This window comes from Setaria italica, chromosome I (assembly GCF_000263155.2).
Source record: "Setaria italica strain Yugu1 chromosome I, Setaria_italica_v2.0, whole genome shotgun sequence".
NCBI classification, from domain to species: Eukaryota; Viridiplantae; Streptophyta; class Magnoliopsida; order Poales; family Poaceae; genus Setaria; species Setaria italica.
In genome coordinates this window covers 26,032,796-26,155,666 of record NC_028450.1, presented here as the reverse complement: position 1 = coordinate 26,155,666, position 122,871 = coordinate 26,032,796, and the positions used below count along the sequence as shown (strand labels likewise).

Here is a 122,871-nt window from a genome sequence, read left to right as displayed (position 1 = left end):
CCTCCAAATTAATCCCAAATTCGACCGCGACATCCTCCAGTATACTCCCGCCGATCATATACAAATTTCTCGAAAATACTCATTCTACCTATTTTCCGTTCGCGTTCTCTGTTCGGAGCTCAACGGGTAAAATCGTATTTTCTTTTATTTATTTTGTGTGCCCGTTTGTGTGTGCCATAGATCGCGGAGTACCCAAGGAGGAGCACGAGGAGGAGTTCGACCGCGAGCCCGAGCCCGAGGACCAGCAACACGAGCCGGAACTCCCGGAAGGCTTTGAGGACGGCAAGTCCAATCTCACCCTTTGATGCATATTCAATTCCTAGTTTTTCAAACACAACCTATTGGCCTATTTTATAAAAATGCATATTGTTTTATTGCAAGACATGGTTGGATAGCCACCCCTTGATTGTTATGATTATTCCTTGTTGTCCTATATTTATCTCTAAATATGACTTGCTCTGTTTAGATGATAACTACTGCTAGAATGCTTAGGAATTCGTTACTCAAATTCAATCATGATTACAATGATTTATTTAGAGAACAAATGCGTGAGTGTGTTCAAATGGGAAAATGGGTTTCCGGGTTCAAAGGCAAGGAATGTGTAGATGAGATGGATATGTGTTTCTTGTGTGAAATGCCAGAATGTTGTGCTCGTACCTTAGTGGTTGAGCAAGGTTGGGAGATATCCATCTTATCATGGTTAAGGACCAAGTTGATGTGTCATCTTGCCTAATTCAACCATCGTGCAACCACTCGACCGTTGTATGGGCAACGGCTTAGCATAAATCCCACTAGCTAAACTGTTAGTCTTCGGGTGTGCTGGTGAGCAATGGAAGCCTATGAAAAAGGAGTAAGATCTTGGTGACTTAGGTCCCGGTTACGGCCTCGTGGATGGGTCGTTAACCCTTTGGGTGTTTCCGTGTGGACTAGTCAGTCTTAGCTAAGGTGGGTAATGGCTTTGTTAGGATCCGCACCGGCACTAAGGTGATCGTGTTACGGTAGCCTACTTATGGGAAAAGTGTACAACCTCTGCAGAGTTAAAATCTATCCGGGTAGCCGTGTCCACGGCATTGGACGAGTTATGGCTTGGTCACATAACTAGCACTTGGGAATGGATGGTTTCATGGTGTGTGTGTGTTGGATTTTGGAAGTGTCCGGCAGTTGTGCCGTGAGCTATGGCGGACGGGGAGTCCGATAGTAATAAAATTTGGATCCTTTGTGTAGGATCAACCCCACTCAATGTCTCGGTTACTAAAGGAAAAGGTTTACCAAAAACCCTTTTGAAAACAAACCCGTGCATGTGATGAAAATCTAGCTTTATTGCAAATGAACATTAGCCTATCCTTATTATATCCTGTGCATATACTTGAGTGTATCCCCCTCCATGGATGGGGTTGGACTTGTTGAGTACTTTTGTACTCACCCTTGCTTCGTTGCTACAGAGGAAGACCCGGACTTCGTCGCCAAGGACTTTGAGTAGGAGGTTGTGTCCGCACCTAACGCTGCTTGTGTGTTGGCCTTCACAAGATGCTTCTGCTGCCGTGTAGTCCCGAGTGCTGTCTTTTGGCAGTCGCTTGGTTAGCCGCTGTTATTTATTTGCTTTTTATCATTGCATGACTTTCACGCCCACTCCCTCGGGAGTTGTACGGTAACTGAACTATCTGTTGAATAAATGTGTTATCAGCCTTCTAGGATTGATATTTGCATCACATTTAGTCTCTGCTGATGTGGGGACACTTCAATTAGGTGGTGATTTATCTTTTTAGAATGGTAATGCTGAGAGTCGGGCATCCGATGTGCCAGCTAAAATCGGACGCCTCGTCCACCGTCAAATGAGTATCGCATACCGTCGGTTTAAAAATAAAACACATGCCCCCATGCCCCTCATCATTCCTATCCACCCACACCCCTCATCATTCCTATCCACACACGTCTCCTAGCACGCAGCCTCCTTCTCGATGCTTGCTGCTTCCACATGCTCCTGCTCTCCAGTCCCCACCGATGCAGCTGCTTGAGCTAGTAAGGTCAACGGAGGCTTCCAGCAGCAACCCATCTAGCAGCAAACGATGGTGGCCCAGGTCTTGTTGGTGCTGCACCAGGAAAGACCCTCGATCCCATGCTGCAAATGGAGGCCGAGGTGGATGCCTAGGTGGGTGAGGTCATCACCGAGTGGCAGCGGGGGGAGCTCCGCGGGCGGGGGTTGTGGAAGGGAAATTCTGAGGGGCTACGAAGGAGGAGCTCCGGATAGCGGCCATGGTGGGGCAGCTCTGGGAGGCTATGGAGGATCTCCGAGCGAAGGCTATGGTAGGGGAGCATCGGGTAGCAGCCATGGCAAACGAGCTTCGGGCGGCTACATCGGCTCTCCTCGCTCCAATTTTGTGGCACATATGCTCGATTCGACGATGGAAGAGCTCGATTCGACAACACCGGTGCTCCCCCCACCACGGTGTAGTTGTGATTTCGTGATGTTGCAGCCATGATTTTGAGATTTTTTTAATCTACTTTTGATATGTTGCAGCCGTGATTTTGGGATGTTTCAACAATGACTTTGTGATGTTTCACCTGTGATCTGCGATGTTGCATCTGCCATTTGATTGGGATGGGATGTTTCATGAATCGATAGTTTGATGTTGAATGGTTTGTCTTTCAGTTTGATGTTGAATGGTTTGTCTTTCATGAAGTTTCGGTATGTTACTTTGGATGTTGCACAATATTTTTTATGATGGTGAAATAGTTAGTTTCGGATGTTGCATTTTTTCCAATGCGAGATTGAATATTGCACGCAACATGATACAGATGTTGCGGCGGGCTTTTTCCATCATCAACGAATCACTAAGAAGTTTTTTACACGTTCTTTGATGTTGCAAACGTTGATTTTTGATGTTACAAATGTTGATTTTCTATGTTACAGATGCTATTTTTGAATGTTTTCCCATCGGACGTCCGTGCGCTAGCACATCCCTTTTTGGAAAGGTTTACCCTAGTGACCTGCCACTAGGATTCTTAAGTATCGTCTAGCCGTTGCACTTTTGGTTAGGATTAGTGTACCCAACCAAATTAATATGTTGAAATTTATAAGTCCTTAGCAAGATTGTCTTTTATAAATGTGTTTGTAGTTGATAACACACATTTAAATACAGTTAAAGGCAGTTGGGATTATGCCAGCTAGGATTCCGACGTAACATACGAAAGCTCTCTAAATATATTTGCTTGACTTGATTTTTTCATGCTGTAGAAAAATATTTGATTTGATGAAATTGATGCCATGATTTTCCACACGAGGCGGGGAGAGGGCTCTTCCGATAACAATCGGTGGAGAGCCCTCCCAACACGGAGGCCTCATGCACAAAAAAAAGGAAAAATAGAACATCTAGGCAAGCTCCACTCTTCGCCCGCCCCGCCACTCTCAGCATGATCCACCCCCATCGCCATCCTCCGCCTCGCCGTTGTCACCTTGCCGCCTTGCCGTTTGCCCGTCGGCACCGGCCACCGGATGTCCTCCACCACCTGGCCGATGGCACTATCGCCGCACGGCCTCACCACCTCCACCAAGCCTACCACCGCCACCAGTCATCTCTCTAATCCCATCGGTTATGGATCCCTCCTCGATAACCCCGAACTCTTAACCCTAATCTGCGGTCTTCTCCGATTTTAGCGAGCCAGCCATGGAAGAATTACTTTGCTATTTTATTTCCTCTAGTGATGTAGTAATACACTTCTTTATTTAGATTATACTCCCTCCATTCCAAATTGTAGCCTGTAAGTCATTTGGCATTTCTAGATGTATAATTTTTACTATTTTTTATAGGCATAGTGTATATGTAGATTAATAGCAAAAGTTAATTTGAGACGGAGAAAGTATGTTTGTATGTGGTTACCTAAATTGGAAGGTGGAATAGCAGCGGGCATCCGAACAGCCGGTGTTTCATTGAGGTAGGGAGTAGGGACGCTGATGGGCGGTGGCGGAGGGAGGGGGCACGGGGGGCCTGGCACAACCTAACCCTCTGCGGCATCCGCAGTGGCCCCTTGTGGCCTGGGCCTCTGCGGCTCTGCCTGGCACCCCCTAGCAGCCTGGGTGCCTTTCACCCCCTTGCAGTCCTGCCCCTGGCTAGCTTGGGCCTAGCCCAATAAAAAATTAAGAAGCCTCTGAGGCTCTGAACCCTTGGCGCACGGCACGGTAGCAGTCACCAGACGCCAGTTGCCCCTCCGTTCCGCCGTTCGTGACTTCGTGTCACTTCGTATTCCGCTGCCGCCAGTCAAAACGAGCAAATAGGCACATCCGCACATGAGCATGAGGACAAGGTCAAGGATGAAGGATGATGGCGTGATGCCATGATGGACCAATGCGCAGCAGCGTCTCTGTGGACTGTGGTTCATTTGTTTTCTCCTATCTTCATTTTTCTAGGCTATAGATCTTGGGGATTTTTTGTTTGTATTTCATGATGCATGTACAGATGATTTTCTTTCCAATCCAATTGAATGTCTCAAAAGCGGATGGATTCTTGCTCCAAACTTTTTATCTATTGCTGCTGAGTCATGTTCTTGCTCCAAATTTTAGACAATATAAAGAAGAGAAAGACCATCAATAGCTTTTTTAAGCTGATGCAAGTGGAAGCTCCTAATCTGGAAGGGGAAACTCATAATAATCATGTATAAAATCCTAATAATCAGAGTAATGTTGCTACTACCGCTGAGCCAATCGAAGCCGAGGTTGCTGAGCATCCACCAGTTGTTGCTACTAGATTTGAGAGAGACCCTAGTAAACGTGTTCAAATATTAGAATTTCCAGCTGATCAACGAGATGAAGCTTGGAGATTTTATATTTCAGAGGGTCCATATCAACCTGTGTTGGTAGAGTACTCACTCAGTGAATTAGCTCATCGTCGTCGAATTTAGAGTAACTGGTTCAAGCAATTTACCTGGCTAGAATATTCACCTCATACAAATCGTGCTTACTGCCTGCCATATTTTTTATTTTCCAAGAAGCCAATTGGGAAAGTTGGATCAGATACATTCATAGTAAAGGGGTTTCAAAACTGGAAAACAGTTAATTGCAGAAATGAATGTTCTTTTCTAAAACACGTGGGAGATGTTGGCTCAGCCCACAATTATTCTGTTCGGTGTTTTAATAAACTTAAGAACACAATGGCTCAAATTGACAATGTGCTTGTTAAGCAAAAAGAGATAATGGTTGCAAAAGGAAGACGAATGCTTGCGACTACAATTGATTGCATTAGGTAATAAGATCAATTTCTCATGTCTTTCTGCAGTATTTAAATTTAACTTGAGGTGGTTGACATTCCAAGGTTGTCCCTTTAGAGGCCACGGTGAATCTCCAGATTCCTTAAACAGAGGTAATTTTCTTGAAATGGTCAAGCTTTTGGCTTTCTATAACACCGAGGTTAATGAGGTTGTGTTGGGAAAATGCTCCAAAAATGCAAAATACACTTCACCTTATATCCAAAAGGAAATTCTAAGCATACTTGCTCGAAAAGTGCAGAAATCAATTAGAAAAGAAATTGACAATAGCAAATTTTGCATAATGGTTGATGAAGCTTGAGATGAGTCAAAAAAGAGCAAATGGCGATAGTCCTCCGATTATCAACAAGGAAGGCCTTATAAAGGAGCGTTTCCTTGATCTGATCCATGTTAGTGATACTACAACTTTGACATTTAAAGAGTCAATTTGTGCTGTCCTCTCAGCTAATGGCCTAAGCACACAAGATATAAGAGGGTAAGGTTACGATGGGGCCAGTAACATGAGAGGGGAGTGGAATGGATTGAAAGCTCTAATTCTCAATGAGTGCCCATATGCATATTATATTCATTGCATGGATCATCAGCTTCAGTTGGCTCTTGTAGCATCATCAAGGGAGGTCCATGAGGTACACAATTTTTTTCAGCATGCAAATTTCATCATAAATGTTGTTATTGCTTCTCCTAAGTGCAATGATGAGTTGCTAGCAAAACAAGCAGAGGAAATTGCCCATTAAATTGAATTGGGAGAGCTTAACACAGGGCGAGGGGCAAATCAGATTTCCTTCCTACAAAGGCCAGGGGACACTAGATGGAGTTCCCACTATAGGTCCATTCTAAGCTTAAAAAAGATGTTTGGTGCCACAGTTTCAGTCCTACGCAGCATTGCTAATGATCATTCAGCTTCGAAGTATTCTCGGGGAGATGCTAATGGTGTCTTACGAATCATTATCACATTTGATTTTATGTTTAGTCTACTCCTAATGGAAAAGATTATGAAGATCACTAATGTGTTGTACCAGACACTCCAAAAGAAGAGCATTGATATCTTAAATGCGGTGGATTCAGTTTCTACCACAAAAGTGTTGCTTGGTGAGTTGCGAGATAATGGCTGGGAACCTCTTCTTAAGGAGGTCAAATTGTTTTGTGGAAAGCATGAGATTGATATTCCGGATCTGAGTAAGAAATATGGTTTTTTTCCAAATTATTTATTCTTTTGTAAAATTGTACTGGTTCATCGATCAATCCATATCTTCCCATTTGTAGGTATGTTGACGTGACTAAATCTCGAAACAAGAATGACAACACCACAGCCTTTCACCATTACAAAGTAGATGTGTTTAGTGTTGCAATTGATCAACAACTAGCAGAGTTAGAAGATCGATTCAGTTCTCAAGCGACAGAGCTTTTGTCCCTTTGTGCTTCTTTGGATCCTAGGCTGGACACATTCAACATAGACAATATATGCACTCTGGTGGAAAATATTATCGTGCTGATTTCTCAAGTCAAGAAAGAGCTCATTTCAATCAAGTCAAGAAAGAGCTCAATTGAAATGTCAGCTGCCACATTTTCAAATTAATGTATGCAACAGTCCAGAACTAAAGGAATTATCAACACTTGCTGATCAAACAAGTGGACTATTTAAAATAGGAAAATATTCATCTTATCATATGGTGGACATGTTATTAAGATTTATCATATGGTGGACATGTTATTAAGATTAGTATTAACTCTTTCAGTATCAACTGCAACCACCGAAAGATGCTTTTCAGCTATGAAACTTGCGAAGACACGTCTCAGATGTACAATGGGAGATGGATTTCTGCGATATTGTTTGGTAATTTATATTGAGAAGGAATTAGCTGCATCAATCAGTACTGATGATATTATTACAGCGTACGATCTTGCTGCTAATCGAAGAGCTAAATTTAAGTTGATAGATATGTAATTTAATTTTGATTAAGATTTGTGAAATATGCTATTATTATATCATTATATGTGACTAAAATCAGTTCACGTGACTATCAGCTCAAGTTGCTCTGTCCATATCCTGGTTCCGCCCCTGCCGACGGGTATACCGTAGTATACGCGTAACAGCCTTCCGTCGTCCTGTCGAGGAACGTCACGACTCAGGGGGTGTTTGGGAAACACCTGTTAAAGTTTAACACCTGTCACATCGGATGTTTGGATACTAATTAGGAGTACTAAACATAAGCTAATTACAAAACTAATTGCACAGATGGATTATAATTCGCGAGACGAATCTATTAAGCCTAATTAGTCCATGATTTGACAATGTGGTGCTACAGTAACCATTTGCTAATGATGGATTAATTAGGCTTAATAGATTCGTCTCGCGAATTAGCACAAGGTTCTGCAATTAGTTTTATAATTAGCTCATGTTTAGTCCTCCTAATTAGCATCCGAACATCCGATGTGACACCGTTAAAGTTTAGCACCTCGTATCCAAACAGCCCCTCACTCACAGCCCGCTGCTTCTTAGCTCTCCACGGCCGCCACCTACTTTTCGCCACCATCCCACTTGCTCGCTCTTGTACATTACTCACGGGCCCAGAAAAGGGAGGAAATTCCGATGCCGCCGTCGCGAGATGCTGCGGCTTTCCACCTTTGTCATCTACCGCGGTAGAGCGGTAACGGCAAACGGCCCGTGAACCCGACCCGCTCCGCCGGCGCGGGCCTATCCAACTCCGTCACCACCAGCTTCCGTACGTCCCCCCAACGGCCACGCCGCGCGCTTGGCTTGGTGGCTGGCTGGCTTTGGAACTCCCCCGGGTTGGCCGGCCATGTCCTCCCTCGCTGCACCGCCGGCGGCCCCGCCACCGGAGAGGGTGCGCCTGCTCGTAGCGGCGCCTCCCTCGCGTGCCCGTCCTCCGGGTCGGGGGTTGCATTGCGCGGTGCGGGGAACGGCAGGGGGAGGACCCGGTGCCGGGTGCGGCCGGCGGCAGCTGGTGCTGCAGCGGTGCTCCCCGGCCGGCGAGTCCAGGGTGGCCGGCGACGGCGGCGTCTCCAGGTTGCTTTACTTAACTTCATCCTCGCAATTTCCCGTTTTCATTCGTTAGGAAATGGTCCCAGGAATGGCGTTGTTTTGAGCTACGGGTATCATGTTTCCCTTATTCGTGGCGGTAGCACCGGAGCACCCGGTCGTCAAATTCGAGATATCTACATAAGCTGCTTGGAAACATATATAGTCCAGTTAGCTTAAAGCGAGATCTGTTCTAAGAAATATCTTTTCGAGCGTTTTACGTTTTAATGTTGAATTGTGACCTTAGAGGGAAAACCACATCAAAGATTCACCCAGATATCATAACTCATAAGAAAGATGTTTACATGCCGGATCAAATTGATAGCGTACAGTATTGACTTCATAGTGGGGAGCACAAAAGCAAAACTTATGAATTCTAAGTAGACTCGCAGAGTAAGCCTTTCCTTAGAAATCTAGTCGAACAAGACATATGCTAATCCATATGGGCCCAGTCTTACAGGCTCGATAATGTTTCTTGTCTACAGCTTTTGTATAATTGAAGGTCCAGAGACAATCGAGGACTTTGTTCAGATGCAATCGCATGAGATTCAAAACAACATCAAGAGCCGCCGCAACAAAATTTTCCTTCTAATGGAAGAGGTTTCTGTTTTGGGCATTATGCATATCAGTTGGTCAATTTTTTTGGTGGTCCATATGGTGAGGCTCATCTCATTAATCTATGTATGGAAAATGTTATCAGGTCAGACGATTGCGAGTGCAGCAGCGAATCCGAACTTCTGAAAGCAAAGGTCCCAGTAGTGAAGAAAATGAAATGCCTGAGATTCCATCAACTATTCCATTTATGCCTCATGCGGTGACCAACAGCTCTCAACAAACTTCTGAAAAATGATCACATTGGCATCTGAAGTTGTTCTAAGTTCTGTTATTTTTTTTCTTTTGTTTGCCCAAAACAGTCAGCAAAGACAATGAAGCAACTCTATATGACATCATTCTCTGTCATATCTGGGATAATCATATTTGGAGGCTTGATAGCCCCAGTAGTAAGTGCCATCATTCTTCAAAGCACCTCAATGGTTTATGTTTGTACTCCATGTTTTTTTTTCAAGGCATCTTCTCAGTATGGGCGGTGATATAGCAAGTCATCAATCTTTCTTCATATGCAGCTTGAACTGAAATTAGGGCTTGGAGGTACATCTTATGAAGATTTTATACGGACCTTGCACTTGCCTCTTCAATTGAGGTGCTTTGAAGAACCTATATCTCGATGGTGAATTCTGTATTTATGTATCAGTGTTTAGAAAAGTGATTTGGTACATTTTTGTTTTCTTCTGTTCAGTCAGGTAGACCCCATAGTGGCATCCTTTTCAGGTGGCGCGGTTGGCGTTATCTCAGCTTTAATGTTGGTTGAAGTGAGAAACGTCAGGCAACAAGAGAAGAAAAGATGCACATATTGCCATGGGACTGGTACAAGCAATCTCCTTTTGAACTATCTGACCCAAGAATGGCCTCAGCCATGCCTAATGCATGATTCATCATCCGAATGCAAACTTGGATATATCTGAAATGATGTTTTGCCTGTGTACCTAATACAGTAACACTAACTCTGTACTCACATGTCTGATCTTGCTTCCCCAATGTAGGATACTTGCCGTGTGCTCGCTGTTCTGCTAGCGGGATGTTATTGAGCACAAAGCCTTTTTCACTATCAGGGAATAATATGCGGTCAATGAATGGAAGGTGTCAGAGTTGTTCAGGAGCTGGAAAGGTATGCTGTCTATTGCCATTGTGTTTCACATTTATCAGTTTGATGCTGGTAAAAGATTGAATCGGAAACAATGGAACGGTTATTATTCTTTAGGTATTTGTCTTTAGGTAAAATTGCAAGGTGATAATGCAGATTAAACAGATATTTAGTGCTTCAATTCAGTTTTGCACAAAAATTGTTCCTGGTTACAGAAGAGAACAGATCAGGCACTTCACATCATCTTCTACCAATAACATGATTGCCTCCATAAAGTATGTTGATTCTTGGGTCTCCATGTTTGCCAGGTTATGTGCCCGACATGCTTGTGCACAGGAATGGCGATGGCAAGCGAGCATGATCCACGGATAGATCCCTTTGATTAGTGTTGAGCAATTGGGGAGTAAGCCTTTTTTCCTTCGCGCCTATCACTGGCCGTGCAAAACTCAACGTTATCAGATCAGGCATAATACAGCACCGAACACTGGCAGTCGTGTTATTTGACCAATCAATATAGCGATCTGAGTTTCCCCTCCGGATTGTATTTGGCGCTAAGCCTTTGTTGACGCGTACGTTGATATAAAACTTTACCCCTAGAGCTGTCAACAACAGACAGTTTGGCCGAGTGGTCTAAGGCGCCAGATTTAGGCTCTGGTCCGAAAGGGCGTGGGTTCAAATCCCACAGCTGTCAAATAATTTTAATTTTACATTAAATTTTCTGCGCCTTCTATACTTCGCGTTTATATATCCTAAATAACAATCTGGTTTGTAAGACTTTTTGACTATCATCATATTTTTCCATACCTGCATATGGTATCTTGTTCATATGCTTCCGAAGAAATCTCCGTTACTCTTCATTTTATTATTTTCATCACGAATTTCTTTGTTGGGTGATATAACTTGGCGAGGTTCGAAGGTTCTCCATGGTAGCAGTATAATTTCTTTATTGGGTGATATAATTTGGCAATTTGCATCGTTGTTGGCCCCAACAGACCAACAGCACACACAAAAAAAAAAACGAATAAATCTGTTGCCATTTAGACCTATTGGGCTGCTTCCCGAGAGGAGGCCCCGCCTAATGAGCACGGCTGGCCCAGGAGAGGCCCACAGCCACGCATGACCGAGCGGGCTACTTATACGGGCACCCAAAAACCGAGTCGCAGCCGCTTGAGAGCTAGGGTTTTTCCGCCGCCGCCACCTCGCCGCCGTCCTCCCTTGTGAACCCTAACCGTTCCTCCTCCTCACCCTCCGCCGCCATGGTATGGAGCTGTGCCACCTCTCACTCTCCGTCCTCTTTTAGATCTCATACCGCGTTATCGTCGACGGCGATGTATTTATTGTTGTCGCCGATGCTGTGCAGTCCGGAAGGAAGAAGACGCGGGAGCCCAAGGAGGAGAACGTGACGCTCGGCCCCGCCGTCCGCGAGGGGGAGTATGTCTTCGGCGTCGCGCACATCTTCGCCTCCTTCAACGACACCTTCATCGTAAGACGCGGCAGTCCCACATTCTATTTACATCCGATTCGGCCAAGTTTGCTTGAGCGGAGGATCCAGGGGAATGAGCGAAAAATGGAAGCTGACATGTGCAATTGTATGTCGTGTTGCAGCATGTGACGGATCTGTCCGGGAGGGAGACGCTCGTCCGCATCACTGGTACATAGCCTTCTCACGTTTCACCTGCAAGTCCCGATGTATTTGTCATGTTTGAATGCAATGGTGTCTAGTTTTGCATGTCTGTTTGTGCTACTAACTAGTCTTATGTTATTTCTATGAAGAGATGTAGCTATAGTTTCTGAATATACTGCATAGTTTGGCGAGTTGAGCTTGGCAATCCACTTGATTTGGTTCCTTCATTTGTATTATGAGTTTGTAGTATCTGGTTGGAAGAAATGTTAGAGGTTATGCTCAGTGTTTAGCTGAAAGAACTACTTTTGTATTATTCAAGCACGGCCCTTAAGATCGCCTCCCTTTCATTTACATGGGAGCGTTTCGAGTCATAGCTGTGCAAGATTGATAATGAGGGACCAGAGAGTTTTTCTTTGGACCCTCTCTCTTCCTGTTTTGGTAGGTGTCTCCATCTTGCTATTGTGTATCCTGTGGTAGTATACTTGGTTTCAGTCAGTTGCTTTTCTGCGCTGATTGGGCTAAGTTATTCCTGCTGGGTCCATTTGCTAAATTTAATGGAGGCGTCTATATTATGGAAGTGAACATGAACATGACCTGTGCCATTTTATGATCTATTGCTCCAGTGTGTTCTGTTACAAGCTTTCAGACTGCCATTATCTATTGTTTAGTAATAGCCTTTTGAGTTGGATTGAATCGTCTTATTTAACGATCATAATTACCAGTATTGTTTTCTTAAAGACGCAAGTATTTTTTAGGTAATCAAGAACCATACTTTTGTTCCATTTGTTATATTTATTAACTTGTCAAATGTTGCATTGTCTAGGTGGAATGAAGGTTAAAGCTGATCGTGATGAGTCGTCACCTTATGCTGCTATGCTTGCCTCACAGGATGTTGCTCAAAGATGCAAGGTATTTTTCTTCTGGGGCAAAACTACATTAGTTGTTTATCTGCTGGTGCTCAGTTTCTTGTTTCCTTTTTGCAGGAGCTTGGGATTACTGCCCTGCACATTAAGCTCCGTGCTACTGGTGGAAACAAGACCAAAACTCCAGGTCCTGGTGCTCAGTCTGCTCTTAGAGCTCTTGCTCGATCTGGCATGAAGATTGGTCGTATTGGTAAGCACAGGCCTATGTTTTTTACCCTTTTTTTGCATCTTCCATTCATGTGGGCTTGATTTAAAAAGGTCCCAGAAGTCCTCTGCTATACTGATCAAGCCAGTGATAGTTTGGTCTACTTGCTACATAACATATCATGCTTGGCAATGGCAAAACCTGAGCTTCGATGATGATTAAAGTACATTATCTAGTTATTATTCTGCAGTCTGCTGACCCCATCCACACGGTGCTGTTCATTTCCAGTTAAATTTGCTGCATAACTCAGTATGCCTGACTTTGCAAGCTGCAAACCCCATCCACAGGTTTCCAGTTATTGCGGCATAACTAAGGATGCCTTGACTAACATTAGAATACATTCCTTGCATTTAGATATCATATATGTAATGTAGAATGTGTAGTGTCTTGTAGTTTATCTTTTGGAAAGGTAAGTGACAAATCTAAATTTGCCAGGCTTTCCAGTACTATTTGGTAGAATGCAGTTCTTGCATTGTTTGATGTAACCTGACCAATTCTTTGTTTCTTCAGAGGATGTCACCCCAGTCCCAACTGACAGCACACGCAGAAAGGGTGGCAGGAGGGGAAGGAGGCTGTAATTTCAAGTCTATCAGCGTGTGTTGGCAGATGTAGCAGTTCTATACTGTTTTCATCTCATATACTGAGCAAGTTTTGCAACATGTATTGAAGTTTTGAGGTGTCAACTTGTGGACATGTTTCTGTTTAATCCTTGTTGATGAAGTATGTTCCTTTCACTGAGCAAAACACAAATACAGGAGCTCCCACATCTGATAATTTGTTTGCTTGTTGGCTCGATAAATAGTTAGCCTGAAATGCTATCGTGAGTAGCCTTTTATCACTGATTTTGTGGACTTGAATTTTATGCAAAGAGGATAAAAGGGTGAAACTCGAAGTGGTAATTCCTCATCGGCCGCTTTTATGTCGGAAAAGAGTCATGGAAGTGCCGATGCCGTGATCTTGTATGGTTGCCGTCGGAAAAGAGCATCTCGAGAAGATTCTTAATGTGGCGCAAAGTTGCATCAGCTCTCAGCAATGCGAAGGTTGCACAACCAACAAATTGAGCTTAAGCCGAAACAAATTGAACTGGCTCTATCCTTTCCACTCCCTGGCCTTTATAAAGCAGGCCATCATAACTTTCATATCAACTCAGAATGCCACTTCGACCTTAATTAATCCAATAGGAGAAGAGGATGGAACTCCTGATCTCAACCAAGATCCTATCGTCCAGGGAGAAGACGAAGTTGTTGATGTAGAACAAGGCCCTGCTGTGCAAGATCTTGCTGTCCACACAGCTGGCCAGGATAAACAAGTCAATTTTGATCTAAACATGGTGGCAGGTATGCAAATTTCATATTGCAAAAATTAATTACTAGTCTCCATGATTTTCTGGACCATCCATTTTAGCACCATCTCCAATGCTGCTAGACATTGACGGAAAATTGCAATGGTTAACAGAATCAACACAAAGGATTCTAACTAGTGCAAGAATGGTTCGCAACAATATCACAGAAACATAAAAGATCTGATGCTATGGAGTACATTAAGGAAGATTTTCAGGAATGGCTGAAAGCACAAAATAGGATGCTAATTGTACATATCAAGCGCAAGGCATGCAAAACTAAATTCTTTTCTAGATTTCTAAAAGTAGATACCTCAATAACATGAATCTCGATCCTCAATCTACAAGGCCTTCATCCATCATAATCTGACATCATGTTCAGGAGGTTCTGGCGGGATCGCTGAGGCACAAAACTGTCCTCAAGTGACAGAAAAATGTGAATAACTTCAATTCTGGTTCAATTGTCAAGTGGCCACTATCACAACAATTGGAATGTCAAATTCACAATTAATGTTTTACACTGAAGCATGCCTATTCACATTTTTTTCTTGAAACTGTACGGCAAACTTTATTCACTCAGGATAGTAACATCGTTTACAATGCAATCAAGGATAAAACTAGGGGGCTCATCGTCCCATGTACAATTTTGCTTTGTTTGCATTGCTCTTCTTGCAAGTAAGTGAGCAGCTTGATTCGCCTCACGATGACAGTGCTCGATACTTATCTCCTGAAAACCACTCCACACTATATTGCATTCATCATATATAGGCGCAGCCGAGTTTGCCGTGAATCCACCATCCCTCATGATCTGGACCACCTCCATACAGTCTGATTGAACAATCAACCGATTGCATCCGATGTGCTGCGCTAGCATCAACCCCTCCTTCAGTGCATAAGCCTCTGCCATCGGTGCATCGATTAAATGGGGCAAATAGCTATGAGCAGCAGCTAAGACGCCTCCATTGCTATCCCTTATGATCGATCCCACACTGCCTCTTCCTCCATCTTCATCAAAGGCTGCATCAACATTCACCATTACTTTTCCTTTAGTGGGTTTCTTCCATCCCTGCCTCAGCTTTGACCCTTTCTTCATTGCATTTTGATAATTCTTTGTTAGCGCTGCGATGGACATAGCTGACCTATTCACATTTTATTCTTATGTATTCATGCTAACTCAACCACACTCCAGAAATGCTTTCTTTTGTGTACCTCACGTGTCAACCGTTTTTCCTCCATGCAGAAGAGGACCTTGATGTATACGCTGATCATGACATCATGTAGACATTTCTCTTTTTTGTTTGTTCTTTCAGAAGGCTTTGTTTAACCTTAAGTTTCACATGATAGTAGATACTTGCGTGATGTACGCATTCATAATTTTTGTTAAATTTGTTGTGCATATTTAGGGGTGCTACAGTGCGTAGCACTGAATCTATCTCGGGTTTGACCCAGGGAGAGGGCGCTCTGTCCGGTTCTTATTCAAATTTGGACAGCCCATGCAACCCATTACCCATTATATGGCCCAACGCAACACACCAACAAAAGGGCAACAGCCCATAGGCATCGATTTTTTTTTTCGTTCAATTTTTTTTTTCGAATTCCATGTTTCTTATTCATCTGTGTTCACTAATGTTGGTCTATCAATCGGTGCTCCAACATAGATGAAAATTTAGAGAGTTATTATAAATATTTTCTATAATGACATACACAGGTAAAATTTTTAATAAAGAAAACAGATCCAATGGCTATGATTACCAATGATGATTTTTCAGTCTATTGAATTGATGACTAGACATTTCAACTTTTCACTAGAATTGGTAGGATTTATCTCTTTTCCAATGTGTTTTGTGAGGATTATTAACATGGAGGGCTTCAAAGAGTGTTTGGTTAGTAATAGAGTCTTATACTATATGCATCCAACATTCTATTGACTTAATTTAATATTATACAAGACGTAGTTCAGTTTTATGCAAAACTGCTAGCATGGTATATTTAAAATATTACAGTATGCACAAAATAATTATGTTTTAAAAAAAGATATTTTTTTTAAACCTTATTGTTTATTGCGTTAATTCTAAACAATAACATGGTTAAAATGGATTAAGAAGGGCTTACCAAAGAGAAAAATTGTGTTCTAAATTTGTGAATCAAATCCTTTTTCACCACTTATCATGCCACCAATTAGAGGATGACATGTGGTCTGTCTGATTCTAAATTTGTAAATCAAATCCTTGCGTTGGAATCCAGATTTTGCACACAATTATTTTTGGGCCTCTACTGTGCAGCAGACTCCACATCCCTAAAGGAGGAAGCGTTTGTGTTGATTCATTAAGATGGGCACTTCATTGCTGGCACATAGGCTAAAATCACATCTTTTTTGAGACAAAATTTGAATGCTAGAATCGTAATTTTTTTGGATGGATGGAGTATGTACCTGCACATCGGAATTGAAAACATTAATTTGAAGATGCATGGTACTTGTTTTACTTAGTTGGTTGCATTGTGGCAGTGGGCCAGATTGACTTTGGCAAACGATTTTGATTGAACAGGATGCTGATGAAAGTTATTGGCTATGGATGCTTGTGAGTAGTTTACCTCCTCCGTTCCACAAAGACTGTTCATTTAGAAAATTTTAGATAAGATAGTAGCTAAAAGTCTAAAATACTCCTATTAACTCTTCTTAATTTGATGAATTACCGAGTATAATTAATTATACATGCACGCTTGTAGTAATTGTCGGACCTATTAGCCTTCCTTATTTAGCGAGTCTGGCTCGGGCATTGATGGTGGGAGTAAACGATCGATTCGTTAACTAGGTCTGAAATTATTATGAGGGTCTTTGTTGGATGGTCTGAAAGTTATATAAACATTCTTTGTAAGATAAATTTTGAAAGCTAAACAAATAGTCTTTGTGGGATGGAGGGAGTATGGTTTTGTTTCCTGTTTGTCGGTGGACATCGGGTTCTAGTGTTTTTGATAGCCTCTTGATCCATGGTGGAAGTAGGAAGCAAGAGATTCCGTTTTGCTTTGAGATACGAAGTTCCAATCTTTTTGCATCATGCTGTTGCAGAAAGCTAGAATTTTAATTTTTTTGGGAATAAAGCTTCATTTATTAGAAAAATGGTTACCCATATCCTGGTCCAAGCTCCCGCCATACTCTCATTACGTTTGAATCCGGCAGAGCCGGCAGATCCAGTTGCCTGCTCCAATGATCATCACATCTGACTCATCAAAAGAATCGAAAAGAAATCTAGAGAAAGCGCAGAAAGAGGCATCGTCACCTACACTTCCGCACTATCCTTCCTTCATGATAAGGCGCCGTATCTCTTGCCAGCATTGCAACACCACATCATGTGCTCACTTCGATCCTATACTGATCCATCATACCACCGGGAGTGGCGTCACATCGACCGATCGGGTGCATGCGCCAATGCAACCTCGACTTGTCTTCTTCCTAGATCGAGCTGATAGCCCACTACTATCCTCCACGCCGTCTCTGCGATTGCGAGCAGTTAAGTGTGATCGATCTCCATGGCATGTGGTGGCCTGCCTGCCTGCTTGTCTCCCGTCGTGGCCGCTTGCCGAAAGGGCGAAGCGGATCGAGGCATCGAGAGGGCTTCGATCACTAATAAGCTGTATCTACCATGCCGTAGTGGCGGTCCATGTCTTCTGAACTGAATGTTGGTGTGCCTGTACATCCTGTCCTCATCTTCTTTAGCTAACTAAGCAGCTGTGTTGTGTCCGTCTCGTGCCTTCTCGTCAGGCCAGTTCGGCGAACGGCAATGCGCTGCAGTTTCTAGGATGCCGCTACCTAAGCTAGGGTTTGCGTCAGCTCTTTGTGGGGCTTCGCCACTCCAACACATGCTTGAAGAACTGCATGACATGCCTTCTGACTTCCGTGAACTGTTGTGGTCGGTCTATGTAACGTTCCTTTCAGAACTTGGAAGTGGCGCCACGCATGGGTGGCTTCGCTTCCGGATAACCGCACGCGTAGACTGGTAGCGCCTTGATAGGGAGATGGCTCTAGAAAATACTGAGAGATCATCATCAGGACCTTGCACATTCTGTGAGCAAAACGGATGACACACATTCAGGGAATCCGGAGAGCCGTGTCGTTGGAACCAATGGATTGAAGGATTCATGATTTCTCTGAAGAAGATAAAGGATCAAAGCGAACACGAAGATCATCTCTCTTTAAGTTGACCATAGGCTGCAAAGAGGAAGACGATGAGAGGTGGCGTAAAACGTCCAGTTAATTCTTTCTTCAGTGATTCAGTATGTGCTGTCCACAAATCATAAGTTGATAAATGAAAATATGATAGGAAAAATATTTGTGATGACGGTGCCATGCATGGTGTGTGTATGCAAGTATATATGCAACGCCCATGTTTCTCGTAATGCTTTTACCAGATCGATCAGTTCTTTTTGGCACCGCTCTTCTGACCTTGGTAAAAGCAAAATGCACATGTCGGAACGCAGAGCAGTTCTTATTGCCCCTTTGGCATTTTTGGCCCATTGTTGTATCTGATTCAACAATTGATACATATTTGTTCTCCTCTTAAAAGAAAATGGAACTTCCAGGTTTTGGTGAGTTGTCCGAGATCATGTTTATATACCTACTATGAACTTATTCACTTTCTTTTGAGTGTGTCAATTCTTTGTTCACATATTTTATTATATGTTATACGTATTTATTTATATAATAATAAAATACCTCTATTCTGTGCAAGTGGTAAGAGAACTAAGAGGTGAGTATGCCTGCATGTATGTGATCATCTTCATCTCTACTATCTTTTGTAAAAATAAATAATTGAAAAGAAACAAATGGGAAATGAACTATTCAAAGAGAATTGTATTCATTTTGGTGTGTTAAACAAATGGTTAGAAAAAAAAAGACACCTAGCGGTAACTGAAAAGTTGCACGTATTCTTGGTTCACGCAGAGGTTGCAGATTACCTTCATTGTCTAGCTGCTGGGATATATATTTAAATTGCTACATTGAATCACTATTTTTCTTGCGGACTTTGACTATAGATATATACATGACCTTACAAGTTACAATTATACTTGTTAGAAGTTTCCTGTGAAACTTCATGTTAATTTTGACGAATTAAATGGATTAGAAAACGATATGAATTGTAGAAATTATCATAGGAAAAAGTAGAAACATCTGTCCATCAGATCTATTCTATTTTCTGTTACCCACCTCTACTACTATCAAAAATATTTTAAGTAACCTCTAAATTTATATCCAAACTACCCACATCTATCATTATAAAAATAATTTAGATCAAATTCTTTATCTAAATTACCAGCATACATTAAAATAATTTAATGTAGCGATTTAAATATGCATCCAAATTATCCACATCTGTCATTATAAAATTAATTTAGATCAAACCCTTTATCTAAATTATCAGCATACATAAAAATAATTTTAGTAGCACTTTAAATTTGCATGTAAACTACCCACATATGTCATTATTAAAAACAATCTAAAGTTACTATAGAATAATATCCTAAACTACTCTTATGTATGCTTCTAGATTATCCACTTCACTTTGACATTCTTAATATGTAGAAAAAATAATTCAAGGTATATATACAAGCATGATGTGTACTGTCACCATGCAAGCCACATGTACATGTATGCAAGAAGCGACGAGGTTATATATTTTCATGTTAAAGACACATTAAGATACGAATTTAACTAAACACATGCTAAATACACATGGAGGTTAATGTAAACGGGAAAAAAACCATAAATTAGGATGAAAAATCATTTATTATAATTGCTAATCGGTAACTGAAGTTTATCAGGGATGGATAAAGAGTACAATTTTCATACTATGCTAGAATATGAAAATGAGAGAACAACGACATGCCATTCTAATTAGCTGCGCGCCTTTTATTTATCTTAAAACATGTAACACTTGCATACGCCAATTAAAATTAACTACTAGCTCGTGCAACGGTTAGATGACATAACTCTAATGTAAAATTTCGACATAATACTACAGTAGTGCTCACTTTCTGTTCAGATTACTGTATAGATATCAATTCATATTGCCATGAAATGTTCAGTAATGGGTTCAGACTTAAATAATGTGTATATATGCACGCGTCGCAACGGTGCTGCCTGTTATCTTGACCTGCTATCTCAAGTTTTATTTTTAAACTTGATAGGTGTCAGTGCAAAAGTTTAAATAATCAGATATGGCTTTACATTTTATATTCGATATGGCAGGCATCTGACCCGGCCGGCCGGCCCGGATACCATCCGCATCCTTGTGCTCATTTCGATCCGGGTATATAGTTCCATACCGTCAACTACGAAGATCACTACGCTGCTTGATTGATTCCTTAGGGTCAAATAGGGCACACGGCCAAGGATCGTGCGCAAATATACTATTATTTCTGTAATAAAAAATATAAAGATTTTGCACCTAACAGTGACCTGTGATACGATGCCACTTTTTCAATGTTTAGGCATGCATGAATATACTTGATAGCAGGGAGGTTTGTTCTATCACTTTTTGTCAAAAGGAAAAGGGTTTTTCCAACGGGTACCTGCAATAGCCGTGCAAGGAATAGTGAGTTATACATCGAGGTCAAAGAAAAGATCCAGTTGCTTGCTGGACCACATGTGTACATGTGATCGGCGACCATCACCTTCACGGGTCTGCTGCGGCTGAAGTGATGGTTTTGGTCTGTTTCATCATTGGACAGCTGCAACTTGGGCAAAGACTTCGACCCACTCAAAACAACCTTTCCTTTTCGAGAAATCCCACCTACCATTACGCCTGGTTATCCTTGTGCCCAGGGCCGGCTCTAGGGGGAGGGCAGGCCGTGCGACCACCCGGGGCCCACGAACCCAAGGGCCTATGACTATATAGATAGTTAGTATATATAATTTGATGGTGCATTTTGTTTCGGCTTTTTAAATGGCACGCGTAACAACTGCTGCTTGCCTTCCATCCATGCTAAATTGGGCCTACCAAATTGCTTGCCAGGCCTGCCAAATACGCTTGGCCATGCCGCCGCGGATTCCGATTCGATCAGAGCATCAGGCGATCAGAGCGAGCCAGGTCTGCCAAATTGCGTCCTGACGCCTGACGCCCTGACTCTGTGTCTTCAACTCTCCGTATGCCTGCATCGTATACGCTCCCGAGTCCTAACTCCATGCCGCCGCCCGCCACCGATCCGATCGTCACCTCATCGCGCGGGTCAGCGCCTCAGCGGGTGCAGGAGGCGATCAGGTGAGCGCTGCGTCTCAGCGTTTGGACTCTGGAGCGTCGAGCGCCGCGTCAGACCGTCAGGACGTCAAGGTTGGATTGCCGAGCGCCGCTTCTGTCTTTTGGAGTGGTGGAGCACGTCTTGATCGCTTGGAGCACCGAGCACGTCAAAGGCGAGCGCTTCCATCTTTATTTTCTTTTACGTCAATTTTGTTAAAAAGCAATTATCTAATTAATATTATTTTAGATCAACTATGTCATAAAAAGATTGAATGGCTTGGCTATGTGCAGCATAGCGAATGATGTTTTGGATGACATTAATCTTGATATTGTTCTTGAAGATTTTGCATCAAGAAATGCCCGAAGTCAGTTTTTTACAAAGCATTGAAGCATTATATTTTTATTTGAGGTGATCATAATGGTTATTATTTTTAGTTTTTTTGTTTCACTATTTTTATGTTTTATGAGCTATATATTGCAAAGTAATTTTTATTATTTGTACCGTATACTTAAGTTTTCATATTAAAAATTAGTTCAATGGACCCTTATTTTTATCCTTGCCCAAGGGCCCTCGAAATTATAGAGCTGGCCCTGCTTGTGCCCCTTGAATGTGAGCAGGATCATTTTAAGTAGTCTTTTTTTTTTTACTATATAGATGCCCAGACATTCACGTACGGGTGCGCCCTCACCTCTATAAATATATGCACGCACAACATATCCCTATGAGCACATCCAAGTAATTGGACCAACGGATTTGATAAGATTTGACTATATCATTTGATGCTCCTCATATGTTGAGTATGAAACTCGAACTCAAATACCCAAGTTCCACTACAAGTACCCTAAACAACTAAGTTAAATTCAGTTTGTGAAATAATAGTATAATTTACTATATACATAAATATACTGTAACAATAACTCTAATTTTAATATTGCATTTGGAAGGTCATGATGATGTCCTGAACACCGTTGTTATGATTAACAATAAGAGTATAAAACCAACATGTGTAATAAATTGGAATTTATGTGAGTTTGGAAATTGGAACAAAAGGAATACAAAGGGCAGGAATAAGGAAAAAACCTAGGAGTAGAGAGTGTGTGTTAATTTTTTTTTTGAATTTAAACATTCTTATGACTTTTATTTGACCTCAACCTCAATCAAATCGCGAGTCACCAAACTTTTACAAAATAGGGGATTGTAAAACACATAAAACTTTTGAAAAGAGGTGTTGAGAAAGCATAAAGTAAAACATAAGGGAGTAGCAAAACAACAAACAATGATACAGTCAAAATTCCTTGAAAGATTATTGGCATATGACCCTGAAATGGGTCCTAGTAGTCATAAACCAGTTCCTCTTTAATCCTTTTTGTTGGAGCAAATCCACCGATTGCTCTCATCCACTCATCCATCCTCCTTATCCCTTCGTTGTTCATCCTCCTTTTAATTACTCGCTTTGTGGATATATATTAATAAAATAAAAAGAAGGCGCTCTTGAATTGGAGATAAGATTATTCCCGATCCAGCTCATCACAAACTATTTATCAGGGCTGGATTTCTGGTGCCTAACTATATATATTTACACAGACGCTCTCTCTCCCTCTGTCTCTCTCTAGATGTGCGTGATATATAAAAGCTGCACTCGTAATTGAAGCAAATAAAATGACAGATAATAAATCTGTGGTCCCACGGATCGGAGCATGGAGAAGTTTTGAGACGTGCTTTTGAACCATGTGTTTGCTGCACACTATAGCTAGTGGTCAGCATGGAGCATAGGAGCACTAGTGCACTAGGTGCACATGTACATGTGTTGGTACTTGGTAGAGCTATTGGTAGGCGCGCGCGATCAACTGAACGAGTGTGTATATGTGACTCAAGTTGCATAAGCTTTTTCGCGATTAGATTGGCACCAACACACGGCAACACGCCTAAAACACGCGACTGCTTATTTTACCAAATAAGTTTCAGCGAAATTTCGTTCTCCCGAAAGTGTCGGTGAATGGATGGGATTCGGTATGATCTTGCCACTCAGGCAGTGACATTTAGTATAAATCATATCACTACTGTAATGAATCACACATGCATGATGCTTAGTAATATTGGTGAAAAAAAATGAAGAAAAACCATACTGTATGTTATGAGGCGCGCGCTACTGCTAGTGTTGTGGTGCTGATCCAGTTGCTGTGTATGACTACATCGACTGCATTGTGCGAGATGCACGAGTTAGACCAGTCTTCTCCGATTCTTCCTCCTCTGTACTGATCCATGACTCCCTAGTCACATAATTTTCTAATTTTAATATCACTAGCTAGCATATACTCCACCCATTTCAAATTTTAGTTCATTTTGATATTTCTAGATTTATAGTTTTTACCATATATCTAGACATAGTGTGTATATCTAGATGAATATAGTAACATCTATGAATCTAAAAATAATGTCAAAATGACCTAGAATTTGAGACGCGTGCACCAACCTTAGCTTAAATCATTGATTTTTGGCATAATATTTCCATGTGGGAAAATCTTTCATCATTGTATATATAATAATAATAGAGTATGTATCGTGCAACTGTCGGGAAAACAGTGGAACAGCTAGTGCAATACCGACGTGGCCATTAGTCACCCATTACATATAGTATTATCCTTTAAGTGAATCGATTTGCTCGTGATGTCCTTGGTTAACAACCCATTGGCCCTCTGTCACCCCACCTGGAGATAGCAACATAAGAATATTTTTTTGGAATCAAAGGAGCTGTGTCCCTGCACATATTATGAAATGATAAGGTGATGACAAGGGAACCGTCTCCTCCGTGCATCGACGTGTTCGTGTCACTAGCTACTACTAGCACAAGCGCCTCCCATGATTTCTTGTCTCAGATTCAGCCCTGCCATCATTTGCGTCACGGCATGATGATGGCAGATTGAGTATACACCTATAATGCCCTTTTAACTTGTGTCATTACCTTTTCCTATCGATAAATAAATGGTAAAATGTCATATAAGTTACCGAAGATGCATAAGAAGAAAATGGAAGTTCATGTGTATGTTGATTTGCCCAAAAATGGTTTTTTTTTTGGGGAGGGGGGGGGGGGGGGGCGAGCGAGAGAGAGAGAGCTCTTCATTATATTTGACGCTGTAAAATTAGCAGCTTTTTTATTCATACAAGTTATTCCTCTCATAATGCATATAGTACAAAGAAGAAGCGTAATCAATTTCTCTCTTTCCTGGACAGCTGAGCACATAAAAAAAAATACTCCCATGTGCACACATCATACACACATAAGAAGAACTTATCAGAAGTAACAAGTCAAACTAGTCACTTCTTGATCAAGTAAGGACCTCAACAGTAATAATCCAGCTCCGAAGCAGACGTGTCAAAGAAATGAGTCAGGTCACGGATATATAAGCTTTTTAGGCGCCGTTCATCAGTGGTTTCTTCATGTCCCAGGCAGTCAGGTGCGACACCTTGACATCCGCCTCTCCATTGTTGAAAACGTAAAGATGAGCGCCTGTCCCGAAAGCAATGGAGGGGTAGACTCTTGAGAGGATACAAGTCTTTCCTCCGGCACCAAAGCTCTCCACCACAGATCGGTCGATCTACATCACAGAAGAAATATCAAGTGATGGATGGATCAACACGTATAGTCAATAAAGTTACGAGCACGCAAGCCAAAGTGATGTTGCTTGTTAGGAAGGACGTTTACATACCAAGCTCCTGAGGGAGATCTTCCCGCTTGAAATGTCGGTGTCGACGAAGCCCGCGAAGGTCGGCTTGTACAAATCTGGACTAAGAGACGACCTGCTCGACACAAGAAGGAAGAGAGGAGAAAAAAAGATCATGTCATCAGTAAATTAATCTTGAGGGGGAAAAATATTTGTCTAATTAAATTGTTATGGGTGGATGCTGCCCCGATCAAGCCCACAAGCATGGGAACATGCATATGTACTGTCTTGGGTGTACATCCACATGTGCAGCATGTTTTTTTGTGAGAAGGGGGAAGGACGCCGAGAGAGTAGCAGAGTTGGCCGTACTTTGTGGGGTCGGTGCACATGAGCACCTTGGGCTTGCCGTAACCGTCCTTGAACACTCTGAAGAAGACGGCCGTTTTCTCCTGCAGGTCGCCGGAGGCGAGCACCCACAGGCCGAAGGGTCCCACCCCGCCCCTGACGTCGGCACCCTTGATGCCGCACAGCTTCTGCGCGTCGTTGTCGTACGCCGGGTCGAAGGGCTCCGCCTTGTCCAGGCTCGACACCTCGAAGCTCGCCTCCACGTCAGCCTGCCATCACCGGGCCGATCATCAGTAACAAACGTTATTAAGACAGGGCATCTCTTTGATTAGTTTTGAGTTGCCACACGTGAGTAGACGACGATTAGCTCTGTGTGAAGAAGAGGTGTGCATCACGACATTCCCGGCCAACCGCGACCCTCCACCGCTTGCGTTGATTTCTTGAGGTGATTTTGTTACGCGACAGGTGACAAGAGAGAATATTGTTCAAACTGGAAGACTAGACGAGAGGGTGCAAGAAGCGCTGGTGCACATGTGAACTAGGGATGGGAGCCGCGCGGCGACGGCGACGGCGACGGCAGCGCGCCATATATGGGCGATGGCGAGGACGAGTTGGGGATCGGACGCGCGCAAGTGGCAGAGCAAGACACAAGCGAGGCATGTCATGTAAGGATCAACGCCGACAAGTCATGGGCCACAGATCTTGGCTGGACTAGCAGAGAGGTACTGCACGTGGGGCCCTTGACTGCACCAGAGTACATGCTACTCCTACCTAGCTAGCTCTCTTCCGTCAACTTGCAGACTCTGACTGTTCTTGAAGATGTAACAGTACTAGCTAGTAGCTACTAGTGCGTCACGTGGTCAACGTATGATAAGTTGATAACAGTAACTGTTTAGGTATGATGGTAGAACTAACCTGGTAAGCCGTCGCGAGGCCCGTGACCTCGAAATGCTCGCCGGGCTTGACGACCTTGCCGCCGACGCTGACGGGCTTGCCCCTGAGCTTCTCCACCTCCTCGACCGGCCACTGCAGCAACTGCTTCCCACTGGGGTCCAGCCAGATCTTCCTCGGGATCGCCTGCATTCAGCCACGAGCACGCACGGGTCAAACTAACAAGCCGTCGTTGCCAACGATTCAAAGCTCGGACGAAATTTCCAAGCACGCGAATGAATGCGTGTGGCTGACAGCATGCGAGCTACAGCCCCGCACGTACCTGGATGCCAGCCCAGCCCTTGGCCTTGTCGTCGGGAACGCTGTCGGACTCGTTGGCCCACCCGAGCAGCACCCGCCGCCGCTTCGCCGGGTCGTAGAACGTCTTGGACGCGTAGAAGTTGCCGTAGTCGTACCGGAGCCGGCGGTAGTCGCCGGCGGGGTCGTCGGGCACGTACTGGTCATTGCTCCTATTGTAGCTGCCGACGGTGTAGTAGTCGTACCGGGTGAGGTCGAGGCTGTTCTTGAGCACATACTTGACGCCGTGCTCCGAGGTGTCGAGGCCGTTCTCCGCCCCAGCGCCGGACACCGGGAAGAAGTCCGGGCACTCCCACATCCCCGTCATCGCCGAGTGCAGCGGGTGCTTGGCGCGCGTCCATTTCATAAAGTCCCGGCTCCGGTACACGAACGCCAGGCCGCGGGTGCCACGCACGCCGCCGACGAGCATCCGCCAGTGGCGGCCGGCGAACCACGCCGTGGTCGGGTCGCGGAACTGCGTCGCGTTGATACCGGCCTCCGGCACGGCGATCGGGTTCAGCTCCGGCGGCTTCACCCACTCCCGGAGCAGCGGGTCCGAGGCGTTCTTGGGGAAGGCGATGTTCTGGACCTGGTAGTTGATGTCCGAGCGGCTGATCCCAGTGTAGGTGATCGCCGGGGTGCCATTGCCGAGGAGCGTCGCCGAGCCGGACCAGCAGCCGTACTGGTCGGAGGGGATGCTGGGGTAGATGGCGGGCTCCAGCGCGATCCAGTTGATGAGGTCGCGCGACACCGAGTGCGCCCACACGATGTTGCCCCACACCGCGCCCTTGGGGTTGTACTGGTAAAATAGGTGATACCACCCCTTGTAGTACATCGGAGCTGCAGTTTCAAAATCATTCCCAGCATGAGCATGTCAGATTCAACTTCAAGATTAGCTTTTGTTGGTATATTGTGTAGTATTCTTTTTCTATCAAAAAACTTCCAATAACAGAATCTAACAAAGCATGCTTCTCAGTTCCTGTTCTTTTTCTTTGTTTACTGTCTCTCAGCGTGTTTAAGTCATGTGTTGAAGTCAGTCAAACTCTTGCTAGTGCATGCACATTAATTCTATTGCTCCCATTCGGCTCATTCAGCTACGTCTTAGTCCACGTAGTGTTTTCAACTTAGGGGCTGTTTGGATACGAGGTGCTAAACTTTAACAGTGTCACATCGGATGTTTGGATGCTAATTAGGAGGACTAAACATGAGCTAATTATAAAACTAATTGCAGAACCTTGTGCTAATTCGCGAGACGAATCTATTAAGCCTAATTAATCCATCATTAGCAAATGGTTACTGTAGCACCACATTGTCGATCATGGACTAATTAGGCTTAATAGATTCGTCTCGCGAATTATACTCCGTCCGTGCAATTAGTTTTGTAATTAGCTTATGTTTAGTACTCCTAATTAGCATCCAAACATCCGATGTGATAGGTGTTAAACTTTAACAGGTGTTTCCCAAACACCCCCTTAGCAAGCTGGAACCATAGAGATTGTGGAGCCCAGAGGAAAAGGACATCCCTATCCCTATGCAGTGCCTCCTCACGTGTAGTCTGCGGGGCATCAGGATTCATGGCATGCACCATTTGAATGCTGAAATGTCCTTTGCTACTAGCTCCCTTTAAAAATATGCTATTCATCATCCCACAATTAAGAAACACAGCTGTTCATGATACTTGCAGACATTATATAGATCTGGTAGGCAGCACAAGACAGGGATAACTACAAGAGACAGGCATCATACCGTTCGGATCTGTCACCGATGAGTTTCGCCACCGTCCCAGCAATCAGAACCGACCACAAGAACAGAACAAGAAACAAAACCATGTTAGAACCCAAATTTTTACAGCAATCAGCATCAAAAGAACAAAAAAGAGCAATTAGTTTATTGGCACTTGAACAAAGAGCTAGATAGCAGCTGTATTATTGTATATAACCACCACCCCGGCTTGGTTAGCTGCAAGTCTTTGTCACCGTCAGCTACTGTCAACTTAACAGGCTGCAGCCTAGACTTTTCTGAAGACAGGACAAAGAAAAAAACTGCAGAGCTCCCTGTTAACTACCGAGGCTAGACAAGATTAATTTGATCCCTCTCCTACCAGGCTGTTTGTTGCTGTTCTCTTAAGACACAAATGATTTTACCGATATATTAGCTTCATATTACTGGCATATATGATCTCCATTCCTAATTTTCTGTTCACTACCATTTCTGTCCATGATCTGACTGACACACACACACTTCAATTGCTCGTAGTACTACCAGCATGGGGACTGGGGAGCTATGAATTGAATGGGTGGCTTGAAGACAGAGAGAGATTAGAAGAGCGAGGCACAGAAAGAGCCGAAGCTGGCCGGAGGGGGCAGTTCAAGAGAGGTAGCTGCCATACCGTTGATCCAGTTCATAGGCGGCTGGAAATGGTATCCTGTCCTGAGCAGGGAGTTGACAATGGATGCCGGCACCGACGGGGGCGCCGCCTCGGCCTCGAGGCTCCGGTGGATGACATGGGAGGCGCCGGCGAGCTGCAGCGCCAGCAGCAGCACCGCCCACGGCGCGAGGACCCGCTGCGGAGTCCCCATCACGTTTTGAGATTGCAGGAGGAGGAAGACGGACAAGAGACAGGGATGGTTTTGGTTTTGGATGGGTGGTGAGAAGACCAGGCGCCGGTCATGGGTTTTTATAGGGAAAAACTTACATGTTTAGCGCGTAAGACCACTGATTACTCCCAATATTTTAATTTGAGTTCAAAGCTGATTGCGATTGGAGCAGCGTGTGCATCGTGTTCCAAACCCAACCACTGGGCGCCAACCCAATAACCGAGGCGGGTTTTTTCTTGTGTTGAGCATCCTCGTCACTGAAGAAACAAATTTAACTACCGCAACTTGATTTGACTTCAGAAATTCCTGCGGAGACGTCAGTTCAGAGATAAGGAAGGAAGTCATCAAAGAGAGTGGTAATCCATTGGGAGTAGGGAAACTTGCTCCTATGAAAAGACAGAGTAGTTTCTTGTGCTTATTTTTGCTCCTGGGAACTGGGATGTACCTTAACATTTACATGCAAGAGTTGAAAGCGTGTGAGAGAATAAAAAATTTTGTATGCGGTTTTTGAGTACTAGGTTAAAACTACTCTATAAACCTGTGAGCGGGCTAGAACTATTTAAAAATATATATATATGTGTATGTTCGCTGGATAACGTAATGAAATTTAAGTTGGAATATATACTATATATTCAAAAGTTACATAGATACATTTCCCCCATTCTATTCCTGGGCTTGGCCTGATCCGATGGATCGGCCTGCCGAGGCTCTCAAGCCTGGCCTGGTACTTGCTTGACTGAATCGTCAGCGTGAAAACAGGGGAGGGGAAGAAATGAATAGGCACTTGCTCACTGTAGAACATCATCAAGCACCGATGGCCGTGGGCAACTAACTGTACATGTTCATACTCCGCTACGTCCGCGTCAGTCCATCAGCTAGTCCAGTCCACGACATGCATTTTGCTCGGGTCGAGTTCTCTCGGTCAGAGGCACTGCATAGCACGCCGCATGGTCCCCTGTGGCCGTCGACATGTCATCTGCTGCCACCGGCCTGCGAGGAAACGGCGACGAGCACGGCAGCAGCGGCGCTGACAGTCTCATTTGTCTCTCTTTGAGCCACCAGGACGCTGCCGATCAGATCAGCAGCCACCGCTGCAGTATCTGGAGTTCCGATCCTGTCTCTTTTCGCCCTCCTCGTTCCGAGTAATGAATGCAGGCAGCAGCCGCGCGTCGTCTCTTGTGACCTTGGGATCTCCAAGCCGTGGACCTGGCGGCTAAAGAGGCTTAAACTAGCAAGAACCAATCAAGTAAGTCTTAACTGACCTTGCAGCAGAATATTAAGATCCGCTCCTTCCGCAACTCCCAGTTGAACAAGAGGATCAACGATCGTATGCTGCTCTAATTGACGTGTCGGTGCCCTGCCTACCGCCTGCCACCAAAACGCAAAAAAGAAAAAAGGACTCCCAACTCTAGGGAACAGCAAAGGAAATTTCTGTTCTTTAGCGGAAAAAGGCAGTGTGGAACATCAACAGGGGTGGGGGGGGGGGGGGGGGGGGTGTTCAAGTAAAGTTTTTGTTTTCATTTTGATTTGATGCCAATTATGCTTCTTCTCCCTCCTGGTGGAAAGTGCAAACTTGACTGGATTTTTAGGTGTCGTGTACAAAATTGAGAGGCGCCGACAAGTCCAAAAGCAATCGAAATGCAAGAGAATAAGGGAAACATAGAAAATCACTATGTGTGGATAGAGAAAATTAAATGCTCTAAGTCCACCGGACTCTTACATGGAAAAGTCAACCCTTTATCCGAGAAAATCCACAAGAAGAAAAAATTACGATCGAGTGTTCAAATGTCCTTTGGAGTTCGGCCTAGCTACCCTTCAATTTTCACGTCTCTCTTTTTTTTAAATATACATATTTGACCGCACTATATTCCAAGTTAAGCATAATCATAAACTTGTAATACGTTGTTACTAGTTATAAAACGATTTCTGTAGGAACGTACATTAAACTTTTCCTTTTAAAAAAATTCCCAACTCCGGTAAACAGTGAAGGGATTTTCTGCTTTATTTATAGCGAAATGCAAAGCAGTTCTCAAGCGAGATCGTGTTTCAGTCGTGAATTCTACCTCTACAATTGAAAATGAAAAAGGCAGTGTGTGGAGCATCAATTCAAGATCTTGCAATCATGGGAACAACGTGATGCATGGACTGGCATGTAAAGTTTTTGTTTTCATTTTAATTTGTTCCGGTGCCAACTATAAGCTTCTTTTGTGTTCTGGTGGAAAGTGCAAATTTGACTCGTTGTTTAGGTGTCACGTGTAGAAACTTGACACCAAACCATAGAATGGTGGAAAGATATTTGAGAGGACTACGGAAAGCCAACAAGACGAAAAACAGCAGAAATGCAAGAAAAAGGTTCCATCCAGCAAAACAAAACCATTTTCTATAGATTGAGAAAATTAATGCTCCGCATCATATATGAAAAAGTCAACACTTCATCCGAACGGCTACAAAGACAAAAATTTCAGGCGTTGAGATGTCTCATTTAAAAAAAAGAGCCGGTAGGAGAGCTGCACTATATTAATAAAGAGGAAAGATCCTGATGGGACATACTGGATATGTACAGGTAAGAAAAAAACAAAGAAAAATTTGTTGAGATGTCTTTCGCTCCACATACTTCTTTTTTATGTAGCTTATCTCTTCATTTCAGGCGTTTTTTTTTGTCCGGATAACAGCTTCCCATTGTTTTATAAGTGCTGCATTATTGACTTATATCTCCCCATTATTTGCTAGACAAGGGAAGAAATATTACGCAAAGAATATTTTGCCATCCCTTGCAAGCAAAAGAAATGCTTGTACAATGCAACTTATTTTCCCCAACAGATTTGGTACGAGACGACTTGATTGGCACAGGCTTGCAACGCAGCGACGTACGCGCTACTGTGAGCTATTATGAATGAGAAGAAATACTGCTCCACGTATATACCGTTGCAACTGATAGCGGCATTTTCAGTCTCTGGGTTTACACATTTCTGCAAGTACAATTCGAGTCTAGCATTTTGATGAAATTAGAAACCTTTTGAAATGAATTGAAAGTACGAGTTCGACAGTGCATAGTCGTCTAGATTACGGGGGTGTTTGGTTCCACGGATTAAAGTTTAGTCCCTGTCACATCGAATGTTTAGCTAATTAGGAGGATTAAACATAAACTAATTATAAAACCAATTGCACAGATGGAGGCTAATTCGCGAGACGAATCTATTAAACCTAATTAGTTCATGATTTGACAATGTCATGCTACAGAATATGTGCTAATCATGAATTAATTAATTGATTTTGTAATTAGTTTAGGTTTAATACTCCTAATTAGTATCTAAACATTCAATGTAACGGGGACTAAACTTTAGTCCATGGAATCAACCGGAAGAGGGGAGGTAGAATAGAACCGTCCAGCTTGCCATGCAATATCCGATCTGCCGGCAAGGAAGTAGTGACGAGCGCAGGATCGACAGGATCCACCCTGATCCGCTGACCATCTGATTGCTTTATCCACCGGGGATGCCGAGCAGATCAGCCACCTCCGGATCTGTGGCTGGAGCGACAGGTGAGGTGTCCGTCCCACGTCCTGATTCAGGGGGTGTTTGGGAAACACCTGTTAAAGTTTAACACCTGTCACATCGGATGTTTGGATGCTAATTAGGAGTACTAAACATAAGCTAATTACAAAACTAATTGCACAGATGGAGTATAATTCGCGAGACGAATCTATTAAGCCTAATTAGTCCATGATTTGACAATGTGGTGCTACAGTAACCATTTGCTAATGATGGATTAATTAGGCTTAATAGATTCGTCTCGCGAATTAGCACAAGGTTCTGCAATTAGTTTTATAATTAGCTCATGTTTAGTCCTCCTAATTAGCATCCAAACATCCGATGTGACACTGTTAAAGTTTAGCACCTCGTATCCAAACAGCCCCTCAGGCTTGGCTTTGCTATGGACAGCCTCTGCTTGTTCTGACGTATGGAGCGCGGTCTTGCGCAGACAGCTTCTGCATACGCTGCATCCCAAAAATCCGCTCGTGCTCCTCTTTCGGTCCGAATAATGAATCGAGGCAATAAGCGGCTGCTCCCCCCTTCATGGCGCCATCAGCGCTCCCGGTTTGCTGGCTGCATCAATTACAAGGTACCTCAGCACGCAGAAATGCCGCTCCATGATTCAACAACTTTGAATATATTCGTAATGCCCATTTTGGATGGGGCCATTGGGGAATTATGACATCGCTAAACTTTGAAACATGAAACACCAAAATACTATTGGGCCTCCTTTGGAAGCATCGGCCGACCAGCCCCGGGACAGTACATTCCCACAGGGGAAATCCCTGGACATACGCATCCCACTCCAGCTAGGGGAGACCCGCCCCTTATCCGATGTTGCTGTTTGGGAGGCAGATTGAAGAGGAGACCCGTCCATACCCTGGTTGTAATTGTGCAGGAAATAGCTCAGAATTCACAAATACCTCAAAAAAATCTAAAAATTTAGGAAAAAAATTCAGAAAATAAAAAATTGTAGAGACTGTGGGCTTGACGGTCTGTATCTTCCGAGGTCTTCGACCAGGCTCTAATGAGAGGCTGAGCATTGTGAATGGTTAAAACGATACTCCCTCCATAATAAATTGTAGATTGTTTTAGTATTTATAGGTTCATAGATTTTGTTATTCATCTAAATATACACTATACAATATACATTATGTCTAAATACATAATAAAAAAATATGAATCTAGTTTGGAAGGGGAGTAACGAGGAAATCTTTTAATTTGTTTGTCCAGAGTGTACCAAAACGAAAAGCAGGTTATCTGGTGAAGTACAGGCGCAGGAAGTTGTAGATCACATTATACTACTACCTGGCAAACAGACAAAGGTAGGATAGGGTTATATTTCGAAACATGGCTTAGGGGGTGTTTGGGAGAGGGGTGCTAAATTTTAGCACCCCCATTTTAGTCACTTTTAGCCACTAGTGCTCCCAAACACCTAGGCTAAAATGGAGGGGCTAAATTTTAGCCCCCCATAATCCATTAGCCCCTCAAGAGGTGCTAAAATGGACTAAAGGGGCTAAAAGTGGTCCCCTTATCCAAAATTCCTCCCCTTGCCCCTCTCTCTCTCCTCCCTCTCACTCCTCCAACATGGGTAAATAGGTCTTTTGTCAACATAAGTGCTAAACTTTAGCCCCTTACCCAAACACCCCAAGGGCTAAACTTTAGCCTCAACATTTGAGAGGGCTAAAGTTTAGCCCAAGGCTAAATTTTAGCCCCTCCTCCCAAACAAGGCCTTAGTCTAAGTATCATGGAAGATTTCGTGGTAAATAATAGCCGTTGACCTGGCGGCTAAGGTAGCAGGATGCACGGTCCTCGGAAACATGTACATATACTGCATTAGCGGCTTATGGAGGTATAGCCACTATAGTTAACTCTATTTCTAAACTTTTAATCATAGGGTCAGTAAGTAGATAATTACGTAACCAACAATGTACGGTTGTCTTCGCGGCTAAGATCCTTGTTATCTATGTACCGTTGACGTCAGATAAGATAATTATTCTCTGTAGATACGGATTGGTGATGCCTGTTTTCGTGTAGTTCATTACTCTTCAAAAGACTATTACTGTAAAGCCAAGGTTATATGGCTTTATTTGAAGCTTGCTTCCAATATTATGTATAACTACTAATTTTTTCCTTTGTTAAACTGTAGTAAGAAATTTTAGAAAACCCTAACTATGAATGCACAACGAATGACTGACATGTTGATATTATGGAAGAATTGATTATCTTCCTTTTAATTGAAAACGTGCTAAGGCGCGATCGTAGAAAAATTAGTTCTCAAACAACATACTCACGTACTCCCTCCGTATCAAAATATTTGGTGCCATTCACTTTTTGTTGCAACGTTTGACCATTCATCTTATTCAAGAAAGATAAGTCATGCTTAAAATACCTCTATAATGGTAAAGTAAGTCACAAACAAAATAGATGATACTTACATAATTTTTTGAATAAGACGAATGATCAAACATTATGATCAAAAGTCAACAACGACAAATATTTTGATACGGAGGTAGTATCATTTACTAGACAACGCGTAAAATACAGACCAATAAACTAGATTAGCAAGTACATGTACTACTGTGCTTTGACAAAATGTAGTGTACAAGTACTGGAAAATCACAAGAACCCTCAATGTGGAGTAGTAGTGTCTTGTAGTTTGATCTTACCATGCATTTGAACTTTTTTTAATTGCTACTACTGTACTACTGTTTCCATGAAAAATACGCCCCGCGAAGGATTTCACTCTGGCTTCTCTAGTAGTTTCAACTATTTTCTATACTCCAGTCCACATCAGTCTCTTACTCGATTGAATCTTAACGATGCATGGCTCATGTGCTTAAACTACTTATATCACGTAAAGTTGTAGTGTCTTAACCGATACGAGTAAACTTCTGTTCATATAAAATGTTATCATTAAAAGTACCAACACAGATTGTCTGATGAATTTTAGCCAAAAAGATTGTTATAGAAATCATTTTTCTTCATTGGTAAAAAAAAGACATTTAAAAAATTCATAAAGTTTTATGAATGCATCCCATGGTGCCCTTAAGAAAAATAAATGGCTGAGGGACAAGTTTATATGCAAAAACGAGGTCCCCAAGGCACTCGGATGCGCATTCTCTTTTTGTAAAAGAACGTATTTTATTAAGACTAGCAACTTTTAGGCAGCTGATTTTCTTGACGGTTCAAAGTTGTACTACATGGTTGCTAGCAACGATAATGAGATGAATGCAGAATGGTCACTTTTAGGTGCTGCAAATTCTCACACTTTTAGCATGTTTGAATCCTGCGTTGAGTTTCAGACTTTTGAGGATACAAGGGTAGTGCCAAAGTGTCAAACGATAACGTGCTTATAGCGGATGCTCCATGGGCATAAAGTTGGTGAATGAAATTTCCGAAAGGCATAACCTGCTTATATATTAAGTAACAAATTTATCAGGTAAAACAATGTCTGCCATTACAGGTCTAACTCTTGGGATCGTTTCCCGATCCTTCTATCTCTTGGGATTGTTTCCTGATCTTTAGGCATAGTCTTTCTTTTACTTTGATAGGTTAGCAGTGTATCTTTTTTCTCTTTCTCTCTTGTTTTTCTTTACTTTCTTTGGGTGCGTTTTGGCTAGCTTCTTGCTTGCTAGCAGCCCTGTCTGTTCTATTTTTTTCCTTTCCTTTATAATGAAAATTGATCTCACTAGGGGGATTTTCCCCATAATTTTTGGTCAAAAAGAAAAGTGAAAATACGGTGCACATATGTCGGTGTTTCTCCGTCCGGGAAACAAAAATCCTTGAAACATCATGAATGTCAACGCAATTAGTAGTTCGCAGTTTAAGTTCTGTTTTGTGCTTTTTATGGGCTAACTTTTTCTTTCGAGGATCTTCCGGCCCAACTCAACAACTAGCATGTCCAAGCCTGTGATGCGGTTTGGGAAAGGCCTATCTGGATGGATGGGCCTGAAACGATGCTTTATTGGACCGTAAAGGGAAAGAATCCAGGCTGCGAGTGTTTAGATTTCTCTAAATCTATCTAGTCTTTTGGCTGAGTCAATTATTTTAGATTATTCTGTAATTGTTCATCTAATAGGCTCCAGTATGATCAATTACAGAATACTAAAGAACCATCAAATTGTAGCAAGTTGCTAATGTTGTTGTCACGGTATTACCTTAAGTTGCTAATTTCTTTGTAACATTAATTTTGAATTTTTCACTGATGCTTTGAGTAATAATAAGCTGTTGGTTATAGCTGCCGAGATAAATGGTTATGCTCAAATGGCTTTCATGCCAGGTGGATGCATCATGGAAATGATTTGGCTTTACCTTTAACTCTCTACGAAAAATGCATAGAATTAATATGAGCTCTGGACCACTTTTTAAACGTTATTCATAGAATTTTTTAAAAAAGTAATCAATAATACAGAAAGTCTCGCAATATATATGCCTTGTTTTCAGCTTATACTTTGTAAATGTATATATTTGCTTCATCTACTAGATGTTACTCCCCCATTTCAAATTGTAGTAAGGTTAGATATGTAATTTTTGCTATATATCTAGACATGACATATATCTAGATGCATACCTATAATTTGGGATGACCTATAATTTGAGTACATGATATGATTAGCTTTTGGCAAACATTTTGAAACTTAACTAATCTATCCAGTAATTCTGTTTCTTTAATACAATGGGGTGTTCCTAACTTTGAAGAAAATAAAGATTGGCAAGAAACGGGAGACACGATCATTATCTTTTTTGCCATCTGAATTTTTAATTTGCTAGAAAACTACATATTTTTTTTAATTCGTGTCATTATATTTACCTATCGATAAATAAATGCTGAAATGCCATATAAGTTACCGGAGATGCATAAGAAGAAACGGAATTTCATGTTGATTTCCACGAAAATGATTGGAAAATAAATCTATATATGGCTTAGCGAGAGAGAGAGAGAGAGAGAGAGAGAGAGAGAGAGGACTCTTTATTATTTGACACTGTAAAATTAGCTGTTTTTATTCATACTATAAGTTATTCATATCATAATAACTCATTTGGTACAAGAAAGAAGCATAATCAATTTCTCTCTTTCCCCAACAGCTAAGCGCCAAAAAAAATACTCATCCCAAGTAAGAGGATGCAAATGAGGTAATTTGATTCCTATGATCTCTTTCGCGAAAATCCGGAAAGTTGTACTACATTGTTGCTAGCAAAGATAATGAGATGACAGATGAGTGCTGAAAGGCCTCTTTTAGGCTACAAATTCTCACACTTTTAGCATGTTTGAATCCCGTGTTGAGTTTCATATTTCTGAGGATAACAGGGACCCATGGTGGTGTCAAATTGTCAAACGATAACATGCGTTTAGCGGATGCGCCATGGCCCATGGGTATAAAGTTGGTGAATGAAGTTTCTCAAAGCCAATTGCTTTGTGAAATGTTTTTCAGACTAGCCATGTTCTAACTTCAGCCTCATGTGATCTTACAGTCTTACCCGTAATCTGATTCACATCCCATTTAGGATCTTGGCGTAACCTGCTTATATATTAAGTAACAAATTTATTGGGTAAAAAAAGTCCGAATCACTCATTCTCATATGACCAAAAGTTCGACCCACACTATTACAGGTCGGATGAGGAGTAATTTGTGTGCATTGCGCTTTGAAATTCCTAGATTTGAACACATGAAACATATGGTTTGTAAGGTCTACTTAACCAAGTTTTGAGTTCTAGCTTGTTGTCATCACCTTAAAGTCTTAAACTGCAAAGAAAATTGAAAGTATGGCGCAAATATGTCTTTTTTCGCCTTGAAACATCATAAATCTCCACGTCATCAGGAGTCTGCAGTTTTGTTTTGTGCCTTTTCCAAACTAATCTGTTAGTGACGAAATCTGGGTTATTTCCCCAGCTATCATAGGGCCACGACGACAGCAAGTTTTCGAGAAACCGTACGATCCAGCTTCGATGGATATGATGCAGCTGCCTAAGTCTCTGTCCGTTGCACTTCCGGAAACCTCCATCCGTCTCTACGGCTCTCAGGAACCAGCCCAATTCGCAGGCCCATGCCGCTGTCCCTTCGGCTTCTTCCTTCCGACGAAAACCATCATCATCCCTTGCGCTCCCGTATTGCCCTCGAAACTGATCCACTCTCTGCCGACGTTGTGTTGGCCGGATCACAGCTCGCTGGTGGAGCAACAGCTAGGTACGTAAACTGCCACCGGCCCCTTATCTCCTCTTGTCATTTGCGATGTAATCCCCTTTGCTGGCTATGAGAGATGGCGACGGCAGTGCCTGACCGCCGGTCATTAAGTTTCTCTCCTCGATTCCTTTCGATTTTCCTTCCGCTTCCAATCCTGCTTTGGATCTTCTGCTGACGTAGCATCTTTGAAGAAGGGTCTTGCGGCCAGTGCCAGCTCCTGCCTCCACCGTGATTCTACCAGCAGTTGCTGCCTGCCTGCTGCTGCATCTGTCTGCCACATCGCTGGTCAGCGCCACGCAACCCCTGGAACTCCCTGAGCACAGCCTGTAATTCCGTGGCCAGCCTGGGCCCGACGGCGGCGGGGTCAGCCAGCCTACGCGCCATGTTGCGCACCAGGCGCGCGCCCCGCGGATGCGATCTCGGACATCGCAGGCGTCGCGGTCGCCGCCGGCGACGAGCTCTTCCGCGAGGTGATGGAGCGCGGACACCTTCCTGTTGATCTGCATGCATTGCGCCACCACGGCCTGCGGCGGAGACAGAGGCGGCGGCGAGGGCCGCGACGGGAGCCCCGACGCGCCATGTTGCCGAGTTGCCGCCCATCACAGGCCCATTGGTCAAGCGCGGCAACGCCGCGCGTTGTTTCCAGTTGAAACTTAACCTGCCTTTTCTGGAAGGATAGATGGATTGACGGTCGCTCCATTGCAGAGATTGGAAGAATGGCTAAAATTAGTGGCTGATATTAGAAGTCATGGTACACACAGGTAGGAAGACAGATTTATTTGGAATATGAATAAAAATAAAGTTTTCTCAGTGAAGTCAATGTACAGAGAAATAATACAAGCTGAAAGAACACCATCCATGTGTGTTGCTTGGAAGTTAAAACTTCCATTAAAAATCAAGATCTTTTTATGGTATTTAAAGAAAGGGGTGATTTTAACAAAGGACAACTTCGCTAAAAGGAGATGGCAAGGAAGTACCAAATGTTGCTTCTGCAGATCAAAAGAGACAGTGCAACATCTCTTCTTTGATTGTAATCTTGCCAGATTCATATGGAGTACAGTTTTCTTTTCGTTTGGAATTCAACCACCGGTGAGTGTTCCTAATATGCTGGGATCTTAGGTTAGAGGGTTTCCTCGGAAGATTAGAAACCAGATGATTATAGGAGCTGCTGCTCTTTGTTGGGCTATGCGGTTGAACAGAAACGATGTACTGTTCAAAGGCACGATCACTAATTCCTTCTTGCAGGTAATCTTCAGAGGGACCTATTGGACAAGAACATGGGCGGTGCTATCAAAGGAGGAAGAGAAAAATGAAATGAAGAACAACTGTAGCAGGCTCGAAGGCACTGCCTTGGAATTCTTCTCCAATAAGTGTGGTTGGAACTTCAGAAGAAGAATTCTTCAGTAACAGGATTTCATCTAGGCACCGGAGAAGATCTTAGAGTCCTGTCTAGTGCTTAGGAGTCGTGTTAGTGTTCCTGTCTTTGGAGTGAACTGTGAGTCTTCAAGGGTAGTACTGCTAAAACAGCTTAAGTGCTGAGTTTCTGTATTTGTGGTGTTAGTTTGGCTGCAGGCATCCACTCGTGGATGATCGAGGCCGGATTCTTTCCTTTATCTAAAAAAAATCTCTTTCAGGCGGTTGGTCCTAGAACTCGCAAAAAAAACAAGATGGAAAATGGATCAGGGACATTATAGGAGCATTGACTGTTCAGGTTCTCCTTAATACATAAGCATTTGGACCAAATTACAGCAGTGGTTGGTCCTAGAACTCGCAAAAAAGACAGTAAATGAAGGATTGCAAGATGGAAAATAGATCAGGGACATTACAGGAGCATTGACTGTTCAGGTTCTCCTTAATACATAAGCATTTGGACCAAATTACAGCAGATCACGTTACAGGAGGATACCTCTGACAAGGTCTTCTGAGCATTGACTGTTTAGGTTCTCCTTAAATATATAAGCATTTGAACCAAATTACACAAATCACGTTACACGAGGATACCCCTAACAAGATCTTGTGGAAATGGATTCAAGACAGGAACTTCTCAACGGCGTCAGCATACAATGAATTCTTTGTTGGACAGTATGAAATACCTGGGGCAAAGGCTTTGTGTAAGACTCGAGCACCGCCTAAATGCAAATTCTTCATATGGCTTGCTATTCATGGACGCTGCTGGACAGCCTCTAGACGCAAGAAATATAATCTTCAAAATGATGACACTTGCATTCTCTGTGCCCAGGAGTTTGAAACCATAAACCATTTGCTGGTTCGGTGTGTCTATGCAAGGGACTTGTGGCATCTTATTCTATCAGAACTGAGTTGGCAGCACTTGGCACCCTCTGATTCTGAGTCCTCCTTTCTTGACTGGTGGCTAGCAGTGAGAAAACGGGTGGATAGATCGGCCAGGAAAACGTTAGACTCTCTCATTATCCTGGTGGGTTGGTCCATTTGGTTGGAAAGAAATGAAAGAACTTTCAATCATGTTCAGATGACAACGGGGATGCTGTTCCAGAAGATTATAGAAGAGGTGACGGCTTGGGTTTTGGCAGGATTTCATTGTCTGGCGCCATTTACAGCAGTCGTCCACCCCATTGTCGTACCTGGTAACTTGTTAGTAGGGTCGCAGCAAGGTGCAAATGTAATTTCTTCTTAATTCTCGTATGCGCTAGCAGGTCATCAATCCCAGATGACGCTGCAAGTTCTTGTAACCAAATTTTTCTTCTCCTCTTAATGAAATACGTGCTAAGGCACGGTCATGAAACTTGGGAGCAGCCAGGATTTAGTCAACCCAACTCAACAACTAGAATGTCCAAGCCTGTGATGCGGCTTGGAATAAGGCCTAGCTGGGCCTGAAACGATGCTTTGTTGGACTAGAAAGGGCAAGAATCCAGACTGCGCATCTTTGCATCTCTCTCAAAAACAAGTCTTGTACGTTCAGAGCAACTGATCAGACACGTTCAGTTAGTGTGTGTGCAGTGTGCGCAACAAAAAAAAAGGGTGTGTGTGCAAAATGCGGATCATCCGGAGGACTAAGAATTATATTCGCGGTCGTGGATCATGATGAGAGAGCTGTGTGTTTGGACGAATTATTTTAGAGTATTATGTAATTGTTGATTTGATAGGCTCCCGCACGATCAATTACTGAATACTCTAAAATCCCAATTAAATGAACAAAAGAGCCATCAAAATTTAGTTTGCTAATGTTGTTGTCACGATGTTAACTTAAGTTGCTATTTCTTCATAACATTAATTTGAAACTTTAATTGATGCATTAAGTAATAATAAGGTGTTATTATAGCTGGCCAGATAAATGGATATGCTCAAATGGCTTTTATACCAGGTAGATGCATCATCTTATTATTACTAATTGGAGGCTTGGAGCCTCCAGGTGAAGCCACCTAGGATCCTAAGTGGACACTCTAGAAAAAGAGAGAAATCCTAGAAATTCTCACAAAAAAGCAAAACATCTTACCATCAATCGATAAACTCAAATCATCGTATTCATTGCATCTATTATATTTTCTAAATAATTACCCACCTATACCGTTATAAAAATAGTTTAAAGTAACCTCCCTAAATTTACATCTAAATTACTCACCTCTCCCATTATATAAAATAAACTAAAATAACTCCTAATCTTCATAAAAACTTTCCACTTATAATATTATAAAAATAATTTAAAATAACCTCCTAAATTTGCAACTAAACTGCCCACCACTAATGCTTAAAAAATAACTTAAAGTAACTCCATCTATATTACCCACATATAGCATTATTAAAAATGACATAATGTAACACTAAATTTGAATCCAAACCACCTTAACTAAAAATATACACCAATATAACATGTGATTCTAAATCATCTATTTCTTACACTATTGGTATATGATATATTATTTAAGGTATATACGCATGATCTGTGTCACCATTTATAAAGATATAGAGGAAGCTTCGGTCAAAAAAGATATAAAGGAAGTGATGAGAATATGTGTTTCTATGTTCAAATTATAGCTCAAACTTAGAGTTCATTAAAAAAAATTTAAGCGCATACCTGCGATGTAAAGTGAAAAGTTAAAGATTATAAATGTGGATGAAAATATTATAGAGTAATTACTAACTAAATCTATTACAATCGGATGAAGATAATAAGTATATATCTATATTAGTATTGTATTTGAATATTAAACAAATGAGACAGCTCAAGGTAATAGTTTTGTAGCAATGTGGTCTATTTTTTTTCATTGGAGACTTTGCGTTAGTTCTTACAAGATACGCTAGAAAAAAAAAAGATAAATTCTAGAAATTCTCAAAAAATCAGAAACATCAAACATCAATCATGTAAACTCTAATAATCATAGCTATTGGTCTATTATATTTTCTAAAAAGTTACCCACCAGTATTGTTATAAAAATATTATAAAATAAACCCTAAACCAATATCTAAATTACCGAACTCTGCTATTATAAAAATAATATAAAGTAACCTATAATCATCATCTAATTTACTCATGAATATCATTCTAAAGCATAACTTAAAATGCTATTCTAAATTTGTATCTAAGTTACCCACCTATGTTGTTATAAAAATAACTTAAAGTAAACATCTAAATCTTCATTTAATTCTCATGTGTGCATCATACAAGAAATGTACAAAAGTAAACTAATATATGATTCTAAATTACCTATTTATATGATTATTAATATAGAAATACTAAGTTAAGGTATATACACATGATAAGTGTCACCATGTAGACCATTTATACATGTATGTGAGGAAATGATGAAAAATATTGATTTTTACTAAACACAATATATGGGGGTGAGATAAAAAATGAAAAAAATATAAATGTGGATGAAAAAGTGTATAGAGTAATTACCAATTAAATTCGATCATAACTGGACAAAGATAATGATCGAAGTATTGAAAAAATGAGATAGTAGTAGGTAAACAATTTTGATTATTAGTTAGGAGTTTAATTTCTAAATAACATTCAAATACAATAACACTTAAAAACATTAGCCGTGCGGGAGCACGAGTTGATGGACTAGTGCAAATAATTTGGGTTTACTTGTAACTCTACAAAAAATGCATAGGATTAATGAGCTCTTGACCACTTCATAAACTTTATCCATAGATTTTTTTAAAAAAATTATCGATAATACCGAAAATCTCGCAATATGTATGCCTTGTTTTCAGTTTATACTTTGTAAATGTGGCATGATATATTTTCTTCACCTGCTAGATGTTACATGATTAGCTTTTGGCAAATATTTTGAAACTTAACTAATCGATCCGGTGATTCTGTTTCTTTAACACAATGGGGTATTCCTGACTTTGAAGAAAATAAAGATTGGCAAGAAACTGGGCACACTAGCATTTATTTTTTAACGTCTGAATTTTTAATTTGCTAAAAAACTACATACCATGTCACTTATCTTTTTTATTGCTGGGAATAAGAAAATGGTGCGATAACATGTACAAAACAGTAATCAAATAGATCTAGCTCACATGCAAAGCACTCTTGAGTATGGGAAAGAAAGGAGCTCTTTTACTACCAAGTGGTAGTATAGAGTATAGGTTCTTTTTTAGTATGGGTAAAATTGTAATTAGCACGTATATATTATTTGGAGATTTTTTTTTCCGCGAGCCCTTCTCCCCACGCGCCGCCAGTCCCCCACGTCCGCGCCTGGGCGCACCGCCGCACCCCGCGCCCCCCGAAACCCTCGGCGGCCGGTGCTGACACTGACGACTTCCTGCCGGCTCAGGCTGCGCGTGGCGACGACGTGCTGTTTGAGCTTCACTCCCACTCAAACCATAGCGACGGCTTCCTCTCCCCCACCGCGTTCGTCGAGCGCGCCTACCGCAATGGGGTAAGTGAATGAATCCTGAATGGCCTCTAGTCCGTTTGCCCGCTAGGTGTGTGAGGAAATGCTTGTGACGTTTGTTGGGCGGCGTTGTACTGTGCTTTGTGGAATTCGACTTCGATGGCCTCATCGTCTTTAGCTGTGATGCTTATCCGAGCATTGCGTTTGTTGTACCTGCCAGTGTGCCGTGTGCGTAGCTGTTCCCCGTCTTATAGGACTGTTCCCCGTCTTAGTATCTGGATGAAAGTGCTGCACTGGTGACTACATTATCTAACAGGGAAGCAGTTTCCTTGGATGTTTCAACTCCCCTCTGATGATCGGTTTGTTTAAATTTGAATGAATTAGCTGTCATCTTCTGGCACGCATTGGTTAGTTCAGACGGTGTATTGCTTAGCTAATTGCTTCTGAAAAAAATGATTGAGATGCACTAGTGCCTGTTTCCCCTCGAAATGTTTTATGGATTATATACCATAACCTACCTCCTAAAGTTTCGGTATGGTTGTGTGCTGTTTAAAAGTTATATATTGATGGGCACATATTGCAAATCTTGGAGTGACTAAACTATATATGTTTGTGGCGTAGGTGAAAGTTCTTGCCCTAACAGATCACGACACTATGGCTGGCATACCAGAAGCTGTTTCAGCAGCTTCCAAGTTCGGCATTAGAATAATTCCTGGAGTTGAAATCAATGCGCTGTATAATCCAAGGTAAGTGCCCTTTAGCTTTTAGAGAAGAGAGCTTTTTCTATTGTGTTTTGAATAAAAATCATCAATTGCATGCAGCTTAATGAATCAAGCATCCTATCGTTGCGGACTCTCATAAATAGATCTGCAATATTGTTTTAATGCTCCATTGCCTGTCTAATAAAATGATACTGTAAACAACATTTAAGCAGTTGTATTATGACTAGGGATATTTCATATGATGATTCATTATATTATGAATTTCATTTTCTATAAGGGAAGTTGCCGGTGCTGGTGAGCCTGTTCATTTCCTTGCATACTATGGTACATGCGGTCCATCAAGATATGATGAGTTGTAAAGCATGCTATTGAACATCAGAGATGGGAGATACTTAAATTTGCAGAGGAGCCATCTTCTGCAAATCTAGGAAACATAATTAAGTTTGGACGACTTACCAATGCTGATGCTTTTTCTCCAATAAACACTGGTATTGATGTTGTTGATTTCTGCTTATCTTCATGGTCAAGCAATGATGACATGGAAGATGTTGAACTGGAGGAGGTAAGACTGAAGCTGGCCCATTATGCAGCAGAAAGATGACATCAACTACAAAGCCATCTTGAGCAATGTCCCCCCCCCCTGCAACTCAATATCTGTGTTTCGCCTTTTCCTTTCCAGCCGATTAGAACTAATATGTTTCTTTACTAGTTGATGACCTTGTTGAAAGTAGGTATGCTGAATCTGGTGGTCTTTGACATTTTAATCAAGAATGTATATTTCATCATAGGGTATCCTGAGTCTGGTCTTCCTGTATGCTTTCTGATGGTATTGTCGCGGTGCTGTACTGCTGGGTACATTGTCGTGCTTCTGTAATATAATGGTTAGGCGCAGCGGTGTATGCATCTGCGTTTTATTGGGCAATGTTTCTTGTTTGGCTTGCACACAAAAAAATTTAATTGATAAAGCAATTCTCAAATCAGTGTTTGGCCTGTGATGTGATAGTTATCTATGTGCAGGTTGTCTCACTATCTGACCTGGCATGGCATGATTGGTGAAAACTGAAAAAAAAAACCCTGCTTGATGTTTCATACACCTCAATCTCTCTTGACATACCCCAATTTCGAGGATAGAAACTGCCCATGAGCTGCTTGGAATTTGAAAGACAGAGACTAGACAACCAAACAAAAGCAATTTTTAGCTTCATTTCCTATTACTGTGATAATACATCGGAAATTAATTCCAATTTCTTGATGAGAATGTTGCTGTTCTCCAAGTGACCCCAGTTCTCTGTTACGGTACCCTCTTTAGAAGATTCACAAGTGCCGGATGCATACACGTCTTGCGATCACAGCCAGTGCTTCGAGTAAGAGAAGCACCCAGCTATTTGTCAGCAAGCCACTTCACTCGCATATCAGAAGCCTTTGAGCTGGCCACTCAGCCCGGCTAACGCTATCCATTTCTCCAACGATGTGGCTGACGACACAAACGCCGACTTGGAGGATCAAGCATCAAGCTTGTTCACTGCAACGAGAGGGACACACGCATGGAACATTTCAGATTCATGCCGGCAGAAAAAGCATGGATCACTGGAAGATGAATGTTCAAGTATGTTTCAGAAATAGAAAGTTCAGATAAAGATCTAGTCCTACAGATCATAAGACTGCACGTATACCTGATGTGAACAATGAGGCCAAGGAGGCGTTGAAGACTATCAACCGTGCTCCTCTCCTCTGGGCTCGAGCTGAACTGTTGCACAGAGAACTAAACAGGTCAAGAAAATGTACAAGTTGACAAGGGAATGAAACAACTGTCTGCAGTGAAAGGGAAGCAATTCAGGATGGATGAGGAAAGACTAACCTTGGAGAAAGCTGCATTGATGTTCTGCACCCACTGGGCATCTGTGCTTGGACCCAGGACGCTGCTCGCGGCTGGGAGATCGTCCTTGTCAATGGCCTGCCCAACTTTGCTCAACTTGTAAATGAGGTCCTGCAAGTACCCTGTGGTTTGTAGTCAAACTACAGCATTACTGCTATTGCAAATATTCGGAGATTTTATCTCTCTTTTTCAGGGAAATTTAAAAATAAAACTGCATGAGAAGAAGTGCAGGTAAATTCACGGAAAATGTAAATTCACTGACTGACTGACCAGTCTCGGTGCCTGAGGTGCTGATGATCCCTTGCTTCTCCAGGCGCTTCTTCCTGTCCTCCTTGACGCGCTCCAGCAGCTCGATGTCGTCGTCCTCGTCGAGCACAAGGGCCCGCGCGGGGCGGTAGGCGGCGAACGGGGAGAATGACGCCGCCAGGGCGGCGAGCACGCATGACGCCAAGCCGCTCCGTCGGCCGACGGCGGCGGCGGCCTCATGCCGGTCCTGGCCTCCCGTTGCTGCTGACGCCTCTGAACTTGGCCTAGCATGCTGCCGCTGGGGGATGCTGCTCGCCGCCGCCGCCGCCGCCCGTTGCAACCCTAGCGACTGATTGTAAATGAGGAACGTAGCGACCGATTGGAAATGAGAAGATGAATAAAAGGAAATGAGATGATAATTAAGAAAGATTTGATATATTGTAACAATGCCAATTTTCATCTTTCCAATCATACCCATATACTACCCATACTACTCATGCATACTACCTATACAACAACTTAATGTTTTAGTAGTATACAATTAATCTCAACCGTCCAATCGTTACATACGAGTCCTTTTCGAACAGTAGTATAGGTAGTATTGTGCACCGTAAAAGAGCTCCCGCATGTTGCACATCGCACGTGCCCGGCGGTGCAAAGCGTGCTGCCGTGAGGAAGAGGAAGGCGAGATATTTTAGCATGCCTGATGGATTTAGCAAAGCCATATATGCCTCGCTCGTCTGTCTCCCACCAAGCTAACTTCTACTTGCAGAAGCTTCAACTTATTCCGTTTGCTTTTCAGAGAGACAGATAGGAAATCAATTTCCTCTCAGAATTTTTTTCGCGTGAATATATTGAGCGCCCATTTTTTTTAAATAAAAAGATTAGTGTGCGCGTTTTAAAGAGAGTAAATGTGTTTTTTATGCCACGGCCCAGCCCACAATCCTGGCCCGGCTCATACAGGATATGTTGTTGCTTTCCCGCAGTCCGCTCCTTTCACGGACCGCTCGGTCCGTCGCGGCCCCACCCCTCTCTCAAAAGGAAAGGAAACGGACGCGACCAAACCAAACCGGCCAAACCCCTTGGGCCGCTAAAACCCTAGCTCTCTCCCGCCGCCGGCGAGAGTCCGCGGCCATGGAGCACCTCCGGTGGCGCCCCACGGTGAACGAGCGCGCATTCATCGAGCGCTCGCTCGAGTCCGACCTCCGCGTCGACGGCCGCCACTCCTTCGACTTCCGCACACTCAAGATTACCTTCGGCAGGTACATCCACCTCCACGCCTCACCCCCACCTTCTTACCTAGTCCCATCTCAGTTACGTCCCACTCCTCCGGGTCGAGATTGCTCCTCGGCCGTCAATGGCCGCGCGCAATTTGGTCTCGCCGCCGCGGCGGCTTGGCCTCGCTTTGCTCCGGCGCGTGGCGATTTTGGGCGTTGACTAGGCGAGTGGGTTTGCTTCCATATTGATATAATGATATAATGATATTGCTATTGGGAACTCCAGGGAGGACGGTTCGTCGGAGGTGCAGCTAGGGGAGACACACGTGCTCGGCTACGTGACCGCGCAGCTGGTGCAGCCCTACAGGGACAGGCCGAACGAGGGGACGCTGGCCATATTCACAGAGTTCTCGCCCATGGCCGACCCCGTCTTCGAGCCTGGGCGTCCTGGAGAATCAGCAATTGAGCTTGGCCGAGTCATCGACCGTGGCCTCAGGTCCCCAGATTCTTGTTTCTCTTTTATTTCATCAAAGGATTTTGAGCGCGGAGTCTAATGAGGATTTCTTTCTGTGCTTATGTCTTTTCCAGGGAGAGCCGGGCCGTGGACATGGAGTCCCTGTGTGTTGTTGCTGGGAAGCATGTTTGGTCTGTGCGTGTCGACCTTCACATCTTGGATAATGGAGGGTGCGGGTTATTGGGTTATGCATTGTCTGATGATATAATTAATTTGTCAACACTTTCAAGTTACAGTTCTAAGCTTGTCCATTGCCATGCTTTCCCTCAGGAATCTCATTGATGCAGCTAACATTGCTGCGTTGGCAGCCTTGTCTACTTTCCGGAGGCCTGAATGCACAATTGGTGGGGACGATGGTCAGCAAGTTATAGTACATGATCCTGAGGTAGACACCCACTTGCAATGTGTTCTGCTTTATATCATCTTGCTAATATATCATTCAAAGTTCAAGCACCCTTGTAAAGCATTAGATTCACTACTTTACTAGGTTGTTATGAACAATTTGTATGATTCCCATAAATTTCAGTACACACAACTTCAATATAGACCCATTGCTAGTTGTCACATTCTGACCTGCTTTGTTGACACCACTGACCTATCTTGTGTTCTGTTTCTTATGTATTTTACAGGCCAGGGATCCAATCCCTCTTACAATACATCATATGCCCATTGCTGTAACCTTTGCATATTTTGGTGAAGGTAACATCGTGGTACGTCCCTATGTTTCAGGAGATTAAACTGATTTTGAGTTTTTGACTAATGGCCATCATGTTCTATCATTGTCATCCTCAATTGTGTAACTTAATCTTTTTGTGTAGGTTGTTGACCCCACATACAAGGAAGAAGCAGTAATGGGAGGGAGGATGACTGCTACAATTAACTCAAATGGTGATATTTGTTCCATCCAAAAAGCTGGTGGGGAGGGCGTCATGTCAAGTGTTGTTATGCAGTGTTTAAGAATTGCTTCGGTTAAGGCTGCTGATATAACAAGCAAAATAAAGAAAGCAGTAAGTGAGGGGCCTCAAATTGATGACTAGCCAATGTGTCCATGCTTCGATAGGGATCCCAAATGAACAAGTTAAAAACCAAATCACGCAAATGATGTTAATTGCGTTATAGTGAAATTCTATGGCATTTTACTTTTGCATTACAAAATTCCTTCTTTACCTACATAAAGATTATGTTGCATATTTACTTAGTTGAAAAATGTTCACTTACACTACATCAGCATCTGCAGCAGACTACATTCCCCGTTTTACTCAATAGAAATATTTTCCCTTATACTAGCAATCTCTCCACTAGATACACATGCAAATTTAGCCCGTTTTACTCACCAGAAATATTTTCCCTTATAGTAGCAACCTCTCCTTACACATGCAAATTTAGCCAAGTCAAGCAATTACTGTGAACGTTGATGCTCCAGAAGCGAGAACTGAACCTACGGCATCTCTAGCATTTGTTCTATGGAGGGGTGCTAGTAGCAGAAAATGAGAAATAAAGTAGCAAGCACAATGCATTGCAGAAAAAATTCAGGTGGTGCCACAATTTGAGCACCAGTTCGGAGGAATAAAAAGAACACACTGTTCACTTGTCAGGGATGACACACTGGACGTGCACCATCTGAGTGACCACTGACCATGTCTCCAGATTGGGTTCATTACAATGGCTGCCGGCCGCCAGGAGTTGAATAGAATCCAATGTACTCATGTTTCCATAGCAATGAATATCATATGCAATTATAGCCTTCTATTGATTCTGTGGGCTTGAAAACAAACATGTGAGCTGATCGATCCTTAAGTAGAGATACACTAGATTGAAAAGCCACCTCATCGGAGCTAAATTAATATAAACATGTCATTCAAATTGTTTTTTTACCTCTCTTTCGAACATGAGTGAAGGCGTGAAGAAAATGAGACAGAATGCAGGGAGGACTGAAGAGAGGTTGTATCTACGGTTAGTGGCAGTGGCAAGTACCTTCCCACTGAGGATGTAGGGACACTGGCCTCAAGCGCTGGGTGGGAACCTGATAAGTTGTGTGAGAGGAGGGTGGACACAAATGGGTGGGAGGCTGTGCTGGGTGAGGTAGTACTGGTGGGCCCACATGACACAGCTGATTATTTTGTGAGAGGGAAGAGGGGGTTTGAGGTGGTAGAATTGAGGACCACCGCCACTAAATGTGTTTTTTAAAAGTACAAATATTGCAGTTTACATGTCTTTGAACGTTTTATGGAATGCAAAACTATACAGATTATGATTCTCATTCAACAGTTGGCTTTGCATTTCATCAAGCATCAAACGGTTGTATTCTTTGGTTTCAGGTAGACTCATACACCACTGAGAAAGCTTTAAAGAAAGTAAAGCGTTTGCCAACCTCGTTGCCTCAGAAAATTAATGTTACTGATGTAACTATGGAGGATAAAGGTGATGGTGAATTGGAAACGCAAACTGTGAAGACACCCAGTGATGTTCAGGAGATAAGCAAAGGTGATGAGGACCATCGAAATATAAAAGGGAATTTACCCTTGACTGGGGACAGAATTGCTAAACACAAACAAACATCAACATTCATTGGTGGTCCATCAAATTGGTAGCGATTAGTCTGATGTTTTGTTTACCAAGTTGTAGATATTTAGCATTAAATATTTGCTTGACACAAGTTTTTGCCAACTGGTCCTGATTTTTGCCATGTAGGGACCCATATTCTAAAGGAGTTTCATTAAGCTCCCTCAGAATTTCTCAGTTGCCGGGTACTGCTAATTTTGTTTACATACCATGAGTTCTCTTTTTGCTTCTAACTGCCAATACAAACTCTCTGTGATGTGCTTGCAAACATTCTTTGGTTGGCATTTTTAGTGCCCATTGATGATGAAAATACCATCTTTATGGCTTGTTCCCCCTGTTATTCTGGTCATGTTTTTACTGCCTCTTAGGCTGTGGCATTTGCTTGGTCGCCCTTTTCCATGTTTAGGGGCGCGTATGTAATCTAGTTCCAGTGGGGTGTGTTCTGTACTCAGGTTGGACACATTTGTTTTCTCCTCCTTAATGAAATGACACGCAGTTCTCCTGCGTCGTTCGAGAAAAAAATTCTGGTCATGTTTTGGTACTTCATTTAGGGCTGATATACATTCTACTCCATCCCAAATTACTATTCATTTTGGCTTTTCTAGATTCATAGCTTTTGCTATGCACCTAGATATATGCTATGTTTAGATATATAGCAAAAGTCATGTACCTAGAAAAGCCAAAACGAATAGTAATTTGGGATGGAGGGAGTGCTTTCAGTCCTTTAAATTCTGATATGTATAAATCTGCCTCAGCCAGTCCAGAGACATCCTTCAGTTTACGGTCATTTTGATTTGACATACTTAATCTGCTTGAGCCTTCCTTGAGGAATCTTTTTTATGTCTTAATTTTGCCAAGACTGATTCTCCTCATGAGTTCAGATACAGTTTCTTATGATCGTTTAACGCTCCACATGCAGATCCGGCAACTATGGGTAAGGCCAGCAGCCATGAGGATGCCCAACCAATGTTAACTGAATCATCCAATGCTGAGGTGAAAAGCACATCAAGCTCTGGGGCTGCTGGAGAGTCAGAAGAGACCCAGGAAACTGGATCTCCAAAGAGCCTAAAAGATGCTATCAAACCAAAACACAAAAGAAAGAAGAAGAAAACTGACAGGAGTTAGATTAATCGCAAGCCTAAGGTGAGTGGTCAGTTGTGTAGTTCTGTATTTTGTGTGGGCATTCTTACTAATAAGTCCTGACTACACTTTGCCAATGTTAAATTACACGCTGCTCGTCGTGATTATTGCACATGCTACAGTTGTATGCTATGCCTATTGAGTACTCTAATGCTAAAAAATGTGATGGTATCGTTCTGCAGGTAAATCAAATGATAGCCTACAACTCCCATTCAAATTCTCCTGACTGATGGCTCTTCTTCGGAGCGGCATGCTTGAGGGGTTTATTCTGTGTTTTTAGACGTTACTGATGCAAGTGACCACAAGCAAATTTTGTACAAGCTGTAAAATTGTATTCTAGGAATGGTCAAGTTTTCAGTAAACTTTGCAATTAGCCTTGTGATGCATGATGTCCCTGCTTATCCTTATTCGATGTCATGCTCGAATGTTTGTACTGAGCAGCAATGCTGGAAGCCTGGAATGGAATTAATTTGTTAAGGGCTCATGCGCTCCACGCTACCGTTAATCCATCAACTTCTGTTGTCAACGGTCGTTAAAATGGACCTGAACAGTTTTGACACCTTGAAGAACAGTTGCTCATCGAGAAACGAGTAAACTTCGGCCGTAACCTCATCTAACCCTGGTCTGATGGAACATCAAACATGTATAATACAAGATGACTGCATTCTTGCGTTTCAAGGGTTGACCTGGGATCCGTCATAAGTACGGGAATTAAACTGAAATCTGCATTCTCGTTTCGAAAAAAAGAAAAGAAAGAAAATCAGTAGGGCAAAGGAACTGAAATCGCCATCAACTCTCCGTCTGTTCGCTTCAGCTTATAAGCCGACTGAAAAGCTGAAACGGCTGATTTGTTGTGAGAGGAAAACACTGTTTGGTGGCTGATAAGCCGACTGAATAAGCTGAAGCGAACAGGCCGTCTCCCATCCGATTGCCTTTTCAAAGAGACCCTTTCTTTGAATTTTTCTCTTTGTTTAAACTTATTGTTCTACTAGGCTGCTAGCATCAATTCTAAACTCCGTTTCGAAGTTAAATTTTGGTGGCGGACCATTGTCGCGTTACCTTTCGGCAAGGGCTGGGCCTACTGTTTCCGCTGGTTTGAATAATAGCATTCACGCATCATCTTTTCAATACAAATTATTGCAATGGATCATGCGTTTTCAACCGTAATAAAGAATCACCTTCCCCCTCATGGGAGACAGACTGGTGAACAGTCTTCTGGTCGATGCTTGCTATAAATGCTTTGCAAAATCGGACCTGTTAATGTTCATGTTACAGTTAGAATTTTCCAGAGCCTCGGGGCTCCCAGCCTTCTAGACTTGTTCGTTGTTCTTTCTATTGCTTCACATTTTTTCTAATTTTATTGTGAAATATTAGAGGAGACCAAAACAGCAACCTGCAGACGAGAGATGTGTTAACAGAAATGTAGAATGATTCAGGCTCTGTGTGAGAGGCCAGTAAGGCAGAACATGGGCTGACATGGTAGTATTTTGAATTTTAAGATGCTTTGGGTTATTTGTCAGCACATCAGAGCTGCTAGTGTTTGCTAAGGCATTCGCTATGTACTAGTTGAATTCCAATTCAAATCGGATGGAGTCATACTATCCCAATTCGTCACGGATGGTATGCAAAAGCACTTTTGGTCCATCTGAAGATTGTAAAGATTGTGTGAATGAATCCAACACCCTAATTTGTATTCTGCGCCTGATTTATTCAAATGTGCAACATTGATATTATTCGATTCTTTCACTGTAATGGGATATATGGCCTGTGTTCAAAGTATTATTCAAATGTGTACCATTCTTGGCTTGATCTAATACTCTCTCTGTTTCATGGTACTTGTCGGTTTAGTCTCACTACTGAAAAACTCGGCTTTAGTCCCTCGATTTAGTCTTACTACTGAAAAACTTGACTTTAGTCCCGGTTGGTAGTAAGCCTCAAATCTTTCTAAAAGCTATCCAGGATAAATTTTTCGAGATAAAAGGACGGTCACTAAAGACCCTTTTAGTCAACTGGGATTAAAAAATTCAAAAAAAATTAAAAAAAGCACCGGACGGCCTCCGCACACCTTGGCTCCCGCACCACCCACCGCCGCCGGCCTCCACCCGCTGACCGCCGCCCGCCGCCACACGCATCCACGCCGCCCGCTCGCATCCGCTGCCCGCACGCATCCGCCTCGGCCCGCTATCGCACGCCTCCGCCCACCGCCGCACGCATCCACGCCCGGCCGCTCACATCCGCCGCATGCATCCGCTCCGCCCGCTCTCACCCCGCTACCGCTCTTCACTGCCAGTGAGGGGCGAGCAGAGGGGGAAGGGGAGGGGTAGCAGGGGGAGGGGGCGGCCACCCGCGCCGGAGGGAGAGGATCAGGAGGTGGAAGGAGAGGAGGAGAAGGAGGAGGAAGAAGAAGAAAGGGAGAGGAGCAGAAGAAAGACTTAGCGCATGGAGAAGATAAGGAGGGGGAAGAACATTTTATCCCAGTTGGAGCCAATCCATTTTTGTCCCGGTTGGTAAGTCCAACCAGGAATAAATCTTTTGTCCCGGTTTGGAATTACCAACCGGCAACCGGGACAAAAGAGGAGTGTCGGTGGGATTTTTTGGAGCCGTTACAACATGGATTAAATGGGGGTTTTAGTCCCGGTTGGTATTTACAACTAGGACTAAAGCTCCCCCACGGTGTCCTTTCGGTACCTCATTTTTAACCCGGGACTAAAGCCACTTTAGTCACGGGTCTAATATTAATCGAGACAAAAGCGGTTGGATGGAAGGCCAGTAGTGTCTTATGCACAATATGCACTCAGTTAATCCTCTAAAGTGTGCGGTTATGATTTCGAAAGTTGAAACTCACTCTAAAGTGTGTATTTATTAACAGGGGTCGGACTGGAAATAATGGGTCAAAGTTGCCTTGAAGTTATAGAACAACAACTAAAATAATAGAAGAAACTAGAACAAGTACTGTGAAATGGAGGAAATATACATAACATGGGCATTTTTGCACTGCGCTAGCAACGTGTTAAGTTTAAGCTCCGAGTCAAAGTTCGCGCGCGGCAGGCCAATCATACCTTTGCTGGTTCCAGTGATTTTTCTGGTTAGCCTCATGCGGGAACGAAGGAATCACATTTGCGTGAAGACCAAAATCAATCAGCATGAATAACGAACGTTTTTTCTGATGTGTGTACCGATACAACTAGTATATGTCCTCACCTTTTCTAAATGTAAACTTTTGCTCCATGCTTCCTATATATGCTCTGCAAGTGTGGACCAAAGGCTCAGGATCATCCGACCATGCTACTGTCTTCCTTCTTCCGGTGGCAATCAGAGTAGTTCCCAGTCCAAGCCTTTTGTGCTTGCCTGCACTCTCTCTCTTTTTCTCAATTTTGAAATATTGGAGGAGACCAAAATAACAACTGCCCACATAGGGATGTCTTAGCGGAAAATGGAAGTAATTTATTCATGTTGCAAATAGACAGCTAAACTGAATATCTACCATCTTGAAAACAACCACTCTGTGTTGTCTTATATGTCAGTTTTGTCAATCAGAGAAGGCAAAATAGCTGAATTTGAACTTTGTCAGTTTTGTCACAATTAATCTTTTTCATCCCTCAAGTATTGCAAAAGTTTAGCATTCATCCTTCATGTTTCATTTAGTGTCAATCAACCCCTTAACTAATTAAATTGGTGCATTTATCATTCCACCTTAGTTTAACAATGGTTTAGTACCATTTAATGGTAGTTTATGCCCACATAATCATCAGACTAATCATTACTTAGCGTAATATGCTGAGTCGAAGATATAAAGTCCAAAAAAAATCAGTAAATCCTCTAAATTAACTACTCATAATAAATTGACGGAACCGATTCAGACCAAACTTTTGATTTAACATTAGATGTCCCTAAGCAGTGATGACTAAGATAATTGCATGACATGAACTGATGTAAACCATCGTTAAACTAAGCTAGGGATGATAAATACACTAGTTTAATTAGTTAAGGAGTTGATTTGCACCAAATGAAATATGAAGGATGAATGTTACACTTTTGAATACTTGAGGGATGAAAAATATACTTTTTTTTCCAAAAGATTATTACAACTTGAAAAGCACCTAGGCAACACGAAGTGTGAACCATTGTCCGGCCAGAGCTTCTCCAGGCGCCACCGTCCTCCAGCCATGCGCTAGAGCCGTGTGCTTCATTTCTGATCCGCGAGAACAGCTAGCGCATCCACATTTTTGATGAAACAGGAGGGGATGATTATCCCCTCCTGGATATATATATTAAAGAAAGCAAGAAAAGTACAGATACAGATCAGGAAACAAAGAAGGAGAGAAAGAAAATCAGTAAAATTACAATGAGTGCTCTAGCCATTCAAACATTGGTTGTTTCCAAGCCTCTTTTACTCGTAGAACAACTTGAGTAAAAACAATCCAAAACCTCCTCATTGCATCCTGGATGGAGGGAGTAATATTCCTGAAAATCCAATCATTTCTTGCCATCCAAATACACCAACTCATGAGCACAATGATTTCCATAAAAAAAGGGACTTGTAACTGAGCTTTGAAGCTTGTAAGAATTGTGTAAGGCTCCTCATCCAGGTTAGCAAAAAGACTGATATTGATCTAGCACTCTTGAGCAAAGGGACATTGCAGTAAAAGGTGGAACAAGGTTTCCTCACTATCCTGTGAACACAAGATACAAGAATAGGAGGGCAGAATCATGTGTTTTCTTCGAAGCACATTTCGGGTACTTAGCCGGTCATTAAGAAGGAGCCAGAAGAAGAACTTGTGTTTACTTTGACAGCGAGACTTCCAAAGCCATCCAAAAACCGGATGCACATGACGATGGCCAGACAGAACATGATATGCTTTTGATGATGAAAAGTGAGAATTGCCCCAAATATATGTCCAACAATCATGATCTTCATTAAATTGGATTCCATTCAGATCTGTTCCTAATTGAAGAAGCTGATCCAGAGCTTGAGATGATAGAGGCAAATTAAAAAGTTGGTGCAAGTTAGGCAGGTGATAAGCTTTCCTAACAGATATATCAGCTTTTGTAGTGAATGAGAATAAGTGTGGATACTCTTGTGCTGGGATCTTATTATTCCACAAATCATGCCAGAGGAGACAGGTCTGACCACTATGTACAGTTACAGATGCTAGACCTTTGAATTTGTCCAAGAGTTTCACAACATCCTTCCACCAAAGTGATCCTTTTCGGACTTGTCCTGGTAACCTGCCAGAAGCATAATATTTCTCCCAAATTAGGTGTACCCATGGTATATCTGATTTATTCAGGAACTTGTGAAGGTACTTAAGAAGAAGAGCTTCATTCTGGGTCCTAAGATTTAACACCCCAAGGCCACCCTCTTTCTTTGGGAGAGACAAACAAGGTCCCAGGCAGCCTTTGGAGGTTGCCTATTATTTACATCGGACTTTCTCCAGAGGCAACATTTTCTATATTTATCCACTTGTTTATATACTGTCTTGGGTAGCTGGAAAGTGCACATATGAAACATTGGCATGGCTGTAAAAATTGAGTTTGTCAGTTGCAGCCTCCCTGCGTCTGACAGAAATTTTGATGTGGATACCAATCTCCGTTCACATCTTGTGACCATAGGCAGGAATTCCTCAATTTTTGGCTTGGTAAGGCCAAGTGGAAGTCCTAAATAGGTAAATGGGAGAGAACCAATAGCACATCCAAAAGTCTGTGATAGGAATTGCAATCTTTCATCTGTGATATTAATGGGTACCATCATTGATTTACAGAAGTTGACCCTTAGTCCAGTGGACAGAGCAAAATTGTGAAGTAGCTGCTTCAAATGTAACAGTTGATTAGGACATCCCTCCATGATTATTAGGGTATCATCAGCATATTGCAAAATAGGGAAATCCGAAAATGTTGAGAGGTCCAAAATGTTGTGGAGCTTATGCTGATCCCTCTCCATCCAATGTCAATAGAACTTTATAGAGATCAGGGCGGCGGTCCCTGAATAGCCCCCAACCGTGCCTGGTCGACTTGATCTCGTCCAGGTCAAACTCGGCTACAAGGACATCCTCATCTTTGTCATTTGCAAGCTTAACAATTTCTCCGGTTGGACCTGCAAAGAACCATGTATCTTTTTATCATGATGATGATTTTATTGTTGTTATATTCCTCTATTCCCAATAAAAACAGACACAGAAGCTGGATTACCTGCAATGAGTGAGTTCCCAAAAAAGGTTATAGTACTCTTGCCATGCTGAGTCTGAGCAGTTTCTTTGCCTATCCGGTTAGAAGTAACAAGGGGAACCTGAATAATTCAAAGGTGAATCATGAGAAATAACGCGAAACTATTTTGCTAATAAGGATTCTTACAGAAAATAGAAGAAACACTTATGATTCGTAAACGAAGCTGAGAGCTATCCAAGTACCAAGTTAGCACCAGCATGGCCTTGCATGACACGCTTCCAGTGTTCACGGGAATCCTTTGTTACAACATCCAGGTCACTATTCTGGGGATCAGACCCGATTGCAGTGGGAAAGAGTAGTATTTCGGCGAAGCACCAAAGCCCTTGCACATTCTGGGAACCACTGATCCCAACAAATTCCTTCCAGGTCATGGGTTATGATACCAATTATTAGTAGCGAGGTATCTAAATGTCAAATGACTTCTTTGTAGTCCTATTGTGCCTAAGGGAAATATAAGCTAGTACTACCACAACACATAATTAACTTACCAACACCAATCGCTGCATACTTAGTTTTGAAAACCTGAATCAATTAACATCAATTACACAAGTTTTTGCTGATATATATGCATCTAACTGATGCGTAGCCTAGTTCAAAAATAGCAGGTTTACCTTAAAGCCAGTGTCACCAGGGTTAAAATAAAATTTCTCTTGGTAGCCTGACAAACAAAAATAACTTGTTTAGATGACACAATCCCAGTTATAGTGTATCAGACAAAAAAAAATGGCAGGCATACCTGGTGCATCTGGAATATGTGATTTACGGTATAGGCCAAGATCAGTGCCACCAGCATCGATAACAGCCACCGAATTGTAATGGGCATTGTTTGCTTCTTCCAAAAAACTGACTGGTATTACAACATGCAGCTCCTTAGCAAGTTTTTGCATCCTGTGGACCACGAGGGAAAATGTGCGTGTATTTTAAAGGATATAATGAATTGTTACTGGCTAAATTTCAACATGTTTCAAGCATGAAGAGGCAAATATACCTTATAATTGTTGGATTCCCTTTATACGGCTTAGCATGTCGAGATAAATCCATCCTTTGGCTTTGACACAAATATTTACCCTCAAACAATTCCTAGGACACGCATAGGGATTTAGATATAAAGAGTATCTCCATTCATACTCATTAGCTCTTCCAATGTGAAGGTTTGTTTTTTAAGAAAAACAGAACATTGCAGACTGAAGTTCAACGGTTCATCACTAAATATAAAGTTATTTATCATATAATTTACCTGGATGAGTACAATTTTTGCGCCTTTCTTGTGAGCTTCTCTAATCAACCTACAATATAAATGACCAACCCAGTAACCTTTATTGTTTAATGCAAACAGGGTGGTACTGTGATAGGACCAAAGGTTAACAGCTAGAAATGTACAGGATAACTTGCTCCTAGTCCTTTTCTGTCGAACAGCTCAAATCATGGAAATTGGATTTCCAATAGCTATAGTTGAAAAATACTTTTAAATATTGCAAGTTAAATGTTCATACGATTAAATCCATGGTGATGGTGTTGCAAGAAGGTAATTGGCATATGAACGAATCTGCTTTTTTCATTCACTTTTCAAGCTTATAGGTGTGCAAGTTCACCGTACCCAGGGTAACAGGTAACTAGAACCACAGGGTTAATGACAATGGAAACGACAGGGCACAGTAACAACAATTCAAAGGGAACTGCTATTGCGAAAATGACATAAACGAACTTAAGAAAAAGAGTTGTTCCTATTAGAGTGTCAAAACTGAGTCATCAACGTAGATGGCTTTTATTTGAAGGTGATGAGGAAAATGCGCTTCAATTCTTTCACGGTGGCTCCAAGTCAAAACAGTACAAGGTTTTGGAATAGATTTGTTCAAATATATAGAGAAATAGAAAATAGTTTGAGATCGGTAAGGGAGACAAGTATACGCTTGCTGGATATGCACTGCGGTGGTTTAGCGTACAAACCAATACTATAGAGTTTGAACGATAGCGTTTGGTCTTTGATTATTTTTAGAACCTGTCACATTGAATGTTTAGATACTAATTAGGAGTATTAAACGTAGACTATTTACAAAACCTTTTACACAAATAGAGGCTAAACGACGAGATGAATCTATTAAGCCTAATTAATCCATCATTAGCAAATGTTTACTGTAGCAACACATTGTCAAATCATGGACTAATTAGGCTTAATAGATTCATCTCGCTGTTTAGCCTCCACTTATGTAGTGGGTTTTGTAAATAGTCTACGTTTAATACTCCTAATTACCATCTAAACATTCAATGTGACGGGTGCTAAAAATAAGCAAAAGTAACCAAATAGCGCTAAGCAAATGGATGGCGCTTTCACTGTCATACATCATAGTTGTCCTGTACCGTAGTTAGTCAAAGCTTACCAGAATGAGAAAATGAAAACAGAGACTATATTTAGGGAGCATTTGATTTCACTTGCTTATTTTTAGCACCTGCCACATCGAATATTTAGATACTAATTATCGAATGTTTAGATACTAATTAAAAGTATTAAACGTAGACTATTTACAAAACTCATTACACAGATGGAGGTTAAACGGCGAGATGAATCTATTAAGCCTATTTAGTCCATGATTTGACAATGTGCTACTACAGTAAACATTTGCTAATGATGGATTAATTAGGCTTAATAGATTCGTCTCGCCGTTTAGCCTGCATCTGTGCAATTAGTTTTATAATTAACTTATATTTAGTCCTTCTAATTAACCTCCGAATATTCGATGTGACACGAGCTAAATTTTAGCTCGAGGAACAAACACGCCCTTAGTATCAGGATTTTGGATAGTTCTTAAAGTAGCAAGCAGGGCTATTGGTTAATACTATTGTTCTGCAACAACATCAGCAGTCATGGCACAGAGAGGCATGTATATTCTCACTGCATTATCCAGTCACAGAACATGTACAGAATCAGAATATCGAGGCAAACAAGTTCACAGCTATCGAAAGCAGGAGTAGTTCAGCACACAGATCGTCGCAAATCCTAGCAGAAACACCAAAAGGTATACTAGGAGGCTAGGAGCAGTGGAGCACATTAGTACTCACTCTACCGCATTTTCGTATAGGGTCCTCAAATCACGACTGAATCAAAGCAAGTGCACCGATATGCAGCTAAACCAGACAGGAGACAGCTAACGTTTTGGATCTTTGGGACGAGACACCAGAACAGGGATGGGTTGCGGATGCACCTTTCGGCGGTGGCGAAGTTGTCAGACTCGACGTCGGTGCAGGCGAACTGGACGGCGGCGACGGCCACCTTCCTCCCCTCGTCGCCGTCCCTAGCCATCTCCTCCCTCCCTTTTCTCTCTCTGTGTGAACCTGCTCTGCTGGTAGCTTGGACTGCTTCGGCTATGGTGAACGCTGCTGTTTCGACTGGAGTCTGGCGAGCGAGAGACGTATTGTCGATTTCGTATCTTTTTCGGTCCACGGTCCATCGGAAACGGGGTAGGTAGGCGTGTAATATGATTGGGTAGGGTTACGGTCATACGTATTGTCGATTTCATATTCTTTTCGGATTTGGGTAGCTTCTGGAAACATACATATATTTTTTGAAACATACGGCACACTCGCCCTATGAACACGCACACAATCCTACCTCTATAAACACATCCAAAAGACTAAGCTGTCAAATCCTCGAGATTGACGAAGTCATCACTACCGCCTCGCTGCCGACAGGCAAATACGAGCACCAGTGTCGAGTCGAGGACTCGAATCCTGATAGGCAGGTTCCACCACAAGAAACCTTACTAGCTAAGCTACGCTCAGTTCGCTAAAATATACATATATGCTATATAAATGAGTCTAAATTTCAACTACTAGTAGTTTATATTTAAAAACCATATTAACAATAGATGATATACTAGTTATAATCACGTAGCATGATACCAGGAAGGTGGATGGATCAGACTTATAATGTTTGACTTGGCACATATTCATCCATGACATGTGTCATTTGACTTGATATATTACCCATAAATATTATTTTTTTGTTGTTATGAAATACTTGGGCAAACAAAAGTAGGGACTTGCAAAGAAAAAAAATAGCATGAAAAAGGAAAGAAATGGAAAAAAACAGCAAACGAGCCAGCTTCTCGTGAATTCTAATTTCTAACATTAACTTCACAAAAACCAGCTCCACACTTTCCCAGCTCTACTCCACCAACTCCAGAAAAATATGAAGCTACTGTACGTATTTGACAAATTGTAGTGCTCCAGCTCCAGAAATATGAGAATTTGGTAGGAATGTTCTATTTTGCCCACGGTGGATGGCTGGTTGTATTTTAAGTATTCTGGATAGTTCTTATTTTGTTTTTTGCCCACTGTTACAGTACTATCGCTGGGAAAAAGAACTAGCTCAACAATGAGCATGGCAAGATATAAAATGAGATGTTTCATCCAATAATGTTCCAATGATTAAAACGTTCAACCAAATAATGTTATACCGAACGAAAGGTCGTAACAAATACGGTACAAAATCAACCTCGTCATTACAAATTAGTTCATATGCCTAGAAGGTTGCAGCCACGGCCACGGCCTACACCCAATCCTATTTATTGGCTTCAATCTCTATTTTCTTGGAGCTATGATTTCCTCATGGATTATTTGCCTCAAATCGATTTGTGTTTTTTCAATTTCCTCTTAGATGAAATCTTATTCTTCATCTACCAATCATTCAGCTGCCACCAGCTCGTGGAGCCTGCGCGGCCGCGCGGGGGTCCTCATATGCCTCGTGCCCACACAGGAACAAGCTCACGCAGTCACACGGCGACCCAGCTCCCCTCCATTGCACATTGAGCTCGCTGAATTGAGGTTCGGCACAGCCAAATCGAGATCCGGCGCAGCCAAATTGAGGTCCCGTTGTGGGAGCAGGCGTCGATGAGGGACCTCCATGGAGCCTGCTGCTTGGGACGAGATGGTGCTAGCACTGCAGGTGCTTCTGCTCTGTAACGGCCGGAGTCCGCAGGAGCTGCCGCGCACCCCTGGACCCGCCCAAAGAGGCTCAGCCGGCGGCCCCTAGGCCGCCAAGGCCGCCATGGCCCAGCACGCCTAGGCCGCCAGGGTTCGTGGGAGGTGGGGGAGCGACGGGATGAGGGGGCTACAAGATTTTTTCTTTTGTTTCGCGAACCGGTAAGTTATGTATTGAGTAGATTAGGTAGGTAAATACCTACTAACTCCATGAGGAGGTCTGAGACTGGAGTTTTTTAGCACTCCTTGAGGTAATCAAAAAAAATATAGATCTGACCCCTAGCTCCACTTTTTTCTGGAGCTGGAGTTGGTGGAGCTAGACGTGTTTGGCTGCGAGTTTTTTAGAGTTGGTGGAGTTGAGCTAATTTTCCTAAAGTGGAGTGCTACCAAACACCCCTAGTGGGCCGCACCCACCCGCATTGAAGCATGGAGGCCACCACGGGCACCGGGACGCATTACATGTGAACTGAGGGGGTGTTTGGTTATTTAGGGGCTCCTAAAATTCCTGTCACATCGAATATTTAGATACTAATTAGGAGTATTAAACATAGACTAATTACAAAACCAATTGCACAGATGAAGGTTAATTTGTGAGACGAATCTATTAAGTTTAATTAGTCCATGATTTGACAATGCGATGCTACAGTAACATGTGCTGATGATGGATTAATTAGGCTAAATAAATTCATCTCGCGAATTAGCCTCCATCTGTGTAATTAGCCTAATTAGTTTTCGAATATTCGATGTGGTATGAATTTTGGTCCGGACTAAAGATCCAAACACCCCTGAGTCTGTATGTCCCACATCATAGCAGTAGCATAGCACGGCAGTGAGCAGTGGCAGCACCTAGCATCCTATCCTCTGTGGTAGTCCCACCTCGCCAACGTGCAAGCGACATTGCACTGACGTGAAGCCGGCCTACAAGTCCCTTCGCAACACGTTAGGCCTTGTTTACTTCACCCCCAACTCCCAACTTTGGCACTATGCAAAAAGAAGATTCCTCATCACATCAAACTTGTTGTACATGCATGGAGTACTAAATGTAGATGAAATTAAAAACTAATTGCACAGTTTTGTTGTACTTTGCGAGACGAATCTTTTGAGCCTAATTAGTCAATATTTGAACAATAATTCACAAATATAAACGAAACGCTACAGTGTGCTACAGTACCGGAACAGTAATTTTGGCACTCCCAATTTTAACAACTAAACAAGGGCTTAATGATGCCTGTAAAAGAACGAAGCCCACAGAGAAAACTGAGCACAAGGACACAAGGCTGCTGCAGGTGGGGCCCACATAATGAAGCACCAAACACGTCATCTCGTATCATGTTCATCTATAGGATACAATAGGAGGTGCAAATGCAACGCAATATGTTCTACATTGCGAGTTATATAAGACAATCGCCACACTATCAACCACTTGTTTAAATTGTTATCATCCAGTACAAGATTTTTTTTTTCGGAGGTTAACTCACAGCCTTTTTATTTATTGTTTTTAACGTGAAATACACTTTGTTATACGCGGGGTTACAAACATAGCTCTAAATTCTGAAGTTGTATAAAAGATCCTCCATCCTCGTTATTGCGTATGGTCCTAAGTCCTAACATTCTGGTTGTACATGCGTTGCGTTTAATTGTTCACCTCAGGCTTCGATCATCCTAGTTTCATGAATCATGCGTGCGTGCAATTGTGTCTCGCTCTCGCACATTTGTCTTATCTGCAGTCATGCACCTACTTTTATGCGTCTTTTCAACCAGCGGTAACGGGAATCAAGTTGCCGTGTAATCAGACGTGTGATCACCTACTGCACTCTTTGTTTGGTTTTAGAATGTAACAGTATCAGATTACAGTGTCTGTCACCTCATGTCACACCGGCATTGACTTGCACAGTCCTGCTCAGCTCGTTGGGGGAACAACTGCGTACTGCACTGCATCGATGCTCCCACCGAGGTAGCAGGAAGCCGGCCTTGTAGAAGAAACACATCTGAACGAAGAGGGAAGAAGCAATTGATGCTGCTCTTGCCGCAGGACAGCGCACTGCACATATGAAGCTCCTCGCACAGCCGCTTATGCGCAGGGGAAGACGAAGGGGGCGGAGCTGCTCGCGCGCCGGAGATGGACGGGCGTATTCGGAGGAGGGTTGATTTCTGAGCCTCAGCGCTGCGGTCACGGGCGGTACTCCTCGCGCCGCCAGCAAACAGGAGATGGTAGAGATGGCGCCTCGGACTCTCGGAGCGGTAACGTGAACTGATAACAATGGTGGACGGGGGAACCAGATATGAATACCGCAGTATCCGATTACAGGTACCTGATTACTGACTACATCAACCAAACGTGTTTAACCGGACTTGTTACCGGCCGTAATCTGATTACCTTGCAAAATAACGAACCAAACGCAATCTTAGCTCCAAGCATTGGTCAAAGCAAAGAAACAACCTTTTAGCACCCGTAGCACTTCTATAGAGATTTCAGGTGTCTGAGAATTTGCTTATGCGTCAGTCGATGTTGTGAGCTGTCCGATCGGCAACGGACGCAAGAGATCGCAATTAGCTGTCCGATGTTGTGCCGGTTTGCTGTTATCGGGTCTGCTTGTGAGTCGAGTTGTGCCCGTTTGCTGCTCTGTTGTTCGTGTTCCCCTGTTCGCCTCCATGGACTCCATCTCGATCTTGAAGACATCTCAATGCCGTTCATCTCGGCGGCGGATCTGATCTGAGCAAACAGAGCAGACCAGGTAGTTCATCTCCATCTCGTCCTGCTGCATGGTGTTTTTTCCCCTTGGATTCGTTGGAATTTTTGTTGTTCATGGTTCGATTTGTGGCCCATTGGTGTTCGATTTGTCGAACTCTTCGGTTTGTGCCTGATCTGTGGCCTATTAGGTTGAATCTGTGGTTTGTAGGTGTTCGATTTGGGGATTTTAGGGCAGACTATGTCTGATTCTAGGTCAGGTTGTGTTAAATTGGGGATTATAGGTCAGGTTAGTCCAGTTCATTCACCTTTTGCAGCGGTGATTTTTTTTTCCTTTCAGAATTTTTTTGCAGTTGTTACTAGCAATCACAGAGGATGATGTTGTCCATAGGGTGCAAATGCCTTCTCCTGTTCTTTAGGGTCTCAACCAATTTTAGGAGGGAAGCACCAAACTGCTACCCTGAAAATACTTTTGCTCCTGTAAAGATTATGATATGGCACTCCTAAATCTTTTGTTCTTTTTAGAACACCACATCATTTGTCTGTAGTTCCTGCCTGTAGGACATCCCTTCTTTGTAGTACTTGAGCAGTTTCAAGTGAAGCAAGTGGGGAGAAGCGTCTACTGTCAGCCTTCCCACTAGATGTTGCTCTGTGTAAGAGGATGGATAGTGAAAGATAGATCAATAGACGATGAGGAAGGGAGGTGAGGCTGCTAGTTTATTATACATCACCTGTGCACATTGTTGCAGCCTATGAGCATGAACATTTGCAAATTCTTGTGATCATATCACGCCCATTTCTGAAGATGTGAGTGTAAATGTTGTTTCACGAGTACATTTAACAATATAGGCTAGACTGATTCGTGCATGTGAATGTTAAGAGTTCAGATTAATTTGTGTCTAGTGTGATACAGAAATTATCTTTGATCTTTCCTTTATTTCAAGTTTATGCCAGATACATACAGTTTCGAGTTCTTGTCAGAACATTTTGTCGATGGGCCTGTTTGTTTTACTTCCCAGGGAGTCGAGCTAAAATTTTGTGTTGGGGGCATGAATCAAGCAGGTCACAAATTTGGGGTTGGCTATACATCTTACCTTTGTTTCTGAGAAAAGTTATGTTCTGTTCCTTTGCCTCCATTTCGTGAGTAACAACTCTCAAGATTTATTTCATTTAAAATGTAAGTCATACTTGTTAAGCGCCCCAACCTACTGACTGGACAATATCTGCTTGCGTATCTCAGATTTGGCTATGACTAAGAAAGTATGAAGCTATTTCTGTTCTAATTAGGTGAAATATCATTTATTTTTGTGATTTTGAATGAAGAAAAATAATTTAATATAAGTGTGTACTTTTTTTACTTATGAAGTACTTGGTAATTTCCATGCTTATGTAGTTTTTACATAAATGGTTGCTATACAAGGTATGCCTGCCTGTGCTTTTGCTTGCCATGGCCTTGGCTAACAAGGTATGGACTCAATATGCTTTTATCACTGCTATACTTGTATGTAGAGGAGCTGAGGATTTCTGGGAGGGAGAACTCAGGTAGGAACTACTTTTTTGTGTCATTTCTCTGATCTGTCCATTTGCTTTTGTTTTTATCCATGTGTCTGTAAATTGCATGCCTCTCTGTATGGATACATTTTTATCTTTTTTGGATCAGTGACATTATGTTAACTTCTCTCTATATGATTTGGATTCTTTTGATTCCCTTTTCTGTATATCAGTTAACCAAGTTACACAATTAGATAACTAAATTTACAAGATTATCATTCTAGGCAATTTAAGGGCATGTATGGTGCATCTTTTGTCTAAACATGTGTAACTAGTACATCATCCATCGTCAAAAGTAGCATGTAAATAGTAGATTAATGCTGAAATTGAGCACAACTACCTTGATAATTTTCTAGATGTTGGCTGCTCAAGATGTTTCCTGGGAAAGTAGTAGCTCTCTATTTTTCTGTATATGCTCTAAATTTTTAGATCTTCTTTTTTGAAAACACATTACAAGTACAAACGTGTTCTTTAGAGGTTTGTCTAATTCAGTTGTGCATCAAATAAACAGCTCATGAGACTCATTTTCATGTTTCTCCCCATTTCACATGAAACTGAAAGGTGCCATCGGTCGGTAGATAGCTTCTGCCCAATCACAGTCACCTCCTTCGTTGTCAAAGTACTTGTAATTGGCGAAGGTGAGCTCTGACTCTGGTGTACAGAAGATCCGAAATTAATTGGAAGGGGTCGATGGAGACATACAATAATTGGTCTGCGTTGCCGGGTCAGTGCTTCGTCGGTTGCCATTGGCTAAGGTAGAGCGGCAAAAGGTCCGCCCGTGGATGGCGTTCTGTGCCTTGTGAACCTCCTCTGCAGGAAGTTCCAACAAGGGATCGATCCATCATTGCTGAAAGTATGTGCGTGCCTGAGCATCCGAGTTTCTAGTAGAGGGTATCCCCTTGTATGAAAATACACAGCATTGAGTATGAATGAAAATATAAAATGAAATACCAGCAGCCACAATTGCTTAAATGAGATGTTTTCCTGCTATATCGTACAATCCCTCTGTATGACCGTGTTCTAACCAGAAGATCAATTGGCTCGATCATCTGGGTAGTTGGTTCACTTATCAATCAAGTCAAGGGCTAGCGAGCTGCATGGGAAAGCATTTCCCTTTACAACAGCACTACGGTAACTGTGGGTGCAAAACCCCTAGCCGGACCATTTTTATCCACCCGCGCCCCACATCGATCAGCTCCATTCCTCGGATCAGGAATCGAACCATCACTTCCCCCACTCGTCAGTTGCTTGCCATGTTGAATCCCGATCCGTCTTTCCTTCCTCGCTCCGTACCTCTCTCACCCAGATATACAAACCGTCGATACGATGAGGTGCCAAACCCAAACTGGCCAGCAGGTCGCGGATTTCGCTAATTAAATCCGGCATGTGCAACGACGAGATCGAGCAAAATCAGGCAGCCATCGACTGGCATTTGCTTGCGCTACGCCGCGTCGCCGCGGGCGCCCGGTCAAAAGGCGAGCCACGCGAAACCCTGCCGGTCTCCAGGAACCCGATCCACATCCGCCGTAATAACGTTCGTTGCCGAAAGATAAAAACAGCTCAAAACCGAGTGGATCACCGTGACCCCGCACGCGATTTTCCAGCCCGGAATCCAGCAGGGGGATCGCTTGGCGAGAGGCGTAACCGCGCGCCCCGATCTGATCTGATCGTAACCCCGAGTCCGGCCCATCCACCCCCGCGCTGGCCGCTGCCCCGCGCGCAGGGGCGCCGCAGCAGCCGCCACTGGCCACCGCCCTCTTCAAGGCGTCCCAGGGCGCGGCCACGAGTCCCGGGCTCCCATATCGCCTCCCCTCCTATATCTCTGGACGCCAACGGCTCAGGCCCGGCCACATCAAGGAAGAGAGCGAGTTCGCCTCACCACGCGCGCGCGCATGGCCGCGACCGCGTGCGCATACGGGTACCAGGGGACGACCGGCCCCCCGCCGCCGCCGCCGCTGGCGCCGGCGAGATCCTCCTCACAGGTACCACCGGGCCCGTTCCTCATCAACTTCGATGATGACACAGAAGCAGCACTGCCGCCACCTCCCCCTCCTCCTCCGCCGCTGCCACGACCGTCGTCCAAGGCGCCTCCGTCCTTCTTTTCACGGCACCTCGGGATCTGCACCGAGGGCCTCGGCTCCGAGAGCTCCGGCGACATCGATCTCAGCGACCTCTCCGATGACGTCAACAACAACGGCGACGACGCCGGCGCCGAACTCAGGCAGGCCGTGATGCCGTGCAAGAGGCAGCACCGCGACGACGCCGGTGACGAGCCGGGGAGGGCGAGGAGCGGGAGGCCGGCGCTGTTCCCGCCGCCGATTTCGGTGATCGGGGCCGGCGGGAAGCCGTGGCTCTACCTCCGGCCTCACCGCGAGGGCGGCCGCCTGGTGCTGCGGGAGTTGAGGATACCGTCCCGGGAGCTGCTCCAGGCGCGCCGGGAGGGCGGCCGGTTCAAGCTCCAGTTCACGCAGCCCCAGCCGGAGGAGGAAGAACCAGAAGATGTCCATCATCACCAATGCCACGATCAAGAACCAGCAGATGCAATCGTGCAAGAGAAAAGGCAGGAAGGGAACGAATAGAACAGGGTTTTAGATTATTGAGGTTTAATCAGCACTCGCCAACAAAGTTCCACACTTCCAGGGTGTGTGCGCGCGCGCGTGTGTTTTTCACTTACAGAGAGATGTAAATATAGCGGAATTTATGTTCAGTTTTGTGTCCCTTCCGTCAATCATCAAATCCATTGCTACGGCTTGCAATACTATGCTGATTCAGTCCAAGCACTTATGTGGCAGGGATCATCAAAGAAAATGTAACCAAGTACAGAAACTAAGCATCACGCGTGGCACTGGTGCTGCAGCTTTGTGCACCAGAGCACTTTAGGGCACACAGAAAACAGAGTTCACAAGAATCCTGAGCTTAGTGTTGATGGGAAAGGAACAGGTCACATGTGAAAGTTAGCTGACGGGTGTCAGTTAAAGCGATCGCCGAGTGGCATTTGGAATCAAATATGCTGATTCTGCAGCTTCAGCGTTGTATTGATCTCTTCTCATTTTTTCAAGTATCCGAGCACTTACAATAGAATAAATTGAAGAGTAACAAGAAAGCATTGATGCGATTACATATTAATAATTGGATCTCTATTTTTTCAGCCAAAACCTTGCATTGCATGACAAACTATTTATTTTTGCAGAATGTGAAAATGGTGAAATATCACCAATCACACAGGTGGCTTGTACAGATGCAAGCAAAGCACTTTTGGACAGGGAAAGATAGGGAAAATCTAACATTGATGTGGTGGCAACACTCGGGGAGCCTGTGCCTTCCCAATGATGTGGAGCTCAGGTCCTATTCAAGGATAGATGCACAGACGAAAGTGGAGCGTATGATTATTTCTCACCATCCAGCGTCAATAGCACTTTATATAATTCAGGGCGGCGGTCCCTGAATATTCCCCAACCATGCCTGGTTGACTTTATCTCATCTAAGTCAAATTCCGCCACCAGCACTTCCTCATCTTTGTCGTTAGCAAGCTTCACAATTTCTCCAGTTGGTCCTGCAGAGAACCACATATCTTCAGTTAAACTCATGTTTCTAATTCTTTGATTCTTCTATCTTCCAGTATAAAGATATACATAAGCTAGATTACCTGCAATGAAGGAATTCCCATAGAAGGTTATGGTGCTCTTGCCATGCTCAGTCTCAACAGTTTCTCTGCCTATCCGGTTAGAAGCAACAAGAGGAACCTGGATAATTCAAGGTAGATCATGACATGATCAGAGAAAAGACTCAGTTTCACCAGTATCACTTAGAGGAATAGCAAACAAAGAAACATCTTCATGACTCCGCGATGAAGTTGGTAGTGCATTATGAACTATATAAAACAACAAATAGTACCAAATTGGCACCAGCATGGCCTTGCATGACACGCTTCCAATGTTCACGGGAATCCAGGTTACCATCCTGGGGTTCAGATCCAATTGCAGTCGGATAGAAAAGTATTTCAGCCCCCTGAAGCACCATTGCTCTTGCACACTCCGGAAACCACTGATCCCAGCAGATCCCTACAAGTTTACAAATGATGGCATTACTTATGAGTGAGATTATGTCACATTAATTACTATTAGTGCTACTGAACGTACAGTGAATAAGCACTAGTATCACTGCAGAACACAAATAACTTACCAACACCTATTGTTGCATACTTGGTTTTGAAAGCCTGCATCAATAGCAGTAAATAAATTTAGTAAACTTTTTCTGTTAACAAACACATTTCCAGTTCCAATATATAAATTCATATTTTCTCCCGAGGAATATACACATAAAGTTGGAGTGCAACCTAGAACAATAAGCAATTACCTTAAAGCCAGTGTCACCCGGGTTGAAATAAAATTTCTCTTGATAACCTGACAAACAGAAGTAGCTTCTTTAGATGAGATAACCCAATCTATAGTGGAACAGGAAAAATACAAATGACATTTATTACCTGGTCCATCTGGAATGTGTGATTTACGATAGAGGCCAAGATCAGTGCCGTCGGCATCGATAATGGCCACCGAATTATAATGGGCATTGTTTGCTTCTTCAAAAAAACTGACAGGTATCACAACTTCCAATTCCTTTGCAAGCTGTTGCATCCTATGGACCCGGGGGGTGGGGGCACAAAGGTGTAAGTGTTAATGTTAAAGAAATTGAACTAATGCATTAGTAATTGACTGCTGGCAGGATCAACAAAGTCTACCTTATGATAGTTGGGTTGCCTTTATAAGGCTTCGCGCGCCGAAAGAAATCCAGCCTTTGAGCTTGACAGAAATAGTGCCCCTCAAACAATTCCTAGGACAAGAATACAGAGAACTGTAAAGTTAAGTAATACAAAAAACAAGAATATCTGCACGAACTCATATCTTTATTTTTCTGCTTTAGGTTTTGAAAAAAGCATTTAGGTAAATATTGTTGATTCATAGCTAAATATGTTTATTTGTCATATATAAATTTACCTGAATGAGTACAATCTTTGCGCCTTTCTTGTGCGCTTCCCTAATCAACCTGTAATACAAGTGATCAGTCCCCATGTTTTGCAGGTTTTTCAACAAAGATAAACAGATTGATAGAGCAAATTGCAAAGCATACACTTCCTGTCATTTTTAAGTAAAACAACTCTAATCAATCATGTTTCAATTTCCTACCAGAGTCAGAATTTGTTTCAAGAATGGAATGCTGATGGAAATAAAGTTTCTAAAACTGATGAATTTTGCACACACAGGACGAGATGCTGTCCAAAATAATTCCAAAACTAGTGAAGTTTGACTGATGGACTATCCAGCCAAGAATGGCAGTGAAAGTAAATGAAAGCCACCGACACTTATGGTGAGTTCTAAATCAAAACCATTAATAAAGATTTCGAACAGAATCCAGCAAGCTCGTAGCTAATAGCTTCGTGATCCAACGATGCACTCAAATAAAGATATGCCTTCAAATATGCTACATATATGAAAATGAAGTAACAGGAAACATAGTAAGATAAAGAACTGCCGGTCAGCGTGATGAATCATATTTTGGTTATGATGCATGAGGTGCAATAGAATTGCGAACAAAGTTAAGACGGAGTTTCTCTTTTTTTTGGAATTTATAGTTTCCTTTCACTAACATGAATACCCAAATGAAATATAGCGCACTGTAACTGTAGCAGCCTACAAATTGAAAAATAGAGTCATTCCCATCAGGAAAGTGACAACGTGACTTGCAGGAAAGGTGGTAAAAGAGTAAACACTGCAAGGGTGTAAAATTGACTCATTAAACATATATGTTGCTGATTTACCCAAAATGTGATAAAAAAGTATGCTTCAGTTCTACACAGTAGCTTCAGTTCTAAAATGTGATAAAAATGTGAAGAGGAGAACAAGTCTGCGGTAATTGGATATGTTTTTGCAGTCATCAGCATGCAAAGTACAAAGATAGAATACTTGTGCAACTGGAAAGTGTTTCACTTTGCGATACTAGAATATAGCAGATCCTGTAACATAGTTAGCTGAACCTCACAAAATGAACAGATTGAAAACATAAGAATCAAATTGTCATCCAGATTTTGGAGAAGCTCTCAATAGCACAGGCAGCAGTATCATTGTATTAGAGCATTTATAATTTTGACTCACAGAAATGTATATTTTCATAGCATTATCTAAAAGGACACCAGGAAAAGGTACATAGCCGAATCCAAACAACAAGGCAGATGCCTCAATAATTCACTGCAAGAATAAAGTAGCTGCGAGAAAAAAAGGAATGGCAACGGAACAGGGAGTTGAGAATAAAGTAGCTGACAGGATTGTCCAATCCAAAGGTAGAAGGCACAGAAATCCATTGTGCAAAAACAGGGCAGTTGAGATATAAAATCATTACAGTTTTCTTCGAGGTGGTTTTGTACTTAAAAGTTTAGGCCATCTTAAACGAAACCAAATTATATTTAGTGGATACTAGGGATCAGACTAGATTACTCGTCCAGACTGCTACTGAAGTGTTTAGCAGGATGGGATATATACGTAATGGTAAAACAAGGCTATAATGTCAATGAGAGGAACTAGCTAAGGCACCGTTATTGAAAGTATACTTCCGCGGGCTAATCAAGTAATACGGTGCTAGGAGTGCGCATCGAAAGCAGATTTCAGCATAAGTCATCACAAATCAACCCCTTCTCTTCTCGGCAACAAACCACCAACATACTAGGACCAACATGTTATTAGAAATCATAGCTCCAGCAAACTTCAACGTCTGCGAGACCGCGATTAAACTAAACGGCTAGGATTTTTGGCTCCTTGGGGCCGGAATCAGGGTCCAGGAACGGGATTAACTAGGGGTTCAGGCGTGCAGGCGGCCATACCTCTCGGCGGTGGCGACGTTCTCGGCCTCGACGTCGGTGCAGGCGAACTGCACGGCAGCGACCGCCACCTTCCTCCCGCCGGCCGCAGCCATCCTCCCGTCCGCTCGGTGCGTTCCCACTTCACCAACCCCCTCCCCGCTGAGCCTTGGACTGCGGCTGCTTCTGCTTGTGTCGTCCGTCTGAAGCAGAGAAAAATGGTCAGCATTTATAAGGAGAAAAAAAGAGTCACCTTGGGGCCCACCTGCCCATGGGGTTGTTGAGGCGGTTTGTTGGGCCGAGAGCACCGGACGCCTGCCGACGACAACATATGATGTCGGTCGGTCTAGCGGGGCTGCAGGGCCCAGTACAGTTTTGCTGAGCCCAAAAGCCCATCGTTGGAAGGAACGGGGAAATCGGAAAATGTAGATCTCGGAATACTACTGTTCGCCTGGCGGTTTCAAGAAACCGTGTTCGCCGCTATCCGTGGCTCATCCTTATCCAGTTATCCTCACTCACGTGAGAATCTGACAGGTTCGGATCATCGGCCGGACACTGACAGACTCTCCTAGAAATAGGAGAAAAGGCGAAGGCGTCTACTAGAAATAGATCGACAGCGCGAGCCGATCCAGATCCGCGAGTCACCGGCAACGTGTCGACGTCGTCGTGTTCTTGGGGGAGAAATAAGAGAGGACGCGGTGGTGCCGTGTGTGTTCTTGCGGGGCAAGAAGAGGAAAGACCGTGGGCGGGGGGTGATGGCTACAAGAAGGGCCGTGGGCGTTGGGAGAGCTCTTGTTCCTCAGCCTGCGTGGGCGGCGGTTGCGGAGGCCGTGGCGAGGAGGATGGAGGGCGTCGGCGGCGGCGGCCGCGTGCCGCGCTACTTCAGCGACAAGGCCTCCGGCAGGTTGCTCAGCGAGGAGGAGCGCGCCGCCGAGAACGTCTACATACAGGTGACGGCTGCTTCGTTGACTAGTTAAGCAGCGCGATGGTGGGAGATTTGGTTGGTGCTTACTGAACTGGGTTGATCGATTGTGCAGAAGATGGAGCGGGAGAAACTGGAGAAGCTGAGGAGGAAGGCGGACAAGGACAAGGCCGAGGCCGCCAAGAGGGCCGCCGCCGCCAAAGGGGAGAAGAAGGTAACCTACACGCCGGGGATTTCGATCTTGCCACCAGCTTGATTACTTGTGATTTTTCCCCCAAATTTGCCTTGGGTTCTGGAATCCGTGTTGATCATCTGCTTGTGGTCTTTTTCGGTCGGGTTGATTGCAGAAGGGTGAGGAGGACCATCCAAGCTAATCACTGGATCAGATCGATGCTCGTGTGATGGCGTGGTGTGGGTACAGTGACTACAACTGATGCTACATGCAGATAGAACTACTACTACTCGTACTGTGTCGTGCTGTGCACTGTGGAGAGAAGCTTGTCTGAAACTCTGCTTGTGGTGTGTAATCCCCCTACCATCACTACTGTGAACTCTCTCTGAAGCGGTGGTGTGTGTGCTTTGGCGTGGCAAATGGAGGCTTGCTCAGCCTCTTACATGTACATAGTTCATCGATAATGAATAAATGTGCAGAGTAACATAGTTCATCGATAGTGAATAAATGTGCAGAGTACGGGGCCGTTTGGATCCTGAGCTAAAGTTTTGTTCGTGTCACATTGAATATTAGGAGGCTAATAGGAGGACTAAATATGAATTAATTATACTAAATATGAATTAATTATAAAACTAAAACTAATTACACATATGGAGGATAAAGGATAAACGGCGAGACGAATCTATTAAACCTAGTTCTTAGTTAATCCATCGGTAGTACGTTAGCAAATGGTTACTGTAGCACATTGTCAAATCATGAACTAATTAGCTTTAATAGATTCGTCTCGCTGTTTAGGCTTCATCCGTGTAATGAATAGATTCATCTCGCCGTTTAGACTTCATCCGTGTAATGAGTTTTGTTTTGTAAATAGTTTATGTTTAATACTTTTAGTATCTAATTAGTATCTAAACATTCGATGTCATACATTCGATGTGACACGATGTGATAGGAATTAAAGTTTAGCCTGAGGATCCAAACACCCTTTACGGAATTAAAGTTTAGCTCGAGGATCCAAACACCCTTTACGAATGGCCTCAGAGTACGAGGAATGTGGTGGTCTAACATCACAATGATGATCGATGTCATGAATTTCACGAAAGGCGGCATGCAGATGCAGTATAACGCTACTTATCATTTGGGAGGAAAGTTAGTGATCATTTGGAATCACAATGATGATCGATGTTAGGAATTTCATGAAAGGCGGCATGCAGATGCAGTATAACGCTACTGATCATTTGGGAGGAAAGTTAGTGATCATTTGGAAGGTATGGAAGGAAAGGAACTCAAGAATCTTCCAGCACTGGGAATCAATAAATTTGGGAGGTGGTATTCCAGCATCGGGAATTTAGGAGGTATGGAAGGAAAGGAACTCAAGAATCTTCCAGTACTGGGAATCAACAGTACCTTCAATTTTGGGAGGTGGTATTGCAGCATCGGGAATCAACAGGAGGTGGTATTCTAGCATCAGGAATCAACAGTACCTTCAATTTTAGCAAAAAATATTTTAGCAAAACTCAAGGGTGAGGCGAGCTCGTGGATTGCAGTTGATCTTCCAGCACTGGGAATCAACAATACCTTCAATTTTAGCAAAAATCAAGGGTGAGGCGAGCCTGTGGATTGCAGCCGGGGCTAAAAGCCTTGCGGGCCTCCTAGCGTGCATCCTTTGTATAGTCTTTTTTAGCCTTTTTTTTTCTTGCTTTTACATGTTAGAAGCTGTAGCTATCCCTCTTTAACAATGAAATAGGCACCGTTAAAAAAAATAAATGTGCAGTTTAAAAAGGAGAAGGTAACAGTGTGCGATTTGCCAATCTGACGGGAAGCGCAGCAGTGACATGAACTGATCCTGTGTCGCCGCCGGCTGCATTCGTTCTTCCAATCGCCTGCGCTGCACCCCACGCGACCACGCGACGCCGTGCCAGCTTGGTGGGGTGCCCCGTCGCAGCGCAACCGCTTCGGTGTGCCGCGCGCTCATCCATGATCCTGATCCCATCGCGGCGGCGCACGAGCGCGGCCGGGTCACGCACGCGGCGGGTGCGCTCCAGGGACGGCGCCGGATGCGTTCCGCGGTGGCTCCGGGCTCGGTGCAGAATGCCACTGCCGGCATGGCTCGCAGCCGAAACAGAACCCACGGCCTGTTCGCTTCAGCTTATTCAGCTGGCTTATCAGCCACCAAATAGTGTTTTCCTCTCACAACAAATCAGCCATTTCAACTTTTCAGCCGGTTTATAAGCTGAAGCGAATTCCCGAGCGCTGCGCCTCCGCGGTCGGTCCCAGCTTGAAATATGTGCGTGCTGTCTAAAAAGATACGTCTCACTAACATTTTCTGTTTTAAAAAAGCAAGATTTTTGAAAGAGCACTGCTGTACAATTTTTGAAATACGTGCGTGCTTTCTAAAAAGAAATTGGATTACGTGAAGGGGGCCGTTTGGGAAAACTTCTTCACCCGCAAATCCAAAACCGTTTGTGAAACCGATAAATAAGTTAGATGGCAATTTCAATAACATTTCATATTACACGACATTTCAAAGTCGGACTCGCTTGAACCGCGGCATACATCATCCGATTACTCAGGACGATCAGTAATCACGGTCACGAACACAATCAACTAGGACAAATACCATACGTCCATACGAGGACATTCCCAACAAACACAGGCTGCTCGTCAACAAAAGCTCCAAATCAGTGAACAAATAGCATTACTCAGCAATCTGGATCCAAAAAAACAAGGTGCCTCCGGCTTTGACAGTGGACACGCAGCGAGGCAGAGGGCCATGACAAAGTTTAAATTCAAATTGAACACCTGGTGAAGGTCCCATGTACAGGAAAGGCACGAGCTACTCCGGCCGGGCCGACCATGAACAGAGCAGAGAGAGAGAGCCACAAACAATCCAGAGCTAACTAGAAGAAGACGAAAATTTGCATGTGGCCGACACTACGTGACAGGCCCGACCTACTCCACCAAATCGATCTGGTGATCCGATGCCCCGATGCCACGTCCGCGCGGCCAGCACAGGTGGTGACGCCGCCACCGGCCACTGCCGTACCGTCGCTAGTCGGCTTCGCTCCCCCTCGGCCGCCTCCTCTCGCGCCGGTCGTTCCAGCAGCAGGACGCGACGTCGGCCACCAGCCACGCCCACCACCGGCGGCCACTGCTGAACCCCTCAGCCGCGGCACGCGGCTGCGACCGGACGCCCCCGAGGCAGGATACCTCGGGCGACCCGGGCTCCGCCAGCCGGTCCGCGGCCGCCTCCCCGGCCGCGAACACCCTCCTTGCGCGGCCGCCGAGCCGGCGCGGGGAGCGCCCCCGCCCGCCGTGCTCCCGCGCGACCTTGCCCGGCAGCCCGCCAATGACCACGGCCACCGCCCTCGGCGCCGGGGCGGGCGGCAGCGAGCCCCTCGCGGCGGCGGCGGCCGCCACGCTCCTGCGCGCGGCGCACTTGGGGTTGGCGCCGGCGCCCTTGGTGGAGTCGTCCCGCTCCAGCACCGCTGCGGCGCCGACTACGTCGCTCCACTCGATGTCCTCCCCGATCCTCAGCCGGAGGGACTGCGCGGGGGCGTACGGGTCGTCATCGTCGCGCTTTTCGGTGCCGGAGCCGTCAGACAGCGCGGCGTCGCAACCACACGCGGCCTTCAACTCGGCGTCACCGCCGCCTACGCCATCGCACGAGACGAGGGTGTCGAGGTCGAGCGGTGGCATCCCGCAAGAAAATGTAGGCTACTCAATGGCTGTGCGGTGTGTCTGCAAAGCACAGGCGGCAGTGAAAATGGAGGAGGGCAACTGGGTATGATTTTGAAGAGGTGTCGTGTCGTGCCGTCATGGTGAGGCGAGGGGGATCGGAGGCGCCAATGGTTTGGAGGTGGGGATTTGAAAAGGTGACACGGGTTGGGTGGGGGCGGCTTTAGCTTAATCCGGGGGGGTTGGCTGGTCGCTTTGGAGTAATTTAACCTGTGTTTGGGTGCTCCCGAGAACCCTGCCGCGTGCTCTTGTGCTTGTCTTGTCTGAGCTAAGCTAATCGAGTTTGGTTAATTCATCTGCACGACAGCACGAGTCTACCAGCAGCCAGCAGCCGCCATCCTAGCTAATAATGAAATGTCTAGTAGCCTAGTTTCTTGGTTTGTCTGTTGGATGGGTACCGGGCGCGAGGAAGGAGGGGTGCTTGGCGCCACCAGCCGTGGTCGATCGAGATGAGGATCGGTGAGTGGAAGCTTCTCTTGCCTTTTTAGACGCGCTGCTTCGATTGAGGTGGTTTGTTTTGAATCGGCCTGGCGTTTCGTGCATATGTTTTGGTAGCATACTTCTTTTAATTTGGACAAATGATGATGTCCATTTTGAAGACTAAGCGGTGTTGTCGTGGAAGAAACTGGGTCTTAACTCTTAAGACGGCACAGGGTGGAAGTTATGCTCACATCGACAGAAAAGCTTTATAAGCTAGTCCATGTTTAAGTATATTTATATTAGAGTTATATAAACTTTCAGTAGTAGCTTATCGCTCAAGGGTCCATAGCTCAGTGGTAGAGCAATCGACTGCAGATCGATAGGTCTCCGGTTCGAACCCGGATGGGCCCTTGTTATTCATTTTTTATACCTTTCTCTTTTCTCATTTTGGCTTTCTTTCTCTTTAATATCGTGCCGGCTATTTAGCCTAGTGGTTATACTTATATATAGTTTCTCACTCGCTATTTAGCAAAGTGATTCTTTTCTCTTTATTAATCCGGCTATTTAGCCTAGTGATTCATACTTATTTGTTTCTCACTCGCTATTTAGCCAAGTGATTCCTACTTATATTTTTTTCATCACTCTTCTTTCTTTCTTTCTTATTTCTTGTGGAGAGGGATGTTCAGACTGGAAAAGGCACCGGTGCATTATCATCAATGGATCCAGCTGCAGTAGGCTACAGCATTTTCCGGATTTTCAGTGACCTGTCATAGAGCTGAACCATGCGACCATTCAACGCCTGTAGCGGTCTGGAGTTGCGCCTGTAACTCCCCTCCAAAGGGGCCATCAGATCAACAGCCTGTTCCTTGGTCATCTCTCTCACCTGTAAGATGAAGGCATCCGTAATTTCCAGAGCACAAATTAAATGGTAAGATTTCCTCCACAATGCGTCTAGTAGAGGACATAGGTTTTACCTCAGCGAGGATGTTCCAGATCACATTCTCGGTACATGGAGGTGCAGTGAGGGATCCAACATATCTGTAATATCTATCCGCGCCCTGCTTCAGTTCTGTCATGTCCACCACTCCAACAGGGAGAGGATCGCCTTTCTCAGCCTTGCAGCCCTCCGAGTATAATTCAGCCAGCTGATCCTTTATCTGAATCACACAAAATAAATAGTCAAATACCAAGCATGCAACTGCACCAAAGCAGTAGTGGTCTGGTTCACATGCAAATGGTAGATCATGAACAAGCCGTCAATTTTTGAGAGAGATACTAGCCACGAACAGTTCATTCATCAGTTCCTGGCTGCGTGAACAGGTAAAAAAAAACTCCTGGTTAGGCCTCCTCTAACAATTAGAGTCAACCACTAGCTCATAGCAATAAAAAATGATATAAGAGATAACTGTCCAATGATCCAACTCTTAGCACATAGCTTAAAATATAAATGGATCCACATACTAGCTCCACATAGTATTGGAATATGTGTATGAGACTATCTCTTGATCAAGAGATAGCTCTCCCCTCTCCCTTTTTCCTCCCTCCTCCACCTAGACAAAATATTATATTTTAATCCTATGAGCTAGCTGACATGGCATCTTTGAAGAAGCCTTATACAGAGTAGTTCAAGTCTGTCTATCAAACATCAAATCATAGTGACCTAGTGGTTGATGTTGCGTGGAATATGTATAGTACCTTATTTCACTGTAGTCCGGATCCTTTTGTTTTTTATGACCAAAATGAAAAAATTACATGAACTAGTACAAGGTGAATTCCCCAAGGACATCTCACCATATAACGGAAATAATATAACGCTCCCACTCAGGTAAATCGTCAAACTAGTCTCCCCTTTCCTACACTACACTGCATAATCTCACTATTTGATATCACGCATGGATCTTGATAAATGTTATAGCCAGTCATTATTCCTATCACAAAGATTTACCTGGAAAAGGAAAGGGTCTGGCTTGCCATATCTATAAAGGATCGCCACAACAGTAATGTTGCCGTCGTCGGTCACGTGAACCATGTGGAGCTCCATTGCAAACCTATCATGGACTCAGAGTAGGCATAGGTGCATGCACTTTAGTGCAGCAGACAATCCATGATGTACAACTCATCAAGGTGCACATGCAAACCTTTGGCCATTGATGGTGTGCTCCGAGGGCGAATGCCAATGCAATTGCTTCAGCTTGTACTTTATCCCACCCACCTTCACGGTCTCAGCAGTGTCATTGTAACGGAGCTGCATCATTCAACTTCCACCGAATGATTCATATTGAAGAGCCCACAACTAAGAATTTGAAGGCGACATGTACAAATGTGAACGAATAATATCCCCATTTCCTCTTCTTTTATATATTGATTCTGGAGTTATAGTTGTTCCTAATCTTACCTATTACTACTGGAAGTGCAGTGCGGCACGCACGTGATATAAAAAGGATTGCATACATGACCATATGTATAATGTAATAATAAATGGTTACTATATTATTATTGAAATTGAAACTAAAATAACATATAACTAACAATCCAAATTCAAATCTTTATTAAAAAATAAAAATCTAATAAAGAAAACATCTTATTGTTCATCTAACAAAGTAGAAATCAAACTACATCCGTTGTTGCTTTGCAGGAAGTGTTGGACGAAACCACATAGGACTATAGGAGTCCGCATTGATTGTCTTACAAACAAACGAGCATCCTTTTTGACAGGATAGTAGTGTTTCTCGATTGGCACGTATGCTTCATCCTGCATGCAGAATATGACCACATCATTGTCGATCATGTTAGCCACATACACACTGTTAGACTTGATACCACTCCATGTACCGTGGAATGGGTAAATAGGGTTGCGCCAATCTCAGCGGTATGGATGGGTCGATCGTCACGTCTCTCCTATATCATCAAACTCGAATAGTTTCATTTCATCAACGAACTCAAACCTATCAAGTGCACTCTTGAGAACCCTGTAGTATGGACGCTTGAACCAATCTCCATTCCCTTGTACACAGATTAGTATAAGCTCGTCACCAGGTGACTTGGCTAAGTAGAAGATGCGATTATATTGGAGTTCATCGAAACGAATCTCCGCTGAAGTTATTCTCACTGGATTCTCGTCCTGGTCACCTATGTGCCATGAAAAAACAAAACCTTCGGTATACCACCCTCCCCTTTTATGGCGTCCATGTAAAGCTCTGAAAAATAGTTGTAGGGAGAGTGATGGGCAAGAAAGGTCCATACTTTTGGACGTGTAAGCTAACACATCGCAATCGAATAAAGCAATTGCTAAGTGCGGCGTTTGGCATAGCACAACTCGAAGGAGAGATCCTATATAAGGGCCACAGATAACTAAATGTTTGGAGTATTGGTCGAATTTGAACCTATCAGCCGTGGAGAACGATGGCATGGGAACCGTTTGTCCAGTTACAAGGTTCACGAGTTCTAACGACCACCTGTTCAGCCAATCATCCTTTCCACCTACCCACACCTTGTCCTTCAGATATTTACTATGCACACAGAATGATGTTCCTTCAGAAACATCATGCATACCGAGCCAGTCTACTCCTTTCCGTGCACGTACTTGCACCTTCCCCGTACCGTCTTGGCGTCTTCGACTCACGCTGAAGTCCACCCTGCGCATGCGCCCCTTCCCGTTCAGATATATACCGCACGTCTGTGTACGCGACATCAAGTTAATGCAAGGAGAGGAGGTCCACGAGACGGGGCTGGCTGCTGCCATCGTGGTCGGCGAGTTGGGCGGGCGTCGGTGCAGTGCTCCTGGCATTGAGCTCGAGGTTGACGGCACGATAACCTCTTGGACCGCCCCAGCTCCACATCGATCTACAGTACGCCGACTCACCGAGCACAAGGCCGGCAGCGCGAGCTCCAGGACGGCCACCACCGCTGAGAAAAGGTAGACGGTGAGCCTAGCCCGCAACAAAAGAGAATACCGTACCGTTGCCGCGTCCAACACACAGGAGAGAGCGCGGGCGATCGGCAAGGCCAGGAGCTGAGAATTGCTTTAGCTGTCAAGCTCGAGATACAGGAGCTTTTCAGCCGGCTTATAAGTCCAGCCGAACAGGCTAACGTCCCAACGCGAGCTGATGACGAACTCGAGCCAACGCAAGGTCGAAGGCTGCATGGCAGCGAGGACGAGGCCGATGGCGAGCTCGAGCCAACGCAAGCCCGACGGCAGCATGGCGGCGAGGACGAAGGTGTTCGGTCGATGCCAAACGAACAGTGAAGGGTGCTGCATAGGACAGAGCGTATCATCGGCGTGTCAATGAGGAACTGCGGAGTGGGGCTGACCTGCGCTGCTGAGCTTTCCATGATGAGTAATGGCGGAGCACGCGCACATGCGAGACAGCGAGAGAGGCGGCGGCGTGCGGTAGCCGGAAGGGGTTAGAGCGTGAGGGAGGAGCAGGCAAGCGTGGGCCAAGTTGGGCTCAAAGGAAGTGGCCGGACTGGGCTGAGGAAAAAGAAGGCCGGACTGGGCTGAAGAAAGATGGAGAGGAAGAAAACAGGCCAAGATGACGGCCTAGGTTAAGAAAGGAGCCTTGAAAAAGATTTAGAATTTGATTTAGAATTTTAGAAAAAATCAAACTTGGTCCAAAATTCATGAAAAATTCACCACAAATATATGAGTGTCCAAGAAGCTTAGATCCAAGGTATGATGATTTATTGCTTTTAACAACAAATAAGCATTATTTTATTATGCACAATAGAGAGTTATATGCATCAAAATATTATGGACTAATCTTGATGTGTTTAGTACTTAGTAGATTGTGGCGGTTAAGAGGGTATCGTCATAAGAAAGATTAACGACTGCGCGGCCACTCGTTTTGATTTATTTATATCATGAAAACATGCACAAAACATAGCAAGCTGTCAAAATTACAGCTCTCTTGCAGGGCATGATGAGCCCCTGGAAGATGTGGTTTTACCATAGGACGATGCCGCCTCTCTAATTAAAAGGGGCTTGGTGACACAAGCCTGCTATGTGAAGATGGAACTTTGTGGCCTTTCTGGAGAGAGGGAGTCAGATCGGGGCTTGATGACACAAAGTGTCTCGGAAGGACTTAACCTGAAGAGTGAGTGATTTTACCTTTGGGAGCTCGCCTCACAAAAGGAGCCGACCATGTTTAGACTCGACGTCGTCAATTTTCTCCCCGTTGTAACGCACGGGCATATTTACTAGTATATGTAAAAGATCACAATTCTTCGGTGGAGATCAAATCCTTATGCACTAATGAGAAAAAAAAACACAATAACATGCAGAAGGAATAGCACGAATGGAAATTGCCATCGACCGCAAAACTAAAATGATATGTTCCCGTAGTAACGATTAGCCAATAGTTGTATGTATATTTTTTAGGTTGTTGGCACAATAAAAGGTAACTATTTGGGTCAGAACAAACCGCGATGTTGAAGACGTTATCAACAATAGTTGCATTTGTAGCAGTATAATCCCTTTCAAGGGGCTCCAACTGTAGATTGTAAACTGCTTCATCCTTCACAATGTCAATTGGAGATTGGTTGATTCCTTTTGAGCAAAGTGTGAAATTAGGGCTTAAGCTCCCCCAATAGTTTGGACCAGTACTCCCACTGTAAGCAAATCTCACACCATCTGCTTCAAGTCAAAACTAGGCCCTCATCAGATATCAACCACAAAACCTTGTTAGGTTATTAGGCTTTTCGCCTTTTTCGTGCAAATTCTATGAGCACAAGTGATAAAGTCACTCTTCTGATTTTTCAGTTTCACCATTTTTTCTGTTCTGTGTGAATTTACTTTTACCAAACATTTTTTTCTTGGCTGCCATCACCTGAGGGTGAATAACGAGCCAATTCAACTTTTTCCTGAGCCTTCTTTGAACTTTATTTATTCTTATTTATATAGCTTCCTGTATCATTAGAGAGCCAACTTCAAACAGAACGACCGAACCTTAAGTTTGATTTAGAAGAAAAACGAATGTAACTCGAGCAGTTTTTAAACGAGACATAAAGCCAGCTCAACTAGATTTTTGTCATCTCATGAAGACTCTCTAAACAAAGCATTTCTCTTTCAGATTTTCTTCTCTCACAATCTCTTTAAGTTCTTTTAGTTTTTCTTTTTTTGGTTCTCAATGATTTCCTCTGAAAATGTCCTGCAACTATTATGATCTTGATAAAAAAACAGGGGGATCAGTCATTTCTTTTTTATTATAGTTTCTATGACAGCCTTAGCAGCTCTTTTTGTTGACCTTCATGTTCCCATTCATTAGGAACGTCAGGAGAATGGTCTTTATGAAATAGTAAAAAGGAGGAAACTACAAACAGCAAAGGACAGTTGGAGCTTTAATATTCAACACTGGCAGATGATCTCTCAGCAAGGTCGCCAAGATTACCATAAACGCAGCTAAACTAACTAGAACAACTAGCTAGCTTAAAAAAACCAACGCAGTACAGAGAAACAATGAACTAGCTGCAAAATGACACTTTTTGGTTATGAAGCTGCTTATGAGAATGCAGGACAAATAGAGCACGTACCATGGTCACATGCATGGTTCACAAGGAAGCAAACATACAATAGTGCGGCAAAGAAAGCACTTTTCTTGGCAGTCGCCATCTGTTAACTTCTGGTGTCCTACCTATAGATGCAGAGAACCAAAAACAAGAAGCGCTCAAACCACAAGCAGAGCGCACAAATATATAGGAAGCCTAGCAGAGTTGTATAAGCCAGCTTACTCCTAGCTGTTGATATAATAAGTGGACCAGTTCAATGGCTTTATATTTTGGCACCAGCAAAGTGCTGTTGCCCTTATTTAGTTGAAATAGCAAGATACCTCTTGTAGCATCACAGATGATTACATAATTTTCTCTAGTCTAATGTCAGCTCGAGCAGAAGGTAACTTCTCCACCAGACATAAGCATAAGAACCATTCTTAGTAACTATAAATGTATCACTATACCGTGATGAAAACAATGTAGGCATATTTTGCTTGCTTAGAAGTTGATATCAACAATGTTGACAGCCAAACCTAGATAGCACATTATGTGTTCACACACGCACACAAACAAAAAGGAAGTGGTCACAACTCAAACTACGAGAGTATATACACACGACTGGTATTTTCAAAGACAAAAGCATCCTAAGTGTATTTATGACTGGTGGAGGCAAAACTGCTGACAAACGCATCTACAAAACCAATCCGATATATGAGATGAATGGTCTTAACACATATAACAAGTGGTCTTAGCACATATATGAGATGAAAGCTGAACTAGTTCAGTGACGTCATAAAGAGATTAAATTGGAAAAGTATCATTATGCGAGGATGGCTAGTGGGACCTAGGATCATATGAGATTTTCACATTGGATAAAAGTTTCCAATGAACTTTGAAGCTGCAGCAATATTTGCTAAAAAAGAAGATATGTCACACACAGATTGCCTCAATCGATTTATAAAGAGGCTGTTGTGTTAAGACTTAAAAGCAGAGTTATCTTTCCCCGCTGACAGGAAACCAGAACTTGAGGGTTAAAAACTAACAAGGTTAAACTTAAAAGCACTTACTATTCTCCTCAATCACAGAATGATTTAGAAACAAGAATCCTGTAAATCATTTAACTGCTAGAATATATTCCCTTTGCACCCAGTGCTGCACAAAGATCACAACTATAAATGATCCAGAGTTTGGATTAAAGAAATAACATACAAAGTTATGGACATTGAAGAGCTGAATACTGAACTACCGATAACTGCCACTCCATGGGCACCCTTGTTAACTACTTCCTTGGGTAAAAAAGTTACTCCACATCAATATAATGTCAAAAGCATTACACATGGAGAAAGAAAAGGGCAGGCCCAAATTTTTACCAAATGCCCAGAAAAAGGCTTCTGGTTAAAATTCAAAATTGACCTTATGACAGTAATCTTGATGCTTTCTGCTTTGATACTATCATACTAAGAAATGAAGAGACCACAATTTTTAAAACAAACTTAGTTACAATTCTGTAAGATATGCATGTGATAAATAACATGTCTACATATATACAAAACAGGCAACATAGATATGGTATATATACACATCAGGGACAATGGACATTTGCATATACTCTCAAATTCTAACAATTTATTTGTTAATCTAGGACATCAGAAGGCTATATCATTCCTCTCAACCTCCAATGCTATTTCATTACGCCTTGTGAATGGAAGTGTGAAAGGGGGATTATACTGCAATTCAGAAAACTGAGAATCAGGCTCTGATAACATTCCTCATATAAACTTGGGTCAAAATGTGGCTCATAATAATATTATTAGAAGCTATACCTGTGCAACTTCCACCGCTGAATCGTGTTTCACTCTAAATTCAGCATCTTTCTGAAGAGATTCACGCAATTTGGATTCCCTCTGGCTAATGTCATCATCCGTAACCAAACCTGTTTCAACACCAATGGAGTATGGATCATGACACGGCAGCATGGTTGATAAAGATTACATTGGCATATAGTTACGACATACGAGTTTGTAAGTGATGATATCCTAAAAACTTAGGAGAGAGTGTCCATATTTTAGCTTCAGAACATTGAAAAAAAATGGAGATGCTTGCGCCCGTGAATACTTTCTCTAGTGAAATAAAATCTGAGGGTAAAATGGTAATAATATAGAGTTGATTGTGTTTTTAGTATTTTTTTTTTGGGGGGGGGGGACAAATACGCTACAGGGTCTCAGGTAAGATACTTGGTAAACTGTAAATAGGTAGACCTTTTATCCTGACAACTTTTTTTAAAAAAATCTGGTTGTATTTGTGTTTATCATGAAAGAAATCCATATTACAGATAGCATTAGTGTTCTCGAATGCGAAAGAACATCACAACTCCCATGTCCTATCATTCTAAATTATTTCCTGATTGAATAAAAGCATATGTTTAGTAATAATTCAAGGCACCACAGCACAGACATGTTTCACTGATTCATTATTTATCACTATGATTTCTCCAGCAAAAGGTCTTCAGTTTCAACAGCAGGAAAGGTTCATAGAACATCTTTGCATCACCTGCTTGATTCTGAATTTAACTAGATAGCCTCTCAATCAACCAGAGCAGAAGTAAAATCTACAGTCATGAACTGGATGACGGATATGACAAAGACGTACTAAATATGGACCTGAGAATGCTGCAACTGCAACGATTTTGCTGGGCACCTCCTTGATGGTCACAGAAGGATCTTTTGGGCGAGGCAAGTTGGAACCATACTTCGCTGGCATCACAAACGACATCTTCCATTTATTTTCACCAGCTGACTGCATGTGAGAACACACAAATTAAAAGGAAAGGTAAAACTTCATCACTTCCTAACCAATAATAAATTATCCTGAATCACCAAACAAATACAGCTCAAAACAGCACATGCCATACAGCGCCCACCTTCTTTGTTATCACCGGGGTGGTCATTTCCATCGTTTCACTGCTGGGCTCCCCCTTCCGAGTAAAAACAGGGGTAGTCATTTCCATTTGCTCAGAAGCTGTGTTCTGCAGACAAGCATCCTAACAATAAACATCGTGTATTTTCCCTACAATTCAGACTAAACAATGATCAAGGAAACAGCTGAGCTATAATGGGAACGTGGCAAATACCTTACCGAATAAATAAGACGCCAGCACGTTGAATGACTGAGATGATCCGTTGAAATCAAGCCCAGATCTTCCAGGCATCGTTGTTTCAGCAACAAAGTATGACTGATCAGAGTTCAGAACAAAAGACAACATTACTCAGTGAGCCTGATACGTACTATCATATCAAACTGGGTTCCATTTACACTCATGCACAATTTTAACCGTTGGGTGAAAACTGATAACGACAATTACCTCCACTTCTCTAATCTCATAGTCGGCCTCGCGCTTCAGGACGCGGAACGGGACAGTCTCGAGATCGGGAACTGCAAAATGCACACGCATCGATCTCACTCGGTAATCGAGCCCTGAAACCCTGCGATTCCGCCATTTTGGGAGCAGAAGCTTGCTAGTAAGTATTAATTACTGACCAGACATGAGGGCCTCCTCGAGGGTGCGCGGCTCGAAGCGGCGGGACGGGAAGGCGTACTTGGCGGCCTCGGCGGCGAGGTCGGCGGCGCGGCGCTGCGATGCGGCGAGCGCCTGCGAGATCAGGGCTAGCACCAGGGACGCGCGGGCCTCGGCGCCGTTGGTACGGGCGCCCGCGGCCACGGCGACCGTCCGCGGCGGGCGTGCGCCGCGGCGGCGAGGCTGGCCTGGGGCTTCGAGCGGCCGCGGGGAAGCATAGCACAGCGGCGCCATTCGATTCCTCGTTCTCGCCTCTCGGCGCGGTGTCCGCGAGCTACGCCTATTGTCTTGCGGTGGTGGACTGGCCGGTGGGCTCGTGGGAGAGAGAGGGACGGCTGCGTTTCCTCCCGGTGTTGCTATGCCGCGGCAGATTTTTACGCTGGGGCTTCTGGATGGCGGGAGCGCGAGGTGCCGAGGTGGGCTTTCGCCTCTTTGCCTTTGGCAAGCGCGAGGTGCCCCGCGACCGCCAACGTGGATGGCGTCAAAGACATGAATTTGGATGGTGTTTTGCTTCTTTTTTTTTTGCTAAAAAACCGTTGAAAGAACTGAAGTTATACAATTTTTAATTAAACCACAAACTCTAATTTGTAAAATATCAGATTCTTGCAACGAAAAAATCCTTTAATATAACGACATCAAATTTACACCAAAGAGAGTTTGGAGTCTCCAAACAATGACGCTTGGACAATCCTTTAGATAAAGTACAAATGGCACATTTTTTAAATGGAAAGCTCAAGCAGATCGGTTTCGAGATGTGCCTTACTTAATTCAGTAATATGAAGACCAATGATACTTTCTAGCATAAGTGCCTTTGGTTATTAAATTAAATAATATAAAAAAGGTTAATGATACTGGTAATGCATCACTTGTGCTCTTGTAGTGATAGATAGATGCTAATTGTGTGCAATTTTTTTTTGGATTTTTTAGGATCGATTTAACTCTTAAGGACAAATTGAGTGTTGCATTGTTCCAAATTGAAAAGAGAGGGAAGTAGCATTTGATTTGAACACTGGAGCAGTCAAATTATGAAGGAATTTTTTTTGCAACTGACCTCTGCGAACCACAAGCAATAGAAAAATTAGTAGATGGTAATTTTTATTTGTTAGAGGAGGTAAATTTTTTAGCCTATTGCAGCGTAGTAGAGAGCTAATGTTGACATGTTGTCATTTTATCTTTAATCCCTTCAATTCAAAATATATGTCACTTAAAACATCGAAACGGTCGTGAAGCTTAGACTTTTTTTCTAATAAAACAATGATGTTTCAAATTATGGTAATTAAATATGCTGAATGTAATACCATTTCTCTTCGATACATTCATTTGAAAAAGATTATTTTTTGTCTCAAGTAAAGAGAGAAAGACATTGTAATTTAAGGTCAAACACACCTTACGCATATCCACAATACTATATGTATATTTTAACTTTTAAAAATAGATGCACCGCTTAAGCATGATTAAAATTAGAGAGATTGAGTTGTAAATTCATGCTAGATTTTGAACTTCTCTTGAAAGGCTCTTTAGCAAAGTCCAACCTTTTTTAGCTGAAAGTTCAACAACATTTTTGGATGTGCAAAAATCCTACTAGCCTCCTAGCAGACACGCTGACCGGCTTGCTGAATTCTTTTTCTGGACGAACCCAAAGCCGGCGGAGCCAGCATCCCCGTTCGGACCCCGGTGGCTTTTTCGACCAAATCCGATCTCGTGGCCACGGCGAGCACACACGACCACCTCTTCCTCCTCCCCTTCCATTCCCCAGCCACTCTCCTCCGTCCTCCCCGCAGAATGCCCACCACCACCGCCTAAACCCCACCCCCAAACCACGCCGCCGTTCGCCATGGCCACCGCCACCGCTTCCATATCTCTCACCCTCCATCTCCGCCTCCGTCCGCCCCTCCCTCCTCCCCGCAGAGCTCCGCGACATGCCGTCTTCCTCCTCCCCACCCCTTCCCCACTTCCCCGACGCCTCCGCGTGGCCCCGGGCCGGCCCCCGCCGCCCACGTGGCGCCCCGACGTGCGGACGCGCGCCGGTAGCTCTATCGGGGTGCCGCCCGCGCTCGCGCGCCCCGGCGGCGCCGTGGAGACGGACCGCCTCCCTTCCGACGTGCGGGACCGCGCCATGGAGGCGGTCGACCACTTCGGCGGCCGCGTCACCATCGGCGACGTCGCCTCCCGCGCCGGGCTGCAGCTCGCGCAGGCCGAGCGCGCGCTCCAGGCTCTCGCCGCCGACACCGAGGGATTCCTGGAGGTGCGTCGTTGTTAGTAACTTCGTATCCTTCTCCTCTGCTGCTTACCTTCCGGAATTCGGTGATAATCGTTGCGAACGGTGTAGGTGTCGAATGATGGGGAGGTTCTGTACGTCTTCCCAAAAGATTACAGGACAAAGCTGGCAGGCAAGTCATTTAGGATGAAGATCGAGCCTCTGGCGAATAAAGCTAAGGTATTTGGAGCAAGGGGAAGTGTAAAGGGTGCTTTTGGTCACCTCGAATTCTGCTGATACTGGTTTGTGGTGGTGCTTGTTTACACTTTCCAGGAAGTGGGTGCTTATTTGGTACGGGTTTCATTCGGGACGGCACTCATTGCCTCCATTGTTTTAGTGTACACTACCATAATAGCCATTCTCTCAAGCTCAAGGTATGTTTACTATTGCAGGATGGAATTAGCGTGCACTAATTACTGTATGTTTACTGACTGAATTCCAAAGGTATTCTGGCACAATGTCTTCATCTTTGTCATATTGTTCAATTCCCTGAAGTGAGCATTCTGTGAATGTCTTACTAACTAAACTACATGCTGAGAATGAAGGTTCTAATAAATATGTCTACCTCTTCTGGTGTATATTTGGCTCTATCTAGAGATGCTTTTGTCTTAATTCAATCCATAAAGTGTAAAACGAAATAAATCTGGAAGATTTTCATGAGTACTATTTTGGGAACTTTAGGTAGGTGTTGTTATTTAACTCATCGTGCCTTTGATTGATAGCACTTACTCTTCTACTAGCAGTGATGAAGATAGTCGTGGTAGGCGGCGGAGATCTTATGGTTCAACTATCATCATTCCGACAGATATGTTCTGGTAAGTTTCATGTAATTTTTATCAGGTGTTTCAAAACTTTTGATGGATTACCTCATTACCCTATTATATTTTTGCCTTAAAGGGACAAAAAGATAACACCCTTTGCTCTTGGGCTTGTGGAGCTACTCAACCTGTCATCACCTCACTTATCATTGTACATATCAAGTTGGATATTGCCTGTACTTCGCATGTCTAGTGTTCTAGAATTTCATATTCAAATAAACCATCCCAGGGGGAAAGGAAAAAAGGCCCAAAGAAAGTTCTATTTGAAATAAGTCCCAATGAAAGTTCTATTTGAAATATTGCTTATTGGCAAACCAATAGTAGAGAACACAGTTGAAGTACTTATTGTTATATATATTTTTCTTGGAAGGTATCCATTACACTCTTCATGTAAATCATCTAATGATTTTGGCATGATAATGTTCCTGATGGGATATTCATGAAGGCAACTGTAACTACCGTAGCAATGATTTTAAGCTATCCAACTATTCGATCGTTTGAAGAACCTGTATTCTGGTGCTGCAAAGTTCCAATGTTATACCTCTCACCAGTCCCTGTTAAGGTGACTACAATGAAATGGGAAATAAACCTACACATATCATTTGGAATTTGCAATTTTGTACCTGAACAGAAATTATCATGTATATTCTTATTATTCACACTATTCATGGCCTGCAGGTACTTGGATGCAGATTATTACAGAAGGCGTCGAGTAGAAAAAGAAAATGGGATGAACTTTATTGAATCTGTAATCTAAAAGGGTTTGACTTGATTTTTCATTCTCACTATGTAATGATGGAATGTGTGGGTAGCTGAAACTGTCTGTGATGTTGATTAAATCAATTCTGCAGATATTTTCTTTTGTGTTTGGGGATGGTGATCCAAATGATGGGCTTGAAGAGAAGCGGTGGAAAATGGTATTTTCTTTTCCTTTTGAGAAAATGTATCTACTCTATTTGAACTTGCCATGACCATCTTTTTCATAATTCATAGATTGGGCAGTATATTTCATCAAATGGTGGAGTTGTTACAGCTGAAGAACTGGCACCATTTCTTGATGTTCCGCCACCATCAGAAGAGTCCAAGGCATGTAAACTCTGGCCCAAACTGCTCAATTTATTATTTATTTTGTTAAACTTGATTAAGGTCTCTACTCCTGGTACCTTTAAAAGAAACATATTCTTCCTTTGAATTATAAATTGAGGTGAGGGTTATCATATTCATACCATCTCTTGAACTGCAGGATGATGAATCATTCATTCTTCCAGTTCTTTTACGCTTCCAGGGACATCCAGAGGTTGATGAGCAGGTCAAACCTTATTCTCTCTAATATTTAAGGCTATTAGAGAACTGCCATTGTCTAATGTGGTCTAAGCTTTCAGTATAATTGCCAATTACATCGACACTTCATGCTTGAGGCAGTGAACTTTTAAATAACTTAATGGTTTTGTTTTTCTTATTTAGGGAAACATTCTGTATCGGTTCCCATCACTGCAACGTACTGCTTCATCAAAAAGTGGTGGGAGTAGAGAATATGTGGGCACCAAATGGTCCGCGATGTTTGGTGGAGTTGAAAAGTACTTGGAGGAGAAACTGTGGAATTTCAGGTCAGTATATATCATCCGTACCGCGTTGCAAATTAAACCTAGATGCAATTTTACCCAACAGGGGGGGGGGGGGGGTTGACTTGGAACTCCCATGATAAAAAAATTAGATTGTTACTAGTATTTCGGAAGTATGTTACATCGGCAGTTATATAGTTGATCTATTAGATTGTATTTTTTTTGTCAGCTCTGAATTTGCTATTTTTGATCTATTTTATGTATTTTCATACACCGACCTGTTGATTTTGTAGTAAAGCAAATGCATCAGAGAAGGCAATGGTTGCCGGTTTAGGAGGACTTAATCTTTTTGGTGTCATCATTCTTGGAAACTTGTTGAAGTAAGAACTATAATTCTGGCCCCAAGTATCATTGAATTGTGATTCTTTTTACTAACGTATGTATTAAATTTATCTTGAAGGCAAATGACAGTGACACCTGGTGGACTTATCTCATTTGCTGCACAGTTATATCCTTTGCTTCAGGTATGGCTGGGCTTGATATGCCTGTCTAGTACTCTATAAAGTGGCCCTTCGATTCATTAGTCATTTCAATTAGCCATATGGCCTGACACAAACCATTAACCCTTCTCCTTTTTAGGTGACTTTCTTAATGTTATGAATGTTAAATTGTTGATTGTGGAATTACGTTGTGTACTTATGAATTAAGAATGTTATCACAATATGTACTGATACAATGTGTTCACTTGTAGATATATGCTGGCTCCTTTTTTGCAATACCATTATTTAGATGGTTTCTGCTACGCAAAACCAACAATGATATTAGAAAGAGGAATAAGGCCAGAGAACAACGAGCTCAGGAACTCCTGTCACCGGATTCTTCTCTCAGAAGAAAGGTAATAACAATTGAAGTTCCACACAACTCTATTTAATTCTTTTTTACCCACATGTAGATCTCTTCAGAGAAACTCAGGATGGGTTTGGGTCATTCACGTAAACCTTATAGGTCAGACTTGGTTGTGATAGGTAGCAACTTTCTTGTTCCTTGCATCAGAAGCTTCTGGAAAGAAACTACTGCTGTGCTTAACCTATAACATCAAGTGATAATATTCATTATTATGCAGCTTGGATCATCTGTTGTTAACAGCTGCATCACAGTTGGCTACTTCTATAAAATGAAAATAGACATAAACATGAAAGTTTTATTGTACACATCTTTATTGCATTCTTCAATATCAGTCAATTTATCTTGGTGTTTTATGCATTTTAGATACTAATTGATGATACTTGGTTTCATGACCTTCACTAAGTGATAGTATTTCTTTTTTCTTTTTTTGAACTTTCGAAGTAGCATAAATTTGGCTTGTGCTTTCCTATCTTTTCAGTTGATCAGTGCACGCGACATGGCTCAACGGAAAGTAATTACACCAGAAGAGATTGTCTACACTACCGAAAAGGATTTATTAGAGCAGGATTATGAAGTCAAGGAGTGGGAGAGGAGATTTAAGGAGCTTGAGTCAGAGTGATGGGCACGATGGATATACTTGAGACTTGACATTCACAGTAGCTCTACATGGTCGATGAATTTTTTTATCTGCATCCGAATTGAAGATAGGTCTGATTGAACCATTCAACAAAGTGAAATGTGATGGTTCTGGACCCCCACTGACAGACATACGGCATACCACCAGTCCACCACTATGGGGTGCAAGTTTTGTGGAAGCTGTTGGTTTAATTGAAATCGACCATGGTTTGCAATCTGATGTACATAGCTGTGACATTGATCTGCACATTTGTATAGGTAAGTTCCATTCATGGGGTTGGAGATCAAATTCAGAATTGGACATGAAAAGCCGGGACATGATTTTACTCGGTTTGATTGGAGCCCCATCACAACATTTAAAAGTAACACACCTGTAAACAGTTGCCTTGGGCATTCATGTCAAACTCTGTCTAGAGATAGACATGTACTGTTATAGCCTTCTGGGAATTGATTCATGATTGAAAGTGACAATTTCTAGCATTAACCTGAAAACGTGTATCTCCTGTGTGTACTTGTCATTGCAAGTGAAGGAAAACCATTCAATCGAATAACGATGTGTCCAGTTTCCTCACTCCATACATGTAGAATAAAACAAGGGAACTCTGCTAATATCGAAAAGAAAAGTATTGCATTTGCATAGATTTGATATCAATTATCCACCAATACATATTAGAAGTCAATGCAGCTGTTGCTATTGTTTCTACCTTTCTCTGGGTCAAAAGGTAAGCTCACATGAGTCGATCATGCACATGCTTCAGTCAAGTTCTAACCTAATGTCAGTATGAATCCAACAAGGCTCCTGAACGCATCAGAAATCGAGAGTACACACCCAGGTTGAGATGACCAGATTACTCAGTAATGTTCCTGCTGAATATGCAGTTTTGTTAGTTGTCTTGACATACAGAGAAAACATGTTGCACGGTCATAATTTCAAAAGGAGTAAAATACGCGACCGGTCCTCGAACTTACCTCGATATGCCATATAGATCCCACTTAGAAAACGAACATCCAAATCCATAAACTTGCTAATTGATTCCAAATTATTGTTATTTAGATTAAATTGCCTATGTGTATGTTGACTGCGTGCTAAAGCGGATCTGGTACTGGCACATGGGGCCCACGTGCCAGATCCCTCTCCTTTCTCTCTGCATTCTCCCTCTTCTTCACCCCTCTCCTGCCGTACTCTCTCACGCCCTCTCCAGCGAGCCTTGAGCGGCGCGACGAGCCCCGAGCTGCATGGTGTGGGCGGCCCTGAGCAGCGCGGTGTGCCCCAAACTGCGGGGCGGGAGCGGCCGCGGCGGTCCCGAGCTGCGCATCTCGGCGGAGCTCCGGGACGCGGCGGCGAGTCTCAGCGGAGCTGGAGGACGTGGCGACGGCGGCGGCCCCAAGCGGCGTGTCTCGGCGGAGCTCCGGGACGCGGCGGCGGGGCGGCCCCGAGCAGCGTTGCGGCCAGGGCTGGAGGACGCGGGGACGGTAGCGCCCCCAAGCGGCGTGTCTCGGTGGAGCTGCGGGACGCGGCGGCGGGGCGGCCCCGAGCAGCACTGCGGCCGGAGGTTGAAGCGAAGTGAGAACTTGGTGGCGAGCGTGTGGTCGCTCTGAGCTCCGACGAGCTGCTCCACCATCTGGGCTGCGGCTGCTGGTACAGGGAAGAAGAGCGGCTCCACCACGAAGATGAGAGAAGAGAGAGAAGAGGGAGGGAGGGAGAAGACAGAGAGGAAGGGGGAGGAGCAGGCTCCACTTGTCAGTTCCACATCAGCATACACGTGGCCGATTTAACTTATAAGTAACCAAAATTGGGATATCCGGTGAACCGATTAGCAAGTTTAAGAAGTTGAATGTGCGTTTTCTAAATTTGAAGATCTAGATGGCACACCGAGCTAAGTTTAAGAACTGACAGTGCATTTTACTCTTTCAAAAGGATTTGTTACCTTGTCAGTTGTCAGCACGAGATGCTCAGCTCACATTCCCTGTCTGCAGTTGTTAGCACTCCGTCTGCCTTATGCTGACAAGACGAAAGCGACGGACGCGATGGCGACCAGTGTAAACAATTGAATCACCTGCCAAACACACAAAATGCACAAGGGAACATTTGAGCATTGCTAGTACAGGAATGATGCTTTCGCCCATCATTACAGACTGATGAACATTTGTTTGTGTGTTTGTGCTAACGCAACTACTGATCACGGCGCATCCTCCTTTGGCGGCCTTGGTGGAGAACTCGATTCCTTGCCTAACCTGGCCACGGCCACTTTGGCTGCCACTCGGCATCTCACTCTCCCAGCTCCACTAAAACGTGGGACACCAGCATCTACGGCAAAAGTCGTTGCTATCCAACACTACCCAATCCATGCGTGACACGTCGAAAGCTTGCAAGAAATGTACAGCAGAGAGAGCATTTGCTAAAAAAGAAAAAAAAAAACTGAAGAAGAATGAGTACCTGTCGCGCTGCATTGGACACGAGCATCGGCGGGAGGTAGCCGTGCAGGCCGACGTTGTACACGGGCGTGCCGTCGGGGTAGAAGAGCCCGTAGTTCCTCTCCGACGCCGGCCCCGGCTTGAGGTTCTCGTTGAAGAGCGCGAACACGTACACGTCCACCGGCGTGGCCGGCCGCAGCGGCGTGCCCTGTTTCATCTCGATCCGCTGCAGGAGGTTCCGGATGTAGGTCCCCGCGTACTCGGGCGTGGCGCCCGGCTCGTCGGGGTCTCCCCTCGACGGCCACCCGGTCTCCGACACCTTCACCTCGACGTCCGTGTACCCGAGCGCCTGGATGGCGGCGTACACGGCGTCCACCTGCGCGTACAGCATGTTGTCGTAGCGGAGCCCCGTGCGCGGGTCGGCGACGCCGGCGTTGGGCTGGAACAGCACGTACTCCAGCGGCACCCGCGCCGGGTCTTCCTTGTAGGCGAAGTACGGGTAGCAGTTGATGAGGAACGGCGACCGCGTCGCGGAGAGGAACGCCAGGAACGGGCGGAGGTGCCCCAGCGCCGCCGGGTGGAACGCCCCCGACGAGGGCGGGAACGAGGGGCCCATGATGTCCAGGGAGTGCGCCGTGGTGACGTTCACGCGGCCCTGCAGGCCCAGCGCGCTCAGGGCGCGGTGCACGGACACCATGGCCGGGAGCACCGCGGCCTGGAGCGCCGTGTCGTTGCCCTTGAACACCTCGTTGCCCACGGTGACGCAGGAGATGCGCGCCCCGGAGAGGAGGTGGGGCACCACGTGCTGCTGCAGCCACGCCTGCGCCGCCGCGGGGCTCGTCATCGACGGGACGGCCTCGTTGCCGATGCCCACCACGAACTCCACCCCCGTGCCCAGGAACGCGCGCAGGACGTTGGGGTCCGCGTCGTAGAGCTTCACCTTGCTGATCCGCATCGAACGGAGCAGCCACGACACCCGCGCGGGGGAAGGGAGGTTGTTCGCGATCTGCCCGTAGTTGACGCCGATCGACAGCGCCTCGGCTACCGCCACTCCCTCTGCAAATTGTCATGTCTCTTACTGATCAGTTGTTATTTTGGACTCATCCAGTATGTGTAAAAATTCATGCTAAGTATGATGTCGTTGCATATTTCTGTGAATTTTCAGCGATCGATCATCCTTGATCCGTGCACACGGAAGCAAGCGGAGAATCCCAGTTTCGATTCTTGTGCTATAATTTGACCATTGCAGCGGCACTAAGCTTTGAAAATACGGCAATGGCCTCGAATAATTCATACCATGAAACGAGACACGCTATGGCTAGTGCGGAAAGCTGTGAACACAGTACTCCCTCCGTTCCAAATTTTATATCGTTTTGCATTTTTTAAGTTCATAAATATTATTATATATGTAGACATATATCTAGATGCTAGTAAAAAACTATGAACCTAAACGACCTACCATTTAGAATGGAGGGAGGAGTAAAAAGCAATCTAGATACTAGTATAATACAAGGAAATGTACAGGTATAACAGTACGGAGTACGCGATCCAATGGAAGCAAGATCTCAGTGGACCACATGGGCATGTGGTTCATGCCGGATTGCCATTGAGAGCTACCGAGAACCAGAGAAAACGGCTATTAAATTGGCCAAATTATTCCAAAACCACGTGGAATACCAAATCGCAAGTTGCACAAATAACGAATATGATATATCTCTCTCCGGGCTACACCAGATGTAGCTGGCGACTGCAACTTTGTGGAGAAAGCAGCTCCAGCTCATCAGGGACAGATAATTCAGACGCCCAGAGTATGAATGGGGGAGAAAATGTGGGGTGCTGGAGCGAGTAAATTAAGGTGGCCACTGGGCATTTTTAGCTTGGAAAAGAGCCGTGAAAAAGTTGATATGGTGATTCGGCGTCTGGATATGTCGCCATAGTGGGCGGCGGGTTACGCCATGGCGCACTTGGCAAGCTGGAGCCATTTCTATCTCTCTCCTGCTTGAAATGGTGAAGTGCTAGTGCAACTAGATGATGATATAATTGATCTCAGCAAGCGCACATGATAATGTACATGATCTTAATTTAACAAATGCGCTTTCTGCCCTATAGATAAAATCTGGGTGAACGCTCATTCTAACTAGATAGTCTCAAGCCGGAATTGAACTGAGATCATTGATTCGACCTCCAAGATTGGCAAAGGCAACACAAAAACCGGAGTCGAAGATTGGGCAACTATATCTTACAGTTATCACAAAGGGAATTTGGGATTTGGTCATATCCTACCACAGTAGGCATTTGGCAAGCAGATTCTATAGACGATTGCACATGGAGAGTTAGCTGATTAAACTCACCTGTGAGGAGGAATGGCAGGAGCAGGACGAAGAAGCAGGCGGCGGTAAGCTTGGAGGACGGAGCTGGCAGTGACTGCGCAGTTCTTGACGGCCTCCCGGCTGCTGCCATCCACTCACTCCCACCGATTCTGCCGCTCCCCCAAACAGAGAACACGCGCAGCGCCGCAGAGGAGAAGCGAGCTGCGCGGAGCCGCAGGCTGCTCGAGCTTGTTGGCCTGCAAGTCCCTCTCGCACGGCCACGCGCGTCGCTACGTGTGTGCGCTTGCGTTGCGTTTAGTTGCTCGGCAGGGGGAGACGCTCGCACGCAGGGGAATGGCTTGGAGGCCGTTTGGCTATATAGGCAGCGGAATGTTAGCGGTGGTTTCAGGTAAGGCTGAAAGGCCCTCCCCTCTGCCTGGCTTGATCTGGCGAGAGTGCGAGGAAGGAGACGGACCAGTCGGATGACAGGCCCCGGGTCGGGCGTCCTCACCTCAGGCCACCACACATGCGCACTCCCAGGCTCCCAGCAGAGCGGCACCTGCCAACTCCATTCCTGACGGCCTGCATGCAAGTCACCGTCGTTTTGTATCTTTGCAGTGACGCATGACGCGTCGCACTTGGTAAAATCACTAAACCTGATTGTCCGAAGCAGTGCGTTGAGTGAAGGTACCATGAAACATGAACGCAGCACGACCAAACAGTGAAAACCGCGTGGTCACATATGTTCCACGTTTCTATTGGGAAATTTTGAATGCCAATGCGTTGCTATTTGTCAACTGTCTGATTTCTTTTGTTTAGTCGATGTCCAATCCAATGGCCCGTAACCTTTCTTCAACCTCTCAATTCAAAAAATAAACCTTTCTTTGATCCCCAGGTTCCAACCAAAGAGTATAATGACCCATTTCCCTTCCATCCAAGCCAGCACAGATACTTCCACATAAACACATTCCACACACATTTATATATGTGTAATTTGAGGTCTACTTCCTACACTCACACTCATATGATCTTAAACACCAGTTTGCAGCACATGTTGAGGCTGCAGCAATCTAGAAAAAATCTTGAAAAATCCACCTAAATTCCACTTCCGAAGGAGATCGAACTTAGAACCTCCTACTGAGGCGATGATACTTGGGCTTCTGGTGACTAACCGGTCCCAGGTCTGTTCGCACATCCACTTTTATTGGAAACAGTTCCTCTGTAATAATCTCATGCCACTGTTGGGTGGGCTCGATTAGATCCACGTGGTAGTCACTCTAATATAAAAAGTACTCCATCCGTTTTAAATTGTAGATCTTTTTGATTTTCTAGTTACATAATTTCTGCTATGCATATAGATATATATTATATCTAGGAAAATCTATGTACGTAGAAAAGTTAAAACACCTAGCAGCAAAGGCCCGGCGGCCGGCACGCACGTGTCTCCGTTGCCTGAAGCAAAAGCCTGAAGATTCTCGTTTCAGAGTAAAACGAGCTAGTTTTGGAAGCTTTGACATGCCTTCCCGCGGAGTGGCAGCTAATCAGGGTAATATATTGCCGCTTCGCTATAAGGCAGCGCTCTGAATTTTGCAGCTGAACTTTGCGGCCGAGATAGCAGGGCGAGAGCCGCAATTACACGTAGCAAGTCGCAATAGTATGGAAGCAAATAACCCTAACTACCTTAGCCCACTACGACTCACACAGTCACACCCCCAACTCAAATGCTCCACCCATCGGCTACCTGTAGGTTGCCGCCACCCTTCGCCTCCAGATTCGGTGCCGCCGCTGCCCGAGTTGCTGACCTACAGGTGCACGCCCACATTGCCGTGCGCCACGCCGTCGCGAAGGTCGCAAACTTGTCGCACTTCAGTCAGCAGCGGACAATGTTGTTTCTGACAATGACAACGAATGATAGTCTTGTGAAGCTCATAATATATTTCTTTGCAAATTATATGTGATGATTTAATGTGTGGAACACTGAACGTCATGTTTGTTTTCTTAATTTAAGTATGTGAGACATCAGTTATTTGTATGCAATTAAATATCTATTTATACTTATTATTCATGATATATATATATATATAAAATTAAAATTATGTGAGATTATTAGGTGCGGCTATTGGAACTTAGTGTCCGCTATCCGTAATCCGCTGCGAACTCGCCGTACGCTATTTATTACCTTGCCGCTAATGCAATCTTCCGATCCAAGTGGAGACAAGAGAAAGGGCAAAGAGAGATCTGCAAATCACTCGTAAAAACGCTTTCCAGCTGCTCCAAACAGCGTTTCAAATCCGAGTTTACCGGGAGGCTTCGTTCTCTTCAGGTTGGTGCCGCCGCCCGCAGCCTCGCCGCAGCCTCGCACTCGGAGGAGTCAACCAACAGCCGTCGCACTCACACGTCCCTTGGCCACGCATTGACACTCTGCCTCCACTGACAGCGTGGCCCAGCGGGCGGAAGCCTCGACGCGTCGGCCGCCGATCCGGCACGGGGACGGGAGCGTCGGTGCGCTCTGCGTCGGTCGGACCGGAAGACGCGGATCCGAGTCACCACCCGTCCGGCTCGGCTCGGCGCGGCACGTGCGTTCCGCTGCCTGCGCAGCCCACTCGCTCTGCTGGACCTGGACGGCGACCGACCGGTAGGTGGGGCTCCCGTCCTGATCGCAAATCCAAAGCGCTCCACGCATTTCGCGTGATCCGTCCCCGCTCCGGGCTCCGGCGGATCGCGTTTGCTCCCTGCCCCGTCTTTGGCCTGACCCGCACGCCGGAAGCGGAAGGGAAGCTGTTGCGCGCACCTCATGGGAGTACGGGTCTACGGGACGGGAGTACTGTGTTTCCCGGTGTTTGGTGTTTCACCGGACGAAATAGTAACACCTCCCTGGTTCATTTCAAAGTCGCGGGAAACTGAACTTCTTGAGTTCCAGTGTTACACCACGCTTGGACGTGGGATACGGATTTGTATTGCAACTCATGAATGACTTCTCTAAATAGAGAAATAAAAGTACTGGAAAGATGAGAACGCTTTAGTTGTTCAAACAAGAGAGACAATCTTAATTTTCTTCTTCAAGCAAGTGCGCCTTTTGTAACCTCTAATCCAACTCCCATCCCAATCGTCTCGTCACGGATGGCTTTTTATGAACACTGTAAAACAGCAATACACAGTCTTACTATTACTGGTTGAGGCGCACAAATTTAGAAAAAGTCTATTTTACTCCCTTTACCTATCCACTTTATCTACTTAACACTCTGAACAAAATTTAGACTCACTTTACTCTATCAACTATTTCATTTTGTCCAATCTACCCCATAATTAGATTTCTCTTTTTCTCTCCATGTATGAGTTGAATTTTGAGTTTAAATTTTGTGAGCAGATACAAAAACATGATACTTTATGTTCAAAAATCATATTAAGAATTTTTCATGGTTATTTTCATAGGTCATGAATATTTAATACGAAATTAGTTTTAGATATACAAAAGATCAAAAGTAATCATGAAAAGTTGCTAATGTATTTTTCTAACATAGAGCATCATGTTATAAGTCAACTGGCAAAATCTGAAATTAAAACTCAACTTGTACGTGAAGAAACAAAAAAGAGAAATATAATTAGAGGGTAGATTGAACCAAATGAAATAGTTCGAGGCAAATGAAATAGTTTGGGAGAGTAAAGTGAGCCTAGATTTTTCTTAGGGGGTTAAGTGGACAAAGTGAATAGGTGAGGGAGTAAAATTGACTTTTTCATATTGATAAAATAACTTTCGCATTTGGATGGGAAAAACTATCCTATTGAGTCTAGTCGCACTATTAGCATGGACCAACTTCCTATTTCCAATAAAGTGTATGTAGTGTTCTTTTTCTTTGCAGATGAAGATTTTGTTTTTTGTGAGGAGACGAAGAAAGATTACTGTCCAAATGAATACAAAATATTAGGTTTGTAGGGTGTAAATTAGGTTGAGTACTTATACATGTCTCAAGTTGCATGGACCTATTTTTAGTCATGCTACATGTTAACCGTTTATGCTGTTAATAAGTTAGCCCTCGACAATGTAGTGGTAGGTTGCCTCTGTGAAGTGGCCATCCCAAACAAATAGGCACACCATATCAGCCATGGTAAGAGAACCGTCTTCTAAACCACCAAATAGGATTAATAGGCCTGGTTTAGATAGGTCGTTTATTTTGAGAACCAAGCTTGGAGGGTATACGGAGGTGGTTGTAACCCCTACCATTAAGGATTAATCCATATGTTTCATGCACTACATAGTTTTGAGATTAAGTTCTATCTCGTGTGAATTTTTTTCGCGAACGTGCCTTAGCACGTATTTCATTAAGAGAAAGAGCAATATGTCCATTACAAACCTTAATAAGCAGAGACTATTGAGATGGTTACAGAGCACCACCAAGCAAGTGGGAGGCGACCCAACATGAAACAAGAGCAGCAAGAAAAGTGGGAGGCAACCCAACATGAAATAAGAGCATCAAGAAAAACAAGGGAGGAAACACCCTTAGACTCACAAACCTAAAAGCCCACACTGTTGATGGCTGTTAGCATGACAATTGTGAACCGTAAGCGTACGGATCAGTTGTAGCTCTTCCCTCAGAGTATTCCCCCAAGGTTTATCAATCCGTGGAACTTATAGCACAAGATCTATTTCAACTAGCATTATTAGTATTAACTTGGTGTTTATGAGAGACTCAGATCCAATCTACTAAGCATGTACAGATAGATAACAGATAGAGTAGATGTAACCAATCTAGAGCAACTTAGACTATGCATATATTGTAATTCTAAGCATGGATAGCAAAGCAACACAGATATGATTCTAGTAAAAGCATCTTTAAATCTACACCTCTGGTCCGGATCCCGAAACTCCCCACCTTACACAAGAAAGATCCTGTCACGATCACCTCTATCAGCGCAAGCAAGTTAAGGGCATGATCAAGAAAACATGTCATACTCATCGGTAGACTAGGCATGCAAATCTGGTTACCACAACCATATGAACACCCTAAGCAATCTATCATCGATGCATAGATTGAAAAGCAAGCAAAACTGATAAAGCATAAAACTATCGAAGGAGATACTTAGATCGCTAAGAACATGAACAGATCTATTACTTCACCATGAATGATTGTACATCACAAGATCACCACTGGGATCCTACCTTGATCTTGATGACTCCTAGCTCCACAACTCCAGCATGATCTTCCTTGCAGGGTGATCATGCCGGCAGAGGTTCAGCTACGCTAACCTCTGAGAACTGCACAACCCTCAGCTCTCCGGAGAGGTGTCCCTCAAGCTCCTTCTGCTTCTCTGCTGCTTCACGTCGAGTATGTCATCTTGGATATGGGGCTTAGTGGATTTTTGGGGTATTTATAGTCCAGAGAGCGCATGGCAAAATTTGGAAGCCGAGAGGGCAAAGGAAACCCCCAGGCTGATCAGCCTGGGCCTTCCTTTTAGCTCCTCATGTCCTGGTTTGTCTCCAAGTCTCCCTCGATGCTCTGGAGTCTTCCTTTCACTTGTATGTGGGCCTGGCACATCGATAGCTTCAGGATGAGATTGATCTTCAATAACTTTTCAAATCTCCGCTTGATTTTCTTTGATTCCTTTTTGATCCTGAAGTCGTCCTTGTCATATCTTCACAAACTTAGCCTCTAAGTCTTCTCGAAGAATTGCTTGCTAAAAATAAGCTCGAAGTGGGACTAGGGAGCTCCAGGCCGATCGTCCTGAGCCCCTATAGGCCGATCGGCCTGGGCCCTTTAGCCTTCATTTTTCGTCTGGTTCATTGATCGTTCAGGGCTTTATCCAAAAATATGTTTCTAGGTCCAATTTTATACAAAAATAGAATATCTTCCAAAATACAAAGCACAAGTGAAAATGATCGGTTTATTAGGTGTGATGAATAGTTTAGGTATTAAATTCATATCATTATTAAAATATAAACAGGAGTAAAAGTGTGTCAATAACGAGCGTCAGCACACAGCACCCCTACAATAGCACCTGTAAAGAGATACTACACCACAAAGGTTGCAAGAACGAGGAAGGCCAAAACCTGGCAAGGATGGAAAAGTATCCATCCAAGTAGCACAACCAGCATGGCCACAGTGGCCCAGAGTCTACTACAACATCAGAACCATGACGGTAAAGCATCCGCCAAAGCATCATGGATCACGGCGGCAAAGTATCCATCCGACCAAAGAGTCCGCATGAAAGTAACCACAACTAGCAAGATGGCAAAGCATCCATCACACAATAGCAACCTAGGCAACCAAACTGATGGTGGGCAAAACAAAACAAAGGCAGGTTCAGGGGCATCTCCCCATGGAAGATGACAGTGACCGTTGCCGCCACCACGCCGAGACCCAACACCTCAACAAGAAGGATAGAGGGATCCCCACTGCAGCCCGTAGAACTTCCAAGATGATGCCTCAAAGAAGGGAGCAACACAACTGGCGCCACCATCGTCCAACCAACATGGTCAAGGTTTTCACCTAGAAAGTTCGCAAGAGAGGAAGAGGGGAAGCAGATGACGCCTTCAACAAGGTAGCCGGCACCCGAGCACTTCATCGTCACCAGCCAGCAAGCGGGCTAATAGCTTTCTCCTTAACCCCCATTCCTTCCCCAGACATGCAACACCAAAGCCGCCGGGTAGCCTGGTGACATGGTGCCGAAGAACCAGGTCGCGCGGCTACCCCCCTGACCCTCGCTGGTAAAAGAGGGTGGGCCTGCAGTAGGGCCCCCAGAGAGGGTGAGAAAGAGTGGCCACCCAAGAGGGGCCCTGCCCCCAGTAGGATAATGGCACAGTGGCATGACACTAGGCATGGCCATCGGAGGCGGCGTTGCATCCAGGCCACGCTCCCAACCCACCAAGGTGGCGACATGGCGTCATGGGGAGGTGGGGCGTCCCCAACCTGGACCCACAGATCCAACCTAGGAGGGGCTGAGGGAGGCACGGATCTAGCCTCCGATAGCCTGCATCGAGCCTGACAGTGACGGGAAACTCGACGTCAGTGAAAAGGGGGCGGGATAAGGTTTGGGGCTAACTCCTGACTCATGAGAGGGGAGGGAAGGGTGTGGGAAGGAAAAAGAGTGAAGAGAGGGAGGGATGGAGGGGCCGCCGCTGGCCGGCAGCGACGGCGGCCAATGGAGGCTGCGGAGGGGAGGTTGTGGGGCAAGCACGGCGTCACCCCCCGAGTCGCCTGGGGAGCGCTGGGGGGGTGGTTACGAGGGGAGGGAGGCTTGGTTCTTGCTCGGATTTTGGGTGTTGCTTTCATGTGAATTTTCATAGGGCTATGTTGTACATCAATGTGTTGCGTCGTCTGTATTGCATTTAAGATATGTTTTTCCTGAGGGTGAACTTCATGGGTTTGATGGACATTTCCCAAAATGTAATTCTGTAATTTAAGCTGGCAAAAAAGGAGTGGCTTTGTTACCCCAGGGGCGGAGGCCCGGCGGCAGATCAATCAGCAGAAAACAACACTCTTACTAAAAAATCATGGGCCTGCGGATCAGAGCTATTTTAGCATTCGCCCTACATAGTGTTCAGACCAAAAGGGCCCATGAGAAATCAGTGACTGTCGAAGTTGATGCCTCATTTTTTGTGGCAATTTTTTGTTCCGAACATCCAGTAACTTGGACTAGCTCTTCGTACATCTTGAGGTTGTTTGGACCCGTCTCAGTGTACAGTTTCATGGTACAGTTATCAAGATTTAGAATTAGGTAACTGAGCCAAGTGAGTATTATAGGGATGAAACTCCTTTCTCATCTAATGAAACTACTCCTCTCTTATCTTAATGATCGTGCCAAGTTAGCAAAATTACTGATGTGATATGGAATTTAATGCTCATGAAACTCTATATGAAACTTCCATTAACACTGACCTTATGTGTATATAGCTTGGAGTAGTTGTTTGTACATTTTGAGGTCATTTATGTGTATTCAATAGTAAATTTGATCTTAAATGTCCAGTTAACTTCATGCATTTACACATGTTGGTTACTCCCTCAATTGTTGGTATTGTCGGTCTAGTGGAACGTTATATATTTAAAGACAAGGAGTACAACTTATAAATTTGTTATATTACAAGGTGTGCCACTTGCAATAACAAATATGTTAGCATCACTTACCTATCAAGTAATAATTCCCTCATATTTTAGTTTCCCTTTCTGATAAGTTGTATTCTTCCTCTAGGAGAAAAGGAAAATTTATTGGAACTTAACATTGTTTTACCAATGTAACATAGATAGCTTAATAAAATGAGGACAAGGTTCATCTGCGTCGTAATCCCTCCATCAAAAAAATATGAGGCAATTTGGTTTGTCTTAAGTCAAACTAGTCTAAGTTTGACCAAATTTATACAGAAAAATACTAACATATAACATATCAAATAAGTAAATTATGAAAATATATTTCATAATGAATCTAATTATGCTCATTTGACATCCTAAATGTTACTTTCCTTTCCTATAAATTTGGTCAAACTTACACCAGTTTGACTTAAGACAAACCAAAATGTCTTCTATTTCAGGATAGAGGGATTAGTAGTTTATAGCAAGCAGTCCATTGTTGCTACCAGCATCCGGTATTTGGTACGGTAGTTACTTGTCAGCTATCATTTATTCTAGCTAGCATCAGCTATTAACTTCTCCAGCTAGCCATCCGTTCTTCGATGGTCACATGTACTGTACTCTCAAATTGTCCTCTTGACTATTTGATGATGATCTCCTAATGTGATGAATCATTTGCTGATTGGTTCTTGAATCTATCTAAGGCCACCTCCGATCCAATGGTACGGATTTATCTTTTCTATATCTCCGATAAACATATACTCCATCTGTTCCATCATTTTGGCTTTTTTATTCATAATTTTATTATGCATCTAGACAATATATATATATATATATATATATATATATATATATATATATATATATATATATATATATATATGGTATGAACCAAGCTTGGAGGGTTTATCACTACTGGAAATGAGAATATTTCTATCGGTGAAAAACTGACAGTGAAATGTAAAATCTCAACAGGAAAAATCGAAAACAATTTTTCTGTTGGGGGCACCGACAGGTAAATACCAACAGAACTTGCTTGACATTGATGGGTCACCGACATAAATGATTTTCCTGTTGGGGTGCACCCCAACCATTAAGGATTAATCCATATGTTTCATGCACTACGTGTGTTGGCGCTAAAAGTCAGCCGACTGACCCTCAGCGTCGGACACACGACCCGGGAGAAACTGCTTAGCTCCTGTTCGGGTGATCGCCCTGGTGCAGTTCGCGTGGCGTGCCAGCCAATCTGACCTGTTGATTGGCAAGGAAGAAAATGTGTCAAATTCCAGGGGTTCCGATCGGCTAAGGTTCCGATCTGTCACGAAAAGCATATCAGCGAATCGGCCGATTTGCTATATAAAGATGATCGGCTATGATACAGCCGACAATCACGTAGCGATTGCGAAGAAAACTACTAGAGTAAACTAGACAAAGCTACAAAGGCAACACTTGAAATAGATCTAATCGGCTATGCGATAATTGATAAAAGAACAGTGATACAGCCGACAGTTCCAATCTCAAGCTGGATAGCTGGTGATAAAACTAGCACGATAGATAAAACCTACAATTCTAGTAAATATCGATAACTAGTGAATAAATCTAAACGAAACAACAGTGATGCGTCCGAAGTTAAAGCTTAGATATTACTCGATAAACGGAACTTACAGAATCGGCCGGAGATCGTGTCGATGCAGCCCTGCCAACCCGTACGAACTCGTGAAAGAAAGAAGTATTGGTGAAGTCGCCGACTTGAAAGTAAAGTACAATGAAAAAGTAGATTTGTTTGTATTGATTGATGTGTTCTTTAAAAATCTTTAAAGATGGTTATTTATAGCCTGTTACAACCAATTTCCTAACCGACTAGGATCTATCGCTAATTTTAAATGAAAACGAATATTTACAAACACAACTCGTATCGGAGTTGGTTATTGTACTCCCACGGGCCAATCTTTCTCTATCTTCTTTCTCTGATCCACTTTAAGTCCATATTGGCCCAATCGCTCCAACCTTCCAATCGGCCGCTCTCCACCAACTCCGCTCACCAAAACACTACAGCGCCAATCGGCCGATTCCCAACTGTAGCACCAATCGGCCGATTCCTAGTCGTGACCTTTTAATCTGCCGCATCGGTCAATCTTTTCTTCCCTTGACGCTGATCCCATACGTGTTAAAATCTGGCGTCAACAACGTGTTTTCGAGATTAAGTTCTTATCTTGTGTGGGTCTTCGCAGGGCTTATGTTCTATATGAATGTGTTGAATTGTGTTTAAGATAGACTTTTTTTTCTTAGAGCATGGCCGCATGGGTTTGATGACCTAATCCTATTATTTAAGTTGGCAAAAAAAAGTGGGCTTTGTTACCCTAGGGGCAGAGCAAACAACATTCTTTATTTTTTTTAAAAATAGCAAACATTACTGGGCCAGTGGGCCTGCATATCAGAAGCTATTTTCGCGTTTGGCCCACAAAATGTTTAGACCACCTTTTTAACGCTTGCTCCTCGTGGACGAAAAGGGCCCATGAGCAGTCGGTACGTTACGTATTTAAGGGCACGTATTACGCCCATCTTTTTGTCGTCTCCCATACGCCAATTTTGCAAAAGGCCCCCCGACTCAGCCGAGAGACGGCGCCGTCGCCTTGCGAAGTCATGATGGGGGCTCGTGCTCCAAAGCCATATTGCCCGCTCCAGCACCGTTGTGCGCCCCCGCTCTCGAACACGACAGCGAAGCTCGATCCCCTGCATCGCTAGTGATTTTGCGGGGCCATACGGGAACATGGCGGCCAAAATCCTTCCCTCCACGCCAATTTCTCCCATAAAATCACTTCCCCTCTAGCTCCCCAATCCATTCCCAACCCTAGAGCTCAATCAAAGATGAGTCGAGGTCCAGATGTAGCGACGACCCGTGATTTGCTAGAGGCAGAGGCACAGCGGAAGCGGAAGGCTGCCGCGTTGCGGGAGTGGAAGGGGCCGTGTCGGCAAAGCAGCAAAAGGGGGTGGCGTCGGTGCCAGTGCATAAAGGGGTGGCGGCGGCACTACGGAAGGGGAAGGGGGGCGGCGGTCGTCGTGGTGGAGCAGGAAGGCACCCCCAACCTCACCGGCACCCCAACCTCACCGGTGACAGTAGCAGAAGGTACTGGCTTTTTTCAATCTCCATTGTCCTTTAGCGACCCCAACCTCACCAGTGCCCCAACCTCCATCGTCTTACCGAATGGAGCTTTCTGGAACCAAGGAATTGGTGGTAGTCCGATTGCTCATCCATGGATGCGTCCTCAAGCTTTGGATCCATCAACATGGTGACAAATCAATCTAATTTTTTGATAACTACTTGTTTATTATCATTTTGATTAGTCCTGTGGTTTTGATTAGCCTACCTAATTCATTTTTTAGTTAAGAGAAACTCTATGAAGTAATTGTGTAAACCAACTGTTGTGGCTAATAATTTGTCCACCTAAGATTACCTGATTATGAAAATTGGTCTGTCATATGTAGAGAACATATCTCCTCTCGACATAAATCCATTCAATAAGGAAACAATATGTTCTTAAATCGAACCTTGTTTATTAGCATATTGATCAGTCCTGTAATGTTGATAAGTAGGAATTCTCTCAAAATACAAATGTTAATGTGTCAATGGCGTGTTCAGTAATTTAATCCTTTATCCAATTGTACTATGTTCTGCAGGGATCATGATCCAACACCACCTAGTGGCTTCACAAACTTTATCAAGAATCATCCTCAGATGTCTGGGACCTTCTCATTTTGTCCCATTCAAGCCGCCACGCTTGAAGATTTTATTGTTGAGGGCACAAGATTAGAAGAATTTCAAAGGAAAATTGGTGACAAGATTAAGGCTAAGTTTCAAGGGGAATCATCTGAACCACCTCGTCATCGCTGTCACCAACGTGGGCTGAGAAGGTATATACCACGTAATCGAGAAGCTGGTCATGATGATCTTGTTGCAAGTTATTTCTCTGCAAATGCCATCTACACTGACGAAATGTTCCATAGGAGATTCCGGATATCGAAACCTTTATTCCTTCGAATTGTGTCAGAGCTCAGTAATTGGGATCCTTTTTTACCCGAAGAGTGGAAGCAACTGGTAGAGATGGACACTCAACCCTTCAAAAGTGTACTGCAGCTATTCGAATGCTAGCATATGGGTCACCGGCTGACCAACTTGATGAGGTATGAAGATTGCAGCGAGCACATCTTTACTGTGCTTAGGAAAATTTGCCCAAGGAGTGATAGAGTGCTTTCGTGCGGAGTACATGCGCCCTCCGAGAAGTGATGAACTAGAAACAATTCTACAAGATAATGATTCTCGTGGTTTTTTAGGTATGATAGGAAGCATTGACTGTATGCACTGGACGTGGAAGAATTGCCCTAAAGGTTGGGCCAGCATGTTTACTCGTGGTAACAAACGTGTTCCTACTATGATCCTTGAAGTAGTTGCATCACGATATTTTCGTATATGGCATGCATTTTTTGGTACTACTGGGGCCTATAATGATATCAATGTGCTGAATAAGTCACCACTATTCATTGAGGTGGTAAAAGGAGAAGCCCCTAGAGTACAAGATATTGTAAATGGAATGCAATATGACACAGGATACTATCTTGCTGACAAGATTTATTCAGAGTGGGTTGTCTTCATGAAGGCAATATCAAAACCTCAAATAGAGAAGCACAAATTATATGCACAACATCAAGAAGGGGCAAGGAAGGATGTCGAGTGCACATTTGGTGTCTTGCAATCTCGTTTTAATATTGTTAAACGTCCGGCACGGTTATGGAAATGGGTTGATGTTGTTAACATCATGCAAGCTTGTATTATCCTCCATAATATGATAGTCTAAGATGAGAAGGAGTTGGTCAAAATTCCATTGCATTTGAATGACAATCCGAGTGCAACAATTGTGCTACCACCAGAAGTGAGGACAAGTGATGATCCTAACCCATGCTTCGTAGAGGTACTTCGGAGAAACAAGGTTATCCGTGCTTGCTCTACACATAAGCAGCTCAAGAACAATTTGCTTGAGCATATTTGGCAGCGTTATGGCTGCAAGGAAAACTAGACCTACATGAGTAATCTATTGAGTCTTTATGACTAATATATTGAGTCCTTATTATATGATCATATTATGTATTGCAACTATCAATTATTATAAATATATATTATATTTATGCTTCTATGTCAAATTCATGTGTCAATGATTAAACTCAAATTACATTCTATTATACAAGCAACAAAATGGCTACACACATCAAATTTACACTAGATCAGCATGATTTATGTGCTCACGAATGCATTAAATATACTTCGCAGACAACCTAAAAGGCAGATCTCTATACAGGTTGTCTGTTTCACTATCTGCATGTGACATGACATGGTTTTGCAGATGGCAGCCGTCTAAACTATTGAACGTGCCCTAAAGACAAGGAGTACCAACTTATAAATTTAGTAGCGCCGCTGCTCTGCACGCGGAGACTGCCGCCCATCACCGTGGCGGTGCTCGACTGCTCGGCGCGTCGGCAAGGGACCAGCCCACCGTACATGGCGATACCAGCGACCAGATCGGTGGGTAGGGCCTCAGATGGAGAAAGCAGAGACCTAGGTTTTTCCTAGGTTTTGGCGACTTCGGTGGCAATCATCGCCAACGAAGGTTTTGGTCCCTGTCCCTGCACCATGTCTCCTGCTTGTCTTCCTGCTCTGGCTGAACAAGGGGCTGACCGACTCAGCTATCCGACCTTGGCAAGATAGCAGTTCTCAGAGTTTATGGGTGTGTGCAGATTGGTTTTCTTCCCCAAGTTTAACGTGTTTGCGATGGCAGCAGCAGCAAGGGCCAAACAAGGTACTTTTGGTGTGAATGAACTCCTCCAGTAAGGAGCGCCGCTAGTCCTAATGAGTTGCCTTAGTTGGAATTGTCGCAAACTTGGCATCGCCGCGATAATTAAGGAACTTCACGACCTAGCGAAGGATGTTGCCCCATCGATGGTCTGTGTTCTTGAGACTCAGGTGCACAAGACACGGGTGGATGGACTGAAGCAGACTCTTCCTTTTGATAATTCCTTTGCTGTCAGTAGTTCAGGCCGCAGTGGCGGATTAGGTATTTTTTGGAATAATAATAGAAGTGTGATTTTGCTGCCTTACTCTCAGTACCACATTGATGCATTAGTCTAGGAAGGGGATGATGATCTGTGGCGCTTGACTTGGTTTTACGGGGAGGCACAAATAAATGAGAGGCACAAGACATGGGATATCCTGAAACATATCACGTCATCATTGCACCTCCCATGGTTGTGTATTGGTGATTTCAATGAAGTGTTACATCGAACTGAACACGTGGGCGTATAGGAGAGAAGCCATGCTCAAATTGCTGGATTTCGTGAGATGTGGATGTATGTGGCCTAAATGACTTAGGTTATGAAGGTCATAGTTGGACGTATGAAAAGAAGGTAGATAGGGGCTCCTATTGCCGGGTGCGCCTGGATCACGCTCTGGCAACCCCGGACTGGAGCGTGTGTTTCCCTTTGGCAAAGTGCAAGCATCTATCGGCGGCCGTCACGGATCATGTGCCGATCTTGCTGAGCTGGAGGTCAGAGGAGCCGCGGCCTCGAGGAAAGAATCAATTCAGGTATGAAGTTATGTGGGAATCACATGCTGAGTTCTCTAACTCTCTGCTTGAGTGATAGCAGAAGGAGAATGAGGCAACGACCCTACAGGAATTACTGAGCAAACTGAAGAAAGTTTCTAGCCACCTTGTGAGGTGGGATAGGAACACATTTGGGCATGTATGCAGGGAGTTGCACAAGCTAAAACAAGAGCTAGAGCGGCTACAGTCTGACCCACGAAGGACGAGTCCAACTCATGTGGAGCTTAAGATCAAGGAGAAAATTTTGGAACTGAACCATAGAGAAGAAATAATATGGAGGCAACATTCCAGAATTATATGGATTTCTGCAGGTGACAGAAATTCTAGGTTTTTTTCATATCCAAGCTAGCAGAAGGAGGAGGAGAAACATGATAAAAAGGTTGAAAAACCGGATGGATAGGTGATAGAAAATGTCTAGGAGATGAGTGATCTAGCAACTAGCTTCTACAAGGAGTTATATACGTCTAAGGGGACCAATAACATGGAGGCAGTGTTGAGTACAGTCTCAATGAAGGTTACTGAAGCAATGAAGAATAGCTTACTTGCAGCCTTTTTAGAGAAGAAAGTCAAAGAAGCTTTGTTTCAGATGTTTCCGACAAAGTCCCCAGGGCCTGACGGTTTTCTAGCACACTTCTTCCAACAACATTGGGACTTAAGTGGAACTAAAGTTACCTCAATAGTGTTAAGAATTTTGAGAGGGGAGGAGGATGCTACATCAATAAACGATACTTTTATTGTTCTAATCCCCAAGTGGCAGATCCAGAAGAGTTGGGCCAGTGTAGGCCTATAAGCCTTTGCAACGTTCTGTATAAGATCACCTCGAAAGTTGTTGCAAATAGGCTGAAGCAAATATTGCCTGAGGTTATATCAGAAGAGCAGTCTACATTTGTACTGGGCGTCTTATTACAGACAACATAATCTCGGCATTTGAATGTCTGCATTTTATGAAGCGGAACAGGCCTCGTGAATCGAGATGTTGTGCTCTGAAGTTGGACATGAGGAAAGCTTATGATCGAGTTGAGTGGGACTATCTGCGAGCGATCATGCTCTGATTGGGCTTCCACCAATGTTGGGTTGAGGCAGTGATGCGCCTGGTAACTACTGTCTCTTTTCAGTTCTTTTTAATGGTGATAGACTTGATAATTTTAAACCTTCAAGGAGTATCCAACAAGGAGATCCTATCTCTCCCTATCTGTTTTTGTTGGCAGCAGAGGACCTTTCGTGCCTGCTAAAAGCAAGGAATCAGTCGTCCGTACTCAATGGGATTAAAGTGGCGCCATCGGCTCTGGTGGTGTCTCACTTACTCTTCGCAAGTGATAGCCTGCTATTTTTTAGACTAATAGGGAAAGTGCAGAGGAGATCAAGGAGGTACTCAACATTTATTGTCAAGCTTCTGGACAGAGGATTAATATGGACAAGTCCTCAATTCATTTTGTGAAGGGCTGCAGATAGTCTCTTCATGAGGTGATCAAGGGTGTACTTGATGTCCATAATGAATCTCTGAGTGAAAAGTACCTGGGCATGTTGATAGATGTGGGTGATTCCACTAACAGGATTTTCAAATACATTAAAGATCGTGTGTGGAAAAAGGTCCAGGGCTAGCTGGAGCAATTCTTATCGTCAGGTGGCAAGGAAGTACTGATTAAATTAGTTGCGCAAGCTATACCTACACAATGGTTTATTGAGGTACTTCTGGTGGGGTAGCAAGGATGGAAAAGGGAGAACATGTTGGGTTGCTTGGGATGAGATGCTCAAACCAAAGTGCATGGGCAGCCTAGGCTTCAGGGATATTAAGCTGTTTAATCTTGCGTTACTAGCAAAACAGGCATGGCGCATTCTCATGGATGAGAGCTCGTTAAGTGCGCGAATTTTGAAAGCAGTTTACTTCCCAAATGTGGATTGCTTATATGCTAATTTGGGATCTTCTCCCTCTCAGATATGGCAATCTATACTTGATGGCAGGAAAGTTCTGAAGCGGGGATTAATTAGGAGGATCAGAATCGGAGAATCAACACATATATGGAATATGAATTGGATTCCAAGAGCAAATTATCTTCACCCCATTAGGATGGACTTGACAGATCCTTCGCAGATGGTTAGCGAGTTGATAGATCACACAACGGCCTGATGGGACGTCCAAAAGCTTCATGCTGTGTTTTTGTCCGTCTGATGTTGATGCGATTCTAAATATAACCCTCCGCATTCAGAAACAAGGGGATTTTTCGACATGGCACCATGAAAAGAGGGGTATTTTCTCAGTTCGTTCAGCTTACAGGATGTTAGTTGTAAACAAAGAATGAGCTACAACGTATCTAGAGAATATTGCTGGGAGATTAGATTTAAGGTCTGAGGAAAATGAATGGAAGTTGCTATGGCAGGTTAAGGTATCATCAAAGATACATGTGTTCTTGTGGAGGCTTGCTCATCACTCCTTGCCATTAGGTGATGTACTGCACCATAGGAACATGGCTACTCGAAGCACCTGTTTGATCTGTGGTATGTTTGATTCTTGGAAGCACTTATTGGTAGAATGCATTATGGCGAAATGTGCGTGGGCTCTGGAACGCGAGGAAATTACACAGCTGGTGAGTGAAACTCAGAAGACTGAGCCTAGGGGATGGTTAGCGGCTATTATCAGCTCGCTAAAGCATGAGGATCTGACGAGGATGGTGGTAACTCTTTGGGCCATCTGGTATGCTCGCAGGAAGGCGATCCACGAGAGCTCTTTTCAGAGTCCTTTATCTACTCACTGTTTTGTGAACAATTTTATAACTGACCTAGAGATGATCAAGACAGTGCAGGTGGCATCGGTGAGACGTACCCAAAGTGTCCCACCTCGGTGGATCCCTCCACCACCGGGCCTTGTTAAAATCAATGTCGATGCAGCCACTTCAAAGAATTCAAGCAAGGCAGTGGCGGCTGCCATTGCTAGGGACGCTGCAGAAACTTTCTAGGAGCATTTGCGCTAGTGATTCATGGACTCTCAGATGCAGAGATTGTCGAGGCTATTGTGTGCAGGTAAGGGCTGGCGTTGGCGAGTGACCTCATGATTCAACACTTTAGGCTAGCCTCGAACAATGTTAATGTGATCAGAGGAATCAAGGAGGGAGAAATGGTCGCTTATGGCCATATCATCAGGGAGATAAAGGCTACAACAACGCAGTTTGGCACTGATGATGTTGTTCATGAAAGCAGGCGCAAGGAGTGCGATTTATGCTGAGTTTGGTAGGCAAGTTTGGCTGTTGATCCACCTCAAGGCGTTTGTAACTCTTATAACTTTGTTGATGAATAAAGAGTTATGGCCCCCAAAAAAAGCAACTTATAAATTCATTAATTACAAGGTGTGCCACTTGTGATAACAAATTTGTCAGCATCATTTACCTATCAAGTAATTCCCTCATAGTTTAGTTTTCGTTCCGATAAGTTGTATTCTTCCTCCTCGGAGAAAAGAACATTTCTTGGAATTTAACATTGTTTTACCAATGTACGTAATATAGATAGCTTAAAAAGGAAAGGGACAAGGTTGAGTCATCTGCTTGTATGTACTAGCATTTTACAGCCAGTAGTCCATTATTGTTGCTACCTGCCTTCTCCAGCTAGCCATCCGTTCTCCGATGGTCACATGTACTATACTCGCAAATTGTCCTGTTGACTATTTGATAATCTCCTAATGTGATGAATCATTTGCTGATTGGTACGGCCACCTCCAATCCAATGGTACGGATCTATGTTTTCTATATCTCCGATAAACATATTCTTAGTGCTTTCACCTCATATGTTTAATTGTTTATCCAGGAAGAGAGAGAAGAGGAAGATATAGAAAATACTATCCCTCAATAAAAAATAACCTCATGCATGCAAAGGAAGATATCTGAAGCGTCCCCACATAAGTAGAGACTAAATGTGATACAAATATCAGTCCCAGGAGGCTGATATCACATTTATTCGACAGATAATTCAGTTACCGTACAACTCCCGAGGGAGTGGGCGTGAAAGCCACGCAGCGATAAACAGTAAATAGATAACGGCGGCTAACCAAGCGACTGCCAAAAGACAGCACTCGGGACTACACGGCAGCAGCAGCATCTTGGGCAGGGCAACACCACAGGCAGCGTCGGGTGCGGACACAACCTCTACTCGAGGTCTTCTGCGACGAACTCAGGGTCTTCCTCTGTAGCAATGAAGCAAGGGTGAGCACTAACGTACTCAACAAGTCCAACCCCATCCACGGAGGGGGATACAAGCAAGTTTATGCACAAGTGTAACAAGGATAGGCTAGGGTTTATTTTGCGGAAAAGCTAATTTTTAACACATGCAGGGGATCGTTTTCGAAAGGATTTTTGTAAAGCTTCCTTTAATACCCGAAATACCGAGTGGGGTTGATCCTACACAAAGGATCCAAGCTTTTATCGCTATCGGACTCCCCGCCCGTCATAGCGCACGGCACGACTGCCGGACTCTTCTGAAATTCCACACACACACACACACACACACACACACACACACACACTCATGACATTCTTGCCCAAACACTAGTTATGTGACCAAGCCGTAATTCGTCCAATTCCGTGGACACGGCTACCCGGATAGGTTTTTACTCTGCAGAGGGTGTACACTTTTCCCACAAGTAGGGTACCGTAGCACGATCACCTTAGTGACGGTACGGATCCTAACAAAGCCATTACCCACCTTAGCTAAGACTGGCTAGTTCTCACGGAACACCCAAGGGGTCCACGGCTCATTCAGGAGACCGTAACCGGGACTCAAGTCACCAAGATCTTAATCCTTTTCCGTGGGTTCCCGTCGCTCACCAGCACTCCTGAGGACTAACCATCCAGCTAGTGGGATTTATGCTAAGCCGTTGCCCATACAACGGTCGAGTGGTTGCACGATAGTGGAATTAGGCAAGATGACACATTAACTCGGTCCTTAATTACGACCGGATGGATATCTCCCAACATTGCCCAACCACCAAGGTACGAGCACAACAACTGGGCATCCCACACAAGGAACACCCATCCATCCCGTCCACACATTTCTTTTCCCGAACCAAAAGCCATTATTCTTACTTGGACACACACACACCTTCATTTCCCGAATACACCATTGTAATAATGTTTGCATTTGAGTAACGGAGTCCTAAGCGTTCTAGCAGCGGTTATCAACTAAACAGAGCGAGTCATATTTAGAGATAAGCATAGGACAACAAGGAATGTTCATAACAATCAAGGGGTGGCTAACCAACCATGTCTTGCGATAAAATAATATGCATTTTGTAAAACAGGCCAATAGGTTGTGTTTGAAAAACTAGGTATTAAGTATGCATCAAAGGGTGAGATTGGACTTGCCGTCTTCAAAGCCTTCCGGGAGTTCCGGCTCGCGGTACTGGTCCTCGGGCTCGGGCTCGTGGTCAAACTCTTCCTCGGGCTCCTCCTCGGGCAATCCGCGATCTACGGCACACACAGACAGACACACAAATAAATAAAAGAGAAAATGGTTTTTAACCGGGAGCTCCGAACAGGAAATGCGAACGGAAAATAGGTAGAGGGATTATTTTTGGGAAATTTGGATATGGATCAGCGAAAGTATTCTGAAGGATGAAGTGGTGAAATTTGGGATTAATTGGAGGAAGTTTGGCACATGAAATGACGGGTTAAACATGAATTAGGGGCTTAAACGGAGGTTTAGGACTGATTTATAATAAACTAGGGACCTATTGGTAAATACTTTTGGAGGTGGAGGGGCTTATCTACGAATAGGTTTATGAGAGTGTTGGAAGGACTATCTCGCGAATAGTGGATTTGTTGGGGTTAGATCGGAAAGGAGGGGTTTCTTCTTCCCTTCTCTCTGTACCGGAACAGAGGAGATGGAAGGGAAGGGCGGCCGGCCTGGGGCGGCGGCCCAGGCTCACCGGCAGCAAGGGGAGGCGGCGGGAGAGGCTAGAGGAGGCCGTGGGGGCTCCATTTTGCCCGATACCTTGGAGCTTCGGATAGGGAAGGGGCGGCCGGCGGTGGTTCGGTGGAGGCGATGACGTTTGGCGCTGGGGCGGCGGAGGTACTGGTGGCGGCGGCGCTTGGCGAGTGGTGTAGGTTGGGGTGGTGAGCTGGGTGGTGGTGGAGTGGCAAGGGAGGCCGGGTGAGCGGCCCTTTTTATAGGCCGGCGAGGGGCGGCCGGCGGTGGGGGACCGGGCGACCGGCGGTGTGCGGCGTGGGGGTGGGGGCCGGGCAGGCCGGGCCGGCGGTAGGGGCTCGGGCGCCGGAGGTGGGTGTCGCGGGGAAGGCGGCACGGCAACGGTGGCGTGCGGCGGGCGGCACCGGAGGAGAGGTAGGGGCCGGCGGCGGGCGGCGTGGAACGGGGATGGAAGTGGGGCCGGCGCAGGAGGGGCGCGGGAGGGGTCGGGCGGCGCGGAGCGGGGCCGAAGGCGGGGTCGGCGGGGTCGGGCGGTGTGGAGCGGGGCCGGAGGCGGGGTCGGCGGGGTCGGGCGGTGCGGAGGGGCGCGGCCCGAGGCGGGCGGGCGGCGTGGCGCTAGGGAGACGTGGGCGCCGGGAGGAGTAAATGCACCGGTGGGGGTGGCGTCCAAAGGAAATGGCGCCAGGAACCGGGAGGGGTGGCGCCAGGAAGAAGAAGAGAGGAGGAGAGAGAAGGAGGAGGAGGAAGAAGAAAAAGAAAGGAGAAGGAAGAGGG

At 44.0% G+C, this 122,871-nt stretch overlaps 10 protein-coding genes, 1 long non-coding RNA gene, 2 other non-coding genes and 2 pseudogenes across 18 annotated transcripts; 8 read left to right on the top strand and 7 right to left on the bottom strand.

Moving 5' to 3' along the window:
- The first annotated feature begins 7,934 nt into the window (after positions 1-7,934).
- On the top strand, positions 7,935-10,826 carry LOC101784890 (protein ORANGE-LIKE, chloroplastic). The gene is made up of 8 exons (XM_004952598.3): positions 7,935-8,287; positions 8,785-8,899; positions 9,000-9,113; positions 9,214-9,300; positions 9,424-9,500; positions 9,597-9,724; positions 9,901-10,025; positions 10,310-10,826. The coding sequence occupies exons 1-8, from the start codon at positions 8,061-8,063 to the stop codon at positions 10,385-10,387; spliced, it is 951 nt and encodes a 316-aa protein (XP_004952655.1). The 5' UTR covers positions 7,935-8,060; the 3' UTR covers positions 10,388-10,826.
- TRNAL-UAG lies at positions 10,613-10,692 on the top strand. Its single transcript has one exon. It is a non-coding gene; the product is annotated as a tRNA-Leu (tRNA).
- Positions 10,827-11,109: 283 nt separating the features above from the next.
- LOC101784487 (40S ribosomal protein S14) lies at positions 11,110-13,552 on the top strand. Its single transcript, XM_004952597.4, has 6 exons — positions 11,110-11,260; positions 11,362-11,484; positions 11,607-11,652; positions 12,449-12,534; positions 12,609-12,738; positions 13,264-13,552. The coding sequence occupies exons 1-6, from the start codon at positions 11,258-11,260 to the stop codon at positions 13,329-13,331; spliced, it is 456 nt and encodes a 151-aa protein (XP_004952654.1). The 5' UTR covers positions 11,110-11,257; the 3' UTR covers positions 13,332-13,552.
- Positions 13,553-24,424: 10,872 nt separating this feature from the next.
- On the bottom strand, positions 24,425-29,219 carry LOC101784073 (beta-fructofuranosidase, cell wall isozyme). Its single transcript, XM_004952596.2, has 7 exons — positions 28,949-29,219; positions 28,306-28,314; positions 26,546-27,399; positions 26,248-26,409; positions 25,357-25,601; positions 25,033-25,123; positions 24,425-24,921 (listed from the first exon to the last, which is right to left on the bottom strand). The coding sequence occupies exons 1-7, from the start codon at positions 29,136-29,138 to the stop codon at positions 24,736-24,738; spliced, it is 1,737 nt and encodes a 578-aa protein (XP_004952653.1). The 5' UTR covers positions 29,139-29,219; the 3' UTR covers positions 24,425-24,735.
- A 17,280-nt stretch (positions 29,220-46,499) lies between these two features.
- Positions 46,500-48,003, bottom strand: LOC101760874 (annotated as a pseudogene).
- A 596-nt stretch (positions 48,004-48,599) lies between these two features.
- Positions 48,600-53,474, top strand: LOC101783405 (exosome complex component RRP45A). 3 transcript variants are annotated; one of them, XM_004952595.3, is made up of 10 exons: positions 48,601-48,805; positions 49,047-49,256; positions 49,349-49,444; positions 49,545-49,659; positions 49,904-49,984; positions 50,093-50,281; positions 51,593-51,861; positions 51,966-52,021; positions 52,756-52,979; positions 53,159-53,474. In XM_004952595.3, the coding sequence occupies exons 1-9, from the start codon at positions 48,678-48,680 to the stop codon at positions 52,959-52,961; spliced, it is 1,350 nt and encodes a 449-aa protein (XP_004952652.2). In that variant the 5' UTR covers positions 48,601-48,677; the 3' UTR covers positions 52,962-52,979; positions 53,159-53,474. The 3 variants fall into 3 exon arrangements, with proteins under 3 accessions (XP_022679436.1, XP_004952652.2, XP_004952651.1); XM_004952594.3 differs by lacking the exon at positions 51,966-52,021 and having other exon boundaries at positions 48,602-48,805; positions 51,593-51,758; XM_022823701.1 differs by lacking the exons at positions 51,966-52,021; positions 53,159-53,474 and having other exon boundaries at positions 48,600-48,805; positions 52,756-52,885.
- A 3,725-nt stretch (positions 53,475-57,199) lies between these two features.
- LOC101782998 lies at positions 57,200-62,624 on the bottom strand (annotated as a pseudogene).
- A 3,521-nt stretch (positions 62,625-66,145) lies between these two features.
- On the top strand, positions 66,146-69,390 carry LOC111256258. The gene is made up of 2 exons (XR_002676274.1): positions 66,146-66,913; positions 67,429-69,390. It is a non-coding gene; the product is annotated as an uncharacterized LOC111256258 (long non-coding RNA).
- A 2,022-nt stretch (positions 69,391-71,412) lies between these two features.
- On the bottom strand, positions 71,413-75,478 carry LOC101782181 (N-carbamoylputrescine amidase). The gene is made up of 9 exons (XM_004952592.4): positions 75,290-75,478; positions 73,413-73,461; positions 73,157-73,248; positions 72,902-73,053; positions 72,775-72,821; positions 72,601-72,634; positions 72,313-72,479; positions 72,065-72,161; positions 71,413-71,971 (listed from the first exon to the last, which is right to left on the bottom strand). The coding sequence occupies exons 1-9, from the start codon at positions 75,379-75,381 to the stop codon at positions 71,805-71,807; spliced, it is 897 nt and encodes a 298-aa protein (XP_004952649.1). The 5' UTR covers positions 75,382-75,478; the 3' UTR covers positions 71,413-71,804.
- A 308-nt stretch (positions 75,479-75,786) lies between these two features.
- Positions 75,787-76,867, top strand: LOC101781515 (uncharacterized protein At2g27730, mitochondrial). The gene is made up of 3 exons (XM_004952591.4): positions 75,787-76,215; positions 76,303-76,401; positions 76,535-76,867. The coding sequence occupies exons 1-3, from the start codon at positions 76,021-76,023 to the stop codon at positions 76,559-76,561; spliced, it is 321 nt and encodes a 106-aa protein (XP_004952648.1). The 5' UTR covers positions 75,787-76,020; the 3' UTR covers positions 76,562-76,867.
- A 3,986-nt stretch (positions 76,868-80,853) lies between these two features.
- TRNAC-GCA lies at positions 80,854-80,925 on the top strand. The gene has a single exon. It is a non-coding gene; the product is annotated as a tRNA-Cys (tRNA).
- A 325-nt stretch (positions 80,926-81,250) lies between these two features.
- Positions 81,251-87,121, bottom strand: LOC101760057 (alpha carbonic anhydrase 1, chloroplastic). The gene is made up of 6 exons (XM_004954909.1): positions 87,043-87,121; positions 85,935-86,143; positions 82,653-82,759; positions 82,460-82,562; positions 81,489-81,671; positions 81,251-81,397 (listed from the first exon to the last, which is right to left on the bottom strand). Exons 1-6 carry the CDS (start codon positions 87,119-87,121, stop codon positions 81,251-81,253), a joined length of 828 nt encoding a protein of 275 aa, XP_004954966.1.
- A 1,224-nt stretch (positions 87,122-88,345) lies between these two features.
- Positions 88,346-90,972, bottom strand: LOC101781119 (heme-binding-like protein At3g10130, chloroplastic). 2 transcript variants are annotated; one of them, XM_022824637.1, is made up of 7 exons: positions 90,538-90,972; positions 90,362-90,432; positions 90,136-90,232; positions 89,921-90,018; positions 89,661-89,796; positions 88,824-88,933; positions 88,346-88,727 (listed from the first exon to the last, which is right to left on the bottom strand). In XM_022824637.1, the coding sequence occupies exons 1-7, from the start codon at positions 90,806-90,808 to the stop codon at positions 88,647-88,649; spliced, it is 864 nt and encodes a 287-aa protein (XP_022680372.1). In that variant the 5' UTR covers positions 90,809-90,972; the 3' UTR covers positions 88,346-88,646. The 2 variants fall into 2 exon arrangements, with proteins under 2 accessions (XP_022680372.1, XP_004952646.1); XM_004952589.3 differs by having other exon boundaries at positions 89,921-90,025; positions 90,131-90,232; positions 90,538-90,970.
- Positions 90,973-92,238: 1,266 nt separating this feature from the next.
- On the top strand, positions 92,239-97,237 carry LOC101779765 (uncharacterized protein At5g03900, chloroplastic). 2 transcript variants are annotated; one of them, XM_004952585.3, is made up of 13 exons: positions 92,239-92,819; positions 92,904-93,011; positions 93,105-93,205; positions 93,572-93,646; positions 94,328-94,397; positions 94,501-94,566; positions 94,643-94,735; positions 94,893-94,958; positions 95,114-95,256; positions 95,505-95,591; positions 95,672-95,735; positions 95,963-96,106; positions 96,596-97,237. In XM_004952585.3, exons 1-13 carry the CDS (start codon positions 92,409-92,411, stop codon positions 96,734-96,736), a joined length of 1,569 nt encoding a protein of 522 aa, XP_004952642.1. In that variant the 5' UTR covers positions 92,239-92,408; the 3' UTR covers positions 96,737-97,237. The 2 variants fall into 2 exon arrangements, with proteins under 2 accessions (XP_004952642.1, XP_004952643.2); XM_004952586.3 differs by having other exon boundaries at positions 92,241-92,819; positions 93,575-93,646.
- Positions 97,238-97,364: 127 nt separating this feature from the next.
- On the bottom strand, positions 97,365-101,988 carry LOC101780436 (glucan endo-1,3-beta-glucosidase 14). Of its 2 annotated transcripts, none has more exons than XM_004952588.4 (4): positions 101,520-101,988; positions 99,191-100,224; positions 98,682-98,810; positions 97,365-97,620 (listed from the first exon to the last, which is right to left on the bottom strand). In XM_004952588.4, exons 1-3 carry the CDS (start codon positions 101,626-101,628, stop codon positions 98,751-98,753), a joined length of 1,203 nt encoding a protein of 400 aa, XP_004952645.1. In that variant the 5' UTR covers positions 101,629-101,988; the 3' UTR covers positions 97,365-97,620; positions 98,682-98,750. The 2 variants fall into 2 exon arrangements, with proteins under 2 accessions (XP_004952645.1, XP_004952644.1); XM_004952587.4 differs by having other exon boundaries at positions 97,365-97,617.
- Between the last annotated feature and the right edge of the window lie 20,883 nt (positions 101,989-122,871).

Coding starts and splice junctions, on each gene's coding strand:
- LOC101784890 (XM_004952598.3), top strand. CDS start 8,061: ATGTCCTCCCTCGCTGCACCGCCGGCGGCCCCGCCACCGGAGAGGGTG. Junction 9,301..9,423: donor GAGGCTTGATAGCCCCAGTA/GTAAGTGCCATC, acceptor CTTCATATGCAG/CTTGAACTGAAATTAGGGCT. Junction 10,026..10,309: donor GTTGTTCAGGAGCTGGAAAG/GTATGCTGTCTA, acceptor CATGTTTGCCAG/GTTATGTGCCCGACATGCTT.
- LOC101784487 (XM_004952597.4), top strand. Junction 12,535..12,608: donor ATGTTGCTCAAAGATGCAAG/GTATTTTTCTTC, acceptor TCCTTTTTGCAG/GAGCTTGGGATTACTGCCCT. Junction 12,739..13,263: donor CATGAAGATTGGTCGTATTG/GTAAGCACAGGC, acceptor TTGTTTCTTCAG/AGGATGTCACCCCAGTCCCA.
- LOC101784073 (XM_004952596.2), bottom strand. CDS start 29,138: ATGGGGACTCCGCAGCGGGTCCTCGCGCCGTGGGCGGTGCTGCTGCTG. Junction 26,410..26,545: donor AGGGCTGGGCTGGCATCCAG/GTACGTGCGGGG, acceptor GGCTGAATGCAG/GCGATCCCGAGGAAGATCTG. Junction 24,922..25,032: donor AGATCTCCCTCAGGAGCTTG/GTATGTAAACGT, acceptor TCTGTGATGTAG/ATCGACCGATCTGTGGTGGA.
- LOC101783405 (XM_004952595.3), top strand. CDS start 48,678: ATGGAGCACCTCCGGTGGCGCCCCACGGTGAACGAGCGCGCATTCATC. Junction 49,445..49,544: donor CACATCTTGGATAATGGAGG/GTGCGGGTTATT, acceptor GCTTTCCCTCAG/GAATCTCATTGATGCAGCTA. Junction 52,022..52,755: donor CAGAATTTCTCAGTTGCCGG/GTACTGCTAATT, acceptor CTCCACATGCAG/ATCCGGCAACTATGGGTAAG.
- LOC101782181 (XM_004952592.4), bottom strand. CDS start 75,381: ATGGCTGCGGCCGGCGGGAGGAAGGTGGCGGTCGCTGCCGTGCAGTTC. Junction 72,822..72,901: donor ACACATTCCAGATGGACCAG/GTAATAAATGTC, acceptor TCTGTTTGTCAG/GTTATCAAGAGAAATTTTAT. Junction 72,635..72,774: donor CGGGTGACACTGGCTTTAAG/GTAATTGCTTAT, acceptor CTATTGATGCAG/GCTTTCAAAACCAAGTATGC.
- LOC101781515 (XM_004952591.4), top strand. CDS start 76,021: ATGGCTACAAGAAGGGCCGTGGGCGTTGGGAGAGCTCTTGTTCCTCAG. Junction 76,216..76,302: donor CCGAGAACGTCTACATACAG/GTGACGGCTGCT, acceptor TCGATTGTGCAG/AAGATGGAGCGGGAGAAACT. Junction 76,402..76,534: donor CCGCCAAAGGGGAGAAGAAG/GTAACCTACACG, acceptor GGTTGATTGCAG/AAGGGTGAGGAGGACCATCC.
- LOC101760057 (XM_004954909.1), bottom strand. CDS start 87,121: ATGGCGACTGCCAAGAAAAGTGCTTTCTTTGCCGCACTATTGTATGTT. Junction 82,563..82,652: donor CACACCATCAATGGCCAAAG/GTTTGCATGTGC, acceptor AGTCCATGATAG/GTTTGCAATGGAGCTCCACA. Junction 81,672..82,459: donor CAGACCCTTTCCTTTTCCAG/GTAAATCTTTGT, acceptor TGTGTGATTCAG/ATAAAGGATCAGCTGGCTGA.
- LOC101781119 (XM_004952589.3), bottom strand. CDS start 90,808: ATGGCGCCGCTGTGCTATGCTTCCCCGCGGCCGCTCGAAGCCCCAGGC. Junction 90,233..90,361: donor ATGAGATTAGAGAAGTGGAG/GTAATTGTCGTT, acceptor AACTCTGATCAG/TCATACTTTGTTGCTGAAAC. Junction 89,797..89,920: donor CCCCGGTGATAACAAAGAAG/GTGGGCGCTGTA, acceptor TCTCACATGCAG/TCAGCTGGTGAAAATAAATG.
- LOC101779765 (XM_004952585.3), top strand. CDS start 92,409: ATGGCCACCGCCACCGCTTCCATATCTCTCACCCTCCATCTCCGCCTC. Junction 94,959..95,113: donor ATCCAGAGGTTGATGAGCAG/GTCAAACCTTAT, acceptor TTTCTTATTTAG/GGAAACATTCTGTATCGGTT. Junction 95,257..95,504: donor GAGAAACTGTGGAATTTCAG/GTCAGTATATAT, acceptor TTGATTTTGTAG/TAAAGCAAATGCATCAGAGA.
- LOC101780436 (XM_004952588.4), bottom strand. CDS start 101,628: ATGGCAGCAGCCGGGAGGCCGTCAAGAACTGCGCAGTCACTGCCAGCT. Junction 100,225..101,519: donor CCTGCCATTCCTCCTCACAG/GTGAGTTTAATC, acceptor GACAATTTGCAG/AGGGAGTGGCGGTAGCCGAG. Junction 98,811..99,190: donor TGTCCAATGCAGCGCGACAG/GTACTCATTCTT, acceptor TGTGTTTGGCAG/GTGATTCAATTGTTTACACT.